The sequence below is a fragment of the Poecile atricapillus genome, chromosome Z (genome assembly GCF_030490865.1).
Source record: "Poecile atricapillus isolate bPoeAtr1 chromosome Z, bPoeAtr1.hap1, whole genome shotgun sequence".
NCBI classification, from domain to species: Eukaryota; Metazoa; Chordata; class Aves; order Passeriformes; family Paridae; genus Poecile; species Poecile atricapillus.
Genome location: NC_081289.1, coordinates 110,893,529 through 111,037,707, shown reverse-complemented (window position 1 = coordinate 111,037,707; position 144,179 = coordinate 110,893,529). Strand labels below are relative to the sequence as shown.

Sequence of the window (144,179 nt, the reverse complement as noted above, 5' to 3'; positions counted from 1 at the left end):
CTGAAAGCCAGACCGGAAGAAAATATTCACCTCTAAGGCTGACTTGATAGGAGTGTTATGTCATAGCAGTATGACCATTGGAAACACATCCTAAAGGTTTCTGTATGTTGGTGTAATATAATTAAGATGCTGCCTGTCTATATAATTAATTTTTATCTGTATCTATGTCATTCTATGTCTATCAGGGACTAATTAAATGAAGTTGCTACTCATCGCCTTTACATAAATTGTGCAGTAATAAAGCTTCCCATTCAACAGGAATATCCAGTCTTAAAACTTCTACAAATGAAAAGAGCAGGATGAATTTAGTGACTTAAACTGAGTAGGAGAAAGGGGAAATAACCTCACCAAACAAAAAATAAGGCAGACAGGAAGCTGGGGAATTGGCAGTAGAAATTGTGTTTGCCTGCATACAGATAAAAAAGAAAGAAATTAAGCTACATTATAGCCATCAAAATATGTAGCTACATAGATTTTATATATAAAACCAGTAAAAGATCAGATTTTTGAAAAAGAGAATTCTGTTTTACATCACAATTCAAATTAAGTGAAATATATTTGTTCCAATACTCCTATAATAACATAGTCTGGAAACATATATGTAAGGGAAATAAAAAGTAGTAATATAATAGATACATTATTTTAAAGTTATTTTAAAGTTATGGCCTATAAACCAGTGAGAAATCTTCCCCCAACAGTGCAGCAGAATTGAATATGACAAAGCCATTGTGAATTGTCTGATGCTTGAATTGAGACTGCGGCGAATATCAGGCATATTATTAAAATATTACTTATTTTTCATGCGGTTTGTTGCATCTGGTTGTCCATAGTAATTAACTGAAAATCTGCTATGTACTTCTTCTGTTAGTGAATATGTGTAAAAAGCTGAAAATGCAGGGCAAAGAGATGACCAGCTGGCAAGGTCATAGATTGTATGAAAAGCAGACATTTTCATTAGTACCTGATGTCCATTAAATTTTACAGCAATCAGCTTGCATTTTAACCTGGACAGCTGCAGTTGCTTTGGCCTGCTGAGACTGTCCAAGACCACAATAGTTTCTTCATTGCTATAAGAGCGAGAACTTTTAATGACATGTTTTGGAGATGCTCACATTAAGACAAAAGTCTTCTTTATGAAGCACTGAAAACATACATTTTTATGAGGTTAAAGTTTCCATTGATCTCAATTTTTAGAGACTACAGAGAGGATTATTTCACCACATGAGAGAATATTTGAATGTAAGAAGACTCCCTCACAGAGAGGGACAAGTTTTAAAGTATCAAGAGGCCACAACTTTGTCCTGCATCTTAAATCCTTCTGTAATCCATAGCCAGAGTATCAGTTGTATCAGAGATGGAGTGTTATATGCAGACACACCAACAATGGATGCTTGCAGTGTACTCTTAGATGACCTTGTGTTTTAGTACTCCCTTTTTGATTCCTCATATACTATGAAGTAGATTTGTAATTTGTAATAAGTAGATTTCACCCATAAGCAGGTGAAACAGGTTAAATTCTCATTAAAGGCCAATTCAGCCACATGCATAACAGCATGATTCAATTAAAAGGAAGACTTAACAAACTAATTGACAGAACAAAGCTTTTAAAGCCTACACACAACCTCAGCACATTTAGGAAGATTATGGTTTAATGTACAACTCTCTGGCTTTTCTGACATATCTTCAGTGCCTTGCTGAAACCTTTCCCCTTCCTGCACCTGGACCAGAGCTCATTGTGCTTTAAGGAGGGTTATTTTGGCTTGAAGAGAAGAGGACTTTCATGACTTCAAACATGGACATTAGATCAAGTTTTATCTTCTCACATAATCCTGTCTTTGATGTCACCAGGCTGAGGCCTCTCAGAATAGAAAGAGAAAGCTGTGAAAAGAGGCCCATTTAATTTATACATTTAAGTGCTGCTGTTCTAATTCACCAGAGTAGCATTTTCATTGTTTTCTGCTTTGCATCCTAAAGGCAGGCTTACACCAGGCAATTATGAATGGCTCTTCTGAACAAATAATTGGAATTCTCTAGTTGTGGGATATGGTTAAACAATGTCAGGATTGGAGACAAGAGGTCAAATGTATTCCCACTGGCACTGCTGAAGTTACAGGCTACTCTTTTCACTTGCCTCGAAGGATGAGTATTTGTAATAATTTGTTTTAACAGCAGCTAATCAGGTAAGCTGCATGATACAAAGAGCAAACATGAAAATGATATTTTGTATTTGCCTTCAATCCAGAACAATTGTCTTGAGTTCAAATAACAAATCCTGAGAATGTGGTATGGAAGAATGCTTTGCAGAATGAAGAGTATCTGATGACAATTAAGCTGGTAAATACACATAACATTTACAAAACCCTCCTCTTGAAACTGCAGTAAGGAGACAGCTGTAAAAATAGCAATTGATTCTATATGGAGACACCTCTGTTGTATAATTCCACCAAATTATTGGTGGAGCAATGGCTCTATGATTGAGTATCTTTCCTTTACCTAAAAAAGAAATTGAAACACCCGAAGGATTGAGACACAATTTCTGCAGTTTACCTTGTAAAGCAAATAATTTAGTCTTTTACGAAACAGCTAGCTCCAAATTATCCACAAAGAAATTACCCATATCACTTTCTAGTGAATTTTGTAATGTAGGAATTTTGTGCCAAAGTTCACCAAAACTGTAAAATTTTATACATATCCTAAGAAGATCAAAACTCTGTGTGTGTATGCATGTGGACAATGGAACTGTACTACAGAAATACAAATAATGAGATAAAACACCTTATCAAGATGAAAGTTGAATAGTCTTTGTTTAGTAGATTCACTAATAAAGAAATGGATTGACTAGAAGACAAACAGGATAACCAATAGCAAAATATATGTACCTTCCTGATTCAGATATTTATGCATAGTGATCATTGCCATGAATCAAAACCAGAGCAATTTGTTCTTCCACTTTCACTAAAATACAATATACAGGGTAAAATTTACATATTGTCTGTTGCCTTACCTAAGGCTTATGCCTGTTTCACAAAATACACTTTTGGTTCAAAGCAAAGTATTGCTAATTCAAGCCATTCAAAACTCAAAACCTCTGTCTCTCCCACAATTCCCAAATCTTTTTTTTTGCCTTTTGAAAGTATGAACTGCCGAAGTTCAGTCCTTCTTTACAACAACAAAGCTAAAACTTATTTATCTTTGAAACGCAATCTAATATGGATCATATTTATAATTGCATTAATTTGAGAGAACAGGGTTCACAAAGGTACCCATTAAAATGACAGTAAATTTTATACTACTGCTTCTACTACCATCTCTCACCACTGCAGTCCCAAAACTCTTCTTTATTTATGTGCTTAAACTTCATGTAGACTAAAGCTCTGTACTGGAAGTGAATGAGTTTGAAGCAGAAAATCTTAGTTTTTCATATACCTCTTTTTTTTTCTGCAATGCTTGACATCTATTTTATATCACCAGCACAAATAAATGTTATCTATAGACTCCTGTCCATGACACAATTAAACATTATTTCCCATTTTACAGTGCCTTTAATGGCTATTAAAGCTTATTTTAGGAGACATATTCTTTATTTTCTTTTCTGCTCTCTAGTGTGAGGTTAACATGGGTTATACTCTAATTTATGTTTATTAGTGGGTTATGATTCTGACTGCATCTCCATGAGAAATATTACTGGCTTCCACAGCTACCTTTCTGATGATCATAAAACAAATATTGAACAATGAGGAAAGCCTTAAAAAAACAACCCCCACACCCCACAACTAAACAAAAGAACCCAAACAAAAAACAACAAACAAAAAACCACAAACAAACAAATCCCTGTCTAAAATAGAGGAATGGCTAAGTACAACCTAGATTCTATGCTGTGTCACTTTCTGGAATTTTTTTGCTGCTATGGTTTTAGGTGTAAAAATTTATACTGTAGCACTGTCCCATCTGTGCAAATCTATGTCAGTGATTCCAAGATTTTTGGAACAGAATGTTACAAAAATTCCCTGCAATAGTCAGAATAAATGAAGCTCTGGGCAAGGAAATGGCATGTCTCTGCTGTTGCTCTTATTGACATAGTCCCACTGACTTCACCAGGAGTTGGATCAGTCTCTTTTGTTTGGTGAAAAACTATAGACCTGCCAGTTCTACATGCAGAGTTGCTCATATGTTCTGTGTTTCTGGCACAGTCACAATTGCCTATGCATTGACAATATTTAAGTGGATAAGGCACTCAGATTAAGTAGAACTTCCCTTCTCAGTAAGTATAGGAAAACATTAGTATCAGCATTATACCAGTTCATTAGACTACCCAACATCATGTTAAGAAAACAATATAGATATAGTATATAAAGATATGGTGTATTTAATTATAATTAATGTGATTTCATGAGAGAATTTGATCAAATAGTAGAGTCGGAATTTCTGCAGGTACTGTTACACTACAATACCTGTGCTGCTAGTGGCTGGGGACCACTTCAGAGTGGTCCAAGGTCTGCACTCTGTCCCACATGGATGGCAGTCCAGGGAATGGAGGAGTGGATGGCAGACATCCTTCTGTCTGCTGAATTGTCCTCTGAGTAGAGCAGCAAAGCTGGGAACTGCTAGTGCCTCCACATACTGCCTCCTTTCCCTCCTAATGGGTGAAACTGTCACTTTTTTCTTGGTCTCAACAAGGTTGGTTGCTTCTGTCACATGCCCTGGATGCTAGGAGATGTTGTTAACAACATAACCTTATAACATAAATCTTATGTCCAGTGGGGAACAGGTTTTGGGCTACAGTTTCTTTCTGTGGACATTGAAAAAAAAAAAAAAAAAAAAGGGAGCAACCTCCTTGAAGATGGAAAGCATTAGGACTGAGCACTTTGTTGTGTTCTTTCATCTGGCTGGCCTAATTCCTAGCCAACAGAATTTCAGTCACCTAGGCAATATCTTAGGGCTATATGTAGCAGGGGCAACTAATAAATAGCATATTCCACGAAGAAGAGACATTTCACTTGCCTTAAACAGGAATCAAGCCATGTCTTGTGCAGCCTGAGTGAATGCTGTATCATGGATCTGCTGGAAACCAGGATGAACATCACCTCCAGCCATAGAGTAAAGAAATGGAATTTGCCACTCTGTTAACACTGGCTATATTAGGCATCTTACTGAAGGACTTTGAGGTATCCCATCATAAAGCAAGTATTTTCTGTGGGGATTCCAAACAGCTGAAACAAGGGCTCTGGATTCTGCCACCTGACCCCTGTATACACGTTTTTCTGTGAAGCTAATTCTACCTATGTATATTTAAATAATACTGAAATACTTATACCCTGTCACACTTTGCTCCATGCTCTTTTTCTTTCAGCATAAACAGAGATAAATAAAGAGATGCAAAGATAAACCATAATACCAGCAGAAAATCAGTAGCCTTATTTGGGTGAGGACTGAAAAGTTAGGCTGCAGTTATCCAGTCATATTTTGTTTGCTTCGGGCTACTTATTTATGACATGAAAAATCACCTACATCCAAGTATGAGTGTACCAGTGGAGCACAGAGAAATTCTCACTTCCAGCAGTTCTGCCAATACAACAACACACACTTCTGCAGCTGTAGCTGCTGGAACCTCCTTTTAGACTCCTTTAGCTCTGTCATTCTATCCAGTTATACAATTAGATCAGTACTACTTCAGTAAGGGTAATCAAGACTTTTCAGAATGTTGATCTTTTAATCTATTAAAATATCTATTAATGCCATTATTATTATCTTTTTAATGCCATTTATTTGAGGACAAAATATGGTACACAGTGTCATTAATGAAACTGAACACAGTCTTTACTTAGATGGCAGCTTGTGCCTATTGTACACAGCTGTTGAAGTAAGTGTTGTCAGGGGAGAATTTGACCCCAAAAATTATTTCTTTCTGACTTGCAATCACACTTAGAACTGTATATTTTCTGAACTGTTCAACCAACATTAGAGCCAGAACTTTTTTTATGTATTTCATTACAAAGGAGAGATCATACATCTTACAAACAGAATAAAGGTGCATGAACTAATGATGTTTGTTTATCTTTTGAAAATGCTTCTTAGCATAATCATCATATTTCCATAAAAGCAGAGCAGTGATGATGTGATTAGATAGTTAAGTTGCTTTGTCATTAAAATGATTCTGTGAATAGGATGAATAATTACAACTGGATACCTGAGAAAGCTTTCATATGATGTGTCTTTTACCTATATAGAGAGATCAGAATAGGAATAATATATGTAAAAATAAGTTAAATTAAAACTGATTAAAAACTGCTATAAACCAAATCTGCAGAGTGGAAACAAATGGGAATTCCAAAGGGAAAAGAGTAAGCAAAGAAAGGTTTGAGAATTTCACAGAGAAAAGAACAAGCAAAAAAGAGTTTGAGATTTGATATAATGGGAGGACATACAGAGGGAAAGAAAAGGCAGGCAGGCAGGAAGGCAGGCAGGCAGGCAGGCAGGCAGGCAGGCAGGCAGGCAGGAAGGAATGCAGGAAGGGAGGGAGGGAGGGAGGGAGGGAGGGAGGGAGGGAGGGAGGAAGGAAGTGCGGAAGGAAGGAAGTGCGGAAGGAAGGAAGGAAGTGCGGAAGGAAGTGCGGAAGGAAGTGCGGAAGGAAGGAAGGAAGTGCGGAAGGAAGGAAGGAAGTGCGGAAGGAAGTGCAGAAGGAAGTGCGGAAGGAAGTGCGGAAGGAAGGAAGGAAGTGCGGAAGGAAGTGCGGAAGTGCGGAAGGAAGGAAGGAAGTGCGGAAGTGCGGAAGGAAGTGCGGAAGGAAGTGCGGAAGGAAGTGCGGAAGGAAGTGCGGAAGGAAGGAAGTGCGGAAGGAAGGAAGTGCGGAAGGAAGGAAGTGCGGAAGGAAGGAAGTGCGGAAGGAAGGAAGTGCGGAAGTGCGGAAGTGCGGAAGTGCGGAAGTGCGGAAGTGCGGAAGTGCGGAAGGAAGGAAGGAAGGAAGGAAGGAAGGAAGGAAGGAAGGAAGGAAGGAAGGAAGGAAGGAAGGAAGGAAGGAAGGAAGGAAGGAAGGAAGGAAGGAAGGAAGGAAGGAAGGAAGGAAGGAAGGAAGGAAGGAAGGAAGGAAGGAAGGAAGGAAGGAAGGAAGGAAGGAAGGAAGGAAGGAAGGAAGGAAGGAAGGAAGGAAGGAAGGAAGGAAGGAAGTGCGGAAGGAAGGAAGGAAGTGCGGAAGGAAGGAAGGAAGTGCGGAAGGAAGTGCGGAAGGAAGGAAGGAAGGAAGTGCGGAAGGAAGTGCGGAAGGAAGGAAGGAAGGAAGTGCGGAAGTGCGGAAGTGCGGAAGTGCGGAAGGAAGGAAGGAAGGAAGGAAGGAAGGAAGGAAGGAAGGAAGGAAGGAAGGAAGGAAGGAAGGAAGGAAGGAAGGAAGGAAGGAAGGAAGGAAGGAAGGAAGGAAGGAAGGAAGGAAGGAAGGAAGGAAGGAAGGAAGGAAGGAAGGAAGGAAGGAAGGAAGGAAGGAAGGAAGGAAGGAAGGAAGGAAGGAAGGAAGGAAGGAAGGAAGGAAGGAAGGAAGGAAGTGCGGAAGGAAGGAAGTGCGGAAGGAAGGAAGTGCGGAAGGAAGGAAGTGCGGAAGGAAGGAAGGAAGGAAGGAAGGAAGGAAGGAAGGAAGGAAGGAAGGAAGGAAGGAAGGAAGGAAGGAAGGAAGGAAGGAAGGAAGGAAGGAAGGAAGGAAGGAAGGAAGGAAGGAAGGAAGGAAGGAAGGAAGGAAGGAAGGAAGGAAGGAAGGAAGGAAGGAAGGAAGGAAGGAAGGAAGGAAGGAAGGAAGGAAGGAAGGAAGGAAGGAAGGAAGGAAGGAAGGAAGGAAGGAAGGAAGGAAGGAAGGAAGGAAGTGCGGAAGGAAGGAAGTGCGGAAGGAAGGAAGTGCGGAAGGAAGGAAGTGCGGAAGGAAGGAAGTGCGGAAGGAAGGAAGGAAGGAAGGAAGGAAGGAAGGAAGGAAGGAAGGAAGGAAGGAAGGAAGGAAGGAAGGAAGGAAGGAAGGAAGGAAGGAAGGAAGGAAGGAAGGAAGGAAGGAAGGAAGGAAGGAAGGAAGGAAGGAAGGAAGGAAGGAAGGAAGGAAGGAAGGAAGGAAGGAAGGAAGGAAGGAAGGAAGGAAGGAAGGAAGGAAGGAAGGAAGGAAGGAAGGAAGGAAGGAAGGAAGGAAGGAAGGAAGGAAGGAAGGAAGGAAGGAAGGAAGGAAGGAAGGAAGGAAGGAAGGAAGGAAGGAAGGAAGGAAGGAAGTGGCGGAAGGAAGGAAGTGGCGGAAGGAAGGAAGGAAGGAAGTGGCGGAAGGAAGGAAGTGGCGGAAGGAAGGAAGTGGCGGAAGGAAGGAAGTGGCGGAAGGAAGGAAGGAAGGAAGGAAGGAAGGAAGGAAGGAAGGAAGGAAGGAAGGAAGGAAGGAAGGAAGGAAGGAAGGAAGGAAGGAAGGAAGGAAGGAAGGAAGGAAGGAAGGAAGGAAGGAAGGAAGGAAGGAAGGAAGGAAGGAAGGAAGGAAGGAAGGAAGGAAGGAAGGAAGGAAGGAAGGAAGGAAGGAAGGAAGGAAGGAAGGAAGGAAGGAAGGAAGGAAGGAAGGAAGGAAGGAAGGAAGGAAGGAAGGAAGGAAGGAAGGAAGGAAGGAAGGAAGGAAGGAAGGAAGGAAGGAAGGAAGGAAGGAAGGAAGGAAGGAAGGAAGTGCGGAAGGAAGGAAGGAAGTGCGGAAGGAAGTGCGGAAGGAAGTGCGGAAGGAAGGAAGGAAGTGCGGAAGGAAGTGCGGAAGGAAGTGCGGAAGGAAGTGCGGAAGGAAGTGCGGAAGGAAGGAAGGAAGGAAGGAAGGAAGGAAGGAAGGAAGGAAGGAAGGAAGGAAGGAAGGAAGGAAGGAAGGAAGGAAGGAAGGAAGGAAGGAAGGAAGGAAGGAAGGAAGGAAGGAAGGAAGGAAGGAAGGAAGGAAGGAAGGAAGGAAGGAAGGAAGGAAGGAAGGAAGGAAGGAAGGAAGGAAGGAAGGAAGGAAGGAAGGAAGGAAGGAAGGAAGGAAGGAAGGAAGGAAGGAAGGAAGGAAGGAAGGAAGGAAGGAAGGAAGGAAGGAAGGAAGGAAGGAAGGAAGGAAGGAAGGAAGGAAGGAAGGAAGGAAGGAAGGAAGGAAGGAAGGAAGGAAGGAAGTGCGGAAGGAAGTGCGGAAGGAAGTGCGGAAGGAAGGAAGGAAGTGCGGAAGGAAGTGCGGAAGGAAGTGCGGAAGGAAGTGCGGAAGGAAGTGCGGAAGGAAGGAAGTGCGGAAGGAAGTGCGGAAGGAAGTGCGGAAGGAAGGAAGTGCGGAAGGAAGTGCGGAAGGAAGTGCGGAAGGAAGTGCGGAAGGAAGTGCGGAAGGAAGTGCGGAAGGAAGTGCGGAAGTGCGGAAGTGCGGAAGTGCGGAAGTGCGGAAGTGCGGAAGTGCGGAAGTGCGGAAGTGCGGAAGTGCGGAAGTGCGGAAGGAAGGAAGGAAGGAAGGAAGGAAGGAAGGAAGGAAGGAAGGAAGGAAGTGCGGAAGGAAGTGCGGAAGGAAGTGCGGAAGTGCGGAAGTGCGGAAGTGCGGAAGTGCGGAAGTGCGGAAGTGCGGAAGTGCGGAAGTGCGGAAGGAAGGAAGGAAGGAAGGAAGGAAGGAAGGAAGGAAGGAAGGAAGGAAGGAAGGAAGGAAGGAAGGAAGGAAGGAAGGAAGGAAGGAAGGAAGGAAGGAAGGAAGGAAGGAAGGAAGGAAGGAAGGAAGGAAGGAAGGAAGGAAGGAAGGAAGGAAGGAAGGAAGGAAGGAAGGAAGGAAGGAAGGAAGGAAGGAAGGAAGGAAGGAAGGAAGGAAGGAAGGAAGGAAGGAAGGAAGGAAGGAAGGAAGGAAGGAAGGAAGGAAGGAAGGAAGGAAGGAAGGAAAATAAACTTTGAAAATATTAAGTGTGAGAGAATGACAAGAGTTAGGAAAGACCTGTAAAGGAGCTTCAAAGTCAGCAATAAAACACAGAAATCATTGGTCAAACCAATGTTGTCCCCATGGGATTCACTTCTGGGACAGTCACAGGAGTACAATCAAGCCTTCAGCAGACAAAGATTAGTACCCTTTTTAAGTAAGACAACACCATAAATATGATAGAGGGTGCTTTTCAAAAGGGCAGACTCATGAAGTCAGTAGTGGAGACTGCTGAAAGATATAATGTTCATGTACATCATATGCTTTAAAACATATGACCCCAAATATCTATGGGAACTCATAATTAAAATGTCATCTTTCAAGTCTTTCACTCATACAGACTACTTCACAGATTTATATATTGATGAGATATCTGTGTTCCTAATTATAGTAGGGATCTGAAGTGGAACAAGATGATTTTCAAATGGTCAGGAGAATTGAAATTCTTCACTTTTAGGAAAAAAAACATACAGTAGAGAATGATTTGAAGGACTTCAGAGGATTTTGGTCCCAAACACGGTTGAGAAAATGTGAACTGAACTCACAATATTTTGGTGTTGAAGAGAATATCACAAATTCAATAAAACACAGCACAAATACTTGTGATTAAGAAAATTTTCCCAGTGTAGGTAAATTTAGGTAAAGTAATTTTCAGTTGGACAGGTCAAGTCCCTATTCTCAAATACTGACATGAAAAGGACATTCTTGTTGAAGAGAATGTATAGTATTCACTATCTTAACTTTGATAATATTTTAAGATTTATTACAAGTTACATATAAAAGAAGTTACAAATCCCAATTCCCCTTAGAGTTAAAATCTGTCTCTCATAAAAGTTCTAGAAGACTGTATTTTTATCTCCATATTCCTGTTTGCTTATATAAATACATATGAGATCTAGGTGAAAATTTTTCATTTTTTTGTTTCCAAATCATCCCATATGTTCATTTTTGTTGGAATGGCAAAACAATTTCTTCTGAAACTCTGCAAGAGAAAACAAAGTTTTGTGTGAGCAATGGAAGCACTGAAGATGGGACTCTACAGGCTTGCTTCCTACATTCTCTAGAACCCATGACTCATATGTGGACTCAATTTTTCTTTTGGTTATCATAAACCATCCAGTTCTTTCAGTTTCATGTTTAATGAAAGCCAAAGAAATTTCATTCTTTTGAGACCTATACTTCTCTGGAAAGGTGGAGGCTTGAAGGGAAGAGGAATTACAGATGGAGAGTATGACTGCAGAATTTTTGAAGGTCTTTTTTGAAGGAAATTAGAGAATAAAATGATAATATTAATGCAACCAGTACCACACAGCCAAAGACAGCATGGGAACTATTTTAGATTTAACAATTAGCTCATCAGTGGATAAGATTTTATTGATTCCATATATGGTCAAATACTGTAAATTTTGGGTCAATTATTACTGGCAGGCCCTGAGAAACACAAACTATTTAAAAAATACTACCCATTCATCAATTCATGGACACACACACAGAGATAAAAAAACCTCACTGAACGGACAGATTAAACCTTGATTACAGCTGAATCACAATTTGCACTGATGTTTATGAGTTCTTTGGCTAAATAAAATCAATTTAAATTAGACAGTCTAGTAAGCCTTACTTGGAGTAAATCTTAGAGAGTAAGAGAATATTATTTAAATTGATAATAAATAGTAGGTACTGCATTTGAAAAAGGGTAATAAAGCTGTTAAGACGTTTCATCTTGAACACAGGTTCTTGCTTCTAAGAAGAACAAGAGATTGTATAACATACCATGAATAAATGCATGTTCTAAAACTATTGAAAGATTGACATTAGTTCTTATAAAAACTGATAAATATGAATGTGAAAATGAATAAAATATAAGGTCATCAGCAGCTTACCCTTTTTTTATGAACTTTGATCATGAAATAGGGTTTGCATTTGTTTCTCAGATCTGAATGGAGATGGAATTCAAGATAAGATATTAATCATAATTAAAATGACTATAACAGGTCTATTCCAGCAAATTCTTAACAACAACAAAGAATGCTTAGCCATAATGAACTGCTTCATTCATTAATTTCTTCATTAAGAGACACTCCACTTAATAAGTTCAGTAAAAAGGTGATATAATATTGTATTTGTATTCTATTTTTTATCAATTTCCACTTTGGTGGTATATTATTTGGAAAGTGAAATAAATAATTTAAAACATGTAACTGCTTTTATTTATTCATATAGTAATTCCCTAAGCAATGCTGTGTTTATAAGTTGTCAGTGTGCATATTAATTTGTCATACCCACCAATCTCATGTTCATTTATTTACTACTATTCATTGAGAAATAGATTAAAAAGGACATGCTGCCCCTTCTTTGAAAGTTTTAATAAGGCCAAGTAGGCCAAACAGTATATTCCAATTGAATCCTGCTGGTTGCCAGGACTTGAAAATTACTCATTAGTGTTCTACATGATTTAATATGTTTGTATGCATGATTATGTATGAATACACATTAAATGACAGATAAAATAACACTTTCTCATTTGGATATTAAAATGTATTAATTGTTCAGTATGTACAGGCTCATATGAACTTGTTGAATAGCATTAATTAACTGAAATGTGTGTCATATTGATAAAAACTGGTGATGGTCCTATGAAGAATAAACAAAGAATGAACTAAAACCTTTTCCTTGTTCCTTCTCTTCCCTCCTTCCTACCACCAAACCAGGCCCTCATAAATGCCAACATGACCACTATCCAGAGAATTTGGTATCTAAACTTCTGTTTTCCAAAACAATAGTGGTGCACACGCTGCATGTAAGCAAGGAACAAAAGTATATTGTTCTCACCTTTCCCAAAATCTACCAGAATCAAAGAACCATTAAGGCAGAGAAGGACTTCTTGGGATAATCTCTTGGAAGTTACTGCTCAGCTAGTGCTACCAAAAGCTTGTTGTCCAGGACTGACGACAGCTGGGTTTTGAATATCTTCACCAAAGAAAATTCCACAGCCTCTCAGGGCAAACTGCTGGTGTTCGGTCATCCTCACAATATAGAAGTATTTTCCTGTTCAGAGGAAATGTCATTTTTTTTTAATTTGTGCCCATAATTTTTTTGTTTTGTCAGTGGGCAGCAGTAAAAGGAGCCTAGCTCCCTCTTTTCCTTCTCTCCCATGTGTAATTTACACATGTGTTTAAGATCTCCCTGAGGCAATCTCTCCAGGCTGGTCAATTGTAGCTCGCTCAGTCTCTCCTCAGGAGAAGAGAACATGAAAGATGCTCCAGTCCCTTTATCACCTTCTAGACCCTGCACTAGGCTTACTCCAATATGTTTGTGTCTCTTCTTTAATGGGGAGCCCAGCACTGCACTCAAAACTACAGATGTACCTCACCAGTGCTGACCAGAGAGGAAGGATGACCTCACTCAATCTGACAACAGCTGGCATACACTAGCTCCAGATGCTGTTTGATCATCTTCAGTTCGGCGTCCACTGTCCCTCACATCTTTCTCTGCAAAGATACTTTGCAGCTGAACAGCCCCCAGAATGTCCTGGTGCATCTCTCTCAAGAGAAAAATCTTTCTCTTATCCGCTTTTGCTCATCATGAGATTATTCCCAGTTCAATTCTCCAGCATGGCAAAGTCCCTCTGATGTTTATGCTAACTGTACCAGTTTTTCTTCCTCTGTAAAATTGCTGAGGGTGTATTCTGTCTCAATGTCCAGGCCATGGATGATGTGAAACAGTACTGGCAGTATTTTTCACTGTGTAAACCAGTAGAGATCACAATATTTTGGGCCTGACCATTCAGCCTGTTTCCAATCTCACTGTCCACTTCACTAGCCACTACTTTGCCAGCTTGTTTATGAGAATGCTACAAGAGATAGTAGTCAAATGCCTCTCTAAATAACCTTTCACTGCTCTCCCTTTGTCTACCAAGGTAGTCACGTCATTGCAGAAGCATTTCAGGTTTCACTGGATGTTGAAAGCGTAGCCAAGAAATGAGATAATTCTCTGCTTCTTTTACCACTAGCAGCAGAAAAAAAATGATAGCAAAAAAATGGTGTTATTGCAATCCTTGCATATATCTTTTGTTTATAGTTCCTGTGTCTAAGCCTAGGGAAGAAGAATTGAGGATTTAATTGCAAAACTATGTTATTTAAATTATGTTCTCAAAAAATAAGATGTGCAACATATTTTCTCTGACAATATAAAATCCTAGGCCTAATATCATATGCTCATGGAAATATGATTCTAGTGTACAGTGGAATGTGAAGAAAACTTATCTCCTGGACCCATTCAAGACCTTCATGACCAGCTCTCTTGCTGACAAACAATTAATTAGTAAAAGGTCTAACTGCATTTTCTTTGTTTGGCCAAAAGTCCTATTGTTGGGAGGGATGGATTTCTGGGAACTGAAGATGAAGAAGGTGTACTCCTAGGAGCTGCCTGAGAGTGGAAAATACTATAAAGCAGTGGACATTAAGTAGTTTATGGAGTTAAAACAAAAATAAATGGAATTGACATTTAAATCTGAAATGCCTTTCTACTTTTCAACGCTTTATAACTATATAAATACATACAAGCAACTATATGTTTATAATTCTTTACTTAGTTTTCCAAATAATGTATCAGTGAAGTGGAAATTGATAAAGAAAGAATAAAAAATACTATTAATTACACTGTACTTTTGAAGAGTGAAGTGAGGGAGTTTCTATGCAGCAAACTCTGATGAATGAACCTTAAAGCAGACAGTTACATTAATACTTTACAGAAGTCATGAGTAGGGTTACATGGTAATTCCATATGAAAATCCTTATGTCCTGTATTAAGCAACTCTTTCCCGTGCTTCTTTTTAATAGAAGACCATGAAACAAATAACAGTAACAATGTTTATCAAGAAAGTTTTTCTCCTGTGAAAGGAAGACTGTCTCAAAACACAACCTTTGTAAAAATTAGTGGGTTTGTTGCCTTGAAGATAAATTACCAGTCTGCTTGTCCAAGAACATATTTGACTGGGATTCCTATTCAAATTCTTAATTACTTTCATATACCTGAAAGAAGAATCTGGCAAACTGATTCTACCATCTTTAAAAGACAGCTACTTATGTCTGCCTCAGATAAAAAGTAACACTGTCCTTGCAGTTACCAATAAAAACAGATTATAACTATTTTGTTTTTTCTCTAAATTGCAGGTCACTGCAAAAAGATGTTAAGATAATAAATCTACCAAATAAACATATTCTCCTGGCACTCAGCAGGGGCTGGCTTGGGCTCATTTGTCTCCAGTTCATTATCGTGTCTGCATTATTCAGTAGTCTGGTTCATGCTCAATGGGCTTCAAACAACTTTTAAGAGCTAAAGTCGTCTTAGTTTTGCCTCTCTCACTATGTAAAACAAATTTGAAAGTTGCTCAAATTGCTATAGTGAATTAATGTCATTAATGCTGTAATTGAGTGTTACTTATTCACGTGGTACTGTGAATGTTCAACTTGGAATTAGCTAATATACATGGTAAATTTCCAAAGTTTCCATTTAAGCATTGTTAGATTCAGTTTCATATATGAATAACAGCTGTTATTCAAAACACTTGTGCTGCATTCTTTATACATATGTTATTATTATGGTTTTAAGATTCTAAAATGATTATTTTATATACAAAAATCAACAAAATACGTTGAAATAAGACTCTGAACAACTAAATATTTATTTGTGTATGTTTATAACTTATTGCCATATAGCAGTGCTTAAAATCCCCAGAATTATATATACGTAAAACATGACTTGGACATATTTCAATCTAAGGGTGCCAAAGATATTTTTAATACTGTTTATTGGGTTTGCATGGAAAGGTTTTGATAGCAGGATGACTAAAGGCATGAAGGTGCTAGAATGTTCCTCCATGCCTGACTCAGCCAATGCCAGCTACAAGGTGGACCTGTCACAAACCACAGCAGAACCCATTACTGATGGTTCTAGTGCCTTTGAAATGACTTATTTAAGAAGAGAGAAAAAAAAATCTACTACACAAGAACCAGCCAGCAGAGAGGAGTGAGAATATGTAAGAGAAACAGCCCTGAAGACAACCAAGTCAGTGGAGAAGGAAGGGAAGGACATGCTTCAGGCACTGCAGCTGAGATTCCCCTGAAGCTTGTGATGAAGACCAGGGTGAGGAAGCTGTGCCCCTGCAGCCCGTGGAGGTCTGTGATGGAGCGGAGGTCCCACCTGCAGTTCATGGAGGACCCCATGATGGAGCAAGTGGATATCCAAAGGAGGCTGTGACCCCATGGGAAGCCTGCACCTGAGCAAGGTCCTGGCAGGCCTGGTGGCCTCACAGAAACAGAAGCCCACACTGGAGCAGATTTTCTGGCAGGACTTGTGTCCGTGCAGGAGGATCCATACTACAGCAATGTGTTCCTGAAGGACTGCCCCACATGGAAGGGACACATGCTGGAGGAGTTTGTGAAGAACTTCAGCCCCAAGGAAGGAGAAGGGCCCACGTTTGAGTAGATCATGGGGGACTGACTGCCATGGGAAGGACGCCATGCTGGAACAGGGGAAGAGTGTGAGAAGGAGAGAGCAGCAGAGAGAGCACATGATGAGCATGCACAGAAGGTCCAGAACCCCCATCCCTTGTTGCCCTGTGCAACTGGGAGGGTGAGGATAGTGCAAATCAGGAATGAAATTGAGCCTGTGAAGAAGGAAGGGTTGGCTGGTGGAATATGTTTTAAGAGTTGGTTTTATTCCTCATTGCTCTATTCTGCTATGTTTGGTAATAAAGTGATTTCCCCAAACTGGGTCTGTTATGCCTGTGACAGTAATTGCTGAGCAATCTCTTCCTCTTCTTATCTCATCCTATGATCCTTTCATTGCATTTTTTTCTCTCAGTCAAGCATGAACGATATAGAAGCTTCATGGCCATGTGGTCAACCAACTTATGCTTGTTTTCTCATTCTCATTTGGAACATGAAGTTCCAAAAATTTCTCCTTGACAATTGTAGGCTCATATTGCCAATTTCAGTATTAATTTGTGAAAGGGTTATGTCTGCTAAATGACTCTTGTCACAAAAGGAAGACAGGGGTTTGTCTTTTCATTCAGACTAGAAGATACAGGTACATGTTTTGAATTTAGGAAAATAAAGCCTATTTTTTTTTTGTCTTAGGGAAAACAAAGTTAAGTAAATCTGAATTCCAAATAAATGAAACTGCAAGGCATTTCTCAACATTAAATTCCAGGATTTTCAGAGATCTAGTTTTGTTGGTTTTTATCCCTGGAAATGCAACAAAATATATTCTTGCATTTGAGACAGCTGGCATCCACACAGAAGAAACTCATACTTAAATAGTTCCAAAGCAAATACATAACATTGCATGCACTTAGCAGTAAAGTTGCATCAGAAAAAAAGCTAAACAAAAAGACCCCAAAACCCCCAAAACCCATAAATTCAAGTTTCTTTTTAATATGTTTTCTGTCACAGTTCTTAAGACAGGCATGGGTTGTGTCAGACAACAATCATGTCTTTCCACACTGTTAGGCAGTTCTATCTGTTGCCAGAACAAACTTTAATTTAACTCTTGGTGATACCATATGATAGGTACACATAAGCTACATAAGCTCCAGGAGCCTAATAGCTATGCATGCTACATGGAAGACGATACACCGGTGCAAAATAAATATTTTTTTTTTGTAAATTTTTTTTTCTCTATCAGGTTTATACTTTAGTAGTATACTTTAGTAGTAATACTTTACTAGCAATTAATTAATTCAGTACTACTAATAAGTAGTGATAATTTAGTACTAATTACTTTAGTAGTAATACTTTAGCTGAAACTTGGAAAACTTAAAAGCATAATAAATATTCTTAAATATTGATATTACATTTATTACATGCTAATCACTGCATGCTAATTTCTAGGGCTTCACTGCTGGGGAAGAATATATTCTGCAGGCTAAAGGCCATGCCAGCAAGTGTATTTCAACACCAATTGCTTCCAAGTTCGTTAACTAGAGTTACATGTTAGAATACATGTTAGAATTACATGTTAGAATACAGAAGGAACCAAAATTCTTGTGTGAGCAAAGTGATTGCAGGAACTGCCAAAAACATATGTAAACACAGAATGGGGGGTAAAACATTATTATAAAAGATCTAATAGAAGCATCTCAGGGACCTAGCAAATACCAACTATTTCATACAATCAATTTTTTGTAATTAAACAACCATCAAATGCCTAACAGTGCTGGGATAACAGCACTGACAAGTCAGAGAAATAAAAGTGATGTGAAAAAGAAGGAATTTTCAAATAATCAGGACCTCACGCATTTTCATTATGAATCTCCTATCAGCATAACTTCTCTGTCATTCAGTAGTCTGATCAAAGCATGATCCTCCTGCAAAATCAATAGGTGAAACTTGCAAATTTGTTTCCTCAGTAAAAATACATGGAGATTATTTAAATAAAACAGTGGAAACACTTTTGCTTTTAAAAGCAAGAGGATTAATAATATTGTTTTTAACTTGGTCTCACATACATCTGAAGACCAGTTTCTACAATTTTTAAGTGCCCTGGTGTAATACTCAGCTGCCTGGCAGGAGACACCAATACTGAAGCTAAAAATAAATTAATAGACTACAAAAGAGAACTTCACTCATGCTTTTGAAACCTTGAATATTCAGGAAAGAATTCCAACAAGATAAATGAAAAAAGATACTTGAAGAAGATACAAAGAGAATGTAGGAAAATCTTGGGCATCCAGTGAGGACATGAATTTTTGTACAGTAAGTGTAAATGACTGATGGTTTGAACAAAGTTTTGTTGGGATGTGGGCAACTGAAATGTATTTAAACTGAAAAATATGTGTTATTAAAGAGACGAAAAAATGACACCAGGTTTTAAAACATGTTTGGGCTGCAGACTTGAGATTTCTTCTTGCAATTGGCAGGCTGGGAAAAAAAGCACAAAAAATATGAATATACATATAATAGTACTGTTTCTTAACATATATCTCTTCACTGAGATTAACCTGGTATCAAGAAAATACCAATCAAGAAAACCAAGAAAAAAGAGTTTAGATACTAGCCAAAGGGGCTTTCTAGGTTTTTGGCACTTCTTTACACTCTGCAAAGACAAAAATCTTTTATAGTCTTTTCCAGTAGTGAAGCTAGAGATGATAAATTTGTTTCAAGGTTAGTGCATACATTTGATGGAACATCTGCATCTTAAAACATTTTTAAAATTTATTTTCAAATGTATCATATTCTCAGGTGGTAAAACCCATTTTCTGTGTAGATGTCTTTGAACAACAGAAACTGTGGTACATTTGCTTATTTCATTATCACCCCACTGATTAAGTAATCTAAAAAGAAATTGTGATACTACAAAAGTGAATTGCTCTCCAGAGGCTTTATATTCCACTGTGTACTAAGAAATTAATTTGAATGGGAATAGGAAAGACTGTGTAAGAGAGTAATAACGGTAATGATCGATAAGGTAAACCAAAAATAGAAGAGACAGAACAATAAAACATTACTAGACATCAGAATACATCATTCATATAGTAGAGAAATCAATTGAGATGTTCTCATGCTTCACTGATACAAATTCATTATGTGGGTTAGGGGTTTTTTCTCATTAGAAAAAATATGCCTCCAAAATCAAGGTCTAACTTGTTTACATTTCTGCAACTTTATAGTTGCTCAGAAGCAAATACAACAACACTAGTGTAGATGTAGTATTTGTTGAGTAATAGGATTTGTAAAGAGGGAGACCAGAAACCATATCAGCTGTAAAGAGACAAATGTAGCACAAAGAGTTATCGACTTTATGAGCTAGGAATCTTGATACTGCTTGACACTCATTCTCAATTACCTCAATTACCATTCTCAATTGTTCCACCTGTTGATTGAACAGCACTAGAAAATATCTCAAGTAAATTAATAGATTTTGTGAACCCACTGAGATGCAAGAAGAATGCTTTAAAGAAATTGACCCTTTTCACCAGACCAAGTTGGTCAGAGCCCCACCCAATCTGGCCTTAAACTCTGCTGGGGACCGGGCATTCACAGCTTTTCTGCACAACCTGTTCCAGTCCCTCACCACCCTCACAGTAAAGAATTTCTTCCAATGTCTAACCTAAACCTCCTTCAGCTCAAAGCCATTTCCTCTCGTCCTATTATTACACACCCTTGTAAAGAATCCCTTCCCTGTTTTCTTGCAGGTCCTCTTCAGGTACTGCAAGGCTGCTATAAACTCTTCCTGGAGTCTTCTCTTCTCCAGACTGAACCACCCCAGCTCCCTCAGCTTGTGGTCATGGGAGAGGTGTTCCAGCCCTGTGATTAATGTAATGGCTCTCCCTGGACTTTTTCCAGTGGATCCTTGTCTTTCTCAGATTGGAGACTACAGAGCTGGATGCAGGTGGGGTGTCACCAGAGCAGAAGGACACACTTCCCTCCCTCATCCTGCTGGACACGCTACCTTTGATGCAGCCCAGGATACAGTTTGCTTTCTGGGCTGTGGGCACACAGTGATTTTTTCATCCACAAACACCCGCAAGTCTCTTCTCAGGGCTGTCTTCAATCCACTTCCCACTCAGATTGTACTTATGCTTGGGATTGCATCAACTCAGGTGGAAGACTTTGCACTTTGTTGAATTTCATGAGATTTATATGGGCCCATCTCTGAAGCCTGTCATAGTCCGTCTGAATGGCATCCCTTCCTGCCAGTAAGTCAACCATACACACAGCTTGGTGTTGTTGAAGAAGTTGCTGAGGGTGCACTTGAATCCCCCTGTCCATGTTGCCAAGAACAGTGCTGGTCACAATATGCATTATGAAAGAACATATCTTAGACTTGCATATTTATTTGGGATAATGGGCTTATTTTAGAATCATTGTTACAGCATTGTTACATTAGGAAGTGAGAGAAGTTTCTTGCAGTTTCACTAATCACACAGTGAACCAGAGAATCAAACCAATTGACTCAATTGATCAAACTAATTAATTAGCAGAAAAAAATATGGAATTACTTCCTGTCTAAGTCTGATAACTTGTCTCTAAAACGGAAAGGTCATGAAGGATCAATCAAAAAGGTTGTGGTACTTCCTCTACTGAATTTAATTTTGGAAATAAATCACACCTAATTTTCATCATGACCTATCTTTTATGACCAGGTAGGTATAACAATTCTTATTCTTCTTCAATCTTATAATATTGATGGGTGATACTGTCATTGAAGACACTTGAATATTTACGCTTTTCAAACCACTATATTTTGATCTGTTTTTCTACCAGCTGGGTGGCATTCAAATCCCTCAACAAATAAGAAAGGAGCCAAGAGAAAAATAATACAAATACTCTCTTATCTCTTATCCATGGTAATTTATATTAAATCAGGACCATTTTTCTCTCCTGAACTTTACCAAGATCTGTTAAGCTATCTGATCAAAGCTAGCCTTAATGTGTGTCCCAGTAGGTAATTTCCAGAAAGGATTTAAAATTATTCCAGTGAGTTGCTCTGGCCAAGTGTACTATTGTAATTAAATTGCATAGAGAGTATAGCTTGTGTTTCTACCTACCTTTCCACAAGCTAACATTATATACAATACTCATAATCCAGAAAGAAAACATTAAACCTCCAGCACCTCTACCTGCTGATTCAATCCAATCTACCCTGCAAAACAAAAAATCAGCTGATACACTGAGAAGAATTAGACCTCAGCTTTAAGTGTTCCCACCAAGATCCATGGAAGCACTACCCTCATTCTCAACTATCCTGAAATCAACGTAAAAGGTTATCTTCAATCACCATTAATACTTTCAGCCATTAACATGCCTATTCAGAAACAGCATCTATCTTGCAAACACGTGCTGCAAAAAGCTCCAGAGATGGCAGTATGAGAAAAACATCACTATATATGTGGGTTTGTATTTATGTGTTCAACAGATCATGCACACTGACAGCCCTTCACAGCATTAGTCCTTTCAAATGAATAAATCTGTTTGAAATGGATTAGCCCACTTACTTCCCTGTGCAAGAATAATGGTACTGATACAAATGTAAATTAGATCTTTCCTGTTACACATCACATTCAAAGCAAATGCTTGCATTACAAAGGGTATTGATTTGCTCTGAAGGTGTGAAGAGGTTCAGTGGCACAAAATTCTAATCAACACTTGCTGCCATCTTCTGGCTTCCTAAAAATCCACAAAAAGTACTTCTCTTCAAACCCAAATACTTCTTTGGTACAAACATAAAACTAAATGTCACTAATCTACTTTCCAATTTCACAAAAATGTTCGTATCTCACAGGTCCAATTCTAAAAAACATGTACATGAAATTTTGAAAACAACAAAGTAATAGGAATTAGGGAAAAATATTACTAATGCATAGATGCTAAAAAGAATATATTTGGTAAGTTTTAAGGGACAGATATGCTTTATTATATAATGCCATTTATGATACACATATAATTTCTTTGTAATTTCTTTCTAATATATTACATGTAGTGATAAGATGTATTGGTAACTTAAATTTGTATAAAAAGTAGATTTAGCAACAAATACACCAAAACAAAGTAAAACACATTTTGGGCTTAAGCCGTTTTAACACTCAGAGCACAGTATGCTTTTGGACACTGAAGGTCAACCTTGATGCAGTACTAGAAGTGGAAGGGGAAATCTGAAAAATTATAAAGCAGCTTTCAAGGCCCAAATCAACTACAATTTAGCAGGGCAGCATGAAATGGGAGACAAGGCCATAAATTCTGAGGTTCAAAACATCAGAAGACGTGGGAGTATAAAACAATGACACAAAGGTTTCCGAGCGAATTATAAATAAGCTAGATCTGAAAATAGACTAGGACCTTCATTTCTAGGAAAATAGATTAATTAATGTGCACATACAACCAAATTAATGGTCTGGTAATCCAAAATGCATGCATGATAACATACCACAATTTATGAGCATATAATTTTCTTTAGCATGGTGACCATTTCAAACCTACCCTGTTTAGTTTGAAAATAATACTTTCAATGAATCACTTTTATGGTGGTCTAGGAGTGTCTTATTGGATGCTTACAGGCAGGACAGAAGAGGCTGGGAAGTGGCATTTCATGTAAAGACAATAACAGAATCTATGAAGTTTACAGTTGGCAACGGCACAGCTGAGAGACACTGCGTAAGAATCAAGGGATTAACAAATAATGTGGATGTCATTGTGGGAGCCTGCTACAGACCTCTTAGCCTGGACAATAATGCTGACAAATTGTTCTTTGAGGAACTAAAGGACACTTCCAAGTCAGCTGCCCTTGTCCTTGCGGCAGACTTCAAGTTGCCAGACATCAACTGGGAGCATCACACAGATGGTACAATCCAGGCCAGAAGATTAATAAAAAACCTGGGTGACTGTCACCCTGAAAACTCAGTTTTCTGAGCTTGCTGACATAGTTTTCTAAAGACTTTCCCAGGACAGTAACTGTAAACATAGATATATATACACTCTTTCTGATACAGGTCCTTTGATAGACATCTCTCACGGCTAGTGCAGTTAGGAAGGTGTTATCCTGACCATCCAATCCCTGGCCCTGGTCAGAAACCTATAAATTCTGAGAGGAGAAATAAAGTTCTCTCTTCCTTTCACCACACCTTGAGCTGTGTTCGTGTGACCTATTTCATGTCCAGCAGCAACAGGTGACAACTTTGTAAAAGAGATTCTAAGGCAGCTGATTCAGAATCAGAGAATCACAGAATCATAGAATATGCTGGGTTGGAAGGCACCCATCAGGATCATCAAGTCCAAATCCTGGCCCTATGCAGGACACCTCAAGAATTGTACTGTGTGCCCAAGAGCATTGCACAAATGCTTCTTGACAAAGGAAGGGTTAGTGCTGTGATCACTTCCCTGGGGAGCCTCTTTCAGTGCTCAAGCACACTCTAGTGAAGAACCTTTTTCTAATATCCAACCTAAATCTCCCCAATTCAGCTTCATGCTATTTTATTGAGTCCTGTTGCTAGTCACAGACAGAAGAAGTCAATGTCTGCCCCTCCTCTTCCCTTCATGGGGAAGTTGCAGACAATAATGAGGTCTGTCCTCAGTCTCCTCTTCTCTAGGCTGAACAGACCAAGTGACTTTAGTCACTCCTCATATGGCTTCACCTCAAGGTCCTTCACCATCTTTGTAGTCTTTCTTTGGATGCTCTCTAATACTTCCTATATCTTATATTTTTTGCAGTGCCCAAACCAGCCCCCAGCACTGGAGGTGAGGCTGTCCCAGCTCAGAGCAGAGCAGGACAATCCCCTCCCTTGCCCCGCTGGTGACACTGTGCATGATGACCCCCAGGACAGGGTTGGCCCTCCTGGCTGCCAGGGCACTGCTGGCTCATGTTCAGCTTTCTGTTAAACAGGACCCCCAGGTCCCTTTCTGCAGGGCTGCTGTCTCATTCCCCAGTCTGTCTGTACATTACATCCAGGATTGCACCATTCCAGGTGCAGAATCCAGCCCTTTCCCTTGTTTGACTTCATAGGGGTGGTGATTGCCCAGCCCTTTAATATGTCGAGGTCTCTCTGAAGTGCCATTGTAGTACAAGTGCCCATACACCCATTTGCTATAAAAAAGCTCATACACAGAACTGCAGGATTCAGGTTTGCCATTTGAGCCATGCAGTCCAAGTATGTTCATTTAGAACAACAGAGTGAATAACACTGCTGAAAGATTGCAGTTATAGTAGGAAGGAAGGCATAGCAATGATAGCTCTAGTCCCTCTGGACTGAGTAGAGATGGCTAAGCTGACGCCCCATTTCAGTGGGGGCAGTCATGGTTCACATTCAGATGTAACTTTGAAGAACTGTTTTGCAAGGGCTTATCTTCAGGGACTCTCCAAAGAGAGACATACATATCAATGACTTTTCAAAAGGGGACACAAATGTGACATTAGCCCCTAAGACTTCTAGAAATTATTTTTAGTAACTGCAGTCTCTTAATTATCCTGTAGACATGCATAACATGCAGGATAAACATGCAAGAATATATTTGCAATAAGTTCTAGCTTCTCTTTTACATGTGGCACCTAAGAAAAAACATGGGAAATCACATAATCTTTATTTAATTCCATAAAGACAATACCCATTCAATGCTAGATGATTGCTGTCCTGCCAAGGGTGCTTTACAAACACCAATTCCACCCCAACTATTCACATTTTCCATGTGCACCTCATTTAAAAATGGAAATATAATAATTTAAAATAATTAATATTAATTGTAACTATTTGTTGAATGTAAACTATCACAAAATCCTTTGAGCCCAACAATCCAATGTGTATTGGAAACAGCACAGTAATCTGCGTACAGCCACCAGATGGTGCCACCTCCATCACTTAAGGGAGGGAGAGCTCTTCCCCCACTCCAAATGTGCTTCACATAACCAGCAAAATCGCTCATTCGCTCCGACTCCTGCTATCTTGTGAGTAAAAAACCAAATGCCAACTTCAATATCCAGAGTGACCATTATGGTTAAGACTTCTCACTAGCTTTTGAACTTTGCCACTCTCTGTCTTTTCTGCAAAACAACCACAGCAATGCACGCTTCATGATAAAGAGTTGTATTCCTGGTTTGGTGTGCTGGTTTTGGCATGCTGGTTTTGACTGAGATAGAGTTAATTGTCTTCACAGTAGCTGGGGTAGGGTTAAGTTTTGGATATGTGCTGGAAACATTGTTGCTAACTCAGGGATGTTGTATTTACTGCCAGCAGGGCTTACACAGTGTCAAGAACTTTTCTGCTCCTCACAGCACTCCACCAGTGAGTGGGCTGGAGATGCACAAGGAGCTGAGAGAAGACACAGCCAGGACAACTGAACCCAACAGATCAAAGGGATATTCCTTTGGATATCTGCTGGGGAAGAAGGAAGAAGTGGGGACTTGTCTTCCCATGTCACTGCTACGTGTGATGGAGCCCTGCTTTCCTGGAGGTGGCTGAACGCCTCCTCGTCCATGAATAGTGATGAATTAATTCCTTGTTTTGCTTTGCTTGAGTGCATGGTTTGTGCTTTGCTTATTAAACTGTCTTTACCTCTGCTCACGAGTTTTCTCACTTGCGATTCTCTCCATCCTACTGCAGGGGAGTGAGTGAGCAGGTGCGTGGTGCTTAGTTGCCACCTGGGATTAAACCTTGATGTTTGGTCAACTGAAACAGGTGAAAAAATATTTAACCATATGCTGACCTTCAGATATGACACCACACACATTCTCTCTCACCTCCCTTCCTACTTTCCCCATCAAGACATCATTTAGCCGACTCAAGAGTCTTAGAGATTAAATCTAGCATACTGACTACTGTTTGACTACTACTGCTACTACCAGCCTTGAGCACTACCAGTGTGCACCCCATTAGCACAATGATATCACCTGACTGAGGTTCAGTAGCACAACAGAAGTGGAAATGCAGTATAGAAGTACAGGCTTCATTGAAGACTTTGCTTTGTGTTTAATTAAAACATAAATAAGATGTTAAATAATTACATATCATGTATGATATGTAGCAAAGTTCCACACATTGGGCAGAATATGCAGCATGTTGTGGGTATTTGTGTAGCACAGTGGGAATGTGCACTGGGGTTGAATACATGAAGCTGTGTTGTAATAAAAAAAATAAAAATATGAGGATGGTCAGTAAGTTCTGTGAATTGACTTATTGAAACTAAGGAAAAAACATATACCTGCCCTTTGCAACAAAAAAGAGGTCTGAGTCATACAAAAAAACAGATAGTGTGCCCTGAGCAGTTCAATAGCATTTGTATCCTCTGAATAATTTTATTTATGCATTCTCTTGTGCAAATTTGTCATGTCAAATACAGATTACTTGTTTTTTTAGTATTCAGAGTTGCCCTATTAGGTTTCTGATGCCATTTATACTGGAATAAGTGCCAGCACATTTGTTTACTTTGCTAATAAGAGAATCACTTGGAACGACACTAATGCTGAGAATCACTTGGAACGACACTAATGCTGCACTTCCAAAAACAGAAAGTAAAACAAATGCTACTGCAAAACTTGGCTGTTTGGGAACTTTAGAGTATGTGTGATGGTCTCTAGGGAAGTGCTACTTTTACAGTGAATTGCTAAAGTTGTCTTTAGCAATTTTGCCTTTTTTTCTGCCTTTTTTCTCAATTTGAACTCTTTAGAGTTGCTCTTTCCCCGTATTTTATCTACACTGGAACAGTAAGGATCAGGATAGAGCTCTCAAAATTCTGTGAGAAATACACTAGGAATAGGTGTGATATGAGTCTAACAATTCAAAGGATGAAAGGTCTCAACATTTCAAGTGCTTTAATAGTGAAGCAACTGTTGTACTGTGTGTGTTCAAACTGAGTAGCCTCATTCCCCTTTCACTGTCAACTCCATTTTTTTATTTATATGATAACACTTAGGCTTCAGTGAAACTGCATACTTAAGAAGAGTAAAAGATGCTTTGATAGGCTTCAGTAATCAAAGACCTAGAAAAGTAGTGGAGCAAGAACTAAGGGTGGAGACAGCATCTCTCAAATGGCATAAATCAAAGAAGGGGTCCTTTATCTGTGAACTTTTTGGATGGACTACTGGTTGTTCATTATATATACATGTATGAAACTGTAAATCCTTTAAACTAATTTGATGGAAAAAAATACTGCTATTATTAAAAAAGTGTCAAAAGTTTTTGTCTGTCTGAAACCATAATCCATAGGTTTGGAATTGTATACCAGCATGGTTTTTTGTGTGTTCATTTTTTTGGGAAAAAACCCAACCTGACTATATGTCTGTAGGACCTCTCCATATTGTCTAAGTCTCCATTCAGATTTTTTCTCTTTCGCAGGCTCTTAATTTACAACAATTCTACATAATTCCCTCAAACAAAAACATTTCTCCTTCCACCACTTGTAAACCCTGGATATATGCCTACTCTGAGAAGAATAAACTGCAAAATCCATGAATAATGCTTATGTGAGAAGATGATGTGTTAGAAAGATAATGGTATGGAACTCACAGGGGAAAATACAGTTGCTACTGCCCAGATAGAATGTGGCCAGCATATCTGACCTTTCACACACAATACAGTCTCAGGGGAACTAAAGGAAGGGTGGAGTGGGACACCATGGCCAGACTCTGTTGACACCCTTGCAGAGGAGGGAGGAACTTGGTGGTATTTCCTAGCTGATAAATTGCACAGCAGCTGGAAACCAAGAGAGATAAGAAAAAACGTCCAGCTGTTGAATCAGCAACTGTGGTGAAATCACTCTCCTTGGACTTTTTTTTTTTTTTAATGAGAAAATCTACTTTCCTGAACTCTAATATGTGTCTGAGAAGGATGCTTGTGATTGTCCTGAAGCAGAGGTGCTTCCTGGGGAGGGGGGCCTATTGGAGGTTTTTTCACAAATTTGCCCTAAACCAGGACAAGAGGACAACACTTACCCTGCAGATGACCTGCTGTCCTGCCAGACCTGTGAGGTCCTGAGTCACTTCAATAGAAGTCTTAGCAGTCTTCACACAGAAGGCAGCAGAAAGTTGACATGGAATCCCTCATTGTCACAGAGAAGTCTGCGGCCTCCAGGCTCAGCCTGCAGAAATTCTATGAGCAGGAAACCCAGAAACTTTGTTGCTAACATCCAGCCACACTTTACATAGCTCTGTTACAGGTGTGAAGTGCCATCAAGCACTTCAGAAGCCCTGGTTACAAAAATGGGAAAAGCAGAGTTATTACTAATTCATTTCAATGGAGACTCTAGGCACTTACAGAACAAGAGTTCAAGTGAAAAAACTGCGGTCCACGTGGCTCTGATTGTCATGTTGGCTCTGATTGTGTCATGTATGTAGACAGAGTTCCAAAATTTTGTGGAAATGTCAGGGAGAAACTTTGGCTCATGGGACTGGACGGATGCCCCACAGATGGCCCAGTGTTTGGTGCACCCTGTTCCTTACTTCTCAGATACCAATCCAGCCTGGGCTTGAAGCTACACTGCTCCTGCTAGTGCTAGCTGTGGAACATGAAGAGGAATAAAGGGAAAAAAGATGGAACCCCATACCTTGATGGGCCTGAAAATGTTATGGATTTCTCAGCTGGTAAGAGTCACTAGTAGGAAACACATGCTTGTCCATGGTCACCTACCCTAGGCCTAGCAGTTTATCAGCAGTAAGCAGTTTTTCTCAGGTGGAGAGCTTCTAGAATAGCTGGTTGCTGTGGAAGATTTCACCCACACTTTGTGAATTCAAAAAATCCATCATACCATAAAATTTTCTTTGCAATAACAAAATAAAAATTGTACCACTTTGATCAAAAGAAACAGTACTTGACCTAGGACATTCCTGTTCCCCTGACTTCAGAATACGTTTTCCGGAATATTTGAACAAGACAAAGAAATTTTATCCACACCCTAAGGAGCTGTAGACTTACAAAGTAAAGTTACTTTGGGAAACTGACTGGTAGAAAATATTCCTGAAGACACATAATGCCAAAGCCTAACTTTGGAATTGTAAATGGACAGGAGTAGATTCGACATCTAGCTTTTCCACAACTAAATTTTATTTTGTGACTGAGTCACAAAATAAAGCCTTGTGTTCACACTTTTCTCTAGAGATAGCTTATAAGAAATATGTCTAGCTTTGTGAAAGAAATTTATAGAAAATCAGCTGCATAGATATTCTCGTGTATGTGTATTAGTGCATGGACACAGTTACATTTGGCATGCACAAGCTGCTGATCACATTTTGGTTTTATTGGTCCAATTAATCTCTTTCTAATGTAGTTGTGGTGGTGTGGGGTTTTTTTGTTTGTTTGTTTGGTTTTTGTTTTTGTTTTTGTTTTTCTATACTGCTGTTTTTCAAAAGAAAAAATATGCTAAACCCAAGAACTGGAAATGCTGAGACTGTAATTTTTCCAAACAATACAAAGTAACTTCAGAGGAACCTAAGCCTCAATAAGGCAGTGCATTTTTTGTTTTCTGTTATCATTCTTCAGTATCAGTCTTTCCCCTTTCTTGTGTTAATAAAGGATAATATCAGCCCTGATAAAAATGTATGTCTTTATATCAAGATACTTCTTTACAAATTATTTTATTCTGCATATTGGGTGGATGCAAGGCTGGTGTGGCAGGTTGTGGTAAGCAGGCTTATAAATCCCATAGTGAAAGGAAAGGTCAGAAGTGGTAGGCAGCATTCTTTTATTTCTGTAAAAAGGAGTGAAAAGGTGTATAATATCTGGCAGTTTTCTCTTTCCTTTTCTCTCAATGGTTTAATTTTTTACATGAAATACAAAGGTTCAGCAACACTGACAGAAGTGAGGAGTCTAGGAAGTCCAGCAGCTCACTTCAGTGATTCACTGAAGCCACTGGTTGTGAAGGGCCTTCAGTCCTAACAGTGAAAGTCTCTGGTGTTGGGACTGTGACTGTCAGGGAGCCTTATGAATGGTCAGACCAGGAAGCTTCCTTAAAAAACCTTGTGACTGCAGGGGTCCTCTGCATAGCCACTCGGGGCAAACATGGCCCAGTTATTTCCATGTGATTCAGCTGACACCCAAGCCAGCAAACAGACTGGGAGTCAAGCTCTTCGGAGAGATCAATTAAATTCTATCTGTTTTAGACACTATGCCAGTAATAGCTCAGCCATTTTTGAACAGCTCAAGAGATGCCATAATTTCTACATTTGCCTAGCCTGGGGGAGAAAAGTACCCAAAAACTGTCATGGCTATGCCACTTTAAAATCCTGTTAACAAACTGATGGGTTCATTCAGTGGAGAGCAAAAAGATGATCGAGGGACTGGAGTACCGCTCTTATGAGGGAAGGTTGAGGCAGTCGGGCCTGCTCAGCCTCAAGAACAGTTGACTGAGAAGAGACCTTACCAATGTCCATGAGTATCTGAAGGGAAAGTGTCAGTGGATGGATCCAGGCTCTGCTCGGTGGTGCTGGGCAACAGCACAAGAGTCAATGGGCAGAAACGGATGTGTACGGGAAGCTCCGCCTGAATATGAGGAATAGCTTCTTTACTCTGTAGTGACAGCGCACTGGAAAAGATTGCCCAGAGAGGCTGCTGAGTCTCCCTCACTGGCGATATTCAAGAAAAACCTGATCGCAATCCTGTGCCATGTGCTCTGGGATGACCCTGCTTAAGCAGGGAGATTGGGCGAGATGATCCTCTGTGCTCCCTTCCAACCTGACCCACTCTGAGATAACTCGTACCTTTACAAGAGCAGACAGCTAGAGCGCATACGGAGCAACCCTGGGAAGAAAGGCCAGGGCCAGGCGGACCTACGCAGCCCGCACCGGCTTCCGTAGCCTCGGACAAGCCGCGCCCCTTTCTCGCCGCGCCCGCAGCCGGGAGGGGCGGGCGGGGCGGGGGCCTCGCTGGGCCGCCCCCTCGAGGCGCGGGGCGGGGCGGGGACCGGCAGGAGCCGAGGCGGCGGCGCTGCTGCCGGGCGGCGGCGGCCGGGGATCACGATGGTGTTTGAGTCCCTGGTCGTGGACGTCCTGAATCGTTTCCTTGGCGACTACGTGGTGAACCTGGACAGCTCCCAGCTGAAGCTGGGCATCTGGGGAGGTACGGGCCTGGCCCGCCGCGGGGGAGCCGCCTGCCTCTCCTCGTGCCGCCGCGTGCCTTCCTGCCCGGCCGGGCTCGGCCTGCCGCCCGCTCAAGGGAGGAGGCCAGGGTGGCGTCCCCTGGGCGCTGCCGGGCCGAGCCGGGTCGGGCCGTCTGCCCACCCGACAACTCTGCCTCCGCTCCACCTGCCCGGCCGCTTAAAAATAGCCGCGGGGGCGGTCAGGCGGGCGGGCTGGGGAGGCGGTGTCCGCGGAGCAGCCGGCTGCGGCAGCGGGGGGCGGCGGTGGAGCGGGAGGAGCTGCAGAACGGGGGCAAGGAAATCCGGGCGAAGTGCTGGAGGCACATGAACGGCCCTCCTGTTTTGTTTTTCTATATGGAGCCACCCGTGCTGTGACCTAGCTGGGGACGGACCTTGGCTGGCCGCGGTCTCTCTGGTGCTCGCGGAAAGTTTGGGAATTAGTGGGCGGGAGCCTAACCTGGCTCTGGGAATGCGAAACTGAACTGGTTTATGGGCGTTTTCCATGCCCGGAAATAAACCGTGCATGGACGCCAAGGGTTTCTGACGGCGTTTTAGCTACAGGGTTTTAGTGCTTGTGGGGGTGAAGTGGCCTTTCCGCGAACGGCAGTGACATCCCGTTTGTTCTTGGCGCTGTCATCTGTAGGTCTGGAATAGCTCTTATTTTTAGCCTTAAAGAACCAGGAGTAGATATTGCCTTCGGTGTTTGCAGAGGCGGTGCCCAGCTGTGCTAGGCGAGGTAAGCAGTGGTCTGTAGAATTAAATTAACATACCAGTTCTGAGGGCAGTAAAGTGTTCTGTTTGAATGTGCGCTCCTGAGGTCCTTTAGTAAGGTGCCTACAAGAAAACAGCACCAGAGGTCTGTCAGACATAGGCCATGAACAGACGCCTGTGCAGTGACCACTGCTGGCTCAGTTTCGAATGTGCATCCCAGGTGTCTGCAGCATCAGCAAAAGCAAACGCAGAGGTTCAGGGTTTTTTTACAGCTGCATTCATACAGTAGGTGTGAAACATCTTCGAGGTATTTGCCTACCTACAGTTCCATTCCTAGGCATTCATATACATCAACCAGGTATTGTAGGCTTCTCCTGAGGCTTTTTTGCATCATGGACATTTTTGTTTTCATGCTTGTGTTCTGGAATCGTGTCATTTTTTATTTTCATTTCTGCAGTAATTTTCCTTCAGATAGTCTAAGCATTTATAGTATCTTTGTAAAGATCAGTCTCTGTAAGGAGTCTTAACAGAGCAACAGCGCAGGTAACTGCTGAAGACATTGTACTAGTCCTTAACCTATAGCAGTAAGGCTTAATATTGCACATCTCTTACTGGTTAGTTGAGTTGTGTATGAAAGGTTTGACTAATTGCACATTTCAGCAAAACTGTGTCAGACTAATTGCTTGATTTGTGTACTGAAGTTCTGAAGTTACCATAGTTTCTACTTTCTGTTCAGCGAAGACAGATAGAATATTTAATGAAAAATGTGGAATACTGTATATGTTTTGGGCAATGTTTATACATTAAAAAAAAGGTAAAAGCTTCTTTTTCCAGATCTTTAGGTTGCTGATGGTTAGTCATGGCACTTTATGCCTCTGTGAAACAGCTGTTAACAAATTAGATGCACACTGTCTCAGTTTAAAAAAACTAAAAAGAAACCAAAACAAAACTACCCAACCAAAACAGAAACAAAAAAAACACCCTCAATTTTACTTTGAAGTTGTGATATTCAGCGGTCATATTTTTTCATGTCTGTGGAACTTGGTTTTCTTTTTTATTATTTCATCTTTAAGAAGCTGTCATATTTTAGAGATTTTAGTATATTTTTATTTAAATTAAATTTCTTGCTTCTCTAGTGCCTATGTATAGGAATAAAATTATTTTTTGCCGACATAGCTTGTTGACTTGTTTATAGTGTATACTGATGTATGGAGCTATCTATGTCTTGCTCTGAGAGAGTCAGAACTGCTGTGTAGCGTTGGTGAGGCATCACCTGTGGAGTTTTATTTTTTTCCTGATCTAACACATGATGCTTTTTTTTTTACTTAAATTGTCTTTAATGGTCTGTACATTTGCAATATTTCTTTCATTTCAAATATCTCAAAGGACCTAGAAATTGCATTCTGCCATATGAAAGACAGTGATTTTTAGTAATAACAGCAGTAGAATACTGTTTTTATTTGGAGTGCATCATTAATTAGCAATTCCCTACATTCACAATAGACTGCTCTAAAGTCTATTGATAATTTTTTTAGCTTGATAATTACTAAAATTCTGCAACTAATGTATTTTTTTAAAAAGTGCTATTTTTGCCTTCATATTTTGTGTAGACTTAATAGTTTTTAATGCTGGTCTGCATGCTTTGAAAGCATTTCCATTACAGCTGTGTGTTTTCTTACAGTGTTTGTCTTTCTCTGTCTTGCTAAATTTTACAAAAAATCATGTACTAGTAAAATTAAATTGTTTCAAATCCATCAAATTAAAAGAAAAAAAAGGAAAGTTTTTTTCTGTTTAATAAATCATCACTGCTTTTTGCTAGAGTGTTGCACAAATGATATATGTATATATATATGTGTGTCTGTATTAATGTGTTAAGACTTTACATATATATAATGTCTTAAGTTTTAAAAGGCATGTATTTTTTTGCCTCTGAATGATTAAAAACCCAAGTGATTTATTTTAAAAGGCTATAGGGAGCAAATCGTGACCTTGTGGTATTTTATAGCTAGCCTGTCTAAATTAAGGCTGGTAACTTGTTTGTAAACTGAATATGTATAAATTTTACATATTTTCAGCCTCTGTAAATTGAAATCTTTATTAATGACTTTTTAATGAGCATGCTTAATATTCACCTTGGTTTTGATAAATGAGAGAATTCATCATGCAGTATTAAAGCTATTCCATATTCAATCTGTGTAGTAAAGTTGTGTGATGACGCTGCTCCAGAAAAATATATGAACACATTAATAATTCCAGAAATGCTTTGATTTTTATTTTTTTTTTGTTGTAAAAAACCCTCAGATTGAAGGGTAAGAATTTAGACTATCTTAATATTGAAAAAAGATGTGATATCTAAAAACACTGATGGCTGAGAATGTTGCAAGAACTGAATGATCTGAAATAGAAAAGGCAGTGCAGAAAGTTGAAGGTAGCTCAATCTATGCAGGTAAAAAAAGGTAATTTGAACATGTAAAGCCAATACTGGAAAAGTCAAGGCTCAGAAAAAAGTGTAATGGGAGAAAATCATTTGCCTAAGGAACTCCATTAATATGAAGCAAGGTAAAAGACTGCTTCTGTTAGGCAGCCATCAGAGAAAGCTATTGGATGACTGATGCTGTGAAGGATCTTTTTTAACCTCTTTTTGTTTGGTGTTCACTAAGAAAGGTACTTCCAATGAGGTGTATTAACAAGTGTGCAAATACTTGGCTTAGATAAACAAGTTAGCTTAGTATTTAGGTGAGTTAGATATTCTTGAATGCCCTAGACCCGGTCTAGTTAACTGGTCAAGTTGAAATACCTGAAAAGATGCTTGCAGAAATGTGAGATGTATGCAGTTGTCTTTGACAAGAAATGAAGTGCCAGTGAGATTTCCAGTGTTGAGAGACGAAACAATTGTTTTATTGCAGTTCATGATGCTATTATTTTCTTTTGACTATGTCTAAATAATTTTTCTGTGTCTTGCTCAGACCCTCTGTACTGCCCTTTAAAAAGATTAATTCTAGGTTGACTAGGCATACTTGCTTATTAAGTAATGTCTCAAGCACGTCTTAGTGCAACTTATTATTTAAACAGCTGGTGTCTCTTTTTGGGGCAGCTCTGTTAGTAAGATGATATTGGCAGATAATTGGAATGTTTGTGAGTACATAAATACTTTTTTTTTTTTTTTTTGGCTACAACTATTATTATCGTGAAAGACAAATACTTTTGTGTGCCTTGTCTTGTCTAGGTATAGCAGGTGCTATCTTCTCCCCTCCCTTACAAAATAGTTATTTGAATTCACTTGAGGGATCCATAATGTCTAGTAGTTTTTGCTGTCTTTCGGGATCTATTTTACAGTAAATGTCAATAGATGAGGTATTTGGCAGACACTGATCCTCAACGGCTTACAGCTTGTCTCTAGAGGGTATGCTTAAATAGAAATAATTAACAGCACAAACACAAGTGGGAAATGACTAGCAAAGGCAGCTGTTTGTGTTAAGTGATCAGAGGTGGTCACAAGCAGACAATGCTGTTGGAAAAATGCAGAAATTTTGTGAAAATATTTGAACAGGAGTTTTGGGTACTGATCAGATACTAGCTAAGGTATTTGCATTTTCTGATCTTTCATCTCACTCTCATCTGCTTTCCTTCCCCTGCCCCTTTATTTACGAGACAGCAGAGAGTGATTAATTAGGTAAAACCTGCAGGATTTTTATATAGATTAATTTTCTTTCCTCCCCCCCATCTTCTTTTTACAACCATAACAAAATTTCAGTTAGACCTTTTTAGTGAAATAGTTTACTACATCTCTTTTTGCAAGCTGAATCATTCATAGTAGATGTTGGTTCATGCACAGAAATTCATGAAGTTATTTTGAGTATCTAAAATTAAAGCTATAAAATGATTAATTCTAGAATTTTGACAGCTGTTTTATTTTGTTGAATCATTCACATTGTCCAGAGCTCAGTAAATCTAAAAATTTCCTTTATAATGTAGCCTAAATAAGTTCTAGACTTTGCTATAGATATTTATAACTGTTATGGCTTTTATTATTGTTTTGGCTGGTAGCCTGCATGTTTAATCCTAGATATTTATACAACTCCAACTACTTGTATGCACAGTTTCTAAGGTTGCTTAGCTGGCTATTTTTTAATCATACATTGGATCCATTTCTGACATCAAAACGTCTAGTTGCTCCCAAGAGGGGAACACCAGCCCTGCCAAAAAACCCCCACCCAACCATCAGCAAAACTGACAATTGAATGTTGATGTGTTTTTTGATTTTTGCAATTAAAATCTACTGTCACTACTCCCAGACTAATTCACTAGCTATGTTATGCCCTGTAATTAGGGTTTGTTCCCTGGCTTTCCTGCTTCTGTTTGTGGGGGCTTTTGGTTTTTTTGCCTCCTGTCCCCAACAGAATGGTCAGGATTCAGTGTAGTTGCACTTAGATCTACATTTCATTGCAAGGGAAATGGCTACATGTGGTAGAGACCAAATTTTGGTAATGAAAGAGAATACTGGCATTGTCAATAACTGCATTTCAAATCCTGAGCATCAGAGTTGGTTGCAAGCTTTGCAAGTCTGGTGGCTTTGGAAATGTTTTCTGTTTACTGCAGGAATATTTAGTGAGTCTCATGGGCTTTCTCTCAAGTATAGGGAGAAGAAAGGTTACATCAATACACAAAATCTAGTGCCTCTTCTGTAGCCTTTGGAGTGCTTTGATGGTCCATTTGCTATGATCAGACTGTATCAAGGTTTTTGTAAAGAAACTGTTATATTTTAGTAAACATGTTTCAGTGATTTTATACAAAAATTCAGATGCCTGGAGTTCTGCTAATGTGTATTTCTTCTAGTGATTCTTAGCTAAAACATTAAACTTTTTAATTGTAAAATCATAAGTGATTTTTTAAAATTTTATAATCATAAGCAAGAACAGTGAAGAATTATGTACCCCACTTCCAAAGCCGAGCATTTAATGTAAAAATTTCAAAGTCTTCCTGTTTGAAGCATGATTGATTCTGTATTTATTGTCTGCCATTATGATGTGCTCAGGTAAAATGAGAAATAGTTCTGCCATCAGAAAATATTGTTTGTAAATGCTAAAGAAAATCCTTACTCATTTTGCAGTACTTTGTTGGAAGCATCCAGACTGCCAAATAATTGTAGCTTGAGTTACTGTGCCGCTGCACAACTGTGGCATGTGTCAGACTCTTGATAAATGAGAGGCAATGTTTACATAGCCATCAGTGAAAGTGAAGAAACTCAACCCAGTTAAACTGCTTCATGTGTCGCTTAGTCTTACAGTTTGCTTGTGAATGTTTTTAACCTGGCTCAACTGACCTGCAGAAGTTGCACTCATGCCTGGTAACTTGGTTACAAACCTGAACCTTTGCTGTGGATACCATTAGAATTACTTGCCACAAATACAGTTGAAATTGGTGGTATCTTCTTGAAGAAGCAAACGGGTTTTTTTTAGTGTTAAAATGGTCTCTGCAGAGTGTTGCCCTGAAAACTCAGCTTTTTGATCTTGTTTACTAACAAGATCAAAAATTTCTAAGCACTTTCCCAGGACAGTGACTGTAAACATAGATAGTATACATTCTTTCTGATACACGTCTTTAGATGGATGTCTCGCATAATCAGTGTGATTGGAAAGGTGGTAACCTAACTATCCAGTCACTGCTCATTGCCAAGAATCTATAAATACTGAAGTTGTAAGAATAAAACCAGTTTTTTCCCTGTCATACAGGAGCTGTGTCTGTGTGAATCATTGTCTATCCCACAGTGACAGCAGAGTAAGCTTTATCAGGGAATAAATTTAGAATGGAATTGAACCAATGTTATATAAAATTATCACCTTATTATTGCCTACAAAGACTATATAGTTCTAGTTCCTAAAGTAGTTATAGACTACTTTTGGGAATGCTCTCTTTGCTTTTTTTGGTTTTTTTTCACTTTTCTGTCGTTCCTGGCAACGTGTGTGTATTTTAAGGCTTAACTACAGTCTCATCAGCTGTCAACAGTCTCATCAGCTTCTTCATGTAGTATTTCTCTGGACAGGCTGATGTTAGCACATGTCAGATATATAGACTTATACTGTAAAGTGATTTTAAATGGTTGCAATGAATAAATTAAAACATTAAAAACTTCATGGTATTTTGTGAGTGCTGTGAGATGGATGGATTGGTTTACCTGATCAGCTCTTCCATATCAGCTCAATAACTTGAGCCAACTCTTCTAATGTGTGCACTTTTGAGATTTGGGTCCAATTTCCCAAAATTTGTGTTACTTTGAATAGTTATTGTCAGCACAGTATAACTGCAAGAATATTCTTGCAATTGGAGCTCCCATTTCCCCATACATTTTGCTATCATGCATCCTGAAAGAAAAGCATTTTTGGGTCAATTAAATCTTCATTTGCAACCTCAAGTTGTATTCCTTTCCAGGCATGTAATCTGCTTCTGGTTTCTGGAATCTCATTTATGCCCCTGCTCAGCTGTATCAGGTGTCTGTTCCATGTGCATGTGTTAACACTATACAACTAATTTGAAAGTAACCATCACAGAAGCTCAATTGTTGTAGATTTTGCAAAAGGCAATGCTTTGGACTATGTGCATGTTTAAATTATGAGTTTTCTAGTCCCAGTATTCCTTTTGTTATGGCACGTGCTTGATGTGCAGTGTATTGTAAAACTGATCTTGCAATTCAAATTTTCTTTGTTCATAGTATACCAAATTTCTCTCATTAAAAATTAGATTACTGAAATGCTCCTTGTGAATTTTTGTAAGCCTATAAATAAAACTGGCAAGAATAAGACCTTTTGCGGGCTAAAATTCCATTCACATTTACTGTCTCTGGATTTCTACAAGCATAGAAAACAGATGGTTGAAGAAAAAGAGGCTAACTTCTGATTTCAAAATGAATCCTTACAAAATTGAGACAGGGATTTCCAGCATTTTTACTTTGAGTAATTTTACATTATTTTTCTTGGACATGCAAGCTCCATGAGACAATCTCAGGTATTTTGTAGAATGATTGATCATTTTTCATGGTCCTAATCATCTTTCATGGATATTTGATGTGTAGGCTGTGGATCTCTTCCACAGTAAAAGTTTTGGGATCCATAGGTCATGGACCACTGGGATGTCCCACTGTGAAGGGGAAGGGAGCACCCAAAATTTGTAGGTGCTTATGGTCAAAAAGGAACAACAGAAGTCAGGATGTCTGTAAAAACTTACAAAGTTTTATTATTAAATTAGACACACGGTGTAGAAATTGGTGTAAATTAGTCCCTTATAGTATAAACACATGGTGGTAGATCTTGAATAAGGGATAGGTGAAAGAGAAGAGAGAGATGTACACAGAGATTAGAGTGGGGTACAGAGAAAGAAAGGAAGAAAGATTGGCAGTCCTGACTCCAGCCTCAGTGCAGCTGATGGAATGTCCAGAGTCCTAGGGCACATGTGTGCCCAGATTTGATTTGAGTACCTTTATACAGGTAACGTTTCCATGCCATGGAGCTACTTTGTTTGTTTACTATGCAAATGAGTTATCATCTGCAGTTCATTCTTCTAGACCTTTCTGGAAATGGTAAGAGGGCTTTGGGGGTCTCTGTAGGTCTTGGTCCCTCCATACTTTATTGACCTTTGGTTGACAGTCCATGCCTGCTTCTTGACCACATTCCATTGCTTATGCTCTACTTCAGGAGCCAGAACATAGACCTTTGTCCAAGAAGACTTCTGGCTTATGTCTGTATGGCCACCGTTTCCTGCCATGTCCCATTCTTTCTCATGGCATGTTCTTACCAACAAATCTTGGTTGATTCCACTGCCATCCTCCAGTGATGTTTGAGACATATACATTAGCCCCCTTATCTTCTAGGCTTCTGTAACCCACTGATTAAGACTCTGGGACTTGCAGTGTGTATGACTACTACATTGCTTATCCCAGTTTTGCTTGTTGGCTTCTGTTTTTTTTAGGAGCTGTAGCACTGAAGAATCTGGAAATAAAAGAAAATGCACTGGTAAGCTAGTGAAAATAACAATAATACTTGCAAAAATGATTCCTTGAGCTATGTTTTGGGTTTAATGTGCATTTTTTGGTTCTTATTTTATGATGCACTTTCTTCTAAGTAGAAGCTTACTGATTTGCTTTCTCTGTACCTATATAGATTGTCTGATTCATTTGAGATTAAATTTAAAGGGGAAAGTGTATGCATTTTTTTTTCCTCTAAGAGATCTCTCAACAATTGCTAAAAGAATTTGCTTAGGTCAAAAGCAATACTGAAAGACCTTTTTTCTTCTTCTCTAGCTCATGAACTAGGACTTTGTTTTTTGGAATGTATTTAGCCTAAAATGGTGTAACAGTCTAAATTGGTAACCAAATGCTTGCTTATCCATTATACTGATTTTTTTTCTGTGGTTGACAGGTAAGTTTTTTTAAGATTGTCATGATATTTTTTCCTGCATTGGAACATTTCACAAGCTGCTGAATTGAGCTTAAATTTTCTAAACCCTTTTCTTTCAGAGTCATTTGGATGTGCCATTTAAAGTTAAAGCAGGACATATTAGTAAGTTGCATTTTATCTTGTATACATGCAGGAATTTCTAAACATACTGTCTTTCCTTGAAAGTGACTTTAGACTCCCTAAGCAAATAATTTCCTTATGTTCATTGATTTGTATACTTTTTGCACTCTGAAGTTTGTCTCTTCTGAAAAAAAAACTTTTTGAAGAAGCTTCTTTCAATAAAGTGTACTAGAGTGTTGTTTAAACCCCTCAATATTAATGAGAAAATAGCCCAATGCAGCAAAGACAAGCAGTTGGGTAGGACTGGATCTCATTTGTTGTCTTAACAAGACTCCACGACTGATTTTTACCTTTCACTTGCCTTTTCATCTCCTTCCTTGCTTTTTTTTTGCTAAAATAAAAGGTTTTCTTGTTGCAAGTTGATTGTCTTGTTAAAGTTAGTGGTTTCTTAAAGTAAACTAAGTCTAAGGCCATTATGCTTCCTTTCAATTGACCCTGGAATAATGTATTTTCTATATTTCTAAATTATATGATTTAGTATTTTATTAAAATTTGCGCTTGGTGAAGGAGAGACACTGTAACCTCATGATCCCTGTGTTCACAAAACCTAGTATTTAGCTGACTGGTGATGCATGAGCTGCCCATGTGCTTGTTTCTGATAGTGCTGCTGTAGATTTTCAAGGAGGGACACATTGCTCTTAAGAGGAGGAATGTAATTCAAGGGAATGCAGAAAGAATGTAGACCTGCTCATGGAAAGACTTCTCATGTTGTTTGTGTATTGTGCAAGAGAATACAACTCAACTGCGGCATTTTCTGGGGTATTTTCTGTCAAAAGCAATGATTGTTAAGAGATTTTGTGTTCATTATCAATTATCTTTGCATTTCTTGTCCAGTCAACTATTTAACTGTATACTTCAACTTTTTTCTTTTGTCTTTGTAGGTCAACTTAACCTACAGATTCCATGGCAAAACCTTTATACTCAACCTGTTGAGGCAGTCCTTGATGGAGTTTATTTGCTCATTGTGCCTACAGCCAGTAAGTTAATGTATAGGAAGAAGTGACTGTAGATTGGTGGGATTTCAGAATTAGCTGAAATGGGTTGATACTGTTTTCATGAGTTTTATTCCTAGTAGATACTTTTAGCAGTTACAGTTAAGTAATGGTATGGAAATCTGTCAGTAATTTACAGTTCATCACCTAATTTTTTTTGCTGTTATGTAACTGTTGCAAAAATGTAAAAATTACAGATTTTGACACAGTATCTTTAAAAAAAAGTATATAAGTTTTTTTGATATTATACTTTTTTACATTATGTGTTTAGGCATAAAATATGATGCTGAGAAAGAAGCCAGGCAGTTCTTGGAAGCAAGACAAAGGGAATTGCAGAGAATAGAGGAAGCAAAGCAGAAGATAGCTGACAAAGGTAAGAGTGGGAAAAGCTAATGAAAGTGATGCTGCTTCTTTCTTTATTTTTATCCAGAAAGATACAGACTTTGTCAAAGTGTTCTAGACTCTTGTTTTTAACTTGTTACTGAAAACCTATTAGTTATGGTTTTTTATGTGTAATTGTGGTCAGTATTGCAGAACCAGCATTCTGAAAATAAAAAGGTTTGAGCATTGATGTGATATAAGTTGGGCTTTTGAAATATTTATTTTATATCATATGTCGCCTGACATTTTCTTTCCTCTTTCATAAGAAACAGTTTGTTTCTAGTATCAAAGCATTTTTACCAATATATCTTTTTAAAGGAGAGCTTCAGTCTGTTCTTTGATACATGCGAATTCTTATCTTTAAATTCAACTTCTGGTATTTCCAATAAATATGTTTTGCCCACTTTGAGTATTGGTGGGTGCTGGTCATACTTTTGAATTACCAGATTCTTCACTCAGAGTCACAGTAGGTAGTAAAGCTATGAAGCCTAGTTTGAGAATGTAAATGTTGTAGATTATACAGAGCAAACCTGTTTTTATACAACTGGAGTGCAATGTAATAGAAAATGAAAACACTTACCATGCTAAATTTATTATGTCATTGCTTGTCTAATTTTAAAAAATACTGAAATGTAAACAAAATATTAAATTGTTTTCCTTTAATATAGATAAAGTGAAAGAAGAGAAACAAGACACTTTTGTAGAAAAGCTAGTTACTCAGGTCATTAAAAATCTCCAGCTGAAAATTTCCAACATCCATATTCGCTATGAAGATGATGTAAGTACTTAACATAAGGGGTTGTGCGCTGTAATGTGAAATTGGGAACCTGTCTGAATTCTTCTAGTTGCTTTTCATGCTGAGACAATACTAGTAAAGTTGTGGAATTTTCTTAGTCTTATTGAAAAAACCAAACAAAAAGCTTGGACCAAAGCATAAAGATACTTAAATTGCTAGTCAAATATATGCTTATAGAGTATGAAATAATTTTTTTTGTCTTTTCTTGTGTTCTATTAGATCACAAATCACGATAACCCCTTGTCATTTGGGATTTCACTTCAAAACTTAAGTTTGCAGGTAATTTTATTTCTCACTTTTTGTCTGAAAAACATGTTAATATATACCAATAGGTGCTTTTGTGTGTTGTGCTTTCTGGTAACACACTGTCTAATGGAAAGTACACATATAATTATCAGCAATGCACAATGGTAAGTACTTGGCTTATCAAATTCAGCATAAGTGCTGCGGTGGGTGTTCCATTAAAGAAAAAATGCTACCATTAAAGTAGATCTTTAGGAGTAAATTCTTACTCTTTCACCTGCTGCACTTTGTGGCTACTACACTGGGCTGGATTTGGGCTCTTTGTTCTGAATATTTTACTGAAACTGACGAGCTCCAAGAAAGGAAGTTACTACCTGATTACAGGAAGGGGTGGAAAAGGGAAAAAACAGAAAAAGAAAAAAGATGACATCTTTATTGTAAACGAGCTAATTTTTTAGCTGCAAACTGCACTTTTAAGGTGCAAAGATATAATCACAGACAGTATGAAAGTTTTTTTTCTGGAAGACTGTGTGTAGGAGCACTATGCTGATTGTGCTGAGTTGCTCTTATTCAGTAGCTTTTGCTGTGTAACTGCTAGTTTTAAAGAAAATGTGTCTTAAGTAAATGTTACTTTCTTGAATGAAATGGTGGTTTTGCTAATGCCTGTTTCTAGCATATTCAAGGGTGTTCTTTAGGCTTAAACTAAGATGAATTGCTTCCAGCATTATGAAAGAATTTAATCCATAGTTTATCTCTGTTCAAAGAGGCTGCCTAAAAATATTATTGGTGTAAAGGAAAACAGTTTGCAATACTGAGAACATAATCTTCTGGTATCTTTGGTTCTTGTGTGCAGCCTATCAGCATACATACATACACATATTTTTTGGGGGAAGTAGCGTTTTCAAGTTCTCACTTAAAGTAATGGATCAATCATCTTAAATCAGAAGATTGTATCCCATTATTTTCCGTGGTATTTAATTATGAGGACATTACTTTCTTTTTTTGTAGTTTGTTTCAATTATAACACATTGGTGAATTTAGATATTGGAGTATTTTTCTTAATTCTCATTTCAGACCTCAGATAAGAATTGGAATCCATGTTTACATGATGAAACTGCCAAGTTGTTCCACAAGGTACAGTATAAACTGTATGATAAAGAAAGAATTACTGATAAAACAAGCTACATTAGAGTTTCTTCTGCAGAAAGTAAGATCAAGAAAACATGTAACTGTATAGTCTCTGTAGCAAAAGTAGCATTCTGAATATTTTTATTCATCCAGACTTTTTGAAATCCAACTTATTAGTCTAAAATTTGTAGATGCTAACACACATGTTCTGTTGTATTTTTAGCTTGTGCGACTGGATAACCTTTTTGCTTATTGGAATGTGAAATCAGAGATGTTCTACCACGGTGGTTGTGATGAGTCATTGGTAAGTAAAGCATAGTGTATTTAGCCTTCTAGTTGAAACTCGGAAGCAGGGAACATGCTTCACATTCAGGCCTGCTTCTTTTTATGTCAGTGTCCTGGGGGAATTGTTTGTAACTAAAAGCATTTTTAGGTAAAAAATAGTATATGTTAAGGCTTTTATGTGATGGATGTATAATGCCCATCTGCTGAAGTTAAATAACCAGTCTTCTGCCAGTAACAGAATGTAGACAACTGATGGTCATCTTACTACTATTCAGTGATTTTTATTAGCTAAAGGTAGACGTATTGTTCTGTTTAAAACATGGATAAGTATTTTGAACTTTACTTTGAGTCAGAGGGATTATCTGAGAATTGTTTAAAAATGCTAACATTTTATAATTTAAAAACTTTATCTGGAAATAGAAATGCAGCTTTCTTTTATCTCTGTTGTGTGTGTAGGTTAACTTAAAACAGGGAGTTGCCAGCCACAACGTGATTCCAGATGGTTATGATTTTGGTAAGTGTTATTTAATTGTAATATGCGTTCATAATTCTAATTTTTAGTGCATCTCAGAGGTTGTCACTTTGGCTGTTACTCAGAAATCTTAAAAAGGAGTGTAGTTTAAGCCTGGAAGAGTAACTGTCTTTCTGACAGTAAATATTGTATTGTATAGGTAGCCTTAAAAAAGCCTTCATAAAAGTGAGTCATGTATCATTCTAATGGATTCTAATGGAATACTGTACATAGGTCATCATTCTTAACAGCCATTCATTAATTCCTGTATTTAAGAAGTTTAGAATAACATATGCACTGGGTAAGTTTTGTGAATTCAGATATTTTTGAGTATGTTTTTGAGTGCACCTGCTTTATGCAAAGTATCTTCATGAGAGGTGGAAACAGTAATCAAACAACTTTGAAACATTAACTTTGTTTTTGTTAGGTTTTTTTGGTTGTTTTTGTGGTGGGACTAACGAAAGTTGTATTGCTTTGAATATTGCTTGTTGAAGTGTGAAAGTTGCGTTGGCATTACTCAAACATGGTGGTAGTTTGCTTTCCACTGTATGGAAAATACTTGGTTTGTGCTTATCATGTGCATCTGTGTGATTGTTTAGAAACTGTTCACAAGTCTGAATGCCTTGGCTTGTTCTCCAGCAGGAAGGTCCTCAGTTCACTATGGCCAGGGTTAAAAAAGACACTGTCAGTTTTATGCTGCTGCCTTCACCAAAAGGAGTCTCGGTCAGTGTTGACTGACAGAGAGCTATCTAGTAATTTCTTCTAATTTCTTACCCATCTTTTTTAGTTGCTGGCTTTGATTATTTGCAAGAAAACAAATGTTAAATGTTATAAGTTGTTTAAGGCTTTATGTAGTAAGTCCAAAATAGGTGTATGTAAAGCTTAGGATTCAAGATTAACACTATTTACATTCAGCGGTTCCATCAGAGGTGCTGACTATGCTGGTGATCTGTGGCAAATGAAAATTTGGTCCCGTTTGGGACAAGTCTGTAGATTAAAACTTTGATAGGAAGGTAATAAGCATGAAGTCTAATTTTATCACTTCATGTAAATACAAATATTATACTTATGTAAAAGAACCATAAAAAAAAAAAGTCATAAAGAATGAAGTTTAGGAAGCTAAATACAGGGAGAAAATTAATTGAAATGCTACCATATAGAGGTGTAGCTGGAAGTTTAATAGTTTCTTCTTGAAAAAAATGCATGTTTCCACATGTATGAACCTTTCAGAGAATTTGGAATATTTGATATGTAGGTAATAAATCAGTGTTTTTGCTGAGATGGAAGAAGTCATATTTGATAAAAATATGATTTACAGGATCACAAGTAATAAAAAAAAAATCTTACTATTGGATTAATTGCTGAGGCAGATGAAAATATTGAATTACCATGGCTTCAAATGCCAGATGTTGCGAAACTGTGGAACAGATAAAATATTTCTACTCTGAATGTTTTTTCTTGTGATGTGCCTCACTTTTATGTAGAATGCATGATTTTGTTCCTTGCTTATTTGGGCTTGAAATTAAAAATATGGAATGTTTGGTAACATTGTTTAACAATGGTTAAAACCATTGTTGTGAGTATAATTTATCAAAGAGTAAAGCATTTGTAACAACAACAACAGCAAAAAAATCTTACGGAATAAGAGTTCCTACAGTGAAATAAATGCTATATTTGAAAATGTCTTGTACTATAAATATATCATAGCCAAAAAAAATTACATTTGTTACAAAGTAAACTATTTATTGAAGCATTTGTATGTAATTCAGCATACAAGAAAGTTTTTGGTGGTGTTCTGCAAAAATTTGTTTGATAAATGTTGCCAGAGTGAAACTGAAAATTGAGTCTAGATTGTTTTCTATTTTAAGCTGTATTGGTGCAGTACATGTTTTTCAAGTCTAGCATTTTAAAGCTAATAATCTGGCATAATTTAAGATAAATATGTGTACAGTTTATTACTATCTTAAATAATTGAATTGTACTTTTTTTATCAACTTGTGTTTTTTAGTATTCCGCCCAATTTCAGCTAAAGCCAAACTCCTTATGAATCCTCGATCTGATGTTGACTTTTCATCACCGAAAATAGATTTAGATGTAAACTTACAGGATATAACTGTTGAATTCAATAAGCCACAGGTACCGACTGTTTTTCTGAAGTTATATATAATGTAGTAAAAAAGTTGGTTTGCAAGAATAAGAAAGGTAGTCTGAAATTTTATACTGTACATATAGAATCTATCAACTTAGTCTCATTTTTCTTTGTAACTGATTTCCTCTTCAAAGAGAAGCTTGATACCTGTTGTTTGCAGAAAGATAATAATGCTCAGTTTGAATTTGTTTGCCTAGTACTTCAGTGTTGTGGAGCTTCTTGAGTCTATTGATATGATGACTCGAAATCTGCCATATAGGAAGTACAGACCTGATGTTCCAGTGCATAACAACGCCAAGACATGGTAGGCAACCTTAGATTTTGAAAGTAATTTGTTAGTTATTAACCTGAAATAATTATCAAGGAATTGCTTCTTACTTAGGGAGGTTAGAACTCATCTCCTTCTGAAAGGAAGTCTTTTTTGTTTTTATAATTTTTTCTTAAGCCAATATTGTAAGAAATTGATGAGGACCTCAAACCAAAGCTGAGGACACAATATTTGAAAACCTGTGATTGTGGTCTTAAAGACCATTATCAGGAGCTTAAGTCTTATAGTACTTTTGTATCATAAATATGTTTAAATGAAGGCCCTCCTGTTATATATTCTAGTATTACAAGAACAAATCTGTTACCTAAAAATAGGCAAACCTTTGCAACACAGGTGGCAAGGATTTGATTTCTTTTCACAAGATTCCTTACGGATATATTTTTATTATTCTCAACATGCATGCATTCTAAACATTCTCAACATCTGTGGGTACTTTTCATACACAGCTAACTTTGAATTTTAGGAACTGGCAGTCTGTCAACTTTGTGTGGGGAAAAAGAGTAAAATTCTTAGTTTTTTCAGCTGATCAGAAGTGCAGTATTTGTCAGGGGATTTCACTCTTGGCAACCTGAAGTTCTATTTAGTGACAGTCTGCAAAGTCTTAGGAACCTTTTCAATATCCCCCCCAAAAAATTGAGCTAGACGTTTGTCTTTGCATTTAGGTGGAAATACGTTATTTATGGCATCCTTGAAGTAAATGTTCAACCTAAGCTCCAAATGTGGTCATGGGAACATATTTCACATCATAGGAAGCAAGTGAAGAGCTATAAAGAGATGTATAAAACAAAGATAACGTCAAAAAAACCTAATGAAGAAATCTTAAAATCGCTGGAGGTTAGTAATTTTCTATTGAAGGCTTAAATATTGTTCATCTTGACACTTGTTCAAACTTAAATAGTAATATGTTCCTAAATCAGTTCTAAGTTAAAATAAAATTTTCAGTGGCAATACTTGCAACTTTGTCACTACCTTTCACTTTGAGTAGTATTAACAAATATGTGAGGTAAATCTTTAAATTAGAAACTGCAAGAAAGAGCAGCTTAAACTGATGTGCTATTCCGTGTTTAAGTTTTCAGATTGAGTGAATTAACTTGGTTTGCAAAAATTGAATTGCTTTCTGTTGTTTCCTGTAAAACTGAGCTATGGAATATAACAGTTGTCAAATTGTCTAAAATAATTTCTCATCTCTCTTCTAGGAATTCGAAAAGACCTTGGATATTTTTAACATCACTCTAGCAAGGCAACAAGCAGAAGTTGAGGTAAAATTGCATAATTTAAATGAGTCTATGAAAAACTGAAACATAGCCTTTTAGCTATGGTGATTGAATTGTCTATCATACAGTCTTTGTTAGTTTTTAAGCTTGGAATTAAACAAAAATTAAATAACTTCATATACTCTTTTTTCAAAATGACTTATCTGGGATAAATCCCTTTCTACTTCTGGTGGGAAAGATCTACTGTGGAAAATGTGGCCAAACTCAATTTGGAAACAATTATACCCAAAGCTGTCAGGTGGAGGAGTGGGGGTGTCCCTCCCTCCTCCCCACAATAGCCTAGACTATTAGTTTATTCCTTTTTTTTTCATGATAGTGTGCTACCTTGAGTGATCACCTTCAGTATGTTGTGGCTTTGCAAAGAGATGCAGTGTTTCCATTTGCAAATGTGACTCAGAGTAGAGCAAATGCATAATACATTTAAGTAGATTTGTGCAATTAGGCAAGATAATGTGACTTGAGTAGTTACACTTAATTTGTTAGCTTTGTTTTTCCTAGGTTAATGTACTACTTAATTTTAAATACAATGTCTGAGCATATTTCTAGGACACTGAAGTGAAATACTTACAGTTTTTCTGAAATCAGTGATCTTTTTCCATTAATAATCAAGGCACCTAAAAGTAAGCAGAATAAGAAGTTTGCCATCTGAAAGAAGGCTGTAATTAAAAATTAAACTTTATAAATATCAGTTACTGTTTATGACAATGCTTGAAAGCAATTTAAAAATTTTGATTTTTTATGGTTTTTGGTATATGAAGTATATTAAATATAGTATATTATGGCTGCTCCCCTTCAGTTTGTCCAAACTGAAGTGCTTTTCAAGGGGTGGGGGAAGGTTTAGTTTTGATTTAGTTCTCATTTGATTTTAGAATTGTCTTATCTCGTAGTGTATACTTTGTCTTGGTTTTATCTTTTTCCTCCGACTCTTTGCAAGTTGATGGAAATCCTGAAATATTTCCTATCTAGTTTTATTCTTCCTTTCCCCAGTTTGATCATGCTGCTTACAAAACATTGTCATATTGCATTCCTACTACCTTCAGATCCTGAGTTTTAAGATACATTTCTGTAACACTTAAAAATAGGTTTCAAGAAAAAGAATTTTCAGTTGCTTGGACTTTAACTCTTGCATTTGAAATATGTTAGAAGTGCATCTTGAAAGATGTGCTATCTGATTATATGAATATATTTCAAAGTATTGAAAATCAGGTCACAGTGATTCGAAGTTGTGTTCTCTCTCTTATCTATCTGTCAGGACCCGTCTGTGTTACTGTCATCAGGTTATACCTTTGTAAAAAGATTCAAAGGACCTAGAAGAGACAAATCTACTACTACTTTGGTATCTTGAGAGTTAGCCTTAAGTCTACCAGGTATTTAAAGGAGCACCCATTAGATGTGGGCTGAGTAAAGCCAGGCAAATGATCTTGCTGTTTGCAAAGCTTTTCTGTTTCTTATAAACATACCTAAGAGTTAAATTTCAAGGGTTTACTTTCATATAGACCTTGAAATCAAGCTCCTCAGAAATCACATTTGTGATCACAGTGCTGATTTTCAGGCAACTCTGTAGCCAGAACTTTATATTCCAAACCTCAGATCACTTCTGCTTCTTTATCTTGAGTATTTGAAGTACCAAATAGTAGCTTCAGTGAGCTAAGCATCAAGTTTCTGTGTCAGCTTGAGAAATATTATCCTTTCAACCCAGGGCAGACTTTTAGGATTTACCTAAGTAAGAACACAGGATAGACTCATGGAATCATTTAAGTTGGAAAAGATCTGGAAGATCACCAAGTTCAACTATTAACAGAAAAGTGCTAAGTCAGTAAACCATATTCCAGAGCACCACATCTACATGCCTTTTAAATACCTCCGGGGATGGTCACTCAACCACATCCCTGGGAAGCTTGTTCCTTTGCTTGGCAACCCTTTCAGTGAAGAAACTTTTCCTAATAGCCAATATAAACCTTCCCTGGCACAGCTTGAGGCTGTTTCTGCATGTTCAGTTGCTTGTTACTTGAAGAGAGGAGGCTGACCTACCTGGCTATACCCACGTTTCAGGCAGTTCTCTCTTTTAGTCTAAGTAGTTGACCTTGCTGGTTAAGCTTTGTCTATGACTGCATTGATTACTAAACCACTGTAAATGAAGGACAGGGAAGGTCCAAGAGGATTCTTCAGCAAATTTTTGTAGTTCCCATACTGCACAGATTTTTTTTTCTTCATCTTTGCAGAAGTGGCTTCTGTCTACAGTCTTTCTTACCCTGGGCTGTGATGCCTGCTTCTGCCTCAGGCATGTTAAGAGTCATAGCTTTGAACATCACTTATTCTCCCTGGCAGTTGTCCTTCAGCACCAACTCCCCAGTATCCCAGATTCCTGTAATTTTACAGACTTAACTCTTTTTATCTAAGGCTGGTCTGCTTTTTCTTTGGGTCATTCACTCTGTAACATCTGCTTGATGACATGGCAACCTTTATAAAGAAGACTTTTGAGTACTTTGTTAAAACTTTTTGAAGCCTTGTGTTGTTAAGCTGACATTTTACATAATCTCTGAGGTGAATCAATAGTATAAATCCAGAAGCCTTTACTGTTTTTTAGTGAGTCCTGTCTTTCTTTGGCCAGTAGGTATGTAGATGTGACAGGTCCCTACAGAGTACTGATTTATAGTCAGCTGTTTTTCCTAGTTGTGTTGCAGAGACATTTGGGTTTTGAATGCTGAGAAGGGATCCCTGTCTTACTTTTACTAAAGTGTCTTTAAATTTAGGGCTTATCTGCAACTGTTTGTATATTTTTGGATAGTATTAATCATGAAGGAAGTTAGTTTGTGTGGATCACTACAGTTCTAAGAACAAATTTGTCACTTGGATCACTTGATATTTGTTTGCCATCCCCATGATGAACTTTTAGTGGTCAGTTTTGGATGTAGTCCATACTTTCTGTGAGGACCTAGCATTTGTGAGGACCATTTCACTGGCGTCAGATAGGGCATCCCCTTGTTGTGGAAATAATGAATGTGGGCGAAGTGAAGGCTTACTTACTATTATAACTATATATATCACATACAGGAATAGTTTGAGTAAATACTGTGCTATGAGGGTAAATACCTTTTAAATTTCTTAGGGTATCCATCTTGAAGTGAAAAATATAGGGCTGACATAAAATTTGACCTGTAATGGCTATTTAATTGCTTACATATATATTTTAAATTATTCTTTAGAAAGCTGTTGCATATAATGTTCACAGTTTTTTATGGCGAGAGCTGGAGAGAAAATCTGCTATATAAGAAATATTTATTGACCTTTTACGTGCTCTGTTCTTTTGTAAAGGTAGTTGTTGTTCTGTGAAATAAAATTGGTCCAATAATACACTGTGTACTCAAAAAAGTACTAGAAGGGAAACTAAAAAACTGTATTTTGCCTTTTTAATGGTTGTCTAGTGCTGTTCTGATATGTTGGGGCTGCCTTGGGCAGAGCTTCCTCTTTATTAGGAAAATAAAGGAAGAGTGTGAAAAAAGTTACTTATCTGAATGTTTTTTAAATTTAAGGCAACTAAAGCTGGATTGAAAATCTACAGACCAGGGGTAAAACAAGATGATGAAAATTCTGGTGGCTGGTTTAGCTGGATATGGAGCTGGTCGGGTGAAAAAAAGGATGAACAAAGCCAAGAAATAAAGGGTTCAAGTATGATAATTTACTGGTATTCTTTTTGTTACTAGGACTCTAATAGAGTCCTAAGTCCCTAGCAATGGAACTTGTTATCAAATTATTGGTGTTTACATTTTCTCTTAGCCTTTTCTTTTGCTGGTGTAATTGTTAATTGCATGTAACGAAAGTTGTACAATTGTACAGCTCCTTCTGTTGTTCCTTCTGAACTGCGTTCAATACAGTTAAAATTAATGGAATGTAAACAATTTAACTTGCATGCATTTTAAAATTTGTCTATTTCATGCCATGTACGTTTGATTTATGAGGCACCTACTAAAAGTTATGGAACATAGAAAGTAAATCAGAAAGGCTGTTTCTGTCGTTAGTAAGCTAGAAAGTAGAATAGGTAAGGAAAAAAATTTAAGAGCATTTTAAAGCATGCTTTAGATTGGCAAGACTTGGCTTTAAACTCCAGGGTATTTCCTTCCAGTAATTCAGGACAGTAATTTTGACAGTATCTGCTTATATCACAGAGTTAGCAAGCACAGGAAAGTGTTTAAAAGTATTTGCATTTTTCAGATACCTATTCTGCGTATATACTACATATGCATAATTTAACTAACCTCTTGAAATGTGTCAGGTCTTGAAGAACTGATGACACAGGAAGAGAAGGCTAAACTTTATGCAGCAATTGGATATAGTGAAACAGCTGTGGATCCAACTCTTCCAAAATCAGTAAGTTATAGCTGGCTATATGACAACAAACAGTTGGTAGCTTTATCTACTAGTAAAAATCTATAAAGGTGATAGGAAATCACTTTTAAATTACTTGAAGCTCTGTCTCTGTATTTGAATGCTGCTGTTCTGATATGCTTTATGAGGTTACTGCATGCTGGTTTTATGCGTGACAGAGCATCCTTAGATGCTGTTTCAGTATAGTGGTTATAAAGCTTACTTTATAAAGCCTTGCCTCTTTGTAGACTTTTACACCAGCTGTGGTACAAACTATGCATGAAAGCAAGCTTAGTTGCAGCTTTCATCTCTTCATAAACTGTATCAAGATGTATATTAATGTATTTTTATACTCCTGTGTTGTTGTCTTTCTGGCATATCTAGTATGAAGCCATGAAGTTCTCTGTGAACTTACTAAGCATGTCGATATCAATAAGAGAAAACAAGCAAACTCCTACACTAATAGAAATTGCATTAGCTGACTTGAGTACAGTATTTACCCAACGGCCAGGTGCACAAGCAATAAGGTGAGCTTTCTCTATCAAACTGGTTTTTCCTTTCATGAAATGATGACTAGTAGGTATTTTAAGACTGTGTTATGGTATTTAAGTGTCATTTCGTGTGCAGTTTGGAGTGGAATCATTCTGTGGCTAAGGGATGAATCATGGATACTCTTTCCATGATAGAATACTCTGCATCTTCAGAGGTCTTTGTGCTAATATGGATATAGTCCTTTTTTTTTTTTTTCACGTTTGTCATCATTATGTGCAAACAATCCAGCTACTAACTTGTAAATTGCTTTGAAAAGTGGCTGTTAAGATTCCTTTTGAAACTTGACCTGAGTAAGGTGATCTTACAACCACTTGTTTCTGGGCATTTAACATGACTGAAAAGTTCTTGTATTCCCAGTTCACTTTTAGATTTGTGGAAGAAGGGGGTAAGTGATGATTTTTCCTTTGTTTTGTGCTTTCATAGTAGGTGTTGAAAAGCATCTACTGAAATATTTCAATTTTATTTCAAATACAGTGTCTTAAAAATTCTGGGAGAAGGTAATCCTCCTGTTTAAAACCCTGTTCCTTCTACTTTGAGACATATAAGTATAATCTATGTATGATATTAAGATATTATTAATCTTGATTAGTTTTATGCATAATTTTTTTCAAGTTTTGCTTCTGCCTTTTCTGTTGGTACTCTTGTGCATCTAAATGGCCCTGACAGTGCTATTGTACTAAGAAGAAGGAAAAAAATAACATTTTTTGCAGTGAAATATTTTTCTTAGAGTGTTGGGTGATAAAAATCTTAAGCTGAGAGCTGTTACAGAGGTGGATAGCATATTGAAAAAAAATAAATAAATCCAAGACCTAAAAAGTACCTTTCGGAGTAATGAGACTATATGTCTTTGTTTCTTTCATTTCTCTGCACTAGAACCCTTTTCTCTCTGCTGTATGTCTGTTTTCCAGTATAGATATACCTTCTTATTCCTGAGGTCATACTAAAGAATTCCCATTTGTATCTCTTACCTGCCCTGACACCTGTCCTCATGAAAAGTGTATGAAAGAAATAACTTGGATGCCCTTTTGTATTTCGACAGGGGCAGCTAATAGACACAAAAGATAATGAAATGGAAAACAATTTACACATGGATGTTTGTATTAAATCTTTAGAATAAGCTATTTATAGTTAAGGTAGGGTAGAAATTTATTTTACTGGTTTGTGTTTTGGTTTCTTTCAATCTAATTTTTTATACCCTTACCATTTAATTGTACTTAGCCAGATGGATATTGCATCTGAACAGTCTGCTTACATTTCTTTACAGGTTTGAAACAAAAATTAACTCACTTGAAGTTACAGGTGTATCTCAAGAAAAGTGTACACCCCGTCTCCTCTCTTCTCGAACCGTCTATTCAGATGAGAGTACTTCACTTTTAAGCATAATGTTTGAGACTAATCCTTTGGATGAGAAAGCAGATCAGAGGATTAGAATAGAATCACAACCACTGGAAATAGTGTATGACGCAGTAAGTAAATATTTGAATAAGCTATAAATCATCAAAAATCCTACTTAATAGTAAATTTACCATGTGGGTTTTTTTTAACAGGTGACAGTAAATAGCTTAGTGGATTTCTTCAGGCCTCCTAAAGATGTACATTTAGAGCAATTGACATCAGCAACTCTGATGAAACTTGAAGAATTCCGTGAAAAAACATCAACAGGCAAGTGCTGCAATGCTCTTCTGATGGCACACTCAAAAAAATTTTAGATCGTAGGAGTGCTAAAACTGTATCTTTCCCTATGGAGATGTGTGCATCCAAGTCATAGCTTTCTAACACACCACCAAAATAAGTTGAATTATTCAATCTCATTGCAATGTGTTTATTCTAGGTATTGAATAATTTATGTTTGTATCTTTAACTTCAACAATTTCTACTTATTTGTAAAATATGCTCCAAAGCCATAGATAGTATTTCAGTATTTTTATTCTATACAGGGTTAAAAGAGTTTGATACATCTATTTTTTTCATCTCATATGTAAAAAGCTCTTAGTTATTTAATATTCTTCAAATACTGATTCTGGGATATTAGTCCCTTAAGTTAACCTCTACATCCTTTTCAGATTCCTTGTTTTTCAGGACATCATGCCTTTGTATAGGTGTTTTCAATTTTCTGACTTCCTTGATGAATATTGATTTGGATTTGGATTGACTCAGTTCAAGTTATATAAACTACATTTATCTGCCTTCCAACTGCTCAGTTTTACAGCCGTTTCACTAGTTTTCATTTCATCCTGTTTATCTCTAGAGATCTTGTATTTTAAGACATGAATGTAAATGCAGAATACTGTGAAGACTAACACTGAGATCTGTGGAATTAATTAGTTCCAGTAAGGATGTCTGAGACTTTTAAATCAGAGATGTGTCCAGCACAGTGTCCTGTCTCTGTGGATGGGAGTGGATGCTGAGGGGAGATTTCATATATAAATTATTTTTAGAAGGAAAAAAAAAAAAAAATTGATGTTTTCTAAAACCTCTTTTAATTTTATAACCTATTAATAATTAAATTGTAAGTATAAAAGAAATCTGAATACTCAAGTGATAAAGATTTAAAGAAAACTCAAGAAAAATGTTTATTTAATTGATGGCTTTTATCAGGCTAGTATTGGGAGGGAAATCAAGTGTCAATGGTATTTTTATTCATTAGTTCTGTTTTTCTTTGAATGGGCTATTTAATTAAGGACTAAGATTAACCAGAATTACGTGCTTGCTTTTCTGTTTTTTTCAGAAATTTCTTGATCGATATTGAGTACATTGATACAACAGTTCATTGTTCATTTCTCAGATGAAATTTTAAATTTGCTTAGATAGAATATGCTTGGTTCTCTGCTCATTAGCACCAAATATAGTGGTGTTGATAATAATCAATTTTTTTGTGGAAATATGAAATCATGCTCTGTGTTTATTACATTTTAAGCATATTACTGTAGAGGTATATCCAATACTGTTTGCACCCTCACAACACTGCTGAGTAGCCCAGAGCAACCTAAGACCTTGTTCCAGTTACAAATGAAAAATTTGATGGGAATTTCTAAAAATATGTGGTACATTGCTTGTAAAATCTTGTCTGAGTCTTAGAGAATTGCCAGGGAAAAAAGATTTGATCTGCAGAATATTTTGTTTCAGGGACTATGCTAATCTCAGAGGTAGAATAAGAAAAATGGGAACATATAAATGTAATTAATATGTTCAGACCTCAAGAATGAGTCCTTAACGCTTTTCTTTGAAGCAATAGAAGGTAGCTGGAAAATATAGGGGAACTGTGAACTGCAAAATTGAAAGAACCTGCTACACTGGAATAGTTATGATTTTCAGCACTAAAACACATTACAAAAGCTTGGTTTACCAGAGCTCAATTTATATATTCCTCTGTGTTTTCTTCCCAAATAAAAGAAACAAGAAAATATTTGCTTGATCTTTGTACATCACTCAAATTCAACTAGGCAGGGCAAACTGAAAAATTTTTTTTTATTATTATAAGTCGTTTTGTCTTGCAAATCCTGAAATGTAGTTGCCATCCAGTTCTTCACTGACTGGCCTAGCTCTTCTGTGACTGGACAGCCTTTGATACTGTAACAGTTTTAATTATTTTCTTGCCAACGGATGTGTTGACTATCATGTTGTCATCTTCATAATTCATTATCTCTACTTCTGTAATCATCAGCTTGTTGTAAATGGGAAATATTTAATGAGTTGTGGCTGCATCATAAGGCAGTTTCCAGAGCTAACTTGAAGCAATACCATTCATTCCTCTTCAGCTGAGCAAAAAACCAGAATTTGACCTCAAAACTTATAACTGTCTAATTTTCACAACTAATTGCATGATTTTTAAACATAGTTTTTGTAAGATTATATATTTGCATATCTTTGTTATCTCAAGATGGAGATGTTTGTCAGCAGTTTGTGTAAAATTGTGTATTTCAGTGTCAATAAACACTAGCAGTTTCACCAGAGTGGTGGATTCCCCTAATAAAAAATTCTAGAGCAATTAAATTTCCGAATGTATGGGATATAGTGGGTTAACTCAGTAATTTCAAAGTAGCAGTTCACATTCCATTTCTGCTCATTTCATCTCTGCCCAGTGGGAAACTTTGAGTTTGCATGTGTCATGTTGTTGTCCATACTTGTCAGTTAGTACTATTTGCTATCATAATTTCATCTACTCTATGCTTCTTTAAGGAGTGTCTGTAATGAATTGTTCAGAAAAAATGTGAAGAGAATATGTACCTTATTTATCTAGCTTACAGTGCTTATTTAAAATTAGACCTGGTTTTATATTTATCGCTTTTTAAAAATCCTATAGGTTCTGTATTAATTACTTCTGTTTCTTTATATTTAATAATTGTACTCTTTTTTCAGGTTTGTTGTATATTATTGAAACACAGAAAGTTCTTGACCTCAAAATAAACCTCATGGCTTCATACATTATTGTTCCACAAAAAGGATTCTATGATCATACATCAAATTTACTACTTCTGGATCTTGGTAGTTTTAAAGTATGTATTTACTCAATGCAGTATTTTACCAAAAATAATTATTTTTACCTGATTTACCAAAAATTCAGCTTTTACCTGATTTTCAGTATCTTAATTTGAATTTTATGGTAGTGATTAAGTAAAAGTACCTCTTGCAGTTTATGTATTAGGTATTTATTTTAAAGTGCTTTCTAGTCAAGGCAGAAGTTACTGAACTCTTCTCAATAGATTTGTTCAATGCAAATTCTTTTCTAGCAAAAGAATTGCTAGAAAATATTCCTTCCCTAGTATGAAACTGCTGTGGATACTTTGGACTGTTACATGGAAAATACCTAGTAACTTTTTACATTGCCTTACAGTATGAAATAGTGAACTTCTTTCTTACATGATTAAATGGTATTGTTATTTTTCCTATTATTATTAGTTGCCCTTTAGTCACTGAGTTTACTTTAAAATGAGAAAAGTGAACATACCGGTGATTTTAAAGATAATTTGGATTAAATTAGAGGAATGTTTGAGATGATTTATCTTTTTGACTTTTCCCTTGCATAAGGGATGTAAAATTATAATTTATCTTTATAAAACAGAAATAGACTTTAAAAGAGACTTTTTCCATATTATTAGTAATCTTCTTACTCACTGATGAACTTGTGTTCTTCAGGATAAATGATCTTACATGTGTACAGGGAATTTACTTTTTTTTACTTGTACTCTGGGTAAGATTGATTCTGCCACTTACTATCCGTTTAGATTGCTGTCTGTTTTTTAGTAAAAATTTATTTCAAATCTTAAAATCTTGCTAAAGAGAGTTAGTTTTCTATGTAATTTCCACATAAGTACCTTCTGAACATGTGATTTCAGTTAGAATTATGGAATGGTTTGGCTTGGAAGAGACCTTTAAAGTTGAGTTTAACCTCTCTGTAATGAGCAGAGACATTTTAACTAGATCTGGCTCCTCAGCCACTTGTCCATCCTGACCTTGAATGTTCCCAGGCATGGGCATCCACCCCCTCTCTGGGCAACTCGTGCCAGTGTCTTGCCACGCTCATTGTTAGAAAATTCCTTATATCTAGTCTATATCTACTCTTAGTTTTAAAGTGTTACCTCATGACTTATCAGAACAGGTCCTGGTAAAGTCTGTTACCATCTTTCTTTTTGGCCCACTTTAAATACTGAAAGTATAAATAAATATTGAAATACTGCCAAAATGTCTCTCCAGAGCCTTCTCTTCTTCAGGCTGAACAACACCAACTCTCTCTGCCTTTTTCTTAGAGGAGATGCATTCTGTCCCTCTGATCATATTTCTGGCCCTTCTCTGGACTTGTGCATCAGTTGTGGTGGTATCATGCTTTGGTAATAGATGCTGCCCCAGTCCAAGTCTAGGTCCATGCAATAGGTCATGTTTAAAAAGAATGTGTTGGATTGCTTCGAAAAGTAGAATTAGTGAAGAATATTGCTCTGTAGATACGAAAAATTGTGATCTGGCTGTAAATCCAACTTATTTCAGTGACAAGTAATTTCACCATCTCTTCTGAATGTTGGTCATTTGTAGGCAGTTTGTAGAGTTGGCACTTTGTAGCTGTTTGTGTGCATGAGACAACCTCCTGGATCAAATCCTAAATCTAATAGCCCACCTCCTTTTCCATCCATACAAGATGGATTCTTGGTAGAATTACATAGGATACATTTCAAAATCAGACTTCAGTGTGTCTGTGAGATCTTTTTCCTGAACTGGATGAGTAATTTTTGTAGTGAATGTGACTCCTAGATTGGTTCCTCTGATTTAATAGAAATTAGAAATATCGTAAGAGAAAATTCAGTTGCCTCTTAAGACATGATTAGTAATTCTGTATTCATTTGGAGTGACATATACTTAAGTGAGAGATGCGTCATTTGTTGGATGACTATGCTTAACACAAAACAAATAGTCTTTTTCCCTCAGTTGCATACTGGAAAAGATCAAGCCCCAGGAGGAAAAATGGCATGTAAAATTAAAACTGTGTCTCACTAGATAAATAGGGTTATTAATTTAGTCATTCTGAGTTTGCATCTCTAAGTTATTTTTTACATAAAAGTTACGATGGACTTACAGTCCAGCAGTACTGAAAAATAAATGCTGTGTCTTAGATGCTATTTTTTAAACCTCTTTTAGTTTTTCTGAATATTACCTGGGTTTGACAAAATCAAATATGAATCCAAAATTATTAGACATATAAGGATGAGGACAGACACATTTCATCAGAGATGAACATCAGAGAGGGCACATACAAATGTGAAATACCAGAGAAGTATGGGTGTTTCAAAGCTGAATCAAAGGAATATTGACTGATATTAAAGGAAAGACATTGATGATGAACAGTCCAAATAATCTTTTCCTCTCTGTGTCAGAACTGAATTCAACAGGATTCAGAAATGAATTTCATGTGTCTGAGTTGTTTAATGCAGTAATATTTTATATATAAAAATTCTGAATAATTATGCTTCTGGTTTCAAAGGGTTTGAGACTTTATACTTTGGAGTATAAGACACTTACTAAAGAAAATTACTCTGTACAGAGTACATAGTGTATTTGAATTAGTTTTTTATTTCTTTCTTTGAGGAAGAGATGGTGTTAATACTCTGGTTTTTGTTGCAGTGCAGGCTAGGAATTTTAGATATTTGCTCTTGTGCTGTGATAGTTTTAAGACTCTGACCTACAGTGAGAACTGAATAATTTTTTGTGGTAGGAACAAGTATTTGTAGAATTAGTGCTTTGAATATTTCTGAAATTGATTTCTGCTTTGGTTTTTTTTTTTTTTTGCCTGATTTAAGATGAGAAGCAAAAGTCGTTCTGATTTATCAAAAATCAAAGTAGGACAAACCTCTATTGAAGATATAATGTCAAGAGCTTATGACAGTTTTGATGTCCAGCTCAGCAGTATGCAGTTACTGTACAGCAAACATGGCAAGTATTCCTGAAAGTAATCTTTTTTTATAGGACTAAGTATAATGTGGCGGTTGTTGTACCACATATTTTTTGCTGAAGCAGTGGAGAATCTTTTGGAATGTTCTTCTTCAAACATAAGTGTTCTTAATTCAGTACTATGAACATGTTAAGAATTTTCAAAACAAACCTTTAGGACTTAATTCCAATCTTAGCAAATTTATAATAAAATTCCTTCTGTTAAAGACATCTCATTTGATTTGTTGCATAATACAGGTAAGACTGTAACTACTTTGTTTACGGTATTTTCCTTCAGTGCCTTTGCTTTTCTCCAGATTTAAAGCAGAATCCACAAGTAGTTGTAGGTTTGATCATTTTTTTGAGGGTAAAGAAAGAATGAGAATCAAACTACTTCAAGAACTGGAGTCAATTTACTTCAATAAGGTATCAAAGGAAACTTTAGTATTTTGGGAACTAGCAACATAGAGTCAGTCATAATCAGAGATGTCTTAAGCATTTAATTCTTAATCCTGTGATTCTAGGGGAGAATCCAGAGCCTAAACTTCCAGTGCCATGCATGTTAAGAACTGTGTCCTTAGAAGTCTACCCCTGGATGGGGTAACTGTGTAGATGAGACTAGGATAAATTTTTAATTAGTCTTATATTTTGTGTGTATAAATATATCTGTTGATAGAGCTTTAAAATATAGCACCTGAATTTTTAGCAATATATACTGATATCAGATACTTGAATTCTGTGATGTGTACTGAGAAGGAATCTCTTTCAATGTTTAAAGTAGGTTTTCTCTGCTCTTCTAGATGAGAACTGGCGAGAAGCTCGGAAGCTAAAAAATTCATCTCAGTGTATCTTGCAGCCCTTGGATGTAAAACTGGAATTTAGCAGGGCTATGGTTGTTACAGATGCAAGAATGCCCAGGTATATATTTTCCTAATTTTGAAATTTTATGGTAAATTACTTTTTTGAGGGGAAAAAGAGGGAAAAAATAAGGATCTAGTCATGCCTGTGCACTTTTGCATTGACTATATTTAAATCTTGGAAGTAAAATACATTTTTTTAGAAAAACAGAAAATTAATTAAAAAAAGTTTTCAGACACTGAAAAGGTGATAGAATATTACAGTACTATGTTTAACATATTTAGAGATTTGTATTAAAGATATTATTGCCTCTTTTAATTCAGTCTTCCTAATAGCTGCATTTCAGTTCTCATTCCTAATACCAAGGAGCTAAAAATCTGAACTTAAAATCACTTCTATAAATGGCAAGAAATATTTTGAGAATTAATGGGCTGTCATACTCCCTCTCTTTTCATTTGGCTTATTGCTCTGGTTATTTTACCTGCTATGGATCACTTCTCCAAGAAAGAGCTCTTAATGCCTTGAGTTCTCACTTAGGGTTTTCTAGCAAAATTTTGTTAGTTAAGGAAATTGTAGCAATCAAAAGAAAATAATTAGTACTGTTAGTAATGATTGCATGGTGTAGTGCTGCCACCTTCTGGAAACCTTAGAGGCCAGATTCTGCATTTTGATGCTTAAAACTAACATCTTAATATTTTCCCTCCTTACCTTTTCTCTGTTTGATTTGAAGAAGATCAAATAAGGGGAATGCAGTTAATGGGAATTTTTATGTTAGAAAGTGAGATTTCATTTCTATGGTCATATAACAGAATGAAATAATTTTAATGTATATTTCTAATTCACATCTCTCAAAAATTACACAGTTATAACCTGGATTAAGGATCATCTTCTCTTAATGAGTACACTTGTAACAGTATTGCACTGCTACCTGTCTAACTGTCTTGGCTACCAGGTGTGCTTTGGCAGTTAATGTGTCCAAACTGATTCTGGAAAATCTCTGACTAATTTTTCTCTATATCACATAGGGCACAAATGATAAAGATTAACTGTATCTTTTGTCTTTTAGCAAGAATCCTCTGAACTGTAAATTTTAGTATAGTTGAATAGGGTATTATGCTCACATCAGCTACATATATATATAAATGTATATTTAGTGTACATGTATCTATTTCTTTTTATTTCAGTTTTTACAAGTATACTGTAGACCCAGTATTATATTTTTCCAGAGTTTTTTTATTAATATTTGGAACTGTATGCATAGAACAACATAATTCTGTTGAGAAAAATGAATGGATGAATGAAAAGATGTTGGTTTTACAGCAAAACCTAGTACCAAAATTATTGTTTAATGTAGTAGATTTTTAGAAATTAGTTTCTTAACTTGGGAGGCCCCTGTTTTACATTTAGGCATCTGAAAAGCAGATGATTGGGCGTCTCTATTTTTTGATTCCTTGATTGTATGTCTTTCGGTGACCATTGGACTAATTTGAATTCCTTGCAATTTTATTGTTCAAAACACTAATGAATTTACTAGGCTTTGTCCTGACTTTGTTTATAAAGGCACAATTCTGTATTGCTGCCTTGAGGAAAATACAAATTTAGGAAATTTTGTTAATGACTACTGTATCAAAGTATTTTCACTGTTCATCTATATTTTCATCTACTCGTAGTTCCTAATCCTTAAAATAAACTTACATGCTGGTTGGATATGAATATCTGCATTTCTTTCATTTCTGGTGATAGGATGCTCCTTTACGGTTTCTGTTGCTTCACATTTGGAAGCACTAATACGATCCTGTAATTTTGTATCCTGCGTTATATTTTTTTTAATGTTTGTTTTATCCTGTTGTATGGTCCCTGCATTTTCTGGAGGAAGGTGACTGAGAGTCTGTCGTGATTTTTGAAGGTGTATGAAGAAAGTATTAAGATAGCAATATTAAGAGCTTCCTGTATAATAGCATTCATTATAAACACAATAAAAATTCCAGTGTGAAGGAATATACCTATTTGCAGCTTTGAGGGTGGCATTCTTTTAACGTTTCTTTCTCTCTGTTCACAACCAGTCTGAACTTGAAGGAAGTTCTGCACAAATTTCCTCATCAGTTGAAGTCCTTAGCTTCTCCATGCCTCAGTCTCTACAAATGGGGTGTAATTGATTCTTCATACAGAGGTTGTCCAAACCTTAGAAGCATTTATTTAAAAAGCAGTTCAGAGAGCCCAGATTATTTGCAGTTGTCTGCTTTATATCTGCTGAGTGCCTTCCTTCTAAGTGTATGGGCTGTCTGTTGTACAAACACTCATCAAAAATGTTTTAACAATTTTCACAAATTTTTGTAGAGTGGTTTAAGTGCAATGAAAGTGAGAATTGCTATTGTATATTTAATTGCTATTGCTTCTCCAACAACTGAGGAGCACAGTAGAGAGACAGGTCATTCAAACCTGGGTAGTTACACACCTACCTTAACCTTCTCCATAAAAATAAAGGAACAAAAAGGGTGGGGGGTGGGGGGGGGGTGGGGGGGGCAGGGGCGGGTGGGTGTTGAGCGGGGAAAGAGTCTAAATTTCTCTCTGATAGAACTGGAATTAAGAATAAGAATAGTAGTTGAGAATTAATCTCGTAACTAAGGATGTGAAGAAATTCATAAAATGAAGAAAACTAGCTACTGTCACAGTTTAACATGTACAATTTTGTGCTTCCTTAAGTGTCAGAAGCTCTTTTTTCAGATACTCTAATACTATCAAAATTAGCTGAAATGGACTGAAAATTCAGAGCTTTTTGTTTTCACATCTTCTTCAATCTTATGTTTTATGTTGCTTTGAAGACTCAGATGTGAGTTAAGCACATCAAAAGTGGAAGGAATTAGCTTGTCTTGTTCCTCATACACTATGCGATAAGCATCTGGTGCTACCTGTTAGCTGTTGAACAGACCTCTTTATCTGTTCTAACTAGAAGTTGTAATAAAAGCAGAACATGTTCTTTGAACAAATTTTCTGCTTCTGTTACACTTACTAGTATGAGTAACTAAGTCGTGTTTTAAGTCTTTAAAAACTCAGTGTGTGTTTGACGATTCTACTTATATTTTGGCCAAACCCTATTCAGATACACTTAAAATATGTTATACTGTTTTCTTTTTTAAAGATGGTTATTTTATTATTTTATGCCCTTTATTGCTATATGTTTATTCCTTTGTTAAATATTTAGACTACTGGTATAGTCTGCTGAACTACACATGAGTTCTAGGAAGTATTTTGTATTCTTTTTTTTGACGTTTGAGCCCTAAACATTAATATGCAAAAAACCCCTCCACCTTCTCTTCTCTAAAAGACCATGTAAAAGCTCAGTTATGGGATTTATTGTAAGTAATTAAATTAAATGCATGAACAAGAGGGAACAATTTCTGATTGAAAGGAAAATTTCCCTTATGTAGCCTAACCAGAAGTGGTTTTTAGTGCTATTTGTAATCCTGATCCACAAGACTTTGTAGCAAATGGAAATATAAATGATGCTACTAAGTGGGTATTTGCTGATCAAGGAACTTTCCTGTATTGGAAGAAGGGTTGCATATACACACACACACACACACACACATATACACATATATCACGTGTATATATCATACACATGTACATGTATCACTGTACATGCAGTGGTTAGATGAACAATTTTCTGACCAGGAAGACTTTCATGTTTTTCAGAAGAAAAATAATGCGAAGTTTGATTGAAATAATTGTAAGATTGATTGTTTTAACTGTGGAACTTTTGACTTTGTCTCTTTTAAAAACAGGTTCAAACTGTCAGGACAGTTGCCCTTACTTTCTATCCAAATATCAGACCAGAAGGTGACAAGTATCTTGGAGCTAATTGATAGCATTCCTAAGCCAGAAAGTGCTCCTGCTACCAGTTCTCCTCCAAAAATGACCGAGGTAAGGTTTTTAAAAGAGATTTCATTAAAAATTATTAGAAAAACACCTTCTTGACATTAGCATTCCAGTTTTGAAAGGTGTACAAGAAAGTGATGAACAAGCATTGATTCAGTGTGTCTTGAAAAAGTTAGCTCTTTCTCTAAAGATGTAGAAAATATTCTTGCCATTTAGTTAATTTATTGTGAACTTTAGCCAATAATTCTGAAATAGTTGTCCGGTGTTTGGATTTAAAATAGAACTCAGAGTTTTACTACTCTGGGAATTAATTTGTAGTTTATAATAATCTTGACTAACAAACATACTCAGTTTTGTTGAGGATTAGTTAAATTATACCTTCAGATTTATGCATGTATCGGAGTGCTCCAGAATTTGGGTTCAGCTGTTTCATGTAGTTGAGAAGACTTTAAAATGGTGTAATTTTTGAAGTTCAAGTATCATGTGATGTTAGATGAGAATTTCAAAATCCAAACAAAAACTACTCACTATCTGTTTTATAAACAATGCCTGCCTAGCAAAAGTAGAAGGTTTTTTTCAGCTGACCTTTTCCCATTTCAAGTCCATTACACAATGTTCCTCAGCGGTGGAAGTTCTTTTTTGTACTGATGAGGAGTTCGAAGAGTGGTTCTTGCTCTTTCACCACCGCCTTTCCTTGGTGAAAATGGTTTGGGTCACTGTTTTGTATCTTCTTCAGGACAGAAGTTTGTCCCCTTCCTATTATTGCTGAAAAATGTATTTCTCCTTTTGAGCTGTTCTTAACAAAATTAAGAAACTAACTCAGAGTTGCTAATTTTTGATGTGTCTTGTCTGTGTGACCTGGCTATGCTTTATGTATGTGCAGAACATTCCTATCATTAGAATATATGTGAAATCTTAAAAGTCAAAAACAAAATTTGGCTCTCCATTTTTCTGCCACTTGTAAATACTTTGAACAGTTATTTTGTAACTCATGCACTTGGTTCTACAGGGCTAGTGGTCATCTTTGTATTTGGGTTTTTTTAGATTGTTTGATAATTATCTTTCCATCTTTGTACAAATTATTCTTCACTGTTCTGGAAAACTGTTGCTGCAGTTTGGTATTTTCTGTGGGTTATATTATTTACTAGCAGTAAATGCAACAATTAGACATACATACCTATTGAAAATATATATAGAATGAAGACCGTTTTTCATGCCATGGTTCTTGCCATCTCGTTAGTGATGCCACTAAAATGTTAGCTAATTCTGACTTCTTTCACTCTTCATATACTAATAATATATCTAGCTGAAAGCTGCCTTAGTCTCTGGATTTTGGTGCAAGTAATCGCAGACTAATTTTTTTTTGAGCATAGGTATTGGGACTTTACTTTTACATAAATAGAATCTGCATGTATAAGATGATGGTCCTGTGCTAATTTACAACACTGAGTATACTTGAATTTAAGTATAGAATTCAACTATTACTTCTGAAGTATTTTAGGTGACCTTGAATAGTTGGTATTACCTGTACATTAGTTGTGATATATGCTGGATGAGCTGGGGAAAGACTGTGGACCAAGTATAAATATATTTGCATTATATGTGAATCCATATAAAAATTGACTCTTAAACCTCTCTGCTCAAGCTTCCATTTACTTCAGAACTTGACAGACTTTAACTGCTGGTATTAAATTCAGTTAATTTGAGTGGATTTTGTGTTTTGATGGTGGCAGATATACTCTCATGCTTTCATCCTTACAGCTGTAATTCTTCTGAACTTTTTTAGCATCACATCATTTCTGAACTGAAAAGGATGTGAAATCCTTTTTCAGAGTGCTGTTTTCTTCTTTACATTCTGAGTTAGTGGTGGAAATGTTCTTGAGCTGTGAAACAGAAGACATTTTAGAACAGATCCTTCTACATTTTTGCACTCAGCATTTTAGTCCAAGAAGACTTCTCAGTGTGTAAGGCTATTTTTCATGATTTGGTACTATGAAGTCAAATTTCACAGTTTTTTCTCCTTGTTTTCTTAGAATGGGGAAGTGTTACAGATGAGACACTTTCACAGTTACAAGACTCTTAAAATACTTAGTCTATTTATTACTTTCAGACATTTATATTTACTTTCAGACATGAATATATTCAGTAAAGTCAGATTACTTAGGCTGTAGACCAAGAGAGATGTGGGAATGTTGAGAGTGAGATAAAAAAATGTAGCCTTGGAAACAATGTTCAAGATGAGTGCTTCATGTTACCACAATGTATAGATTTGATACCATGATTTTGTGAATAATTGTCTGAGCCTCAGCTTTGAAAGGTGCAGTAACAAGGGAGAGGAGGAGGTGTGGTGGTGAAGGGAAAGAACTGTTGCAACCATGCAGTCCAGAGCCAAAGGCACTCAAGAAGAAAGGTGCACAGTTTTCCTCTTATTTTGATGCTCTGTGCGGGGCACATGTACTATACATGTGCATGTGGGACTTGTAGGTGAGAATTCCTTACAAACTCAGATTGCTGAGATTGCTTTCTGAGGCTTGATGACAAATAAATCATTTGAATACCTTTACTAAGAGAATTTAATTCTATCATATATGAAACCATGTGGAGTGGAGGATTCCTGTTCTAGAGTGCACTCTAGTGGTGTTTCACATATTTTCAGTTACTACTCTGGGTTGTGCGTAACTGCATTTCACAATTGAAGAATCATAGATTATCCTTACCTGGAAAGGACCCACAAGGATCATCAAAGTCCAACTCTTGGCCCTGCTCCATGTGCAGGAGTAACACCATGTACCTGAGAGCATTGGGTAAACGCTTCTTGAACTCTCTCAGGCTGGTGCTGGGACCACTTCCCTGGGGACCCTGTTCCAGTGTTCAACCTCTTTCTTGGGAAAGGACCTTTTCCCAGTGTCAGCCTCCCTCAAACCCCTTCATGCTGTTCACTTGAGTCCTGTCACTGGTTAGCAGAGAGAAGAGATCAGACTCTGCCCCTTTGCTTCCTCTTGCAAGAAAGATGAAGACTACTGTGAGGCCTCCTCTCAGTACCTTTACTGTTGTTTTTTTTCCTTAATGTCTGAAGCAGTGCAATTCAATAAGACAGAGTGCCAGATCCCACACTTGGGTCACAACAATCCCAAGCAGTGCTACAGGCTGGGGATAGAGTGGCTGGAAAGCTGTCCAGCAGATAAGGACATGGAGGTGCTGGGTAACTGAATGCAGGCAGCTGAATATAAGCCAGTGTGTGCCCAGGTGGTCAAGAAGACCAAGGGCATCCTGGCCCATATGAGCAATTGTGTGACCAGTAGGACCAAGGCAGTGACTGTCCCCCTGTCCTTGGCACTGGTGGGGCTGCACCTTGAATCCTGTGCTCAGTTTTGGGCTCCTCACTGCAAGAAAGACTGAGGTATTGGTCTTTTATCCAAGTAAAAAGTGCCAGGAGTAAATGGCCTCAGATTGCTCCAGAGGAGGTTTAGATGGGATATTAGGAAATTTTTTCACCAAAATGATTGTCAAATATTGGAGCAGGCTACCCAGTGGATGAGTTACCATCCCTGAAGCTATTTAAGACTTGCAGATGTGGCACTTAAGTTCACCATTAAACCGTGTCTCTGGCAGTGCTATGTATATGGTTGGACTTGGTGATCTGAAGGGTCTTTTCTAACCTAAATGTTTCTATGATTCTATGAAAAACAAAACAGCCTTGTCTGCTCTAATGTTTTATGTAGCTCTTTTTAAATTTTTTTTCCCCACCCAGCACTTATGTTGTTTTTGTAAAGAGCCATTCATCTTTATTGTTCTCTGAAGTTGCTGTGTTGTAGTTCTTTGAGTTCTCCCTGCCCTTTGAGGGACTAGGTTTTGTCTTTTATGATTTTTCATATAATGTACAATTTCTGACCATCTTTTGGTCTGTGAAGTTGAATGACTGAACATCTTCAGTGTGTTTCCTGGTGTGTTTCCTCTAGGTAGATGCAAGTGCAGTAGCTGCTGCTTCTACTTATTTTAGGTCTCCTTTCTCCCCATGCTAACTATTTTAGCAGTGTGTTTACCTTTACTGATTTGCACTTAAGCTGAATTTCCCTAAGTCATAAAACTTGGATGAAGCATATATGCATGCAATAGCATGACCAATAAATACAAGAAAAAAAATTATGGTATCTCCTGTTTCAGGGTGTACTGTCCCCTGTGCTTTCAGCACCCCATTTATCTCAAAACGTGTGTCCTGTTTTGGATCTTCATTCATTTGCTGAGTCAGGTAATAAAATCTATTTTAAAGTCTTGCTTAAGAAGCGGGTCAAGTCAAGAAGTTTTTGAGTTCTGTGAATAAATTTATTATTCTTGCTGTAAGCATGGATATGGGACTTTGTTTCAAGTTCTTGAGGGCCGAGTAGTGTTGTATTCTGTTTAGTTTATAACTGATACTGTACAAACTACTTGAGTATTTTTTCATAGCAGTAAAATTCTGTATGCTTGTTTTTGTTGTTCTCTTCCTGAGGGTATAGCAGGAAAATTTTGTTTGGTATGGTGAGTTTATTTTTGTCAGGGCATATATCACTGCAAATCTCTATTCAGGGCATCCAAAGTAGTATGACATTTTTAGCTTTAGCATGTGCTTAGTCCTCTGATGACGGTTTTAATTATTTTCTTATAGTGAAGGATTTCGCTCCTATTTAGGCGGGTTTATTTAAATTATGAGGTAGTGAAATGATGTCCATTAGAAACTGCTGTGTTTTCATAAACATTTTGGCTTCTACTGGATAAAGCAGAAGATTGGCTTTGGGAGAACCACTTGTGTTCAATACTACCTTGTTCAAAACAGCGTAGCTAGATCCTAACATTTATCTAGTAGTTACATTAGAAAAATAATAATATATTATCATATGTTATTTCAGTGTCAATCAAAACACTCAGCTGGAGAAACAGAGAACCAGATTACTACTCCTTTCTCAAATTAATGATTTGTGTGGTTAGAAAACACTAGCAAAATTATCAGCAAAGTTATTATGTCTACTTTATAGCTTTAAATTCAGCATGTACATATATGTGTAAAAATATGCGTTTGTGCATCTTCAGATTTTTTTTGTATGAGTTTTTATATGAGTTCCTTTAAGTCTGAAGGTAGAGTGGAAATATCTTTCAGTTATTAAAAATTGGGCTGAAGTGAGAATGCAGGCTGGCAGCAAGTAATTTGAGAAAGTAATAATTTAAGAAAGCTAGATTTAGATTTTAATCAGGTCTGACTTTTAATCTATACTATACATACAGCTATACAGTCCTTTTAAGTGACTTATGTTAATTCTCGATTTTCACCCTCCAAAAACTCAGGGCTGCTTTTAAGTGTTACAAAATACTTCATGTAATTTTTTGAGTTTTTTTGGAGGGCTATTTCTTCCACAGTTACCTTATACTTCAGTGCTTATGATATTTTAGGTGAAGGAGAAGACCTTCATAAGACAGTACAATCTATTTATCTTGGCTATATTTCTGCACTGATGTAAAGTAGAGTGAAAGCTTGATAGCTCTTTGGAGTCTCTCTGAAATGGGAGATCTACAGCAGGAAGAAATACCTAGTAGTGTGCCTAATATAGAGGCCAAGGCTCCTGTTCTTGTCAACAGCAGTCTGACCAGTAGATGAGTTAAGCTGTTAGGTCACACCAAAGGCAAGACAAAGCATCATTTGTGCTGTCATTTGCAAAGCCGAAAGTAAGAGAATGCTGAAGGAAGGAATTAGCTGATGAGATCTGAGGTTTATGGTGACATGATGGAGGCAGATGTAGGTGTGTTGTAAAGTGGAGGCAAGACTTGAGACAACTGTGGAAACAGATTTTATCAGTTGTTAGTTGTCAGCTAGATACTTATATGTTTAAGCTTTTATAGATGTAGATGTAAGAACTCTAGGTAATAATACTGTAAAATATTGGCTGTGTAAACTGCATATGTAATGTAGTTGTGAATTAATCCTTAGAATCAGAAGAAGAATTTTATGATGCACTAAGCAGTCCTGTGGAAGATGTGCCATTTTTTGAAGTCCCATCTGGTTCCCTCAAGCAGGCTATCAGTACAAGGCGAAAAACCCTACGCAAACAAGAATCTTTGAAAAATATGACAGATTTCCAGCTAAAGTTTGAAGTAGCTGAGGTAAAATTACTTTTTTAAATTTCCCTGTAGCACAGCAAGACTGTAATTTTTTCAATGTTTGTTGTGTTTACAACTCTATGTCTCCAGAGATACTTATTCCCCATTTTTGCCTGAAACTATTATGCAGAGTTTTCTCCAAGTCATAGTGTTGCTTCTGTATCCTTGTCATCACTGAAATGCTTTGAGTTATCCCCTTGATTTCTCAACTCACTTTGTCACTGAATTTTCTTTACCTATGTCATTACATATTTGTTTTAGCTAAATATGTGCTTGTGGCACCTTTTTTCCAGATACTGCTTTGGTCAATTGGAAAACTTCATTAATGTTTTATGTTGTTACAAGGACCATATTTTTCTATTCTAGTTTTTCCCAGATGCTGTTGCCCACATGTGTAAATCCATAATATCTTGCTGTTCTTGCTGCTTCAGGCTTGCGGGGGAAAAAAGAGTATTTTATCCAAATGCAAGAACACTTGCTAACTGTATCAGTTCTAGTAAAAGGGGTGACCTCTTAACACAATCGTCAGCTTTGTCATTAGACCATCATGGCTATGATACTGTTATTCCTGCAACTCAGTGTATTTTACTTTACATTTATTTTAAAAATAAATTATACAAATTCAGATAACTTTACTAATTTTGTTTTGTGGTAGGGCTTACAGAGTGTCTTCAGCACTCCACAGCTAGCTTGTAGCATACTGTATACTACACCTTTACTACATATAAAACTGAAGTGTACTGTTTGTGTGATGAGAAGACCTTATTTAGAACTACTAGTCTAAAACAAGAATATGCTGTGTTTTACATTATTTTCTAATGACAACTAACTTAAAATTTATAAGAAAAAATAAATTTGGAATCTATTAGAAATCACCTCTCTTCTCATAGTTTAATATTACTTATTGGGCTTTGTTTTGATTTTCCTTATTTGTAGACAGCATTAGAGGGAAAGGGAGAATACATGTATTTGTTTGGTTGTCAAAATCAGATACAACAGCTCAGCTATGTATTTATTTAACAACAGTATTGTCATGCATTGTGAAAATGTAGTAAATCCTCTTGCAAGACATTCAGCTTGGGAATCTGACTCTTAGGAGAATTCAGAGAAATTCCAGTGAAAATAGTAAACACTTTGTGTTGACTGAAAATCTAGTTTTGACTGTACGGAACATTGCTGAATGCTGTATGGAATTTTTTTTAAAAAATAATTTAGTTTGTGTAACTGTTACTTTGGCAATACATACATGTTTGAAGTTTCAAACATGCATGTTTGAAGTTTTTGTTATTTTTTCCAATGCATTTGCTGTACAAAGTTAAATTATCAATACAAAAATAGACATTAACCAATAAAATAAGTAAATATATTCTGTATAAAAATGAAAAGGTTTTTATACTTATTATAATCCCTTACTAGTTTTGGGGGTGTGCTTTGGTTCTTTTTTTTTTAGGTCTTAATTAAATTATGCCGTCTTACTGGTGATACTGAGATGCCTGTGCTCCAGCTTGATATTTTGGGCTTAGGCACTGAAATTAAAATAAGAACATTTGACATGACTGGGAATGCCTTCCTTCGTGAAGTTGGTCTTCTGTGCCCAGAGTATATTGGTAAGTATTTATAATCTGGTCAAGGAATTAATTATTCATTAATAATACTGTGAATTTGTCTTCAAAAACTGTAGGGATTTTGTCAAATAGGGAAGATTTGCTTCCTAAGGTAAATTCAGGGTGAAGGCAAGTAAATCCGGAGCTCATCCTCTTATTAGTGCTTTGGTAAATATGTTCTGGTGCTGATGATGGTAGAGAGAGGTTTAACTATTTTGCATCTGCAAAACAGTAATGACAGCTAGTAGCCTAGTTGGCAGTTTATAGATTAAGAAAGTTCTAAATTTTATTTCTTTTAAAAAAATAAATTTCTGTATTCTTTTTTCTTTTTCTTTTTCTTTTTTTTTTAGATGATAATGACAAGCCAGTTTACATAATTACTACATTGGATAATGTAGAAGATGATCTTCTCACCCTGGAGTATATAAAGGTTAGGAAAAAGACTTTGCTTTAGAACTGTAAGCCTGTCATAAACATCACATTAATATGCAGTAGATGTTTAAGGCTTTTTCCTTACTTATTGATGTTTTTAACATCTTGAGTGTCATGTACAAAGTCTGTCTGCTCCTTCAACAGAATAACTTTTACATCTTAAGTTGTAGTGGTTTTGAAAATAAGTTTTCTTTAATGGAATTTACAAACTTCTGATTTGTTTGTTTTATGTGCACTTTTGGTGAAATAGACTGATATTAAGGGACCAGAACTGAAAACTGTCTGTCAGAATGTTCTACAGAAAATAAAGGTATGCTATCTTTTTTTTTAATATAATTTTCTCAGTTTGGGAGAAGAGGCATACTGGATAAACAAAATTTTTTCTTTTAGGTGAACTTTTCTTCTCTAGATGTTCATTTGCATACTGAGGCTCTGCTGAATGCTATTAACTATCTGAATAATCTTCTACCTAAACAAGAAACTAAAGTTGCGGAAGAACCAGTCCATGAAAAAACAGAGGAGAAGAAGGATGTTCTTAAAAAATTAAGTAAGTTTCTTTATTATTTTTTCCTCTTTTCATTACTCTGTCTTCACTTAAGTAAGGAATAAAACAAACGTATTTTCTATTTTTGCAAACCTGTCAGTGATGTTTGATAGAAATTTTGCTTAGAATAATAAGTATCTATAGGGTTGTATCCTTAGCCATGTGTAGTTTTCTGACATTTAGGTCAGGGCATACCTTTGCTATGTATTGGAGGTACTAAGTCAGTGTAAATAGAAAAGCCATACCTTGTTGTCAGGTTTTTATAGTTTTTTTCCTGGTGTGAATTAAGCATTTGATAGCCTTACAATCATTACCTTATACTTGAGGACCATTAGCCTCTGTTTGCTGAGTTGCTGAGTTGCAGTTCAAAGGGATACCAAAACAGTACATGTCCTCATTGAAGAATGCTAACATCTGTTATTTTTTATTTCCCATAGCATCAAAAAAATCAAAGTGTGAAGATGTTATTGACCTCATTATCTGTGCAGATTTATCATGTTTGCGTATTTTTATCAGAGAGAAAAGCCATAGAATAGCTGAAATTCACATTGAAGGTAGGAACAAACCTTTAATCCCAAAGACACAAAACTTTGTAACCATAATAGTGTATAGATTTTGTATATCTTTTTTTTGAGGTCTCGATAGCCAAGTGATCATGAAGAAAGCAGCAACTGATGTGACTGCAAAATTGAAGAACATCATTATTGTGGATTCTGATGAGACAGCATTGTATAAAAAGGTAAGCACATGCATGTATTCTTTGTAGGTTTTTTTTAATGGATGCTAAATTACACTTATTTTTTAGACTCTACTCTCTACTGTGACTTTTTTCAGTCATCTTTTACGTATTTGTTGGGAGTAGCATTCTCTATATGACATTGCTTTTGCTCCCACAACCAGTAATTATTAGACTGACATTAATTTGTGCAACTGTGATATTCAGCTGCTCATTGTGCCTCTTACTGTGTTGACTTTAGTGAAGAGAATTATTGAAGCTGAGATGTCAACTGAGTATTTTCAGCTATTTCAATGGATTTTTAAAATATAATATTTTTCTTCATATGTTATTGAGATACTTGAAGTAAAAATGTCTTAGTGGTGTGAGGTATATTTTGTTTTGAAGTGAAATTTCTCCAGTATGTAAGTTTTTACAGTAGAGATACAATTTTTTTTCTTCTTAAGGCTCTTTACATCACAGGAAAAGAAGTCTTCAACTTCAGAATGGTATCATATGTGAATGCTACAGATGGCATTGCATATACAAATATGGATGTTGTTGACAATCGTATTTACCTAACTGTTGGGTGTATTCAAGTAGTTTTTGTCAACAAGTTTGTTTCATCTATTTTGGTAAGTTAAATTTTCCAAATGCTGTTTCTTAGCATCCAGGTGAAGTTGTCTCTGAGCAAGAACAGGATAAGAATGTCCCATATGGGGTGGCATCTGTTTGTGTAAAAGCTCTTATATACTGTTGTAAAAACTTTACTGGGGTTGATGGTTGGGCTGTTTATTTTTCTTCTACATATGTTTGTTACTGTGGAGCAGATGAGTAAGCAAAAAGGTTTACTATTGTTAATAGTAATGTTTTTCTTAGATGATTTGTGACAGCTGTTAAACATTCATACCATTCACTATTCATAACACTGAAATATAAGTAAGAAACCATGAAAATTAATGCCCTTTCCATAGATTCTGCTAAGTAAATAAAACTTTTTATGCTCATATGATTAAATAGAATGGAATTCCTACAAGTCATGTTTCAAGGTCATTGCTCTTACCATCTAATTTTCCAAATATTTAGTATAGAAATTTATTTAAATATATGCATAATTTATCATATTTGAGGGAAGATTATCTTAATAAAGAATTTGGACAAAATGTATAGCAAAAATAACATTTTAGGATGGTTTGCTATTTAAATAACTATGATTCATAGTGTTTTTGAAGTACTGTAATTCTTAATTATTAATTCCTGAGATCTGTGTTCCTTTCCTAGGCTTTTATAAATAACTTTCAAGCTGCCAAGGAAGCTCTTACTGAGGCAACTGTTCGAACAGCAGAGAAAGCAGCTACAGGTGTAAAAGAGTTAGCAGAGCGTAGTTCCCGTTTGGCACTAGATATCAATATCAAAGCACCTGTTGTGATAATTCCGCAGTCAGCAATGTCTGCAAATGTCCTGGTGGCTGATCTTGGGCTAATCACTGTGAAGAACCGATTCTTTATTGCTAAAACAAAAGCACGGTGTACTCTCCCACCTGTTATTGACTCTATGACGGTGAAATTGAGTGAACTGAAGTTATACAGGTAATGTACTGTCAATATTTTAAAAACTAATTTAATCCTATTGGAATTCTTCAGTGAGCTTCAAGGAATAATTAAATAATTAGCTAATTGCTGGTGATTGACAGACTATTATCTTGGAATATAACAGCAAACTAACATTTTTTTAAAGCAATGAAAATGTATGGTTCCGGAAAAAGAGCAATCTTCACATCTTTAAATAGAAGCAAATGTTTGTTCTGGGCAAATTCTGTAGTACTATAGATTTATGCATTATTCATTACGTTGGGACAGGCTATACCTATTTGTATTGGACTGTTTTGATGTGATTTTCAAGCTAGGCTTAGCAGCAAAGGTACTGAGTTAAATAGCTATAAAGAACTGTTTGAAAATGGTCCTTGGTGCAGGGGGTTCATGAGAGGAGAGGGAATGGAAGGGGCTTTTCAAACACAGTTGAAGAGTACTGAAGAAAGAAGGAGTTGCTTTCCACTGGGGAGTACGTAAGAGATCCTGACATGCAGGAGTTTGTGTGTTGTGTTTCTGGTACATGCCTGATACCTTCTCCCTACAAAGAAAGGAGATCTGCTTGGGTGGAGTAAGGCTTCAACTAGAGCTACTTGGAATAGTATAAAGGCAGTTTTATAGCATTATTTAAAAAGATGAGGAAAATATAGAAATGTTTTTTTTTTAGAATGTGAAATATGTGAAAGCTGGAAGTATTTTGCTTCTCTTCACAGATCTTACTATGAGCAAGATTCTTTGCAAACTGAAGTACAGTTGCTGCAGCCAGTCAATCTGGAACTAGCTGTTGAACGAAATTTAGCTGCTGCATGGTATAATGAAGTTCCTGATATTGAAATATCTGGCCGACTCAAGCCTATGAATGTAAGGACTTGTTTCTGAAAGCAACTGTTAAAATAATTTTGGAAAACAGATTAATTTTTCTCTATAAAATTCCAAGCTCAGTAGTTAAGGTATTCTTTGATTTCAAGAGGTAGAACAGATTTTGTTGTTTCATAGGCTAAAAGGAAACGAATAGTTTTTTGTTCTAATTTAAGCTCAGTATTTCATCTGTGATACTCCAGGAGACTTTGTACTATGAATTACTGTTGCTAGTTAAAAATGCTTATTCTATTCTGGCCTTTTACCTGTCAGTGAAGGATTGGAAAAGTTGGGATTTACTGGTTTGTTCAATAGCACTGCTGAATTTGTACCTATGACAAGCCTGAATAGTTATTAATGACCTGCTGTGCCACATAGATATTCACAGATCTATGGGGCCAGATGGGATTCATCCTAGGGTGAGTTGAATGTGGAAAAAAAAAAAAAGTAGATTAAAATTTAAACATAACATAATTTAAATTTAACATTAAAAATAGAAAGGTTGTGAAGAGTATGAGGAAAACCAATTTGCGAGATTTTGAAATAGAACTCTTAAGTATTACTGTAAAGTAGCTGTAACTGTAAAGTGGCTTGTGACTAAATGCAGATAAAAATTTTGGTTGACTGTAAGTCAAACTATGTGTACATATTCTGACATCCCAGTTTCTAAACTGTAACTTGGTAGGGAAAGTTTGTGGATGAAAACAAAATAATGTGTGACTTCTGATTTCTAGAAATTACTGTAAGGAGTTGTGTGAATTTGAGAAAAATGTTCAGCATTGTAAACAGAGTCTCAGATGAGATTGATTTATCTGTTTATTTGTAAGCTTAGATTTTAGTTAACAAAAGTTATGCAAACAGAGTTGTTCTGATTTCCATTCCAATGTTTTTTAAAGCTAATTCTCAGTCAGGAAGATATTACCACAATACTGAGGACACTAAATGAAAATGCAGGTGAAAGCTCTGGTGCATCAACAGCTTTGCCAGAATCGAAAGCACCGACTAGTCATTCTAGTGAAACACATGGCACTTCTCAGCAGTCTGCAGGTAATATTTTCTAAAATTACATCATCTGGCATTTTTATGTATTATTGTCACTATATAGCTTCTGTTGGAATTGCATTTATGAATGGATGCCAGATTCATTTGTGTATACCAATACTGTAGAATCACAGAATAATTAAGGTTGCAAAAGACTTCTGAGATAATCAAATGCAACCTTTGACCAAACACCATGTCAACTAAACCATAGCACTAAGTGCCATGTCCAGGTCTTGAACGCTTCCAGGGATGGTGACTCTACCACCTTCTTGAGCAGAAATTCTTCCTGATGTCCAGCCTGAACCTCCCCTCCCCTGTTCCAGCTTGAGGCTTTATCACCTTACCCTGTCACTCACTAGCTGTCTGTGAAAAGAGACCCAGCCCCATCTTGCTGCATCTTCCTTTCAACCTGTCTTTCACAAGATGAGTCATCTGGTCAAAAAAAGGAGATCAGATTGGTTAGGCATGACCTGCCTTTCCTAAACCCATTCTGAAGCCATTCTGGCTGGACCTGATCCCTTAGTTGTCCAGTTTGTGCCATATGGTTACACTCAAGATGATCTGCTCCATAACCTTCCCCAGCACTGGGGCCAGGCTGACAGGTTTGTAGTTCCCTGGATCTTTCTTTCGTAGATGGGTATCCCATTGGCCAACCTCCACTCATCTGGGACCTCTACAGTTAACGAGGACTGATGATAAATAATGGAGAGTGACTTGGTGAGCTCCTCTGCTATCTCCGTCATCACCCTAGGTTGAATCCTGTCTGGCACCATAGACTTATGAGCATCTAAGTGACACAGCAGTCACTAATTACTTCCTCAGGGATTGCAGCACCTCTCTTCTACTCTCTGACCCTGTCTACCAGCTCAGGTGGCCAGCTTCCCAGAGAATAACCATTTTCACTCTTAATGACTGAGGCAAAGAAGGCATGAAGTACCTCAGCCTTTTCCTCATCGTTGGTGGGAGGGTATCCCTCCACATCCAATCAAGAGTGGAGATTATTCCTTTGCCTGCTCTTTGTTGTTAATGTATTTATATAAACATTTTTTATTTTACTTCACAGCAGATTGAGTGGTCAGGTTGAGTTCTATCTGAGTTTTAACCTTGCTGATTGTAGTTGGTTTAGTGCTGGCTAAATGCACTTACTAGAATAATTTACTCATTTTTTTGCTGTGAGGTAAGATTTAGGAGGACAGTAAAGAAAGCTCAAAACTTGAAAGGGTATAAAGAGAACTTTATTAACAGAACTAAAAGAATAATAAGAATCAGAATAAAACCTTAAGAACACTTAACTTACAGCCTCCTTTTTTTTTCTTACTGATAATGTAAATGGACAAAACTTGTGACTTCCAGTTAGTTAACAACTTCTAGAATAGTTTTTCATTAATTTTCTTAGGGAGAAGAGTTTTACTTACAGAGAAGTCTCCACAGCATAGCAAGAAAAAGTTTTCTTGTGGCTTCAATGTCACAGTGAATCAGCCACCTGGGAAAGGAAAATCTGTTTGCAGTGTTAAAATCCCTCCCCTTGACTTTGAGCTGTCCCTACAACTGTTTTTGAGGGCTCTATTTTTTGCTAGTGGAGTACACGTCTAAGGATGAGCTGTACAAAAGCAAAGGTTCTTTTCATTTATTTTTGAAATCATCTTTATCTCTGGGAACAGAGGTCTTCTTCTGCCCTGGGGGCAAAGTGTCTTTATCACTTTTATTTCTGTTAAAACTTCTAATTTGGTTCATAGCAACTTGAACATCTGATTTGCTTCAGCATGGATGCCTTTGCTCATGTCTATAGTTTGAACACTCTATCTCCCTATGTTTTTTTCATGAATTACAGGGATATTCTAGTGTATCATAATCTATCAACATGGCCTTACAAAAAGAATTTTAAGACTAAGGCATGTCCTCATTCTCCTCCTATTTGGAACTTGACTCCTTTTTTTATTGACTTTGGTGTCTTCCTGTTGTTTTGTTACGTTTCTTCTCCTCTTCCTTTTTTCTCAAGAGACGATTTGCATTTGCAACTTTATTCATACCTGCGGATGGTGGTCATATGATTGATCCCTCCGGGCGACGGCCGGACCATTCGCGGTGATGTATTTCAGGCCACGCTGGAGGCTCTGTGAGGATCTTAGGGCCCGTCAGGCTGCAAGCCTGGTCCCTGGCCCTTGCTACGTTCAGTTTCAGCCCCAGGGCTACTTTATGCATGGGCTGCAGAGCCGCCCCTGGTCTTAGCCACATGATTTCCCATGGCGCTGGTATAGCCCTCCCGGCAAGATGATTTGGCATCTTTCGGCTGGAATTCTTCGGCGGCCGCACTGGAGGGGGGCGGCCAGGATCTCAGCAGCCGGGCTAGGACGTGGCTGGCCTCCCCTCCTCCTGCTTGGCAGCCGCTGGGGCCCGGCCCTGACGGGTCGGGGCCCCGCAAGCTCCCGGGAAGGGGCCGGGCCCCGCGGCAGAGCCCGCCCAGCCCCGCGGCAGAGCCCGCCCAGCCCAGCAGGACCGCGCGAAAGTGGGCCGGCCCGGCCTGTTACCCGTTTCCAAGCGGGGAAAAAAAGTTTTTCTAGGGCTTGCCCGTCCTTAAAATGTGTTTTCACAGAAGCGTATTTAACTCTTTAAGTAGTTTAACTATGTGTCAATCTTCAAAGCTAGTCACTGATGTCAGGCACAGAAGAAGCTCTTAGCAGCTCCTCACAGAAAATTACTTCTGTAGTTAGTTCCTTCCCTCTCAACCAGAAGTCAATTAACACAAAACCAACACACTAATTTTCTTTCTATGTGACATAACAATATCCTTGTACACTTCTTCCAGTTGCCTGCTCCTTCTTCCAAAGATCATGAACTCTGATCTTCCCTGCTGAGTTCCTCCCTATTTAGCCAAGCCAGCACATAGAGACAGTCTGGCCCTGTGCCTATAATATTTCCTTCTTAAAGTACATCTAGACTTCTTAGACCCCTTTGGTTTTAAGGGCTTATTGTCAAAGGACTGACTGAACCAGTGTTCTGAATAGGACAACGTCCACCCTCCTGAAGTCCAAGATCTTGTTGACACCCCTGAGTATTGAAAACTCTTGTGTCATGGATGCTCAAGATGGCTCCAACCACGGCATCTCCCCCAGCCCTTCTCTGTTTGTAAGCAGCAGATCCAGCAGGGCAGCTCCTTGGGTAGGCTTACTTCCCAGCTGTGTTGGTAAGTTATCTCCACACACTCCAGTAATCTCCTAACCTGCCTCCTCTTTGCTGTGTTAAATTTCCAGAAGACATCTGGCAGGTTAAAATTTCACATGATTTCATGACAATCATGAAACATCATTTTATCTTAGTTCATTCACTTCTTCATCCTCTATGGGTGGTCTGTAACAGACTCCCACCAGGATATCTGCCTTGTTGGCCTTCCCCCTGATTGTCACCCATAGATACTCAACCTTCTCATCACTGTCCTGGAGCTTTGTAAAGTCAAAACACTTCCTAGTGTACAGAGCCACCCCACCGCCTCTCCTTCCTTGCCTGTCCCTTCTGAAGGGCTTGTAGCCATCCAATGCAGCACTCTGGTCATCCCACCACATTTCTGTCATTGCATTCCTGCTGCACTCCGGCTCATCCTATTTGTTACCCATTGTACACTACCCAGTGTATTGGTGTAGTTGCACTTCAGCTGGGCTACTGATTTTACCCCTAACCCTGGCATTCTGGCTCTAGGCTCATCTTAAGTGAGCCTGGTCTTATTCCCACCCCCCTGCAAATCTAGTTTAAAGCCCTCTTAATCAGCCCTGCCAACTCATGGACAAGAATCCTTTTACCCCTTTGAGACAGATGAACCTCATCTGTCCCCAGCAGTCCTGGTATTACATCAATTAACTCATGGTCAAAAAAAAAAAAATTCACTGATGTCACCAGCCTTCAAGCAATATGTTCATGAGGTGGGTTCTCCTGTTCATTTCAGTGTTCTTCCCTGCTACTGATGGGATCAAGGAAAACACTAGAGGTTCTCACAGAATCACATAATGGGTAAGGTTGGAAGAGACCACAGTGGGTCATCTGGACCAATACTCCCTTCCTAAATAGGATCGTCCCAGAGCACATGGCACAGGATAATGTCCAGGCAGTTCTTAAGTATCTCCAGTGAGGGGAAACTCCACAACCTCTCTGGGCAATCTGTGCCTGTGTGAGGTCATCTGCACAGTAAGGAAGTTCTGTTTGGAACTTCCTGTCCATAACTTTCTTCCCTGTCCACCTCACTGTCCACTGATCCAGGCAACGCTTGCTGAGTTTGCCTGTGAGGATGTTGTGAGAGACATTATTGAAAGCCTTGTTGGAGTCAAGGTAGACAATAACCGCTGCTCTTAACTCATCCATCCATCATCTCATAGAAGACATTCAGGTTGGTCAAGCATGATTCCCCTTAGGTGAATCCATGCTGACTATTTCTTACCACCTTTTTTTCTTCCATGGGGACGGAAGAGATGGCCTCCAGGATGAGGCACTCCATCACCTTTGCTGGGATAAAGTGAGGCTGACTGGCTGGTAGTTCCTTGGGTCATTCTTCATTGCCCTATTTGAAGACTGGGATGACATTTGGTTCCTTTTGGTCCTCAGGCATCACTCCTAACCACCACAGCCTTTCAAAGATGATTGTGTGCAAGTCAGCTCTCTCAGCATTCATAAATATGTCCTATCAGGGCCCGGGGTCTTGTGGATGTCAAGATTGCACATATGCTCTCTAACCCAATCCTCCCTTACCAGGAAGAGCTTTCTTCCAACGTTCCTTTACTCTGGCCTCCTGGGTCAGTGATTTCTGAGGGCTGGTCTTGTCAATGAAGACTGATGGAAAGAAGACATTCAGTAATTCCTCTGCTTCCTCTGTTACCAGTGTCCCTCCCACATTTAGCAATGTCCCATGTTATCCTTACTTTTACTTTTCTTATTGAAGAAACCATTCTTGTTGTCCTTGACATCCTTGGCCAGATCTAATTCCTGATGGGCCTTGGGCTTCATTGTCTCAACTTACCCTGACAACCTGTCTATACACATTCCAAGTAGCTTCACCCCACTTACATCTCCTATGTATTTCCTGCTTATGTGTGTGTAGTATCAGAAGCCCTTTATTAATGGGCTTATCTTACCATGGAGGTCTCTTACCCCTTTCTGATTTCAAGCCTGATTTCTTGCTCACTGGCCTGCACTGGGATGCCAGTTCTTGAGCCTGGAGGAAGTGATCCTTGAATGTCAATTTCTCTTCCCTGAAAAGCCTGATCCTGTGGATTCTTTCAAGAAAATTCCCTGAAATGGCTAAAGTTCTCTCTCCTGAAGTCCATGGTTACAATCTTACTTGCTGCATTTTTCGCTTCTCACCCAATGAGGAACTCCACACTCTCATGATCACTACCCAGCCAAGGCTGCCTCCAACCTTCACATCCCCCATGAGGCCTTCACTGCTTGTTAGTGTGAGGTCAACCAGCACAACATTTCTTGTGGGATCCTCCACTGTGCATGGCAGGAAGCTGTAATCAATGCTTTTCAGGAACCTGCTGGGCTGTTTGTGTTTCCCATTGCTGGTTCTGCAGCAGATGTCAGGGTAGTTAAAGTTCCTGCTCAAGAACCAATGTCTGTTTTTCTGAGGCTTTGTGCTGCATATTGGAGGCCTCATCCACTTCCTTCTCCTGCTTGGGTGGCCTGTAGCAAACACCCACAACAAGTGTCATCCCTACTAGTCTGCCCTTTTATCCTGACCCATGAGTTTTTGACTTGCTCATCATTCACCACAAGGCAGAGCTTAATACCTTCCGGATGTTTCCTTGTATAGAATGTTTTTCTTAAACAGAATATAGCCCTTCATTTCAACAACCCGGTCATGTGAGCTAGCCCACCACATCTCTGTAATTGCAATTAAGTCAAAGTCCTTTGACTGCACACATGTTTCTCTTTTCTCCTGTTTGTTTTCCATACTGGGCGCACTGGTGTACAGGCATATTATAGAAGTATTTGATTGTACAAAAGGATGCCCCCTAGACTGTCATGCGGTTACGTCTTCAGATGCTTGTACTCACTGTGTTCCCTCTTAAGCCCGTTTTTTACCTGCTTGGGTGATTGCTGTAGTTCTCCCCTTCCCACACCTCACCTCTGTCAAGCCTGGCCATATTCTTTTTCCTCTTCAATTCTAGTTTAAAACTCTCTCAAGTTAGCCCTGGAGTTAGCCCTGCTAACTACTGAACTAAAATCCTTTTTCCCCTTTCAGACAAGAGGATCCTGTCTAATGCCGGTGGGCTCAGTGTTCTATAAACTGACCCATGATGAACAAAACCAAAATTCTGGTGGTAACACAGAATTGTGTTACCAAGGGGTTCATCTGCATGATTTTCTTGACAGGACAGAAGAGAACAGAAATTGTGTTCCAGATTCTGTCTCCTAGTAGTAGTTATTACCTGAGCCCCAGGAAGGCAGCAGACTTCCCTGTGGGATGGGTCCAGCTGGCATGTAGGGCCCTCAGTTCCTCTCAGAAGAGAGTTGCAACAATTACTCTTCTTTCTCTTTCACCTGAAATTGTGATGCATTTGGTTGACTGACTTGTGCTGGGTAACACCCCCAGGTAGACCTTTATCTTCATTATCATTTGTTCTTCACTATCATTTGTTTCACCCTCAGGTTCTAGAGCCTCATACCTATTACATGAAGTTACCTGTGAAAGCAAGGGAGGTGATTCTCCTGTTGCCCGCAGCTGGGACCTGTTTCAGATTTTCCCCTTGTCTTCTAGTTCCCCTCCTTCTGTCTGATGATAAGAGTGTTGGAGTTCCTCTAACTTGTGCTGAGCTTCTACCTCCTACATTTCTCTCAGTAATTTTCACCAGTCTATTTTTCTGTCAGACCCCGATACTCTTCAGCCTCTCTACTCCCTCTCTAAACTCAGCCACCAGGCTCAGCGGGTCATCCACCTGGTCCCACTGCACACAAGTGTAGTATAGTGTAGTGTAGTGTAGTTCTGCCCTCTGGGGCTAATGCCAAGCTCCAGCACTCCCTGCAGCTGCAGACCTGAGCAGGTGCATGCTTCTGAGGAAGCTTGGTCTGGGTTGCTGTGCTCCGACTAGCAATGGCTTTTGGCTTTATGGAGATCACTGTTGGATCTGTTTTCATGGGGTGAGTGAAAACCACCTGGTGAGCTCTCCTAAGGAGCTGAGAGGGTCACTCTGCCCTCCTACATGCCCTGCCCACGTGAATTTCTGCAGCAAGTGCTGTGCCACATCCTTCTGATGTGCCACGTCCTGTTTGCCCACATTTTCACTGTGCTCCAAGCTGCTCATGCTTACTAGAGTCCTTTAAATCTCCTTTGGTTGCTCTGGCAAGGCTCTCACCATGTAGGCTGCACCTGGGAGAGTTCCTGGACCCTGCCACGTCTCTCCCATCTCTTCCCTGACTCTGGGAACCCCCTACCAGGCTCTTTTGCCCTGTAACTGCAGGTGCTGTGGCTCCCGTTGTTGCTGCTGTCACTATGTGCCTCCTTGGTTGATGAGGTCGGTTGACTGCCAGTTGACCTATTACCTTTACATTGTGGTTTGAGCTATATCTAACAGCAATAATAATGAATAGGAGCAGCTGAGCCACTATAGTGAGTTTTGGAGCAAGACATGAAATGTAAGAGTCTTGTTTTCCTGGCCATAATGCAAGGCAGCACTTAAAAGTCTTGTCAGCTGCATTTATGACCATCTCAGCTTTGAAAGGCTGCCATTTTACTCTCTTTCCTGTATATGGTGGTTTTGTTGCTGTTCTAATTCAGTTCTGTTTGTTGTAATGATGACACCCCTGAAAGTTGTTCCTATTCAATACATGTCACTGCCTATCTGTTCAGCACACACTGAAAAGGAAAGCAAGTAAAGTTAAGAAAACCATCTTTTGTTGAATTCTTTTATTAAATATGAAAACCAGCAGCAATGTGGTAGATGAACAAATGAGGATGAAAGTAAATTTGTATTCTTTGTAAGACTTCCGCACACAGTACCATCCAATATTAAGGGTATATTGTACATTTGTGTTTTAAAGACAGTAAAAATCTCATGTAGAATATGTAAGGGGAGTGTTTTATATTCTCAAACATTGTGTGATTTTGCCGAAAGTTGTTTTACAAAGCATGATAAACACATGCTATGTGTGGATGAATTTACATATGGAGAAAAAGGGAAGTTGCTGTCTTTATGGTCATAAGCGAGGGTGTTTCATTTTGTTTTTTTCCTTATTTGCAGTCTGGTAATTTTCTTAATATTAACCATTTTTCTGATTCCTGAAAGGTGTAACTGTTGTGACATCAGCTGTGGTGGAATTGCATTCACCTATGAAAATTAAAACAACACTAAAACTGGACTTCAGATTTGACTCTCTTACTTTAGTGTTGTATAGTCCAAATTCAAAACAGGTGAGTAAAATTTTGGTTACAAAGAGTAATCAGCAGCTTTTTGCCTAGAGTCCTGAAAATTCTGAACAAGAATAGCTTAATTTATGACAGAGAAAGTGTTTTCTAGCAATAATAACAAATGTAATGGAAATGAGAGAACAGCTATGTTAGTTAAGTTGCTTGGCAGATACTACAGGAAATAGAATAGCCAGTGATAGTACATAATACATGGCATCTTCTGTCATCTGACTAAAAATTGATGAAAATTTATATTAATTAAAAATATAGTTTGGGAAGAAAAATATGCAGAAGAATGAAACATATTCATTAGTTACACGTAGAGATGGGTACATGGACACACGCAAAATGATGGAGAGTCTTAAATTTGTCAGTAGAATTGCATTTATATTCACCTTGGTTTAAACTTGCCACCAGATTTCTGACTAAATTTTGTAATTTATTATAAACTTAGGTCTCTCATTTATGTAAGCTTGCTTTAGAAAGATGGTAGAAGGGCAAAATTTTGGTCTTTGAAATTTTCTCTTGTTTTTTTATGTTGTTGATTGTGGTTGTCTTTTGAATTAGTAGTGGTTTATTTAATTTATTATTATTATTATTGAAAATATCATCAGTTAGAATAAAACTGTGTATCACAACTATATATTATTTTAGTTACCTGTAATGAAATCTACAAATGTTTCGTTTAAACAGGTTAACAGTTTGGATCAGAGAGATGACCTTTTGAAGCTTGCAGAATTTAAATTAGTTCTCATGTCAGCTGCTCTGAAAATGTTATCAGATGGTTCAATGAATGCGTCAGTCAAACTGGCAAACTGTACATTAGATGATAAAAGACAATCAATCCAGAAGGCTACACCAAGGTCTGTAATTTTTCATAATTTATTAGAGTTAGAAAAAGAGTTCATAATGTTTCAGTTTAATTAATATTCTGTTAAAACCACAATTGTTTTAGTGTAGGGGTTCTTAAAGTACCTATTACTGTGGATTTATGTTTCATGTGCCTTTTGTTCCACATATCTTTGAGAGACCAGTGCTAGATACAATAAATGAAATAAACTGAACTTTAAATATAAATTTAATGAATGTGCATAGAAAACAATTTCACTTCCCACTTTAATGAAATGCTAAGAGAGACTGAGATGATGTTTCGTGAGTAGTAACAAACTTCAGTAAAATGTAGTACTTTAGATATGTAAGCAAGTAAATATGATGGTTTGACTTGCTAAAATTGTTAACACCTTTTGTTACCAGTGTATGGGATTCCAGTTAGTTTTAAAGTTATATAAAATTCGTGCTAATGTTTTTATTGGTCATGCCCTAAAATTATTTGTGTTGCTTTTTAAATTTGATCTTGTTAATGTATTGCATCTGGAATGAGAATCTTGAATGTTCTTCTGGCTTTTTATTGTTTCATTAAATTGCACCTTAATTGTTTTTCAGAATGGTGGAAATGAAACATGGATTTGAAAAAAAAGTTATGGTGGATGTAAACTACAAACAGGGGAGAGATGGCACTGTTCTTGATGTTATTGTTCAAGAGATATACCTTTGTGCAAGCATGGAGTTTCTACTTACTGTAGCAGATATATTCCTAAAGGCTAATGCAGAAAGTGCTGCTGCACAGAGAAATCTCAAGCAGTCATTACCATCAAAGGACCAAGGTATATACCAGTATACACTGGAGATAATTTAAAATATGTATTTGAATATCAGCTTAATTTTAATACTATGTAATTAATGCTATGTAATACTATGTAAAAAATACAATACTCTTTTTATGCTATTTCCTGTGTTGTTATATATAGAACAGCTTGTAACCATTGATCTTGCTTTCTTTGCATCATGGAAAGAAAATTCATTCATGACCTTTTTCTTTGTTTCCAAATGAAGTCTTGTTTCACTAGAGAAAGAAGATACCTAAAAATATATGTTTAAAATGAAACAGGAATAATAATGGAGCATATTATATTGTGCTTGCTCATGGAATGGGCCTGCCTAATATTGTTGCCTAGAAATGTCTTTTCATTTGTCCACTGATGTGCATTACTTCCTATATCAGAAAACAGACTTTTAGATTGAGCACTTGACATAAAAAATTGGTCCATTAGAGCTTCAGAGCAGGAAATATTATTTTTATGCTTCCAGGACTCAAGTAGTTCTCATGAGGTATGCCAAAGCAAGTCCCTGTATTTTTGATGTTGTTTTCCTGTGCCCTGAATATCATGGTGGTGTCCCTTTCAGCCAGGCCTGCTGTGATTATTTGCTGGTGATCAAAGTCTGAACAGATAAGGAAGTCTTATATGAAAGTGTACTTTTATTTCAAGTGTTTACATTAGGTATCTGTAATGCTGCATGATTGTCCTGTGGAAAAATGAGGGTTTGCTACTCCAGAGTAATGTGGAGTAATGTGCCTGGCATTTTCGTAAGACTCTTATCAGAGCTGGCAGATGTAGGTATGGAGTGAAGCTTATATATTTGTTAATGTCACAGTTAGTAATAGTGGAGATACTGTTACCCTTTTTATTTTGACAGAGAAGCTTTGTGGAGTTTTTTGTTGTACACAAGAGTAATTAGATATTAAATGGTTTTGTGCCTTCAATGAAAAGCCTAGAAATGTCAGTTGCAGGGATTGACAGATTTGCTAACACAAGTTGTGATAGACCTTACCCCTAAATAGGCAAGGCCTCCCTGTAAATTACAAGAATGAATTAATTTTTGTAATTAGTATCATTAATTATAGTAATAAATTATATTAATAATTAAATCACAGCATGAAAATAGTAGAAATTGAATCTTTGAACAATTAAACTAATGTTATTCATATTTCTGAAGCATCTGTGCAGCCTGTATCTACGATGGAAGTGAACATTGTTGTTAAAAATCCAGAGATTGTGTTTGTGGCTGATTTAACAAGAAGTGACGCTCCTGCACTGGTGGTTACAACACAGTGTGAGGTCTTCATTAAAAGTAGCCCTGAAAGGTACAGCATGACAGCTGCTGTTAGAGAGATACAGATGAAAGCATGCCCATTTCTTCCAGAAGAAAGGAAAGGGAACATTACTACGGTGAGTTTGCAGCCATTCAGTGTATATTTAAAAGGTGCTGTTTAACCTATACTACTAAAATACTAGTAATATCTGAAATGTTCATCATTAAAATGTATAATACAGTATAGTAGTATACATTTACAGTATGAGTAAAATTTTGTGGCTAACATTTTTTTGATTTTATTCTCTTTTGTCTAATATGCCTAAAGCAGCATCTTGACCTGTGGCATTGGGGTTTGCTTTGTATGAAAAGCTACAATGCAGAGCCCAAAGGAGTAAAAGGTTAATTATCTTTCATATCCCATGTAAGCCAAATAAATAGAGTTTTGTAAGTGTATGCTATGTCAAAAGCAGTATAATAAATTTGGAGTGCTATCAGTCTACCCATGTCCTCAGACCAGACATGAATTTTGAAGAGCAGATATTTTCAGCTCTCTGTTAATGCCTGTTTGCTTGAGTGACTATGGAGTGACATAGGAAAGACCAAAGCTATAAGCTATAAGCAGAAAGGACTGGGGCTTCCCTTTCATCTCAGTTTCAGGTAGAATCATAGCACCTCAGTTTACTTCTTGGGTATACACAGTCTTTAATTGCACTAAAATGTTAAGTCTAGTCATTTAGAAAGCAATGAACTAGCATTGATAGCCACAATACCATGCAAAGTTGTTCGACTTTTGTTTTTGTAGCTGGCAAGTGTGGCATAAACATTACTTTCTTTGTAGAAAGCTATTGGCAGGCTTCACACCAAATTTTCCCTCTTACAGGAATATCTTCTGATGGAATCTCTTATCTCAGACTGTAGAAATAGGGAAAAAGACCTGAATCTGGCAGCACAATCTATTGTGCTATAGATGGAGGAAAAAACTTCAGAGGACAGTAGTTTAAGTGCTTAAAACAGTACCTTCCTTGAAAGATGAAGAAAGTTCTTGAGGAGAGTCAAAAAAAAAAAAAAAGTTACCTGTAGGAACATAACTGCTCCTTTTGAAAACATATGTGTAAGCAAACCTCTGAACCCAGGTTTTCTGTAAACAATCTAAATTTAGTCTGGGAAAGGGTAATAGTTTGAAAGCAAGCCAGTGAGTGATACAAAGTCAGAAATACAATTTAATAGGAAAATTAAAATAAATGCAATAATACAGAAACACTGACAGAGTCAGACTACAACCTGACACCTTGCTGGTCAGGACATTGGTAGTTCAATTAAATGGTGGCTGCAATCCTGTTGAAGTGGTAGATGTGGTTCTGTTGAAGCAGTGATTCTGTATAAGGCTTTGATCTTCCTCTGAAGGTCCAGAGGTAGTTGTGGAGCTCTTGTCCTCTGGGAATTTGGTTGATAAGGCTGCCTGTGGTGTTCTCAGATCATATCCAGATAGGAATGCTTGGTTCCCCCCTCTGGGCAGAGCATCTCACAATGGGATGATGTGATTTTTGAGTCATGCAGTGAGGCTTTTCTGCCCATTAGCAGAAGTTATCTTGTGGATTATCACAGATGAATCATGGAGAAATAAGGAACACTGCCCCACTTGGTTTTAACAGTTTATGAAGATGGTAATAGAATATATACTTTTGGGTACATCTTACATTGTAACCTAAGACAAAAAGTAATTGGGTTGGATGAATTCAGCCTTTTGATGACAAAACCATCAAAACTGAGAGACCTCTAAGGCCACTTAATCCAACTGTCAACCCAGTGTAGGAGCCAACAGAGAGATGGGGACTTCAGGCAACTCTTCTTTAGAAAGCTGTCTATTCCATAGACTAGATTACAGCAGTGGGGGTTGTGGGTCAGCCTTCAGCTGCTAGCTATAGGCAAGCCGTGTGTCCTGAAGCCCCTTTAGTTCTGGTTACAATGCATTGCATATTTTTCTTTACTGAGCATCTTAATACATAACAATCAGCATCATACACAATACCTTTACATTTATATATATCCTATCAAAACTGCTAAAATTATTATATTATGTTAGTGACTAACCAATCATTTGAGTTAGTATTTTTTTTGTTTTGCAGTGGAAAATCCTTGCTTTGGTAATAAACCTCTTTCTGGCTGCCTATGCTTTGTTACTTGACAGAAAGCATGCTTTATTTGAAGACCACTTAACCTGTTGGACTTTAGCCATACAACCTCCTTCTAACTGACTAAACCTTTGTTCTAAACCTTCCAACTCAACTAAACCTTTGTTCTCTCAGCTGTTTCAGCAACAACTGGCCATAAAAACATCTTTTTAATATCAAAACTTGCTTTCACTTCTAGAGAACCTTCTGCTAAGCATTCGTATCTGTAAAACTTTTCTACTAAATTTTCATCCTTTCCATTAACCCATTGCTACCACAGTCACCCCTTAACCATATCCCCAAGTGTCACGTCCAGATGCCAAGTAGGGAGACTAACCTCTAGATTTAAAATAGCATGAATGATGAGGGGTTTTTTGTGTGTTTCTCATATGTGTGTTGGTCTAACGAGGAATCTCTTATTTTTCATTCCTGAATGCAATAGAGTAGGAAAAAACGGTTTGAGCAACAGAATAAAAAACATTATTATGGACAAAACTTCTGTTAGATCAAACTCATTTGGGGAAAGCGTGGTCAAACTAATTCAAGGTATATCTGTGCCTCCAGCATCTGTCGTGGTTTTAAACCAGTAATTAACAAAAGGGGAAAAAAATTACTTATTTCTTGTTGTGAGATATGGATTAAAACAAGAGCAAACTAGGCATAAAATTTGAAAGGAATAAAGAAAGTTTATTGACAAACTACAATAATAAGAACACCAGAATAAACTTCCAGAAAAACCTTTTCATTTCTTACTGCCCACCATTCTTTTGTTCACATGACAACAGAGACAGAAACTTTAGAACTTTGATGGTTTAAACAGTCCCAATTCCTTCTACAGTCTTTTCATCAGTCTCTGTAGAGAAACAGAAGTTCCTTTCTGTTAATTTATGGAGTTTCTCACAAGAAAACTATTTTTGTTATAGTTTTCCGTTTCCTTGATATCAGCTGCCCAGAGCTGCTGTTATCAGAGCCCACCCCACCCATTCCACATCACTCTGAAATGTGTTATGGGTCATGATGTTTAGGGATAGTATTTTTAAGGATAAGTTACTCAAAGGCAAAAAGTATTCTTCATCTGTTTCTGCGAGCTTCACTAGAAAACAGTTTTCTCATTGCCTCTCAAGGCTTCAAATTTCCCAGCACTTCACTATACCATAATTACTCTACTTTTTACTCAAATTTACACTTTGAACACTCTATTCCTCCCCATACTCTGTCATGAATTAAAGGAGTTTTTTTCAGGACTTCATTGTCCATCCCCATAGTTTTAACAGAAAGATATTTCAGCTTAATCAAAGCATCTTCTTAATTCTCTACCTTTCTTGACGCTTCTTTTCTTTCTTGCCACTAGTAGTTTATAAAGTCTCTTTTCATGTTGATCACTCTCTTTTTCTCTCTCTGGATAAAAAGATTAATCCGCAAGTCTCATCTGGATAAGAAAGAGTTAAAATCCTGCCCAAGCTTTTGTAGATGGTTCGGTGATCTCTGCTGAACAGGAGCTGGAGCCGTCTGCGATGGAAAGTTCCTCATAGCTGCTCTGGAGAGCGTGGTCACCGTCTCTGCTTGCAGCAGGCCCAGAGCCCCTCTCCTTCTTCACTCGACAGTTTTCTAGTGAATGTAGTTACAGCAAAACCTGCAGCCGAGCCAGAGATCGGCCGGGCCTGGCCCGGCCCGACCTGGCCCGGGGCAAGCCCCCCCCGCAGGCCCCATCTCACGGCCGGGAGAACGGCAGGCCCAGCCCGGCCCCCGCCCGGCCGCATGGCGGGCAGGGAACTGGAGGCCAGCCGGAGGTCTGCTACCTTTCACAGCCAAGAAACAAACAGAGAACAAGAGAGTTCTGGCTTTTTACTTTAAGGTGGGGTTCACAAGTTGATCCCACTTTTCAATGGCTAAAACTGCTGTCAATTCTCAGCAATGACCGATAATTGGTCAGGAGAAAAGACTCCAGGCAGGCCCCAGCAACTCCAACTTTCCTTAAAGGTAAAGTAACTCCATGACAGCATCTATTCAGATATGGACAGAGATGTCAGAAAAGATGGCAGAGTCAATATGGTTTGCAATTACAGTTTTTGAAAGACTAATCATCTCAGATGGGGATCAAAGAGCAAATTCTCCTGTTTGTACAGTGTCAGTAGAGTCTAATTTCATCTGAGTGCTCTATTAATAACAGCACCGGTTTTGTTTGTAGCATACCTCTGATTTGGTAAACTTTGGCAAGTGAAAACGTTCAGGGGCTGATTGCAAAACAAAGCTGGAACTGAGTGGTTGTGATTCAGACATATTCAGTTATATTGTTACTCAGGAAAACTATAACTGTGTCAGTGCTGTCTTGCAACTGAAGAACTGGTTCTTCTCAAAAGGCAGAGGCATGGTGGTGCAGTGCGTTGAAGGCATCTGCAGACTTTACCATAAGAATGGAGTTACTGAAGTGTAATGCTTTTTACTGTGGATGACTTCTCAATCTTTAGTGATTGAGAATGGCTAAGGTGGTGCTTCTGGATATTTGTTTTTTTCTTTGAACTTGTCATTAGTGTTCAGATTTCTCTTAATTTTGAATAATGAAATATTTTTCAATTCAATTATCTTTCAGTTTTGAAGAATGAAGTAAGTTTTCTTTCAGTACTTTTTATGTGTATGATTTCAAAGTAAGTCTTTAATTATACTTTTTTCTCCATATGACATGTGTTTGTTGTACAGGTATTGCAGCCTTGTGACTTCTTCTTTGAAATGAAACAGTCAGGAACTAATCCACAGACAGCTGATCTAACCATTAAATCTCTAACAATAGAAGTAAGTAAACTTGTGTTTGTCTTGATTTTGGGCAAATTTGGGAAGAAACCTCTGAATTGTGTCCCTCCAGAAAGCAAATTCAAGCAGCTCCTCTTCCAACTGGTTCAGGAAAAGATTTTCTTGGAGAAAAAGTGAGAAAACCTGTTTATTTAACAAGCACAGTATCTAGAAGCATAAAAAAAAAAATTTAAAATATTAAACAATAAAACCTCTCGCTGTTTGAAGAGATGGCAAATTCAGAAAGTCTTTGTTGTGGAGTGTAGCTTGGCTCGCTCAGTCTCATATCAGTCCCTCTGATGCTGGAAAGTGCCGAGGCCCAGGCCCCAGTGGGCCACAGGTGTGAGCTCCCAGTGTTTGTCTGGGGTTTCAGTCCAGAGTAGGTTTGAACGGATCCAAGAAAAAAAAGCAAAAACCCCACAGTCCAGGGAGCTTCTCTGCCTCAGCTAACTAAAAAGCAAAGGAGACCTCTCTTCCTGTCCATGCTGCAGACACCACAGTCTGGAAAGAGATGCAGGGGAGTGAGTGCAGTTTCTGAAAGCAAACTGCAACTACTTCTTTCCCTCCTTCCCTCTCAGAACCAGTTTTAAAGGTACAGAACTTAACATCCAGCATGAACAGAACAGAGAGTTGGGGATACAAATGTCATAAAGTCACCCCAGAACCATATTGTAGTTTTAATTTTTTGCTTCTCACTCAGCAGGCTATGAAGTTGCTTCAGGAATGACTGAAGTGGGGAATTGTTCCTGTTCTTCATTAGAAGAACACCTACCTGTTGAGCATGTCAAAATAAATAAGATTGAAAATTAATAACTGCGTCACTCTGCTTCAGTTTTGAAATCTGTGTTTTATAAAATGGATGGTATGCAGAGATACATTTTGAAATGCTGGGATAAATCATTGAATGATGTAGTTTAGAAAACTTCCATCAGGAAATAAGGCAGGGGTGGCAAATCTGAAAAGATTGAACTATTGCTTGTGGAAGGGGAAGTATGTTTGAATGAGAGTCCTGTAGAAAATTTTTATAAAGTGTTTTGTTTTTGTAACATACTTGTTATACTTTTGTGTCTGAAACTAGCTGTTTCTGTACTAGAGTCTCATTTGCAGTTATTCCAATTCCTTTTTTGTAGGTTTCACCAATAATCATAAACACAGTAATTACTATTACATCAGCTCTTTATCAAACTACAGAAGCAACAAAAGAAGAGATTAGTCAAATTCCTCCTGATTTGTGGAATAAGAAAGATATAAAAAACCTGAAAATGTGGTTTCTAGAGGAGACTAATGAAAATGAAGATAAAAATCCAAACATGGAACTGGTTCCCACAGGAGAGTCATTGAAAATTAATATAGAATCTGTTTTTCTAACACTTGAAGCTGGGGTTGGGCACAGAACAGTGCCAATGCTTTTAGCGAAGTCCTCATTTACTGGAGAAGTCAAGAACTGGAGTACTCTAATCAACCTACATTCTCGTCTTGAGCTAGAGGTGAGGAATTTTACAAAAAGGAACAGAAGTTTTCCTAGGATGCTAAGCATTATTGTCTAAATTTTACATACATGTTATTTAGACAATAAAAGAAAACCCATATATTTGATGGCTAAACTCCTACAGATATGTGTTGTGGGAGCATGATGGGAATGATGGGTTAAGATAGCTAAATTAACATGAAAATCTGATGCATCAGATGTAATGTTAATTAATGGCACAGTAATTGGTGTTATGCAGCCTCAAATTTGCACTCTTTGACTCCTAAAGACCTATTGCATTAGTGTTAAGTGTTGGAATAGCAATTGGCTAAAATATCTAATAATCTTCAGTTAATATTACAGTAGAATATGTGTTGTTTCTATAGAATACAATGTGGTACAAGTTTTGTTCATAAAACATCCAAACTGATTCATATTTGGAAATTAATGACAAAAGTCAGTGATTGTTGTAGGTAGATTCTTCCTTATTTATAGTTCCTTTGAATTCCAATACACGTACCATTTAAGCTAAAATTGTATTTTAAGTGGCACAATTTTTACCACTTTCTTGGAACTGGGACTTTGCAGTAGAGATTGCCTCATTTTTTTCTCTAATGCATTTGTTTCATCTTATGGTAGCAGCTGAAAGTGCAATCTGATTATGAATCTTTTAGATTACCAGAATAATTAATATACTTGTAAATCAGAATTTTTTAATTAAGTTTTACTAAATTCCTAACTGATTTCTGGATTTTGATAGGTACATTATTTTAATGAGATGTTTGGTGTGTGGGAGCCTTTGCTTGAACCTCTGGAAGTTGAAAAGACTGACTTATTCAAGCCATGGACTCTTGAAATCAAGGTATGGTTTCCAAAGCTGAACTCAAATATCACATTACAATACCTTAGAAAAAAACAAATGCTCTCCACCTTTAATTTCTGAGACTAATCTAACAATTTTGTTGTCTCTTGTTGGTTACTGAGTTTTTTTTCCAAAATAGTAAATGAAGCCAGCTGTTCTACAAGGAAAGATCTAGACTCACAGATCTCTTAAATACTGTTTTTCAGGTGGCAAATTTTTATTCTAGTTGCACAGGGTTATCAAAACAGCTTTATATCGGCTTGTCCTATTAGGCAATATGCTAATGATGCACGCAGTGGATGGAAAGACAAGCCACTGCACTGGTTCCACAATAGTATGTGTTGCAGAATTGTGTTGGAAAAACTGATAGCTGTTGAGTAGCCCAAAGAGTATTGTGGGACTAGTGCTCTTAACACTTCATTTTCATCTTACATGGAAATAGTCTAGGTTCCGTTCTCAAACTAGGTAAGATGTTATTGAAGGATGGGAGGTACCTTTTGTTTGTCCTCTTTCTGTCTTAACTGTTTCATTTCATTGTTTCCTGACCTTTTTTGAAACTGTTCAAATATTTTTAGCCTGAGAGGTTGCTCAGAATTGAAGACCCACCCTTTTCCTAGGACTACCATCAGAAACTTTCAACAACAATAGCCTTAGAAGGATAAAGACTAAGTTACTGCAATTAAGAAACTGCTATTTAAAATACCCCCAACAATTTTCCAGAAAGGTACAAGACATAATACAAGAGAGAGGCAGAAGATAGTGAGTCAAACCTCATGTCTTCTCATCCCGATATGAAATAAAAAAATTAGAAATACATCATTTCCAAAAGTGTTGAAGGCTACAGAATATATTCCATCAGTTGGGTTTTTTTTATTTTTTCTTTCAACCAAAGGAAAACAAAATAGGTATTTGATTTGGAAACACATAACGACTAAATTTGGCGACTGTTTTAACACTAGAAAGTCAATTATGTGTAACATTTTACACAGTGTTACTCAAGAGGTTAAGATGAATGTTTTCACCCAATATTTGCTGAATATGTTAGTACATATATTTACATTTGAATAATCATAAATTTAGCTACTGTTACTGGAATTTCATTGACTTCCTGAATATATAATTCGTCTCTTGTCTTAGTCTCTCCCTCTTTCATTTTTATTTGAGAATAAAAACTTAAACAAAAACAACAAAAAAGAAAACTGTGTCAGGACATAGAAATAGGAAAGAGGCATAGTGAGTCTTAAGGTGTAGATAATAATTCAGATTCAGAGAATTCATCTCCTTTCAGATGAAGAAGGCTAAAAAAGCACTGTTTGAATCAGATGATGAGGAAGAAGAGAACTACAAAGTCCCTGAATATAAAACAGTAATAAATGTTTCCTCAAAAGACCAGCTGAACATTACACTGTCCAAGCTAGGACTGCAAATGTTGAGTAACTTGGGCACGGTAAGAAAGATTCCTTAACTATGCGGTGTAAGAATTGCCTGATGAATACTTGCAGAGATCATCTTGGTGAAGTCTTACTCAGTATGTTCACGTTTTTTATTGATTCCTTGCTTTCTAGGCGTTTGCTGAAGCAGCTAGTCAAACTTCGGACATCTTCAAAAAAGACCGAGCACCATTTGTAGTAATAAATTCTTTAGGAGTTCCTATCACGGTCTCGCCTAGTGATTCCTTTAGTGTCCTTAATGTTGAATTTGGAGCAAAAATATTTCATTTAGAAGACAAAGAGAGTTTAAATATGGAATTTGTCAGAACTAGAAATGAGAGTGACCAGTTCACAGCAATGACAACCCTGTGTAGCAAGAGATTTTACATTCAGATCTGTAAGTTCCAAAGTTCATGTATCTTCTGTTTTTGTAAATATTTATCATGCTTAATACAGTGTCTTGTACAAGTCAATTAATTTTGGAGGACAACGTAACATGAAAGGAATGTCTCTTTGAATTCCAGATGCATGGCAGTATTTGAAATCCTGCTCTAGCCTTTACAGCTGAAAATTATATATTTCATACTTCTGAATTTTTGCAGCATAGGTTTTCTACTGCAATAAACTGTTTATGTAATAATCTTTATTGTAGTCAGATATTTGTTTGCATTTATATGTTATTACAGAATTCAGCTTCTCAAAATAATTTTTGTTTGAGAATTGAGTACTGTATATATGTGTGTTTACAGAATTTATTCTTGAGAGAAATGTTTTTTAAGAAAAGATGGTTTTAAATAATTTTAAACAAACCATAGTTAATGCCAAAATTAACATTTAGCTGTTTTTAGTGGTGTATGTGTTTACAATTTGAACTGATTTATTGTAGCAATTGTCAGTTTTTCAAACTTTACCATATGATATATTAATTGAGTTGTTTTTACAATATAAGACCTGTACCCTGTTAATAAGCCTTTACATCCTGTAAACATTTCCTGTGAGGCACTAATTTTATTTGCAGTAGCAAAACCCACTTAAATATTTGAGTGATGGACAAATTTACTCTTTTCCTTGTGGCAAGAAAAGGATCTTTGCTGTTTCCTTAGTAACACTGTAAGAGCAGCGTATAAAGAGTGCTGCTTGTACTTTTTCATCCAGCGGGCAGTTTTTTTATTATTAGATTGAATGACACGGAAAATTCTACTGAATGCACATTTTTGTCTTTCGACTCTTTCTTTGTGCTCCTTTTGAGTGTTTCATGTCTCATCGTGCACATTCTAGGTCCTCATAATCATTCTGCTGTGGAGAAGATTCCATTGACCAAAGTGGGTCGATGTATTTACAAAGTGAGACACGAGGAATCAGGCGTTGAGAGGTCAATTGTCAGTCAAATTGACACGGTTGAAGGAAGCAAGATGATAACTATACGTTCCCCTGTTCAGGTCATTATATATCCATTTAATTTTTTAATGACTGAAAATAATCCTGTCATCTTCAAATAAACATGAAAAAACAGATTTTAAAAAGTTACCTGAATAGTCCATGTAACTTTGCTTTGTGTTTGATTTTTCAAGAATAAAAAGCATTTTCAAAGTAATAGATGGGTTGGATGCGGGTGGACATCAATCAGATTTTGGATCAGGATAATTCATTAGTAATGTTAACTAATACTGCCTCTAATTTTGGTCTTGAACTATTTGCTTAGTATGAAGCCATCAAATTTCATTTAATCTTACTTTGGTTCCACAAGTTATCCTTCAGTCAGGTTATTTAATTTTATTCATCCTGTAGCATTAATATGTTATTTTCAAATTTAGTACAGTGTCATTTGAAAAGTGAGACCTTCAAGTGTAAATGTCTTTTGTTTGAATAGTATTTTTGATAGACATTGTATGGTTTATAGCTACAGTGAGGAATCAGATATTACAGTTCAATATATCTCTGTCTCTTACAGAGGTAGTGTTCGTGTTACGTTTCAGTTAGTTTTTTTTGCTCAAAGTGCTTTATGATTTGATTAATAACAAAATTTACTGATTGATTATTTTCTACATTTTTTCTAAGAGCTAATTAATGCCATTAAATTAACCACATAATAAATAAAAAAGAATGTTTGCAAGAAAACTATGTGCCCCAGGATGGACATTAATGACTTAACTTTAAACTTCTGACTTCCTTTATACTTTCACTATGGATTTTTGAACTGTGTATTTATTGTACTTTTAGGAGACCACTGTTTGGAATGTCACCATATAGTTGAGATTTGCTTGTCTTTGGTTTTTCTAAGTCTTGTGTTTCTCCTTAAAAAGCATTTCATAAATAAAATATAGCATTAAACTGCACAACTAGATAATTTAAAAAGATTTGCTCTTTTAGAGACAGTTCTGCTGAAATACTGACTTTGAATGGTATATGGGTAAGATGAAAAACAAGACTTCTCATTCTTGTTTTATTAAGCTGAAAATACTTTGTCTTTACAGTTTTTCCTTATATGTGCTGTTGCATTTTTATTTTATGTAGATAAGGAATCACTTTTCAATCCCATTAAATGTTTTTGAGGAAGGAAGATGTTTAGGGACTGCTTCACCAGCAAATGAATTCAACATACCCTTTTCCTCTTACAGGTACTTTTTTATATTTTTCTTTTATAGTAGAATACATTTATACATTTTTAATTATTGTATCCATACAATTATGCTAAAAAATTGTTTACCTTTGCTACTTAATACTTAAATAATACTGTGCTGTCTTTGTTGGGTAGGATCTTCTCAGGGCATGTAGTCTCTGTTAAACAGACTACTATTTCATTGTTGAATTGTAAGTATTTTGAAATCCATTTTTATGAACAAGTTAAATTATCTAAGCTACTTTAAAAATCTGAGCTCAGGTACTTCTGGAACACAATGATTGTAATTTACATGATACACTTCTTTGTGAGTGTTTGGTGAATTAGTGCAGCATTTTTTTTTTTTCTGAAAGGGCTTCTTTTGATTTTTTGATTGTGAAGTAACAGATTAAAAGCTATACACTTAAACTCTTTCAAAGATGTAAAAGAAGATTCATCAACCTTAGAAAAAGTGGCATATAGCATAGCTATGCTATTATCACATTCAATCTAATAACAAAACTGCAATGAGTTTGAGTGTACATTTTAGCTGAACTGTCACCAAGTTTTAGGTAGGTAGGTTTGCTTTGATCAATTTTTTTATGGTTGCAGAGACTTATTTCTTCTGGTTTCTCCCAAACACTCATCTCATTTTTTACAGCAAAAGCTTTGCATCTTCTTCATTACTGAAGTTATATTTTATTCTAGATTCATTAATTCATTGATACTTATAACCACCTGTATAAGATTTAGTGATGTTCCAATTAATTGTGTAGATGAGTTCCATTAGGCAGTCAGGAAATGTGTTAAAACAAAAAAATCTTCATTCAGAAGCAGGTGTATTAAATTCAAGCCATTGCCTTATAAAAGTCATGTGTGTAAATAATCCATGAACTAACTTGATGCTTTATGTGACTGAAAAGAGGGGCACTTTCTGCATGTTTTAGGAGTAAGTTGTTGATCCAGACCTTTAGCTTAGAACAGGAGCAGAGTAGCACATGCAAGGAAATTTGGTAGTTTCTTCCTAAGAATCTCTAATTACTCTTTCTTTGTAAGGGAAGCATGTGGAGGTATGGAACAAAAAACCCCAACTGTTACAAGAGTACGAAATTTTGGGATCCAGTCCATAATTTGATTCCTCTTTTAATCAAGATAAAGGCGGGCAATGAACTACTGCTAGAAATCTTCATAAATGCAAATATTAAAATGTCCCTGTTGCACAGTACTTTTTTATAATTGCAGCATTCGGTCAAATGTTAAGTGTCTAAAAATGTTTTCATTCACAGATCCATGCTGAGTTTGCAACCACTGGCCAGTGAAAATGGAGTGGGTGGAGAATATGATATGTGTGAAGGAATTACATTTGATGAAATTATGAAAAATGTTGACAGTTTATTACAAAGGAAATGCCAATCTGTGAGGTCAACTAACCACTCACTTATCATCAATATTGTTCCTGTAAAAGATTCATTGACAACTTCATTAAGTGCAGAAGATGAATGGGATTTTCCATATGTTGTTCATTTATGGCCTTCTGTTCTTCTCCGCAATCTTCTTCCTTACCAAATAACTTATTCCGTGGAGGTAATTACATAATGCTTGAATTTTAGTGATGTTTCCCACTTAAATTGTGAAAGCTAGTTGAAATGGAGAGTGGAATGAAGGGGTTCTGGTGGAGTATTTGTGAAGCAAGTTCACAGATCAGGGAAAGTCTTAAATAGCCAAAGTCTGTTTTTCCAGAATTGAAATATTATCATAGAATGTGCAATGTGCTGTTAATGAAACCATACTTTATATATATATGCAAAGTAAAACTTAACACTGTACAAGTTGGGCCCTGTGAGGGTCACTCAGTTGCTCAAGTGCAACTTGAGCCTAATTAAATTGTGCAGCATTTTCTGTGAAGACTGCCTCAAGTGGATGACCCTATGTTAGCATTTTATGTACAATCACTGACTTTCAGCAGTAGCTTTTAACATGCTTTTAACAAGTTCTCACAGGCCTGCCTTTTTTCCAGGTTTTGGCTTGAATTTCAGTCTATTGCCAGACTTCAGATTCCTTCCTGATGAAATGAAACAATTAGGTGCACTTTGACTGTTAATAGGTATTCTTTCCAGTGTCAGATGAGAGACAGTCTTGCGTAAACTATCTAAAACGTGCAGTGTAGACAGTGATTCCTCAGCACTGTATGTTTCATTCCATGGATCTGGTATAATTGTATCCCACTCCTTATTGATGTTGGTTAGGATAATAGAAATACAGTCGGGAGACAGATTTTTTTCCGATGGTCTTAATATTTAGTATTTGTACTCAAATAATAGAATCTAATAGTAAAACTTCATCACAAATAAACAATTACTGGGACTGTAGCTTGTACCAAATGTTTGGAAGTAATAAGCTCTGTATGTCTTTTACAAGTTTGAATTTAGTGAAGAAAATGCTGAATTGAGGAAATTTGTCATTTAAGAATATTTGTGTGTTTCAATTTGTGATAGATGGGCTTTTTGATGTTGAATATTGATGACCATACACTTAGGTTCTCTTTGCAAAATATTGTTTTAAGGTAGACATTTAGGAAAGTAACATAGTTAAATAGTACAAAAGGCATTTCAAAATTATGCCTAAATAGCTTGTATCTTAATTTTTAAAGCTAGCTAAAAAATAAAAGTTGATATGAATTTTGTGTGTGATCATGTAAATGTGTCCTGTGTGGTATCTGCTTGTCTTTCTAAGGGAAATGGGAACAAATATGACACTCTACAAGAAGGATGTTCAGCCCAGATTCATAATGCAGTCTTGGACCAAACAAAACTAGATTTGCAGTTGCTTAACTATCTTGATCAAAACTGGAGAAGCGAGTACCAGATAAAAAGCAATCTCCCTGATATCAGCTTCACCACATTTCACTGTGTCACAGAGCTGGATAAGACTGAACTGGATATTGCTGTTCATGTGACCTACACAACTGGGCAGATGATAATAGCAATTCACAGTCCTTACTGGATGGTGAATAAAACTGGTCGAATGTTACAGTACAAAGCGGATGGTATTCACCGCAAGCATCCTCCAGATTACAAAAAACCCCTCCTTTTTTCTTTCCAGCCTAAAAACTTCCGTCAAAATAACAAGGTATTGTATTTTGCGAACCTGACACGTCTGTACTCCCTCATGTTGTTGTATGAAAGCATTTTTATATTTTAAAATGTATTTACTGTATTCTATGCTCTGTAAAGGGCATGAAATCTATAATATCTCTGTCTAAAAACAGTGTTCTAAATAAGCGTGTTGTCAAATATGCTTGAGATAGGAAATTTGCATTATCAGAGGTGTTGTTAAGGAAGATATCCTCGCTTTGAAAGAGGAAGTTCACTGAAAAGTGTTTTCTAAATAAAAAAAATCCTTTTACTTTTTAACTGCATTAATAAAGCTTCTTATTCCAAATAAGACATAGAAATTGTGTAGGATATGTAAAGCTGTGGTATTTGAGCAGTGAATGCTACTTGAAAAACTACTACTTGAAATGGTGGTTGGCAGATTGATTCTGGGTTAATAGAATGCTAAGGTGAAGTTCACCATATGGATTTCCTGTTTTTTTTAATGCTGAATGATACTGATGGATATATATGAGAGAGATTACAAGAGTGCATTGATTTACCTTTGAAATTTTAATTATAGCATTTTTTAAAGAATCCTTATGCGATTGCTTCCTCTGAAATATCTTATACTTAAAATGCTTATTCCACATGGGTTATAACTAAGCATGGTAGAAAATATATTTGTGAGATGATACTGGCAGTTGTTACATCTTGACTTTTTAATAAAACACCAGTATTTACATTTATGTTTATGTATACTTTATATATATAGCTTTAAATGTTTTCAGTGAATTGTAAATTGAAAATTAATTCAGAGGACTTCTTCACAGGTGCAGCTTAGGGTGACTGACAGTGAACTGTCTGATCAGTTTTCTCTGGACACTGTTGGAAGTCATGGTTCTGTGAAATGCAAGAGTCATAAAAAGGAATATCAAGTGAGTTAAATTTGTCTTTCAAATTCATTCTTTTCAGGAGATATAAATGGGGTTAAAAAAGTGTACTTAAAATAATGTCTTTCTGTTCACAGGTTGGTGTCACCATAAACAATAGCAGTTTCAATATTACTAGAATTGTAACCTTCACTCCATTTTTTATGATTTCAAATAGAAGTAAATACACTTTGGAGGTAGCTGAAGAAGGCAAGGAAAAGTGGATTCCCATTGTTTTGCAACAGGTAAACTTATAATGGAACCTATTCCAAGTTGTGCCTCTTAAGGAAAAAAAACTTGTTTGAACACTCACTAATAGAAAACATGAGCCATATCTGGTGTTCTGTGACAATGCCTGACTACACCATGCTTTTTCAACCAATGATCTGTGTGCTTTACCATTTCTCAGTGTTGCATTTGGACATACTGTTAAGATGGCTTACATTGTAATTGGAATTTTTTATTCTATCACCTTGTGTCATAAATAGTATGAGAAAAAGACCTCTACTGTATTATATTATTATTGTATTATCTCTCTGCAGTGACATAGGAGCTTCTGCTCATTTTAGCAGTGGTATGTGGTAGAATATTTTGGCTGACGTGCTATGCGTGAAGCCACTGTGGTATGGGAAGAAATTCCCTAGTGTGGATCAGTTCAGAGAGATCCAAGTGGTTCTTCTGGATCTAGTTTTACTTCTACTTTTATGTGCTCAATGCATACTTCCTAGAAAGGGATCCCTCAGGCCATGTGGTGTGTAAATGGGTTTAGGGCTTTTGTCTGTGCTGCAGAGACTGTTGCAGACTGGATATGCATCTTGTCTGTTTGCACTGCAGTACCACACAATTATGTTTTGTACGTGTGTTGAGTCTTGGGGCCATCATGCCTTCCTGCAGAACACGTAGGAAAAGCAGCACTGGTTTGGGGTAGTGTTGGAGGTTTCTTAAAGCTGGAAGTGATCTGTAGTGCCTTCTGGGAAGAGTGAAATCCTTCCCCTTACCCCTTGACAAGAGCATTATCCAAAACAGAGTTTAGCCTAACAAATAGTGTGGTTGAAGGCCCAGTTAATTTCCTGTAGAATCCTAAAAGTGCAGGACTGTTACGCTTGGAAAAGATTTCTAAGATAATGTGTTAAGTCCAACCACAAACCTGGCTCTACTTAAATAAGTCACCACAAAAAGAGATCCCCAAATGCCACATCCACAAATCTTTTGAACACTTCAGTAATGGCGATTCCACCACTTCCCTGGGCAGTCTGTTCTTAATGCCAGGCTTCCCTTTGGTGAAGAAATTTTTCCTTAGCCACTTTAAATGTCCTCTGGTGCAATCTGAGGCTCTTTCCTTTGGTCCTGATGCTTGGAGACCAGCCCCCACTTTGCTACATCCTCCTTTCAGGCAAGTTGTAGAGAGTGGTAAGGTGACCTCTGAGCCTCCTTTTCCCCAGACAAAACAATCCCAGCTCCCGCAGCCTCTCCTCCTAGGACTTGTGCTCCAGACCCTTAAGCAGCTCCATTGCCGTTCTTTGGGCACACTCCACCTCAATATCAGCATTGTAAATATTCTAAGTGATTACTAAAAATGTTTGCAAACCAAATTGCAAAAGTTAAAAGAATATATTCAATGAGATTCCTAACCAGATCTTTCTATTACTTTTTTGTTACCTTCATTACATGCTCCTTAGTTGAGTATATTATCTTTAATGATACAGTCATTAAAGATGTGCTATTTAAATAGCATTATTTCAATTACTGAAATTGGTATGGTGTTCCATTGTGATTTTTGTTAAGTGTGCATAAAGATGTTTAGATCTTTAGATGTTCAGTCAGTTCAGCTTCCCATTTCTTTATCATTTTCAAAAAAAGTTTCTTTGCTTTTACTCAACACTGGACTTAAGACAATGACATAAGCTTACATGTTTGTTCTATTTGCTAATATTCTTATGTTCCTCTGAACCAAACTTTTGCTTGGCCTTACATAGTTGTTGAGTTTTTTACATTTCTCATCTAGTTTATTGATAAAGGTCTGAAATGACTGTATCACTGTAGTGTATGTGTAGTAGTATGGACAACTTCATATCTAATTTCTTGCTCTTAGGAAATATGATCAGATGGTAATATTTCTTGTTTTGCGGCTTATATTTGATATATCTTTGCTATTAGAATAAGCCAAAATATTTACAGAAAGTTCTGCAATTTCTGCAGAAACCACTCAAAGGTAATAATTTTGAAAGTTAAAGTATATTCTGTATATATCATCTCTAAGTTTCCCATGTTGGCTGTTTTATTTGTGTGCCTACAGGATTTTCCAGTTTGTCCCACAAATGTCAATGTTTCTTAGATGTTTCATAATTGTATTGATTAATCCTAGTCTTCTTTCAGTAATAAAGTATCCATGGAAGACTTTTGGATCTTAGGATCACTCCTAAAAACTTTTAAAAGGTTAGATATCACAATTTACCAAATAGAGCAGAAGAATCTGAATCCCCTTCTAAAGCCTGCTTTCACATTGTGTCAATATTTTCCCCTTTGATAGGTGGTCTCTAAAAATCCATGTTGTGACAACTTGGTCTACCAGGGTTGTTCTTTTGTGATTGGGTTGCCTTATCCAATGTGTTTTTCATCTCTTCTGACTGTAGGTAGTGTCAAGCCTCTACTGGTCTGTCTTTGGTCTATCTCTGTTCTTAATCCAGAACAATTTCCAGGAGCAAGTTTCCATCTGATCCTGCTGCTGAGATGGGGAGTTCTGCTATTCTGCTAGTCTAGATTTTTTTTTAACTAATGACTGCAATTTTTTTGAGTATTTCTCACATAATTCTTACATTAGGTTGATTTTCAAAAAATGAAGTAGCTTGCTGAAATGTTAATAAATATTTTGGCTTGCTTCTTTCTTCCAGTACTCTATTTTTTGTCATTTTAAGTACAGCAGAGACTTTCCTGCTGATTTTATTTTTAAAATTGACTCTTCTTTCTTAGTGACAAATAACTTGTCTTTTCAGGAAAAAAAAGCAATTCTTATGTAGAACTAATCTTCTCTGAGATATCATCCCTCTCTGGAAAGTAGTAAATATATCAGAAATATGCATCACTATTTCTAGAAAAATCCATTGATCTTCCAAAATTACAATAGAGTTTGTTGGACAGTGATTAGTGTGCAGTGGCTTGCTAAGGACAGTCCTTTTAATTATGTATAGTGCAAGGCTGTTGATCAACAGATATCCTTAGAGAAAGAAGACATTGCTGATGACTGCTCATAAGACTACTGCTAAATATAAATTGAAGATCCCACTGTTGAAGCAAAATTGTATAAATGTAACATCCAGTGAAGCACTTAACCAAATGTGTGGTAAAAGGCTTGAAAACAACATCATTATGTGACACAATCTGTGGCTAAAGTCTACTACAAAAAATTTTCAGTTCTCCATAGTTGATTCTGTAATGTCTTGTTTAGCCAATCCTGTTTACTTATTTGGTTTGGATTTTAAACTTCCATTTACTGTTGACTGATTCTCCTTTAATTTCCCCTGGGCTCAATTAATTCCACATTGAGAATTACATGCCGTGTTTTATTATAGTTTGCAACACAATTTAAATTTCCTTTGTCTGTGGGATACATGTTTATGTAAATAACACCTTCAATTTTACAGTTTAACTATATTTTTTTCCTTTGTCTTCCTGCTTCCTGTGGTGTGAGAAACAATGGGAAAGGGAACTTAGTGGCATGGTAAGTTAGTGAACTAGTCTTTCACCACTGAAGAATTAATTCCAGAATTCAGATGCAATTAAATATGGATATCTCATTTCTTAAACTATGTTAGAGAAGAGAGAAAAATGGTTCTAAAATTTTGGATGCTGCATGTCAACAGTTTGAAATACAGGAAACTTGGTCTATCTAAAAAGACTGGCTGTTCATAGCTGAGAGTTACTGTTAGTCATAGCTCATGCTTGTGGCAGGACTCAATTAGTAAGAAACTTTTCATTAATTACAATTAAAACTTCTGTCTTTTCTATCTCCTGGTTGTTTCCATTTAGCAAGTATACTCTTGAAGAGAGATTGTCTTTGAGATTTTAAAATCTATAATGGTTATGATTTCAGTTGTGAATGTGAGTAGCAGAATGTGCTCTCTGATTAAGCTGCCTGATGCTTCATATTGTGTCTTTTATACTCACGTACATATGTGGGTATAGGTACTTCTAAATATATGTGAAACACTTTTAAAAGGACTGCAAGATGTCTTGTGTACTCAAATTACACTGGTGTGGTGTTTATGCTGATATTATGTTTTGTCATTCCTTGTCACTGTAAGATTGATTTGAAACTTATACTTCTTTGGAAAAAAGTCTGCTAATGGAAGAACAGTTTCATCTTTTTTGTTTTACCAAGCTTGGCATTTTCTATGTTGTAGCGATTTTATACTCTGGATTTATGTACTTCATTCATTTTAAATGTACTTCTTACTGCGAATATGAAGTCTTACTTGTTCCACTTTAGCTTCTTAACTCCTCACTTTCTTCACTGTAGTCTGAATTATTTATTGACTTCCAGTTTATTATATTCAGGTAAGTAATAACTTACAGGTTTTTTTTAATAGGGTTTCTGATGCTAATTGATAGAATTTTGGATAGAATTTCGTAGATGAATTTTGGACTATGTGAATGGCATTTAATGCCTCATTTGTATTCTTACTTTGAAATTTCTATTTTTCTTTTCCAGTGCATTCCCTTTTGGCCTGAAAATGATGCCAACAAACTGCTTGTTAGAGTTGAAAATTCTGATCTCCCTCCAAAGAAGATAAATTTTGATCAGCAAGAAAGCTGTCTTTTACTGCATTTGGACAATAAGGTAACAAATTGCCTTACATATTTAGATGTTAGGTAAAACAGCATAAATCACTCTTTTATTTTCATTCTCAAAACTTTGTTTTCCCATGAAATCAAGTATTGCAAAACCCTAGCTGAGGAAAAGATTGTTTATACAAATGCATTCTCATAATCTCTTTTCTGTGTGTGTACAAACAGGTGTAAGTAGGTATTCTGTTTTAAGCACTTCTCTGGGGAGCAGTTCTACAGGAGCTAAAATACAGCTTGTTTTGCAAGTATTCTTTTTGAGAAGTACTAATATTAGTTTTAAACTAACACTGAGTTGCTCTGAAAAGTAACTTTGCACTAAATTTACTTGCATTTATGTTGCAGATAGTCTTATCTAGCAGTAGTTTTTAAGTAGGTGAATAGTTTTTGAAGTATAATGTTTTTGAGGGCATGAATGTGTATGCTTGTAATAAGGAGAGTTATTCTACTACCAGTCTGACTTTTCACAGCATGGAACTCCTGCATAGTTTTAATTACCAAGTGTAATACCTGCTATCTAGTATTTAGATCAAGGAAATATTTTGAAGATATAGAAAAACAGCTATTTTTACTACATGATAGTTTCATCTTATGGTGAGAGGAAAAGCTTTCAAAATACTTAAATTACATTTGCTTTGCTGAAAAACCATTCTGCTGTTACTTACTTTATAATTTTTACAACTGATAGCTTGGAGGAATTGCAGTGGATGTTAATCTGACTGAACATTCTACAGTGATTACCTTTTCTAATTACCATGATGGTGCAGCTCCATTTCTGTTGATTAACCATACCAAAGAGGAAATTATTGAGTATGGACAAAGGTATGTATGAAGAGGTTTAGTTTGGATGTTTGCATGAAGACATGTGAACTGTAATTTTGTATTTTGTATATTGTAAGCATGCATTTTCTAAAGAAGCCTGCTTTAAAGAAGTGGCTCTCAAATTTTTTCAGAGCACCCAAAAATCTCTTGCTTGGTAAATTGAAGACAATGAGTTGTTAGCAATATTATATAGTGCTAGGTAGTTCTACAAGTGAGCTGTTTTGTGGTGTCTTTTTATATGAATTTTGTAGCCTTGTGACATCTACATTCCTGATGAAGGGGCAGTGAAGGTAGTTTTCTCAAACTGTGAAGTGCTGACTGTGCAGAATAAGTAATGAAGGAGATACAGCTGAAAGCACGGGTTAAAGTTACGTGAGATGTGAGGGGGTGAGAGGTAGTTATGTAAATTTTGTCAAGCCAGGACGAAACTAAGATAATTTTAACAAATATTAGTTTTCTGCACAGAGTGGATATTTACTTCTTCACTTGCACACAATTACTCTGTTCTCTACCTGTAATCACTTTGTAATGCTTTGCCACTGTATACAGATACTGTGCAATGCTGAGAAGTGTATACCTGTAACATTCTACTCTTTTTTCTACTCTTTTTTCCCTTCAGTCAGTCAGAGCAATGTAGTTTAAAGATTTTTTACTTGGAGGGTGCAAGAGTTGCTAGTCAAATCCTGTTTGCTTGAAGAATGATTGTTTGATTTGGTTTTTCTCTGTAAAGATTAGTAACTTTTATCTTTTCAGTTGAATTGTGGGCATTCATCGTGCTAATTTAATTAGAACAGAGTACAGTATTTTGAGTGGAAGGGCCGATCATTTAGTCCAAATGCCTGACCACCAGGTCCTGTCAAAAGTTTAAGAATGTTATTGAGAGTATTGTGCAAGTCAAGGGCTGGGGCATCTCCTGTCTCTCAAGAAAGCCTGTTCCAGTGTTTTGAAATAAAATCTTCCTAATGTCCAGTCTGAACCTCCCCTGGCACAGTGTGGATGCAAGGGAATGGTTCAAATCACTGGATCCCAGCAAGCAGGGATCAGCATCTCTCCTGGGGTAGCCTCCTTTCAGAGAGCTGTAGAAGACAATTCTGCAAGTTTTTAACTGTATGTGAGGGGGAATGGAGTTTAAAACACATTTGTCTGGAAACGTTCATCACAAGGGGGTAAAGAAAATGAGTACTACTGTATATACTTATTTTTTAAAGTATATGTGTCTATTTTAAAGTACACTTTTTTGTATTTATTTAAGTATATATATAAAATACATGTAAAAGTATGTATTTTAAATCTTCATTCTTATTCCTGAGAATGTTCTGAGAATGTTTTTGTGCATGTTTTTTCATGAATAATGTTGTGGTTTTTTTGTTTTCATTACTTGAAAATAAAATTAGTGTTCTTGTTGAAATGTTAGAATGCAAAGGTCACCAAAACAAAATATTCATTGATATTTTTAAATTTAAAATTACTTTATTCTAGCTCCCTCAGTGAATTGGAAGACTGCCTTCAGCCAAATAAGGCAGTGTTGTATACTTGGGCAGACCCAACAGGATCTAGGAAATTGAAATGGAGATGTGGAAATAGAACTGAGGAAATTTCCCCAAAAGAGGTATGTTTTTTTACCAAAACCTCATTTTAACGAAGTCTACTTTTGTATTTATATTCCATTCATCAGCGTATGCATTAAATTTCGTATTTAATGAGTATGATCGACAGTCTCATATATGAGTTCCAATCACAGAATGGTAACAATGCTTTGTTTGCCTGAGCTTGTGCCAGTAAGCAGTCTTCAGCTGAATAGTGTCTGTATGTGTGGTGAGAGGCTGTCATAAGACTTTGTCATTACTTTTTTCCCCTGTACCTTAAAACATGTCTTCCATTGCTGTGTTGCTAAGACTACAGCATTTTTTTGTGAAATAGAATGATTAATAGAGTTGTAAAAACTTTTCCTCTCTTGTTTATAGGACAAAATGGAAATACTCAGTGTGGATTCTAGAAAAGCAGTCTATTTAATGTCGTTTTATGAAGGTTTGCAGCGTATTGTCCTCATCACTGAAGACGAGAATGTATTTAAATTGACATATGAAAGCGTAAAAGCAGAACTAGCAGAACAAGAAATTGTTCTGTCTTTGCAAGATGTTGGAATTTCATTGGTTAATAATTATACAAAACAAGAGGTGTCCTACATTGGAATTACAAGGTAACTTACTTTGTGAGCAACAATCTAAAATGTTTAGCTTCAGGTACTTTCACCCTGTGAATTTCATTTTGGCTTGTGCTGAAAGAGCAAAAAGAGATCTGGGTTAATAATATTCAAACCCAGTCACTATATTTTCCTGCTATCAAGAGATATGTTTTCACTGTGTTTTGTACTAATGCATATACTAACTGTATTTAGATGCATGTGGTTTTGGAACATATATTTGTAATTCTGTGTGGCAGACTTCCTTGAACAGAAAATACTTCCTGTCCATGTTGTTTGAGAAGTGATAATAGAGTTTTAAGGAGTAAAGTCTGTGAATAGTTTGTGTCAGTGGGTTTTGTTATCTTCACTACAGAAACAGCTGAATTCTGCATTGAAAATTTTGATGCAAAAGCTTGTAGGTCCCTTTAGTTTTGGTTGATCAATTATGCTTGGGTTAATTAATTTACTGCTTGGGTTTCCTACTATAACATTTTAAAGGGAAGTAGAAAAGAAATTGTGTAATGCTTCAGAAATGTGTGCCACCATATATTTGGACAGGAGCTCTTTGGAATCATCAGGGGACTCTTGAATATAATTGCCATAATCCACACACTTCTTTTTATTCACAGTTACGAGGTTGACAGAGTGAGAGTTGTTTTTATCTTGATAGTTCTTTGCACTGTACTAAAAAACAAACAAACATGAACTTTTCATACACATAGGCTTCACTTAATCACATCCATCATTTACTAAGAAAATTCCAAACTGTGCTCTGATATTTAGACAATGGAACACTCCATTAAATGTGGCAGGTAATTGCCGAGATTCACAGTAGTATTGAGATTTCACTAAATTGGTTTTTCTTTGAAAGCAGTCATCCATACTCATTAGTCTGGAAGTGCTTATAGTAAGTTTTGTTTTCTTGTCAAACCCTGATGAGGTGTTAAACTTCTTGAAAATGGATGGCCATACTGTTGAAATTGGCTTCTTTTTTTTAGGAGCAGGAAAAAAACCCCACAATCCAAAAACAAAACCAGAAAAGGCAGAAAGAAAAAAAAAAGGCAGAAACTCTCAGTAATCAAGATAGTACTCATTTTTGTAGTTGTTTTTTTTTTTGTTTTGAGCTTCAGCTAACCTTTTTTTTCCTGCCATTGATGTATCTCAACACAGACACAGATATAGCTAAAAGAGGTTTGGTGGCTGTGTCTGGGAAGCTACATATTTGTAGGCTATAATTTATATGCTTTTTATAAAAGTTTATATACATGTAAGTTTATATACATAATTTATGGGCTATAATTTATGGAAAGAAGTACCTTCTGCCTGCCTGATAGTGTTGGTTTGTGTCCTATTTTGTGCTTTATGTTTGACTATAAGGTGAAATCAGGCACAGAGTTTCTCACAGAAGCAGTGGGAAAAAGTCAAATGCCCTTTAAGGTTGATGAATTATTTGCATTAATAAAACTGAGAGACAGAAGAAAGGATGCATTTCAAAAAAACCAAACAGAAACGAACCCAAAATTCCCACCATGAAATCAGTGGAGGATGGAAAGATTAAATAAACAAGCTGTCAAAAATAAGATGCAGTGCAGGAGGTATTTTGTCTTGACTTGAACTTTTTAATTTCTAGTAAATTTAAAATGCCAAAATAAATGCAAGACTATAAGCAGAAAACATCATTGAGATTGTAGAACAATGGGTGTCAGTACTGCTGAAATTGAGCTTCCTTGAGTATCACTACATAACCATTTTCATCAAAGTGGGGATTTATACACAGACTTGTTAATTTTTTTTCCCCCCATCATATTGGAGAGACTGGCTTCTGCTTAGTGGCAAGAAGGCAGTGCATGATTCAGGTCGGTTATTTGCTACAGTAGTGCTTAATATTGTTCCCTAGTTACGTTCATTCCCTAGTTACAACCTGTTAAAAGTCACACTAAAGTAGGTGTGGTTTTGAAAACTTGTTTTTAAAAAGCTAATCCTTCTGTTTTGGTTCTTTGTTTTGTTTTCAAAGTTCTGATGTGGTGTGGGAGACAAAACCCAAGAAGAAGTCAAGATGGAGACCAATGAGTGTTAAGCAAATTGATAAATTAGAACAAGAATTCAGAGATTACAATGAGCTAAGTCCTTCAGAAAATAAGATCATTGAGTTGGAATCTAATGTTTTGGTAATACTGATAGTTCTCTAATTCTATTGCTTATGTGTATGCACAAGAAAAAGATAATATATCAATTTTGCTCTCTTTGATAAAACTTCTGGTGAAATTTTAGATTATTGATTTACCTCCATTTGAAAACATTTTTTTACCTCTTTATTAAAAAAATGCAGGAAAAAATCCATAAACTTTTGATATCTTGGTACAGACTTTTTGTTAGTGCTTGATTTTGAAATGGAGGTGTAACATTTTTGTAGGTGGTAGTACTAAATATGTGTTAAACTCCAGTAAGGAAGCTTTGCATTTGTTTCATATATTGTATCAGTAAGTGTGTTATCAGTTTGGGGTTGGTTGTTTTGTTTGTTTTAGCCTGAAATCCCATACTTTTAGAACTGCTTATTGTGGAATGATTTAGCTGTCATTCAGTCCCATAAAACCGAAAAACAAATTGCAGATGGAATGTAGAGGCACATTATGCTCCAAATGCTCAGTCCTTGTCAATGGATAAATTCTAGACACTCCTTAGAAATGTGCTGTAGGAAAATAAACATTGAATAGCTAAATGATCCAATTTTTATTTCAGTTATAGTCCATTACACTGTTCAGCTTTTCCTCTAGATAGCTATGTATTAAATGACAGTAACCCCCAAATAATGCACTATTTTGTAGTTTCATTTCTATTGAAATTTATGGGCAAAATTTGTTTGCTTTAAATAAAGCAAAATGACATCTAACTTAAAAGCTGCAGAACTTTTACTGCTGAGGTTTACAATATTGGTGAACATTCGAAATTTTAAAGTATATTATATAGAGCAGTATATTTTAGAACATACTCGACATAGAACTCGACATACCAAATTTTCTTTAATAATAGGTATGTTTAACTCCTAATGGAGTGAACATGAAGATTCAACAGCCAAATGAGATTCCTATCAGAAGAAATTATCTGCCAGCTTTAAAAATGGAATACAGTTCCTCTGCACATCAGAAGTCTTTCAGAATTCAAATTTACAGGATACAAGTGAGTCATATCAAAAAGTAGTTGTTATTTATTCTGAAAGAACATTTATGGAAACTTGGGTTCATTTCTAGAATTGGAGTTGGATTTCTCATGTTCTCAATTTAATTGTAATCATTGGCTTTTACATCAGTGCTTCTCAGTCTTTGAAAATACTACTTAAGTGCTTCTTGGAAAAAAAGGAAGACAACTGTGACTGTTCTGAAATAAGTACTTAGCATTCATCTTACTTGCTTTTTCTTGGAGCATTTCTGTTTATCAAGCAAAAAGAGAGGTGAAATTTCTTGTCTTGTTATGCTCAAGATTTTCAAAACAAATCCTTTGCAAAACTTTTGTGGACCATTTATTAGTACCAATTTGAAGAAACATTTCTAAATTATTAGAATTGGATTATTAGATTTTTGAAAATAGATATATTTTAAATACAGTAGTGGCTTTTTTCTGCTTTTGTATTGGTGGAAGGCCACAGGTAACGATCATATCTCTTGAGTTTGTCCTGATTTAAAAATATTTCACTATTGAAAAGCTAATGTGCTGCACCTTGTCCTGTCCTTACCCTTACTAGATACAAAACCAGATTCCTGGAGCCATATTTCCCTTTGTGTTCTACCCTATTAAACCTCCAAAGTCCATCACCTTGGATTCAGGTTTGTTCTAGTTTAACATAATCCTTCCTTTTAAAACAGTAACATAACTTGCTTGTACCGAAGTAAACCGTCACTTTCATCAGGTGAAGTCTGCATGACTTTTCTGACTACAGATAGTACACATAATAATGGTAGAAGTACCATATAGGTACCTGTACAAAGAAGATATACAGAAAACTATTTCAACACTTAACAATTTATAGAAAAGAAGAAAATGTCTTTTATTTGTCGTTATCATACCTTTTAAGAGCATCTTTTTGGCACATTACTAAGTTGATTTTGGAGAACATATAACATGTAAGTTATATAAGCTTAAAAGGAGGTTTTCAGTTCAGGCCACCACTAAAATTTAATGCTGACTAATGTATGAGAAGACTTGGCTGTTCATAAGATAAGTCTTGTTAATTTTGATGGTAGTGAATCTGTTGCACTTTTTCTGTGCTACTTGCGTTTGGAATTTTGGGGCAGTGAGGGGACTCACTTGCCATCCTTAGTCTCCCACTGTTTCCCTACTGCTCTAGTGTCATGGAAAGCATGACCTAGTAACCTATCTGAAGTAATCTTAACTAGTAAGAAAAGAAATGTGCCTGAGCTCTAAGTTGTTAAGTGAGGCACCATTTATAAGCTCTCCAGATGGCAAATTATATTTTGTATGGTTTTGTATGGTTTATGTATGCTTTCTCCATTGCTTGGAGCATAGAGCTCAGTATCATTATACTGTGTGATGAACTGGAGTCTTTTATTAATTTTTTCATGCCAAAGTCACTTGGAAAAATCTAAGTAATATCAAAAGAATTCATGTTGAGACAAAGAATACTGCTTGCAAGTTTGTTCAGAAGCTAGTAGGATGTCAGTTGTTCATTCTAAATATGACTGGTTTTAAGCTACAGTGCATGAATCTGCAGAATTCTTTTTTGTTTAGTTTACATTTTTGTATCAGCCACTGGAAAATTTTATTCCATGATTAAGGAAATTATATAAATCTAATATATCAATATTAATTTGCTTTTAAATGAAAATGGCGCATTTTCAGTTAAATATCATTTTGATGTTCCATTTCATCCTTGTCTTCCTATTACTTTCTGTTCCTGCTCTTTTCCCTGTCTTATCTGTTTGCCAGTCATATCCATTATGTAATCCTGTTGTGCAGGATTAAGAAAACCCTGAATGTATATGACATTTTCATAAAAAAACTTACAAAGTGTTATATATATCATATAACAATCTGTGCTGATCTCTTTTTATTTGACAACTTCATAGCACCAAAACCGTTTACTGATGTCAGTATTGTCATGAGAACTGCCGGACACTCACAGATATCTCACATTAAGTAAGTATTTTGACATGTTCCATCTCAATTACTATTGGATATGTTCAATCAAGCTTTAAAATTAATATTATTATAGAGGCAAACATAATGAAAGGTAATTTTAACACAAACTCAGTCTTGGAAACTCAGAGAATTTTAACAGAGATGAAAGCTGTGTCCTTTATTATCCACATAATTGAAGAGTAAAGCAAGGATTTTTAGATGTCTTTTTAATTTGTATTTTTAGTCATCTTTATTTAGAAAAAAAATCTATATATAGTGGTGTTATATACTGTGTTGAATGCTGCTATGAGTATAAAATTCTTCTGGTTACTTGGAAATGTGTTTATTTTAAGTGGGAAGCCTTCTTTTCATCAGCAATGATGAATCCCTTAAAAAAAAACACAAAACAAATGAAAGAAGAAAACCAACAACAAAATACAAACACACACACAAAACAACCACGCAAAACAAAAACCCACAGCAAAAAAACCCCACCAAAACCAGTACCTGAAGTTGTGTAAGTAGTCTAAATACCCTATACTAAGCTTAATGTGTTAAACATTTTTGTAGAACACCTTAATAATTACTTTTTGTTTCATGTGTAGGTATTTTAAGGTTCTGATTCAAGAGATGGATCTCAGATTAGATCTTGGCTTCCTGTATGCAATTGGTGAATTCTTTACACAGAGTGATGTGCCAAGTGACCAAGAGGTAGAAACATTTAGTTGTTTGAAGATAAGAAGATTTAAAATTTTTAACTATTCAACTTGTATTTAAAAAAAATTAAAAATTATTTTCTAAGTCCACATCAATGATTAATTTTTGTGTATCTGGGAATAATATGAAGCTATGAGGTTTTTAATTACTGTTGGCTGAGACAGTGACTCCTTCCTTTATGCTCTTCTTGTATGCTATGCAAAGAAGTCTTTAAACCTTATGGTACAGGGACAATGAGAGGAGCTTGTACATAGGAGGATATAATTAGTCAATTCATTGTGTCAGTGAAAAATGACTAGTAGTTTTATGTACTCTAAATTTTGAAGTAATATCTTTTTCAAATGCATTTACAGCTACAACTTTTCAAAAAGGATGTTGAATCTCTTCAAGAAGAACTAATGAGTGTGTCGTCAATGGATACATCACAAATCAGCTTGTATGAATACTTTCATATCTCTCCAATTAAGGTATTCCTTTTTCATATTACAGACTGAGTTTGCTCTCTGAAAATTTTTAGAGTGCAGGATATTAGGTTCTGGAAATAAAGATTGAAACAGCTGATTGAAAAAAAAGGTGCCAATAAAGTATTTTCATTGTTACCACTAACTTACTATTGCATTCCTATGGCTTTCTTTATGACTAATTTTTTTTTTTTCATTTTATTATTTAAGAGTTCCTTGCAAAATGCTCTGGTTTGTGTGCACACAGTGTATTATGGATTGGAGAATGACATAATTTCTAAAAAAACATACATAACGAGGGTAGGAGATTAGTGTGTAGCTGACATTATTACAACTGTAATAGGACTTCGAGGTCTCTATAACAGTTCTTAAGAGAGTCTCTCACCTATCCATGGGAAGTACATCAAAGAATGATTTGAGTTTCACCTTTTGGCAGTATCTTATGAGATGTTAGAAATTATATTTGACAAGAAAAATTGCGCGGAGGAAATAGGAGGGAATAAATGGGCTTGAGGTTTTAGTGAAAGATCAGTTGTCTTTAATGATTTTGGATTGAATGATAATGATTCTGCAAGGTGAGCTGTGTATCACTGAAATGAGCTGTAGTTACGCTTTTCTATAGCATAATGAATGTCCTGTGATATTGTCTTCAGAGAATCAGAAATAGACATAACTTCCTTTAATCTGATTTTGAAAACTGCAGGATAGATTTGTACTGTTTTGTGCTATGAAAGCCATTTGAGCAATTTTCCTGAATATTGTTCTGTTCTGATTTCTTTGAAACAAATGCCTTGGTTATTTCACGTAGGATTTATATGTGTATTTGGCACCTGCAAAACTGGTATTAATAATTATTTGTTACCAAGCTTTTGTTACATTCTTGCTTGGATAATATACTTCGTTGTCATTTCTGTCTGCTTTGATTTTGGGTATAAATTAGAGATCTAAATGTTATAAAAATAAGTTAATAATCTAAATTATAGCTAAAAGAATCCAGAAACCTTTTATGAAAACATAAGTAAGCAGTTTCAAGTTCTTGTTTTCTTAAAGGTAGTTCAGATTCTTCACTTTGGCGTTAAACGTCAGTGGGCGTTTTTTTGGCCTACATTGTGTATTTATATATTCTGTTACAAAGTCAGACTGGTTTCAGTCAGACTGAAAATGTCTTAACTCAATTTTTAAATCATTGAAAAAATTATAAAGACAGAAATATCATGTATCTAACAACTAACCATGTTATTTCCCGATCTCATTTTTATCCCTCAGTTACACTTGAGCTTTTCACTCAGTACGGGTGGAGAAGATAGTAACAAAGAAGAGAGAAAGAATGAATTGATACCATTTCAGTCCTTGAATCTCCTGCTGAAGAGTATAGGGGCCACCCTTACAGATGTACAAGATATTGTCTTTAAGTAGGTTAAAAATACGAATGTAAAAAGCACTCACAAAGTTTATACCATTATTACATATGTTAAGCTTTACTTCGTTCTGCCTGGTATGGATTTATTTTTTCTCTCTTCTCTTTTTTTTAGGTTAGCATTCTTTGAGCTCAGGTATCACTTCTGTACTACACAGCAGCTCCAGTCATCAGTTGTAAGGCATTATTCAAAACAGGTGAGAATAAGAAAATATCAATATCCAAATAAATTTCTATTTTGAAAGTGCTACTATGCACTTTGATTCTGTTAAACTAGTAAAATTACTTTAATTCTTGTATCAATGTTCAAAGGTTAAATAAATGCATACAAACCAATTACTCATTGAAAGAATTTTATTGCCTTGCCAAATGGCTTGATAACAAAACAGCTTGCTGGAATAGATAGGGGAAGCAAACACGATGGAACTCTGATAGAACATGATTGGCATTAAAATACTAATGCATTTTCTTGGACATTAGTACTATATGAGTCATATAGTTCTTTCTTGGCTTTTGTGTATTGTTGAAAGTCCTGTCATCCAGTGGAGAGAATCCAACAAAAATAATTTTGCATAAGATAATTAGTCCTCTTCTATCCATCCATAATGAATAATTAGGGACTACTGAAATGGTTTTAAGTACTGTTGTTTCTTGGCTGACATAATATGGTTTACTCACTGATTTTCTTATCTTTTTAGTACAACTGTTTTTACTTTTCTGCACAATTCTGGGGTTTTTATATTGAACTCAAGTTTTTTTCCCTGTTTTAATCTAAGATCCTACACTGTTTGCCTTTACGTGTAATGTAGGAAATATTTTCACTAATAACTATTTTTGTTTTAGGCTATTAAACAGATGTATATTCTTATTCTTGGCCTTGATGTGTTGGGTAATCCATTTGGATTCATAAGAGGCTTGTCTGAAGGGGTAGAAGCTTTCTTCTATGAACCATACCAGGTAAAATTCTCTTCTGCCCTTTTAAGAGTAGATAGATATGGATTGTATTGGAAATCTACATTGATACCTTTTTTGGTTTAAAATTTAGATTTAGAATTGAAAATTTCAAGTGAAATGCCTGGAAAACACAAGTGACATTAAAAAGGACAGAGAAGTCTATTCAACTTAACTTCCAAAAGGCTGTTTCTTACAGTTCATACCTTAAAATAAATCTTTCTCTGCTTCTTAAAATAAGCAGACTTCAGGGAATTAATTAGTATTCTAAAATTGTCTGTCTTCCTGTCACAGGAGCTTTTGCGGGTGCTTTCACACTTTATCACTCAATGTCAACCTGTTTTCCTCTTTGTTACATATAAATCCCAACAAAAATGTAAGATTAAAAAATATATAATGCATATATTCAAAGGTCATCATGAATGTATTATTTTTTTCTCACAGGGAGCCATCCAGGGTCCTGAGGAATTTATAGAAGGAATGGCGCTAGGATTTAAAGCGCTGGTAGGGGGAGCTGTTGGTAAGTTTCAGCGCTGTGATGGTAGTTTTCCTAACAATAGAGGTAAGTATTTGTAAATTGCATTGGAATTTTAAATTGGTTTATATTCCTGTAGGTGGATTAGCGGGAGCTGCCTCAAGAATCACAGGTGCTATGGCAAAAGGAGTCGCTGCAATAACTATGGATGAGGATTACCAGCAAAAAAGGAGAGAAGCCATGAATAAACAACCCACTGGTCTGAGAGAGGGTATCACTCGTGGTGGAAAAGGACTAGTTTCTGTAAGGAGGAAAAGAAAAATTAATTAATTTTATGCAGGCAAGAGTTCCAGGCGCTTGCTGTATTCACCAGAAGGTTGTTGGTTTTCATTTTTTTTAGTTAGTTTTTTGTTTCTTAATTTTAATTTTGGTTTTTTGCAGGTATAGAGCTACAGTTGAGTGATAGTTTTACAGAAAAATGCAGGAGGATAGAAAAGAAGATAGAAACTGTGAAGCAAGTGCCTCTGATTCTCTTAGCTTACAGTGAATTCTAGAATACTCCCAACACATGTACTTTGAGGCTATTCACCAAGGAAGTAGAAAGAAAAATGTTAAAAATGAAAAATACTATATGGAAGCATATTTGTAATGTCTGTTTTGTTTATCTTGGTAGGGTTTTGTAAGTGGCATAACAGGAATAGTTACAAAACCAATAAGAGGTAAGTTTGGTCTTGATGCATTAACTGTTTGCATTATGGTAAATATTTTATAATTGATGACATGTTTTAAATCAGAGTTATAAAACTCTTTGTCAAGATTTTATATTCCTACTGACATAGTTTAAATGTTGTTTACATGAACTTCATGTGGAGACTATGTAGTTGTATATCAAATAAAATTTGTAATTAAATGGTTATAAAATTTATTAATATTTTAAGAGAAACACTGTGGTGTATAATGATTTACTGCTTTTAATGCTTATAGGAGCTCAGGAAGAAGGAGCAGCTGGTTTTTTCAAAGGTGTTGGAAAAGGCTTAGTGGGAGCAGTAGCTAGGCCCACTGGTGGAATCATAGATATGGCAAGCAGCACATTTCAGGGTATTAAAAAGTAAGTAAAATAAATGTACAGAATATCATATGGCTTGAAAGAGACAATAGTAATACTAGTAGTACCTTGTGTCTTTGTATCACTTCTGTGTTATTTACATAACAAATAGGTGGCTCTCTAAGAAAATACACACTTGATATAATTTTAAAAACACAGACACAAATCTCAGATATTTCTGGCATTACTGAAAAAACTAGTTTAAATATCTCAGCAATCAGAATTTCTTCAGCTGAAGATTTTTAACTTTTACCCCAAATAAGCAGGAAAAAAAGGACTTCTCAGATGTGATGGAAGTTACTTTATATATTACTACTACTTTATGAGATTAGTTCCAAGACCACTAGATTATGCCAGTCTCAGAACTATGTTAAGAGTGCGTTTAAATACTATGTTAGTCTCACTTTAATAAATTCATTGTTTATTGGTGTAAAAAACATGCTCACGGTGAGAGACTTCTCCAGGGTCAGGCTGTTCAGGGATAAGCAGTTTGTTATTTAGGTAGAGGGTGGAAGAGATCTGTTTACACTGCCAGCCACAGTGTAAACATACTCAGAGAGGGAGAGAGAGAGTGGAGGGATGAGTTGGAGAGCATGAGGGAAGAAGGTAATTATAGGGGTAGAGAGATAGGGGTAAGAGCGGGGAGTAAGAGAGGAAGTTAAGAGAGGGCAAGAGAGCAAGTTAAGAGATTGAGAGGAGCGGGTAAGAGCAGAGCGGAGGAGTTAAGAGAGTAAGAGAGAAACAAGTAAGAGAGTAGGAAGAGGTAAGAGGAGGGAATAAGAGGTTAAGAGAAGAGAGTAGAAGGGAGTAAGAGAGGAGCAGAAGTTGAGACAGGGCAGAGGAAGTTAAGAGAAGTAAGAAAGAGAATGAAGTTCTTGTTAATACATTGTATCTTTTTCTATGGTGAATATTCTAATTCTTAGTGACCAACCAGTATATGACACACATTCTATAGAATTTACATATAGCCTATAAGAAATACTATATTACCATACAGTGTTACATTTTAAACTCTAAAAGCTACTCTTCAAATTCTTCTCTTGCTGCTTGACCTTTGGATTCACTATCAGCAGAAGGGTATTGTTTAATCAACAGGGACTATCCTTCAGCTGGCTAGGCTATTGTTCTTCGGTTATATAGTAACTAGCACTCAGTATCCTATAGCTCAAAGCTAGTTTTCAATTCTCTTTCGATCCTAGGTTTCATGTTTTCATAATCTTTTGCTAAACAATCGTATTCGTAAGGTTTCCCTGTTTCATCTTCCCCAACAATTGTTGAAGAAAATCTCACACTTTTAGTGTGTTTTATACACTAAAACACTGTTACAGGCAGTGGAGGAGGAGACAGTGTTTTGAAGAGGTGCTTAGTGACTTTAGATAAAGTTCAGTGGCCCTGTTCTTAGTGATTTGGATCACTTCTGTTACCATAAGAATGCCAGTCTCTTTTGTTTTCCTGTTTAAGTTCTTTAGCAGAGAAATGCAAGAAAAATATCAGAGTGAAGTTTCTATATGGCACAGATGTCTTTACTTTTGAAGTACTGAAGTGCAGCTGTTAGACACTAATTAAGCATTAGCATGCATGTGCTGCTCTGTGCCATCTAATTTGATAATAGTGATTCTCGGAAATAGATTTCTGATGTAATGTCTGTTACTATGCAAAAGTGCATATATAGACAATTATAGTTTTTGCATGAGTACTTCAATTTAATTTGCATACAAAATAATTTAGTTCCTTACCTAATAGCATAGTTGAGTAGAGATATTGACATGTATCTTAAATCTTCTGCTTTGTCAGGGTTGCGGATTCATCAGAAGATGTGATAAGCCTGCGCCCACCTCGCTTCTTTGGTGAAGATGGAGTTATTAGACCTTACAGGTTAAGAGATGGAACTGGAAGTCAAATGTTACAGGTGAAGAAAATCAAAGATAAATTTTTGACATACATTTAAACTCATCTTACATAGAAATAAATACTTTAGAATTTCCCACTTCTTAAATTCCCATTCACTTCTTACCGTGTCACTCAGTTTCTTAGGCATGTAACCACACTGGGGATTTGGCTGCTGTGATACAACTTTTGAGGAAGACAACATAAAGTAAATCAGTATATCTATCAAAGTTTATGCACAGAGAATTCTGAAAAAAGAGAAAGGTTTATATGTGCAAATGAAAAGTTTTATGCCTTTAAATGTTATTTTTTTGTGAAAAGTGTTGATATATACACATTTTTTCAGTAATTTTATAATACATAGCTTAAAAAGTGACTTTTAAGTCTCAATTTTATGTAAAACAGCATAAAACAGAAATAGTTGTATTTATGTCATACTGAAGCCATTGAAAGAGCATAAACAGTTCTGAAGTGGAATACTGTTTGCAGGAAGTATATGCTGAACAGCATTTAATTTTTAATGATTCATCTGCCATTTAAACAAATTTGACTCAAAAAATTCCCCTCAGAAAGGAAATAATTTCAGTTGTGACGCACACAGCTTTCTGAGTTTCTGGTTTTTTTCCTTTTGTTAGAAATAAAATTTCTTTCTAGAAATGCTCAACCATAACAAATAAAGTAGTAATTAGTGTTTGCATAAATTTGAACAGAATTTGAAAAATACACATGGGAGGTTTCACAGTGAGCCATGAAAATGTCATACCAGAATAACCTTTCTGGAGAAGTAGATAAGAATAAAGTTGCCTTTGGGGAGAGCATTTTATGACTCATTTTGATTATTGTCACAGCTGTTTGTTCCATGTTGAGTTCCATTCTTGTTTCTGTTTCTCCTGCATTTCATTCGTTTGTCATTCATTTTCTTGTAGAACAGGATTGATCTGTTGGGGGCCCCTTAGCTATATTCATTGTTCCATTCACTGGTGATGTAGTTCAGCAGACTGTGAAAGTGCTTTGATAATAAATAGTGTACTGTGCCTTTCTTGTAATGAGATGGCTTTAACCTGGCTCTCCAGTTTATAACTGGAGTTATAAAGCATTATTGCCTTAACTACCCTCTACTCTCTGGTAGTTAGAAGCTACTACTGACAGACAGCATAAATTTATTGCTAATCTTTATCCTCTTTTTGTTAAGAAAATAAATTTTAAAACATCCCCTTGTCTGTTTTTAAGTGTGTTGCTGAAACAAATGCCAGCAAAGAGTCAGCTCTAATGAGCTGACTTTACATTGCTTTTGCTTCTTAAATTTGTACATTTTTGTATTTTGTGGTTTTTTTCTGAGAAACCTTTACAAAAATCTGCCATGTAACATGTTATTCTAATTTTTCTGTATTGTATGGCTGCATACAGTACCTTCCATTATCCAACTTAAGAACCACTAAAGTGTGGCCTTGTGTAATGCCTTTGATGTTTTGTGATGGGAGCCACCATTTTAAAGTAGCTTAAACTGAAGAATTGTTAGCTTCATATTAGTTTTTGCTATTAATGATTCTAAAGCATAATACTCTTGAAGAAATACTTTCAAAGCTCCAAACAGAGTAGACAGTCAAATCAGAAAATAGAAATTTGCATATTTTTTTTTCCCTCAGACATTAAATTCTGCTTTAGGAGATTTGGTGTCTTAATTTAACAGTTAAATATACTAATGTGTTTGGTTCTTAATATTTGTGGTTCTAGGGCTGTTAATTTGTTTTTGCATGAGACTCAGTGTATTGCATGTCCACTATTTGAAAGAGTTTGAATAGAATAATATTTTCTTATGGATAAAAAGATTCCTCTCCCCTTTTGCAATGCTTCTTTGCATATAGATCAGGTGTCTGTCCCATTGTGGTCACTGTATTGTAGCTTTTCAACAGATTACAGGATTAGATTGGAATAAAACTTCTTTTGGTGATTTAGAGATTGTAGATGATGATCAAAGGAAATAAGATACATTATATTTTGTATGCTCATACTGTGCCCTAAACTTAGGATGTCGCTTCAGAATTTCTTTGTTTTCTGTGATTTTATTTTAATTAACAAACTTGCCAGGCAAACTAGTACTTTTAAACTAATGCTTCTGCTTTCTTCTTCCCTTACCATGCTTTCAGAAAAGGCAGGCCTACAAAGAGTGGACTGTGGCTCACAGTAGTAGTGATGATGATGACAGTTAGGATAATGTGGATTGTAACAGATATACATGGCCTTTGTCACATTCTTTTGACCTTTAAGTTTTAAATGTTGCTGCTATAATTCCTGCTGAGAAATCGGGGTTTTATGATACTAAATTCTTACTTTTTAAACTGTGAAAAAAAAATGTGGGGATAATAAACTGTATGATAATGAGTGCTAGGCAAACAAGCAAATAATATAATAAATATAGTCTTACAGATAAAACCAGACATTAGTTAAAATAGTATTGAATATGAAGAAATAACTAATACCATGACTTAGAGTTTATTTCCAGATGTATTTTTATCAGCTGTGTTTAAAGTTTTTTGCATTTATAGAAGTGTTTAACAGGGTAATTTACTATTGCTTTTAATGTGCTTAGTAAAACTTCATTGATTTGTACAGTCCTTATTGGTGTTAAAATGCTGTTTGACTGTTTTTTCAATTACTATTTCAAAAGTATTTTGTCTGCTTTTCTTCTTAACAATAAACATGTCTAAAGTATATCTAAAATGGATTCATCTGTTCTGTTCCAACATTGTTTCTCATGTTTCCTGAAACTAGATAGTGTAAGAACTCTAAATGGCTTATAAAGGTATTGAATAGATAAAATACATATGTTTTTCAAGAATTGTTATCATAAACCTTTAACTTTTCATTTGTCACTTGCTTTACCATAATTTTTTTAATACTTATTTGTGTATCTTTTGGTATCCTTAAGCATGTGAAATAACAGTTTATTTTGGTTTTTATTTTGACTATAAATTATTAATTCTGTAAGTCAACATTTTTACTTTTATAGTAACAAAAAAAATAAAAAATCCGCCCCAGAACTAAACTCCATGTAAAAACCACAGGCAGATGTAAAAAAATACTAGTAATTATTCAAACTACTGTGTAATAAAACATATGTAATATGCAGATGTATTTAGTTTCTTATTTACCTAGACGTGGGGGGTGAGGGGAAAGTGTCAACACTGATGGACTACAATTTGATACTATAAATTCTGTCAAATACCTTTACAAGTTACTGGTTTCTTAAAAGAAATATTTCTTCCATATTCACTGAAATGCTTGCAAAATTTTCTCGTTCTTTTTTTATGGTTTGTTACTAAATTCAGATTTTTGTGTTGCACTCCAAAGTTTTTCTTGTAATAGATAATTTGGTACCAGTAAGTATTATAATGAGAATTAATTCTTCTGCCACCATTTGAACAGTCAGCATTGCTCTAAAACAATAAGAACTTCTGAAATGTTAGCATGTTTAATGAAGTAATGTTACGTCTTTCATTGTCGGTTGGCTTCCATTTATCAAAATTCTGGGGGAAAAACCATTAAAATTGTTAAGACTGCTTACTCTGGCCATGTGCATTCAAAAACTGCTGCATCTCTTGGGCTTTTTCTTTAGTGTCACGGAGACAAAGGGGGACAAACTAAATTTGGGGGGATGGTTTTAGCTGAAATTGCTGATGCTTGCGATTGCTACAGGTCATGTGTTGCTATTAGTTTTGTAATGCCATCACCTCAAAGAGATGCCTTTCAGAATCAGATGAAAGGCTGTATTGCAGCGTGTTAGTGGCTGAAACACTGGGGGAAGGATTTTGAATGTTTCAGATACAAACTGATCTCCCATATTTCTTTGAAGAGCATAGGAAATCATCTTGCTCTTCAGTTTTAGAAAAAGATACATGATACCAAAAAGTTGGGGGAATTGTTCCATATAACATAATGGAAAGGTGACTGTGACATTTAGTTAACTTCACTGGGTTTTGAAAATTCAGAATAATGTTACTTAACATTATCTTTTTCCTTTGTGCTGTTTTACTGCAATTTCTTTTTTTGTCTTATAAAATCTTTTTTCTAGTCTTACTAGAAAAAATGCATTTTTATGGAAATTTTATGAGAAAAACATATTTCTTCTTTAGAAGATTCTAATTCTTCCTAAATCTTTATAAAAAATTGACCTGGTTTTTAATTTTTTTTTACTTGAAATCCTACAAATTTATGCAGAACATGGAGGTAAAATTAAGCATGAATGGTAATATTACTTGGTCAGATATTACTAATTCAAGTTACAACGCAGTGTAATTTGTGAAAGAGTTCATTCTTTACTTGCTAGATTAAAAAGTTATAGAATGCAAACTAAGAAAAAAAAAAAAAGCCTAACAAAACTAACGAATTTTGCTAGTTGGAGCTGGCAGATATGATTATATGCTGTAGAATATTTTGTTTCTTTGGTGGAGTATAATTCTGTTTTTCTATTTTTGGAGTTTTTGTGTTAATGGAAAAGATAGGAATTTTGTACAAGTATTTTACTTGTTTCTCTCCTGAGTCTAGGCTTCTCTGAATATATATGGAAAAAGGAATAAATTGGACCTGTGGATATGGGGATTTGGGAAAACAAAAAATTTCACTATTGGGATATTAGTACTTAATTTTCCTTTAGGTCATGGGACAAAAAGCTGTGAAAACTAATAGCAGAAACGGATGTTCTTTCAGGATGGGAAAAAAAACCCCAAACTAAAACAAAAACTCCAAAACATTTAGAGATTATTTTCTTTAGGGATTTAAAGTAACATAGCAAAAAAAAGAGACCATATTTTCAAAATTTTTTTCAAAATTTTAAATATTTTAACAATTTAACTTCTGGCTTCATAATCCCCCCATCCCATCCCTTTTTAAATGCTGAATTGAATTTGAAGTCCAGTACTCTCCCTGAAAATTGGTGGTCTAAGTGCTCTCCTTATCTCTCAGGTACGCTAAATTTTTGCTAAAATTTTTGAAAAATTGACAATGCAGCTTTTCCCAAGAGTTCAGTTTTATTCTTCTAGTGACTTGTACAACTTCCTCCTTGCTGAGGTGAATAACTGCCTGTGCTCTGTACCTTTGATGTTATCCAGTACATCCGTTTTGTTCAGGGTTCTCTGGTGGTCTGGTTTTCTCAAGATGCTCTGTAGACACAGGTCAGTGCCAGGGGATACTAGACCATCTCAGAGATTATTTAAAAGACTGTTTATACATAAATTGTTATTAGTAATTTCCAGAAGCAATAGACATGTGAGATCTTGGCCTTGCTAGGGAATAAAGCTGAAAGACTGGTTTTGTGCTTTTGAAGCCAAGTCATTACCAGTTGTGCTGTGCAGTCAGTGGTTTGCTGTGTCAATGTCTACCTAACCTCAAAACATACACTTTTTTTTTATTATTATTTTTAATTTGCTTTTATAATCTGTGAGTTTGTGAGGACACTTATACTGTGTTGTTAAAGGTTGCGGCATAATTATATTGCCTCAGAGAAACAGTCCTTCAAAGCTGTGCTTCAATACCATATCCTGTTGTATTGGAGGTGTTCAGCTTTTGGTTTAGTGATTCTTTTTGGTTATGAGCTTCATATCAGGTAGGATATTGAAGTGATTTTAGCAGGCCCTTGTTCCTTAGTATTCACACTTTGGTCTGCCGGGAAGAACATCTGAGGAGTCAGAAAAGTATGTCATGCTAATTCTTTCTGTCTTTCCCTCACTGTTCTTGAGCTTGGATTCAAATTAAAACATAAACATCCATATCCTGAAGTACCCTAAAACTGTAGGATAGGTTTCACTTCATAAAATTATATTCTTTGTGAAGTTCAAAATAACTTCATTTTTATTTGACGTTGTCCAGACACTTACCAGGTACTCATGCATGCCATCTAGTCTTTTGGTCCCTTTACTTTGTCACAGATGTCATGATCTGTTGTGCTTTGGAAAATCTTATCTGTGTAGGTTAAAGGAAGAAGCAGGAGCCTTACCACAGAAATATGTAACATTTGGGTACTATTACATAGCGTTTGCCCACCCAAATGGAAGATGTTTATAGGAACCTGTCTGAAACTAGCTAACACCAGTTGTTCCAGAGGAACATGGAAGCTTGCATTACTCAGTTTCATTTTAACTTGACTGTGACTGAAGCTTAAAGACAATATTCTTTAATTTCCCTGCTGATTCTGTAATAATGCTTCAAATGGTATGAATCCAAGTATTTTGGTTGTGTTGGCAGGAAACAGAACGTCTAGATGTGGTTGTCATGATGGAAGTGTAGGTCAGTATGGTTTCTTCATTTCAGCTGCTGAAACAAATTCTCCTGTGTATTCAGATCAAAAATTTATTAAAATAATTCTGCCAGTCAGCAGAAGCAATCTGTTTTTCTGCTGTAGAATAGGAGTTTCGCATTCTGAAAGCTGATGTCCTAATTTTTATTGTCTCGCATACTGTGGCCTTAGATTAAAATGTTAATCATGACCACAAATTCCCACTGCTTTTAATAAAACCATGTTGATACCAGAGTTACTGTGCAGCATGGCTAAATGGAGTCTTGAATACAGACTGTAAAACATCATGGACATTGCACATTGCTTTAGGTTTTGTATAATGGCATTGAACATTGGGATAACTGAAATCAGGAAGTAGGTAATAAAAGATTATCAGTGGTTATTATTCATAAATGATGAGAGAATTTTGCATGGCAAAATTAATGTTTTACATGCTGTTTTTTCTTTAACACTTTCGCCCCCTTTTTCACACTCATTCAAACTACATCTAACAAGTCAGCTGGGAACTACGTAGCACTATGTAATATTTCTGTGGGGAAGACTGAATAGGTAATTATACCAGGTTAGCCTGCTGAAATTAGCAATTCTGCAGCTTTTGAAAAATTTACCATGTAATTTGAGCTGAAAAATGCATTCAGAATTGGAGTTTCTAGCAACAACAGTAGATTTCAGAATTCACACGTTTGGACAGTGAACAGTTCATGCGGAAATACACTGGTAGTCCAGATAAAAGGTAATTTGAACATCAAGAGAGAACAGCAGATTTATAACCACTTTTTAAGTAGTAACAGCCTTTTCAGTATTTTTTTACATACTGTTTCATCTGAGATGAGTTCAAGAAGAATATCAAACATTCTGACTTAAGTATCACACATACTACTAGTATTTTTTAGAACTATTACCTAGTTCTAAGAAACTAGAAGAATCATATTTTAATTTTTGCCTCCAGTATTTAATTTTCATCTGTATAATTTCTAGCTTTGTCATAGGCCTCTCTGCTTGCTTCTCATTACATTAAGACGGTATGGTGTGATCAGGAATCTCTCCAAGTGCAGAGATGCCACCTTTAAGACATTGAGCATGTTTGCATATACGTGCAAAACTGATCATATTTACTGTTAGGTTATTGCAGTGACATCTAAGTAATTGTACTACAGGTAAGAATTTGCAAAGGAGGCTATCTCTTCTTGTGTTATTTCCTACTTTACAGCTTCTGGAGTGTCTTTTTAAAATAGATTTGCATGTACTTAATCAGGTTATTAAAATTATTTTAATTTGAAATACAGACGTGTTTTTAAAAATTTGTATGTGGTTTTTTACAATGTTGAAACTAACATTGAACAAAGAATGATTGATCAATGTTAACTTTCATAGTTTTGCATTACCAAACAGTGGTCCAAGTTGCTGTCTTTCTCTAAACAATAGCTACATATCATCAAAGTTTTAAGAACTATTTGTGCATCTGTATTGAGTGATCAATTATATATCATTTTATATTTGAGTTGTATAAGGCACTTCAGTAGCAGAGTGTAGTAGACAGCTTGTTATAAGAATTGTCAGCTCTATGATGTATTTCATCATGAAAATAAATAATTGATCTTGATCACTAAAAGTGATCAAGATTGTAAATAAAATGTAGAAAAATCCAAAGGCAGAAAATTTAAAAGTAGTTACTGCTTAGCATTGGCATGTGTTCCATTTGTAAATAGCTTGTGCAGTATTTCTGTGTATTTTATTTCCCAATTAACTCCTGTTGTCTACAAAACACAGATAAATTGAGTTTATGACTTTTGACTCACAGCTAACAATGAGAACTAGTTATCTCAGTGTTTTCCACATGCCAACAATGTTTTTGTGCTCCACAAATCATGTGTTTGGGAATCTTGGTAGAATGAAACACTCTGTGGAATTTGGTATATGTTTAAATAGCTTTTGTTTAAGGTTGTCACTTGTGCAGTAGTTAAGTACTGTATTTCCATAATAATTTTCACAATTCCGAATTTGTTATCTGCAAGCTGAGTAAGTTACAGCAGGGAGACATGACTTGTTGCAAATTAGCTAGCAAGCTAATGAGAAGACAGAAAGAGGTCACACCCCTTTCCTAAATCCCACCTATGGGGGATTAATATTTATATTGAGAGCCTTACTTCAGTGCTATGCGAAGAAAACTGAAAGAAAGTAATGTCTTTCACTAGAAAATCCTCTCTGTCCTAATAAGGCTAAATTGCTAAATACTTTTATCCTATACTTACTGTGAATAGAACAGAGATACTGGTCATTCTGTGTGATATTTATGTTTGGTCAGTAATAGAAATTTGTGTCATTGTCACAGTGTCTTCCAGTTAAGTGTATTTTATACCTATTCTGAACCATCCTTGCTCTTTCCACACGTTTTTTCTTTAAGTTCCTGTCAGCCTTCTCTTCCATTTCCCTGTCTTTCTTTCCAGGCCACTAATGAAAGTCCATCATAGCACAGACCTAGACCAGTAGCTTGACGTGTAGATCAGGTATCCTATCCATGCTATTCATATTCTGTCCATACTCCTTTGTCTTCTAACCATTCAGCGTGTTAGGTACTGGAATGGTGTAGGGACTACCTTTTAGAGAGGTTTTTTTAGTTATTTATTCAGGTCCAAGCTTCTAATACAAGAGGCAGGGAGAGACACATTTCAGAGGCAGAGCAACGCCTCAATAAAGCTTGAATAAGAAGCTTCCAAAAATTAAAAAAAAAAAAAAAAAAAATCCATGCCCTTAGTTCCTCATTTCTTATATCATTCTTCTTGCACAATTCTTCCTGCTCCTGACACTAGCTCTTGCAGAAATGAATGCAAGCATTGACTTAAGTAGGCACATGACTAATAGCTGTGGTTTGTAGCCTAACAGAGCTGGGGAAAGAGAAGTAATTTGAACTTTCTAAGAGCTTCTTGGAAAGCTCTCTTTAGGGTAACCTGCTACTCAATTATTCATGCATTTTAGTCACAAAAGAATCAGTATCTTTGGGGAAAATATAATTTTTAAAACATCTCTTTGGGCAAGTGGAATTATCCATGCAGTCAAATTTGAAGTTTTTTACAATAATAAAATGTCTTCATAATTTTACTGCATTGGGGAACACACATTAATTGGCTTTGTTTTCTTAACTGCTTTAAGAACTGATCTGGATATTTTTAAACTTCTGGCATACATATCTGAAGCTATATGTTTGTAGTTAAAACTTTATTGAATCATACTAGTTTGTTCTAATCTGGTATTGCTTCCAAGTTGTAACAGCTGGGAAGCATACAAGCAATCGTATTACTATTCCCAACCAAGATGCAGCAATATTAATTTGACCACTAGTTTAATCACGCACTGCTCAGAAAGTTAGAAATCCAATGGTTGCCAAGTGAGAGGTACCTGTTTTCAAAAAGTTACTAATCTGCTGTCATTAATATTTAAAATATATTGCAAATTAAAAGTATTCTGCTACACATTAATTGTAGGAAATGGTTAAGTTCATGGGGAAACAAAATAACATACAGGAATCCCAAATATTACTCAAGTGCATTATCTTAAGTCCCACTGTCGACATAAGGTTTCTTATATACAGTTAGGTATAAATTTATTCTCAGAGTTAATCAGTCAGTATTTTGGAGGCAATGAGATAAAGTAGGAAAGGAATCTTTATTTTGTTTGTTGTCTCAGAAATGTGTTGGCAGAAGTTCAATGTGTACCAAAAGTATGTAGAGAACTGAGTCCTGAATTTTTTTTTAAAATTATATTGTTCCTTGTCAGTTTTGGTTAGGATTGATTTTTATTTACATAGGTGTATTAACAGCAACCAAGTAGTTACAAATATTACCTATTACAGATGTTAGTTATATTCTGACTTTATGAAAAGTAGCCTTTTCTTTAAGAGTATGTGCTTTGTTACAATTTGTATTTTTGGAGCAAAAGTACCTTTTAAAGACAAAATTAGTACCTTACTAGCATATTCAAAGCTATAAAAATTTTATCTCTTTTAGAAAATTGAAAATGGAAGATTTGCAAAACTCAGATATATTGCACATGCTATGGTCAACAGTACAGATCTGTTAATGGTAACAAAAAGGTAAATAGTTTTGACTCCAAATAATATGTACTTAGAACAGTTGTCAAAATGTGCATGCCGTGATGATTGCTGATCAGTACCTGCACTGTCATCATATATGTAGACAAAATAACGGGGAAGGTGTCCTAATGTGCTCATGATTATCTTCAACAGTGTCATTCTTCAGCAGGAGAGTGTTCAATATTATTTCTCTCCTATTTTAGAAGGGAAAGAAATACTGATTTTAAGATTTCTTTAGCTGAGAAGGATTTGTTACAAACTAAAATCACCTAAACTGTGGGATTCATTTGAGATGGTGTATGGAAGGAAAGAAAGGATAATACAATAACAGTCAGTGTCTAGCAGTGGAGTAGGATCTCAAATACAGCTTGAAGTAGTGCTATGAAACACAGTATTTTAAATGTTAGAGGGAGTTTCAAATTTCACTCTTTTGGATAGTGTGCTGTATAATTACAGATCATAAGATTAAACGTATTTTGTAATGACAATTCACTAGAGCAAGGGTAACATGGTAACTTTTAAGTATTTTTACATTAATTTTTAAAACTACTTTTATTTTCTGGTGCCCAGTGGTGTGTTATTTGTGACAAAAGGGGCATTTGGACAGCTGACATGTGAATGGCAGTACACTTACGATGAATTCACCAAAGAACCATTCATCATTGATGGTCGAAGATTGCGCATAGAAGCCAAGGTACATTGCTCTTACTGTGTTTTGTTGTTACTGTTTTTTTGTTACTATTTATGAAATTGAACTTTGAATTTCTGCTCGTTCTTCTCTGAATTCTTGATCTCCTTTGTATTTGAGATACACTCAGAGAAAGGAGTTGAAGCTTGGCATGACTGAACTCCTCAAATAACTAGTCTCTGACTAGTTATAAGCAGCATGGAGACTTAGTCTTTGCAGATGAGATTATTCCTTGAGCTGTATGAATTTTTTGTTTGTATGCACAGTTCATTGTTTGTTCATAGTCTGGAAAATGCTGATATGATAAAAGGATCAGAAGATCGCAGAATATTTTTATTATGCTCTCTGGGGCACATAATAAGGTTTTATTGTCTTTAAAAATAACTGTAATGACATATATTTTTCCCCTCTCAATTCAAATTGAAGAATTTTGCTCTTAGTTGCAATTTTTCCTTTAAAAAATACTTAAAATGCCTTAAAAACCCTGGTAAGCTGGCAGAAGACATAAGGAGAAAGATGACCACCAATGACTATTTACAGACCAGTTTCTTAAATTAGAAAATTAATTCTTACTGGTATATTAGCTGTACTTTATTGAACTTTGATTCAGTAAATTTGTCTGCCAGTGTGTTGTTTCTGTTTTTAGTAAGCTTCATGTGTGTAATTACACATATTGGTTGTCAGGACAGTCTTGATGGTGCACAACATCATTCAGTTTTTCACTCAGATTATTTGTTTCTATTGCAGAGAGCATGAAAGGCAGAGCCATATTGGTTTGGAATCCTCCAAACTGGATTTCTGACAGCAAGTGAACTTTTACAGGATGAAATAATTCTTAGCGTTTCTGCCATTTCAGACAATGCTGAATAACATATCCATCTTTCCCTCTACACAGCAGTCATTTCAGAATCCATTTACATGTCTGTAGTATGCTCTTTATTGAAAACTGTGGTTGGAAACTATATTTTGCAAATAACTCCTTATGTTTTTCTTTCTGAAGCCTAAGTTGCTGTTTTCACTACCTGAAAGTAGTCCACTACTTGCAAGTCAGTATTGGTGGAATGTCCACTCAAGTAATGACTTGAAGGAGAATTGCAAATTAAAACCTTGGGGAGTAATGGATTTTGTTACCACATGTCCATTATCTGCCTTCCATTCTACACACGTTTATAGACCCTTATCCAGGGACTCCATGGTAAAAAGGGGAGTCTGTTACTGCTGGAGTGTTCACTCTGCTGTGCTTTCCTGCAGAAAATGGTCTCTCTCAGGGTATGTGCATGTGATGCAAACATACTCAGATGACTGTTCTTGGTACACGTGGCTGTTTGAACCATTATAGCTGCCTTGATAGTAAATAGCATCGTAGTCTTAAAGCCTGAAGTAACTAACTTCAATTTTGAGTTACTGTTTTGGTTCTGGTTTTCTTTTAGGAACGAGTTAAGTCTGTCTTCCATGCCAAAGAATTTGGAAAAATTATAAATTTTAGAAGTCCAGAGGATGCTAAGGTAAAGTCAAAATACAATTAAAATTATAGTGGTAAATTTGACTTAAAAGGTCAAAATTTTAACAGAAATACTCTTAACCTGAAACTACGTACATTTAAAATTCAGTATTTCCACATATCTGTTACACACATGGAAGAAGCAATAATTTACTCAGTACTGAATTCTAGAAAACTCAATTCCAACACCAGACTTTTCTCCACATAAATCTTTTGAATTACAGTAGTCTGACAAAAGATTGATTAAACAGGAATGCTAACCAAAACGAAACAATCTAGAATGTGAATTAAAATAGTACATTTTAATAGAACAAAAGTGTTTGCACACTACTTCTAGTTCCAGGTGGTGGGCAGGGGTGGGGTGTTACTGCTCTTCAAAATACAGTTTTTTCTGAAGAATAAAGACTATCCTTAATAAAAATTCCAGTAGTTTAATTGATAAATGATATTGCTGCTATTTTTTATACATTTTCTCTGTAACATCTTCGTTTTGACATCACTAGTTTTGACTGTAACAGATGGTAGGAACAGTTCAGATCTGCTACCAGAACTATAAGGTCAAAGTTCTGCCTTGTTTTTAACTGGTATAGCTAGTAATTTTCACAAAAAATGAATGAGTCTTGTATATATTTTAGTGGGGTGTAGTTCCCTGGGATTGTGTTTTCAGACAGCTTGCAAAAGTTGAATTCTCTCATTAGTTTAAGTTGCTTTTGCATCTTCTTACTAGTTTAGGTTGTATTTGTCTTTGTGAGGGTAGTTTCTAGCTACAGGTAAGTGATAGCAGTTAACTGTTACCTCAGAAAGATAAGAGTCCTATGCTGAATTTGACTTGGCTGTAATCTTTGAAGGTACTGAGTTTTTATTTATTTTCATTTTGACTGTGGTGGAACAAGGGTGGGCACTGCTGAGATCCATTATTCTCTCTGGGAAAGGAATCCCACCTATGCCCCAGCTAAATCAGGAACAATTCCAAAAGTGAAATTAGTACATCATGTTACATATACCACAAGTCTTAAGAAAAAAAGGTGAAAAATTTGAGTACATCTTTCACAAAAATACTGGGGTGTATATTTTCCTAGAGAGGCACAGGAACCTCACAAAGCAAACACAAATGTTCATATGAGGGGATAGAACCTGATACAGTAACACATTCTGATTTATAATAATCTTCTCATCTTTCTCCAAAGTAGTATGCATATCTTTTATGGAAGACCCTTGATATAACTTCATGACCTACTCTAGATTTCCCTCTCACTGCACTTTCCCCCAACCCTCCTTTTTTTTTTCTTTAATACTCTTGGGAAACTAATTTTCCTTTTATGTAATGTGAACAGTCCAATATGAAATTCCTTAAAAGGAACAAGATATAGTTAAATAAGGCTTTTTTTCTCAATAACCTATCAGACTGCTGCTGTTATTGTCTTCTGACTTCTGTTGTGATCCTTGCTTCTCTGTTGTTGTCTCTGATTTGGCTGGAGTTGTAGATGAAAGCAGAGCCATGATGGGGATTAAATGTTGTCTTCTTTTTTTTTCAAATCTTATTCCTTGAAGTACAGAGCAGGAAACAAGTTTAATTAGACATGGTATCAAATGTCAAATATTGGTGCTTAAATGGCTCCACTTTTGTTAGAAAGCCAGGGGTTTATACCCACAGAATAATTTTTAACACTGTCTTAAAACTCAGTTAGGAATAGAGCAGGTCATAAACGCAGTGAAAAAAATCATTCTAGTTTTCAGCAGCTTTGTCTGTTTTGTGCCACAGAAAGATTTTAATTTTTACTTTTTTCTTCACACAGTGGATCCTTTCTAAACTAGAAGAAGTACGAGAGAATCAGCCAAAATTGTAATGAATGGAGAAGCACCAAGATATGAAGAACACTGAACAGCTACCTTGTAATTCTTCTTTCACAAGCAGAACTGTTTGAATATCATCAACAAAGGCAAAAACAGGAGGGAGGGAAGATTTATCCAATTATTTGTTATGGTCACAACAATCTATATCAGAAAAACAGATGATGTTAGCTTAAAAAAATATGTGATGGTAAAAAATGTCTGCCAAGTTTTGTCTTGGTTTGCTTGATTTTTTACTGTAAGTATTTCAGATTTCATTTTTTATATAAGCAGTATAAAGTGAGTTTGTCTTAACCTTTGATACTGAAATTGAACTCTGGAATAATTCTTATGATACTATTTGGAGCAAACCTTGCAATTTTGATTTAATTGTGAAAATCAGTACTTCATGTTTTGGTTTTAATATGACTTGAGGCTGTGTTGAAATACAAATTTCTTTGTCAAAGGAAATGTTAACTTAATCACTAGTGTTGTAACTCAAAATATAAGAAGGAGGCTACTGATCAGAGAATTTGAATTTAGGTCACGAGTGGCTGCTTGGTTGACTATACTAGGGCTTTTTGTAAATGAATGGACCAGGTCACATTAACAGTACAGTATTGCTTTTAGTGTGAACTTTTTTACAACCTACTCAAGGAAATATTGCAGCACCTCTATCAATTATTGCAGAAAATTTAACAGTTTACAAAAATGCGTATTGGGGACAATTAACTCTGCACTAAACACATGAATAAAAGCCTATTATTTTAAATAGAAGTTGGAAAAACAGTCTTGCAACTCAAGAAGGAGTTTATGGGGTTATAAGTGCACTGTTGCATACCAAATATAAATGCCTTGAATTACACAATATTGTGTGCTAAGCAAGTGACTAGTGAAGTCAAATTTATATTAAATAATAAATATTATATGTCACAGTTGCTTTTATTAACTTTTCTTACCCAGTGAAACTTCGTTTCATATCCAGACAGCAGCATTTTATTAGCTTGAATGTCTGCAATTCTGTTTATTTCTTAGATGTAGTAGTCATAGTATTGTTGAATGGCTGTTTACTGCAGTTGATACAAGAAGTACATGAAACAATAGTGTTACATGAAGATTTCTATAAATTCCCATATCAAAGTCTTCAAAATACCTTGTACATATAGAAAGCACCTACTGCCAAAATATTATTTCCAACAAATAGTTTGGAATATTTATAGCTACAGGATAGAATTCTAACATTGCTGGTGATGCTTGAAGTATCCAAATGGTTCTGTTATTGAAAATCTAAAACAACTAGCATGTAACCTATAGTTGCAGATATTTAATTTACTGTAAGTCTTGCCATTGGTGTTTAACCATTTAGCAGATTACTAAATACAGGTAATCTTGCAGTTTTCCCCATAAATTGCAGATGGAATAAAAATATTATAAGGGGATTAAAGACTATTACGATGATGGTGTTACTCCAATAATTTTGTACACCAAGTACATACCAAGAGTATTAACTCAGGTTATATCATGCCAAACTTCCATACTTTGCCTTAGATAAGTAGTGGTTTTAGGTGAGCTGAGTACCATTCTTTATCTGTCTATTTGTTTTTCATCTGTCATTTCTGTCTTAGGCATGATAGTTCATTTAAAAGCCTTATAATGTTCTTGATAAGTAGGTGGTCTCCTCTGCATCCTCAACATTTACTGCAAATTTCACTTACAATACATCTTGTTTGTTCTTGTACATTCCCATTTGTGTGTAGCTTTTCCATTTACCGGATTCTAAATATTTTCTCTCCACAGAGCCTCTATTTTAGTTATTTCTCACATTTATTTTGCCAACAAACTTGAATTCTCAAATCTTAGCTGGCTCTTTGGTAATATTTAAGCAATTTAACTCCTAATGTGGAAGGATTTACTTTAAATGTGCATATTTGTGGTTAAGCAGTTCATGTTTTGGAAAAGACATAAATTCCCCCAGACTGGCATTTTTCTTACAGACTATAAAATTATTTTGATCTTCTTCTATCTAAAAGCCTTAAGACAGAGTCTGAAATGTCGAGAAGTCAATGTGGGACTTCTCTTCTATTTCCCTTGGTTTCCACTTGTAATGAAAATATGATTTTCAATAGATCCCTTTTCTAGTCCATAACTTGTGTCTTTTGACTTAATTGGTTTTTTATAAAGTTTTTCCATACAGTCATGAAAGAATTTTGTCATTTCTTGGCAAACACCAGTTGTCTTCTTTAACTATATATCACCCCAGGGTGAAAAGAAATGTATTTAGAAACTTGTGCCATCATGAAATTTTCTGGATTACTGCCGGTTGTATGAGATGTCTTCTCTGCTGTGCCTCATTTCTTATTGCAATATGCATATTTTTTTCAACAAGAAGGCTGAATAGGTATGTTAGCTTTTATTGAAAGGGTATATGCAACTAGAAAAGGGGATGTCGATAAAAATCAAAATGTAGGCATTTAGTTCTGCCCACTGTGGTGTTTAAAAGTGTATCTTGGCCTTTACTGAAATGCCACTTTCAGTAAAGAAAGAACCACTCCTCTTCAATATGACTGTTATGTAAAATTAATACATTTGAGAAATGTCATTTGTGTTCTCAGTTTGATAAGGGTTACAATTACCTCTAAGAAATTGCTGAAACATTTGTAAGTCTGATTGTTGCACTTCCTTTTTGTTCAGCTGCATGGCTTTCATGGCATGGCTCTATTGGTTTCCACCCCAATTTACCCCACCCTTCTTAATCTTGAATAAAGATAAACTGAATTTTATTTGACTGAAATGTGATTATTACTGTCTTTCTTTATGTACTGCTTTAATTAACAAATAATACCATTACTCATAATTTCATAGGTAAAGTCAAATCCTGTCTCTGAGTACACATGGTCAAACATGTGGTGCAGCCATCTCAGGAAAACGGAATTACAGATTTTAGAACTTAACCTTTGGTTTACTGTTCTAAGACAAGTTTTTAGTAACTGGATGAACACATGTAAGTTCCTTTTAAAATTGCTTTTTTAGGGGTGTGGAGTTTTTTTGGCTGTTTTTTGTTTTTTTCTTCTGTAGCTGTATTGAAAAAGACATAATGATGTTGCCAGATGATAGAATCACAGAATGGTTTGGGTTGAAAGGGGCCTTACAGATGGCCTAGTTCAAATCCCCCTGCTGTGAGCAGGGACACTGTCCACTAGACCAGGTTGCTCAGTGGCCCATCTAACCTGGCCTTGAACAGTTCCATGGCTGGGGCATGGACAACTTACCAGGGCAACCTGATTGCAGTGATACACCATCCTCACAGGAAAGAACTCCTTTCTGACATCTTAAGTTAAACCTACTCAATCTGGAGCTGTTCCCTCCTTGTCCTGTCTTGTCAAAAGTTCCACCCCAGCTTTCTTGTAGTCCCCTTTAGGTACACAAGGCTGCTACGTCATCTCCCCAGAATCTTCCTTTCCCTTCCCAGGCTGTCCTGAAGTCTTGTTCAGACTTAGGTCTTCACGAAAGAGCTACTCCAGCCCTCAGACCGTCTTCCTAGCCTTCCTCTGGACCATCTGCAACAGGTCCATGTCTTCTATTGAGAGCCACAGAGCTGGCACAGCACTCCAGGTACAATCTCATGAAGCTGGAATAGAGGGGCAGAGTCCCCTCCTCCCCTGCTAGCTGCACTGCTTGGGATGCAGCCTAGGATGCATTTGGCTGGGTCATCTCCAGCTTCTCATTCACCAGCATCTCCAAGTCCTATTCAGGGGTGCTCTCAGTGCATTCTCTACTGAGCCTGTACTTGGGCTTAGAATAAGCCAAGAAGATTAAATCTTTTTTTGAATTTTTTTCTCATTATAAAGATTCTGTATGTATGCTGTTAGCTATTTGTTATCTTCAGCATTTTAGAAAATTATTCTTGGGACTTGGACTTGGAAATTTTCTGCCTAGTATATGCAAGTACATCTGTGCATCATCTGGGAGACAAAGCTTTATCTAATCTGTGCAGCTATGATCTTGGTCACAGTTTTTGCTTTTGTGACTGCAAGAATCTAAAGTTAACTGACCACACCCACAAGATTTTATAATTCAGATTTGATTGTCTTCATGACAAATCTGGAACAAGAATTCCAAATATTCTTATAATACCTCAAGGGAAGAGTAGATTTGTTTTAAGTCTGCTCCAACAAGAAGTAAAAAAATGTCTTATGTAATTTTTTTAATTTTAACTTGTCATGGTACATCAAAGGCTTCCACTATGCCAGAACAGGCATAATGAGGTAGGACACTAATAGGCAAAAAGGGGTAAAAATGGAATTCTCTTTTTTT

General features: G+C 36.3%; 1 protein-coding gene across 2 annotated transcripts; it reads left to right on the top strand.

Annotated features, from left to right (window-relative positions):
* The first annotated feature begins 31,277 nt into the window (after positions 1–31,277).
* Positions 31,278–142,656, top strand: VPS13A (vacuolar protein sorting 13 homolog A). Of its 2 annotated transcripts, XM_058864230.1 has the most exons (72): positions 31,278–31,433; positions 40,126–40,169; positions 40,673–40,715; positions 41,615–41,710; positions 41,997–42,098; positions 42,775–42,884; positions 43,122–43,181; positions 44,220–44,279; positions 44,497–44,577; positions 45,015–45,072; positions 47,078–47,205; positions 47,416–47,522; positions 48,209–48,380; positions 48,743–48,805; positions 52,354–52,489; positions 53,094–53,188; positions 53,570–53,712; positions 55,002–55,203; positions 55,285–55,399; positions 58,097–58,233; positions 61,024–61,156; positions 61,954–62,071; positions 65,797–65,935; positions 70,055–70,139; positions 71,850–72,022; positions 73,470–73,626; positions 73,974–74,053; positions 74,306–74,365; positions 74,446–74,602; positions 75,037–75,153; positions 75,235–75,338; positions 75,782–75,949; positions 76,596–76,903; positions 77,617–77,764; positions 78,658–78,808; positions 87,073–87,197; positions 87,888–88,057; positions 88,638–88,858; positions 90,030–90,262; positions 94,997–95,089; positions 96,217–96,573; positions 97,315–97,416; positions 98,705–98,863; positions 98,982–99,243; positions 100,125–100,285; positions 101,361–101,464; positions 102,732–103,029; positions 104,179–104,574; positions 105,371–105,475; positions 105,568–105,714; positions 110,178–110,306; positions 111,000–111,133; positions 112,613–112,742; positions 113,098–113,333; positions 115,333–115,486; positions 116,349–116,495; positions 117,058–117,139; positions 118,400–118,469; positions 119,057–119,162; positions 119,522–119,635; positions 120,896–121,041; positions 121,162–121,243; positions 121,890–122,003; positions 122,442–122,517; positions 122,612–122,775; positions 123,146–123,191; positions 123,457–123,580; positions 125,372–125,486; positions 135,761–135,846; positions 136,417–136,540; positions 137,965–138,039; positions 139,832–142,656. In XM_058864230.1, exons 1-72 carry the CDS (start codon positions 31,334–31,336, stop codon positions 139,880–139,882), a joined length of 9,588 nt encoding a protein of 3,195 aa, XP_058720213.1. In that variant the 5' UTR covers positions 31,278–31,333; the 3' UTR covers positions 139,883–142,656. The 2 variants fall into 2 exon arrangements, 1 of the variants encoding a protein (XP_058720213.1); XR_009280685.1 differs by lacking the exons at positions 119,057–119,162; positions 121,162–121,243; positions 121,890–122,003; ... (7 more) ...; positions 137,965–138,039; positions 139,832–142,656 and having other exon boundaries at positions 120,896–121,034.
* Positions 142,657–144,179: the final 1,523 nt, after the last annotated feature.

Excerpts from the sequence above, each read along its gene's own strand:
- VPS13A (XM_058864230.1), top strand. The coding sequence starts at position 31,334 with ATGGTGTTTGAGTCCCTGGTCGTGGACGTCCTGAATCGTTTCCTTGGC. Across the intron at positions 55,400-58,096 it reads CCGTGAAAAAACATCAACAG|GTTTGTTGTATATTATTGAA; the intron begins GCAAGTGCTGCA and ends CTCTTTTTTCAG. Across the intron at positions 97,417-98,704 it reads CATGGACTCTTGAAATCAAG|ATGAAGAAGGCTAAAAAAGC; the intron begins GTATGGTTTCCA and ends ATCTCCTTTCAG.